Raw genomic sequence first — 144,179 nt, forward strand, 5'->3', positions numbered from 1 at the left:
AAAAGATCTACTACTTACATCACATCTTCATTTGGATGTCTAGCATGTCTAAATTTGAGCTCCCTAAACGTGTTTTCCATATACATCCATTAAATAAATGTTACCTCTGTCCTTCCTTTTGCTCTGGCTACCAAACCTTGGTGTCATCCTTAATTCTTTATTTATACTCCAAATTCTCTAAGCAAATACTAATTATCTTTTCATTTTATATATATAAACACATACATATAATATAACTACCTGTCACTACCTATTTGATCCAATATGACCATCATCTCTCATCTGGACTACTGCAATAATCTCACAGTCTTTCTGTTCCTGCTCTTGGTCTCTTAAAAACTGTTCATAAAATAGCATCAAAAATGATCCCTTCAAACATGTTTCATTTCATTACTCCTTAGCTGAATATTCTTCCTTCACTCCCACTTTTCCTGCAAGGCCCTACACCAGCTGACCCCAATTCCCACATTCCCTTTTTTTCTTAGTCCACTCTAGGACACTGGGACTTTTTGCTATACCTTTAACATAACACTCATGCTCCTGCCTCAGAGTCTTTGTTTCTGCCTAGAATACTCTTATTCCAGGCATTTATATGTCTCATTCTTACCTTCTTACCTTCTTCAGATCATTGCACAAATTTTGTCTTCCTCACCCCCCTATTTAATACTGCACCCTTCTTCTGGCACCTCCTCACTCCTCCCTGATCTGTTTTATCTACAGCACTCATAATAAGGATGTACTTAATCTAGGCTGTCCTCTAAGACAAATATGCAAATCAGTTCTCAAAGAGTAACCTGCAAATGCTAGTATACAAATATCATTATTATTCCCAGGAAATTGCAACACTGATAAGTTAATGAACTTACTCCAGGTTATATAGCTAATAAGTTGGCAGAACTATGATTTAAGTGTTTGAGTCAGATCAAGTTCCTGATCTTGACCACTACATTATATTGATTAAATAAATTATATGAAGGGATACTATTTAGGATTTAAAATACTGAAATACATCTTTATATACTTAAACTGGAAAGTGTCTATGAATATTAAATGTTCTAATCTATTGTTGATTCCTTATAGTGCAGTTTTTAGTTCAGAAGAAAAAATGCATGAACAGAGTGAGATGTTGAACAAAAAACTTTTTTTTTAAAAAAGGACCAAAGAGAAGTGAGAAACATAATAACTGAACTAAAAATTACACTATAATGAGTTAATAATAGATTAGATGCTACAGAAAAAAAGAAGATCAGCAAACTAGAAAAGAGAAGAGTGGAAATAACTCAAGCTTAGCAGACAAAAGAAAAAATTTTAATCCATTTTGAGTTTATTTTTGTATATGGTGTTAGAAAGTGTTCTAGTTTCATTCTTTTACAAGTGGTTGACCAGATTTCCCAGCACCACTTGTTAAAGAGATTGTCTTTAATCCATTGTATATTCTTGCCTCCTTTGTCAAAGATAAGGTGTCCATATGTGCGTGGATTTATCTCTGGGCTTTCTATTTTGTTCCATTGATCTATATTTCTGTCTTTGTGCCAGCACCATACTGTCTTGATAACTGTGGCTTTGTAGTAGAGCCTGAAGTCAGGTAGGTTGATTCCTCCAGTTCCATTTTTCTTTCTCAAGATCTCAACATAAGACCAGAAACTATAAAACTCCTAGAGGAGAACATAGGCAAAACACTCTCTGACATACATCACAGCAGGATCCTCTATGACCCACCTCCCAGAATATTGGAAATAAAAGCAAAAATAAACAAATGGGACCTAATTAAACTTAAAAGCTTCTGCACATCAAAGGAAACTATTAGCAAGGTGAAATGACAGCCTTCAGAATGGGAGAAAATAATAGCAAATGAAGCAACCGACAAACAACTAATCTCAAAAATATACAAGCAACTCCTACAGCTCAACTCCAGAAAAATAAATGACCCAATCAAAAAATGGGCCAAAGATCTAAATAGACATTTCTCCAAAGAAGACATACAGATGGCTAACAAACACATGAAAAGATGCTCAACATCACTCATTATCAGAGAAATGCAAATCAAAACCACTATGAGATACCATTTCACACCAGTCAGAATGGCTGCGATCCAAAAGTCTACAAATAATAAATGCTGGAGAGGGTGTGGAGAAAAGGGAACCCTCTTACACTGTTGGTGGGAATGCAAACTAGTACAGCCACTATGGAGAACAGTGTGGAGATTCCTTAAAAAACTGGAAATAGAACTGCCTTATGATCCAGCAATCCCACTGCTGGGCATACACACTGAGGAAACCAAAAGGGAAAGAGACACATGTACCCCAATGTTCATCGCAGCACTGTTTATAATAGCCAGGACATGGAAGCAACCTAGATGTCCATCAGCAGATGAATGGATAAGAAAGCTGTGGTACATATACACAATGGAGTATTACTCAGCCATTAAAAAGAATACATTTGAATCAGTTCTAATGAGGTGGATGAAACTGGAGCCTATTATACAGAGTGAAGTAATCCAGAAGGAAAAACACCAATACAGTATACTAATGCATATATATGGAATTTAGAAAGATGGTAACGATAACCCTGTATACGAGACAGCAAAAGAGACACTGATGTATAGAACAGGCTTATGGACTCTGTGGGAGAGGGAAAGGGTGGGAAGATTTGGGAGAATGGCATTGAAACATGTGAAATGTCATGTATGAAACGAGATGCCAGTTTTTAAATTTTTCTTTAAGTTTTAAATAAAAAAAAAAGGAAAAAAAAAAGGCAAAAAGAAAAATATAATTTCATTCCTGCCTCATACAACATAAATAGGGAACTAAAACTACAAAGCTAATAGAATAAAAATGTTAAGGAATATGTTTAGGACCCTGGAATGAAACATGAGTTTTTAAATAAAACACAAAAATGTACAGAAACCAGATTATTCAAAGAAATATTGAAAATCATCGTGAAAACTGAAACACTGTCATGTCCATATCCTTACAGCACTTTCCCTGCAACTTATCCTACATGCAAAATGATACAAGACAGTTTAGATGGGTGAAAATCTGAATGGCAAGAACACTTATAAAGACATACTCTCTCACACTGTTAATCAGAGAAACAGTAGCTGAACAATAAAAGATACATCAGATTGAAGTGAAGTGAAATGAAATTCACTCAGTTATGTCCAACTCTTTGCGAGCCCATGGATGATAGAGCCCATGAACTTCTCCAGGCCAGGATACTGAAGTGGGTAGCCTTTTCCTTCTCCAGGGGATTATTCCAACCCAGGGATCAAACCCAGGACTCCCACATTGCAGGCTCATTCTTTACCAGCTGAGCTGCAAGGGAAGGCCAAGAATACAGGAGTGGGTAGCCTATCCCTTCTCCAGCGGATCTTCCCCACCCAGGAATCAAACTGGAGTCTCCTGCATTACAGGTGGATTATATCCGATTGACAAATAATAAAACATCAGTTAACACGAATATTGATAGTGTGGTGGGAAATAGAAAAAAAAAAAAGAAAAATTTTAATTATGACCATTTAAGAGACTTTTAAGACAACATCAAGCATACTAGCATTCACAAGACAGGGGGTCCCAAAAGAATAAAAGAAAGAGAAATGGGTATAGAACATATTTGAAGACATAATAGCTGAAAAGTTCCCTAATCTGAAAGAGGGCACAGACATCCAACTCCAGAAAGAACAGAGTTCCAAGGATGATCAACCCAAATAGAATTACACCAAGACACAATGTAATTAAAATTGGAAAAATTAAAGATAAAGAGTAAATATTAAAAGCAACAAGTTATGTGCAGAGAAAAATCACATAAGACTATCAGCTGATTTTTCAGCAGATATTGTCTGTCAGAGGGTATGGCATGATGAAGTGATGAAAGGGAAAAGCCTACAACCAAGAGCACTCTACCTGACAAGGATCTCACTCAGAGGTGATGGAGAAATCAAAGTTTTACAGGTAAGCAAATTCTAAAAAAGTTCAGTACCAACAAACCAGCTTTATAACAAATGTTAAAGGAACTTCTCTAACCAAAAAAAGAAAATACCACAACTAGAAATATAAAAAATACAAAAGGTTAATAGTAAAGGCAGATATATTGTAAAGATAAGAAATCATCCATACACAAAGCTAGGAAGAAGGTTAAAAGAGAAAAGTAGTAAAAATTATCTACATTCACAATAAGCAGTTAGGGGATACACAAACCAGATGTAAAATATTATATCAAAAACAGTAATAATCAGGGGAGGAGAGTACAAATGCAGGATTGTTAAAATGCATTTGAACTTAAGAGATCAGTAACTTGAAATTATATATATTATATATATATATATACACACATATGCCAATGTATATGTTTCATATACATTTAAGCCTCATAGTAATCACAAGACAAAATCTATAACAGATTCATACACAGAAAGAGAAAAGAATCCAATCATAATACTAAAGATAATCATCAAACCACAAGAGAAGAGAGCTAAAGAACAAAAACAAACAAACAAACAAATAAAAAGGAACTACAAACACAATTAACAAAATGGCGATGAGTACATAATATCAATAATTACTGTAAATTTAAATAAACTAAAAGTGCCAATCAAAAGACATAGAGTGACCAGATGGATATCCCCCAAAAAAGGATCCCTATATATGATGTCTGCAATAGGCTCACTTCAGCTCTAAATACACACTGAGTCAAAATGAGGAGAAGGAAAAAGATATTCTATGCAAACGGAAACAAAACTAAGCTAGGGTAGCAATACTTACATAAGACAACATATACTTTCAAGCAAAGACTGTAACAAGAGACAAAGAAGGACATTATATAATGATAAAAGCATTAATTTTAGGAAAAGATATAACAATTGTATTAATAACTGTATTTGCCCCAAGAGAACCTAAAGTAAATATTAACACACATGAAAGTAGAAACTGACAGTAATACAGTAATAGCAGGGGACTCTAATACCACACTTACATCAATGGAAAAATCATCCAGGCAGAAAATCAATAAGGATACATTGACCTTAAATGACACATTAGATCAAATGGACTTATAGATCTACATAGAACATTCCATCCCAAAGTAGAAGAATACATATTCTTTTCAACTGTGCATGGAGCATTCTCCAAGAAGATCATATTCTAGCTACAAAACAAGTCTCAGTAAATTTAAGAAAGCTGAAATCATATTAAGCATCTTTTCTGACAACAATTCTTTGAGACTACTATGCTCATAGTATGATGCTCACAGTATTCTGACTACAATGCTATGAGAACAACTACCAAACAAAAAAAAAAACCCACAAACATGTGGAGACTCTTATCCTTGAGCCTCTTATCCTTCTCCATCAGAGGGCAGACAGACTGAAAACCACAATCACAGAAAACTAACGAATCTGATCACATGGACCACAGCCTTGTCTAACTCTATGAAACTGTGAGCCATGCCATGTAGGGCCACCCAAGATGGATGTGTCATGGTGGAAAGTTCTGACAAAATGTGGTCCACTGGAGAAGGGAATGGCAAACCACTTCAGTAGTCTTGCCTTGAGAATTCCATGAACAATGGAAAAGGCAAAAAGATAGAACACTGAAAGATGAACTCCCCAGATCAGTGGGTGCCCAATATGCTACTAGAGATCAGTGTAGAAATAACTCCAGAAAGAATGAAGAGATGGAGCCAAAGCAAAAACAACACCCAGTTGTGGATGGGACTGGTGATAGAAGCAAGGTTTGATGCGGTAAAGAGCAATATTGCATAGAACCTGGAATATTAAGTCCATAAATCAAGGCAAACTGGAAGTGATCAAACAGCAGATAACAAGAGTGAACACCAACATTATATGAATCAGCGAACTAAAATGAACCGGAATGGGTGAATCGAACTTAGATGACCATTATATCTACTACTGTGGGTGGGAATCCCTTAGAAGAGATAGAGTAGCCATCATAGTAAACAAAAGAATCTGTGATGCAGTACTTGGATGCAATCTCAAAAACGACAAAATGATCTCTGTTCGTTTCCAAGGCAAAACATTCAATATCACAGTAATCCAAGTCCATGCCCTGACCAGTAATGCTGACAAAGCTGAAATTAAATAGTTTTGTGAAGACCTACAAAACCTTCTAGAACTAACACCCAAAAAAGATGTCCTTTACATTATAGGGGACTGGAATGCAAAAGTAGAAAGTCAAGAAACACCTGGAATAACAGGCAAATTCAGCCTTGGTGTACAGAATGAAACATCACAATGGCTAATAGAGTTTTGCCAAGAGAATGCACTGGTCATAGCAAACAGTCTCTTCGAACAACATAAGAGAAGACTCTATGCATGGCCATCACCAGATGTTCAACACCAAAATCAGATTGATTATATTCTTTGCAGATGAACATGGAGAAGCTCTATACAGTCAGCAAAAACAAGACCAGGAGCTGACTGTGGCTCAGATCATGAACTCCTTATTGTCAAATTCAGAATTAAACTGAAGAAAGTAGGGGAAGATACTAGACCATTCAGGTATGACCTAACTCAAATCTCTTACGATTATACAGTGAAAGAGACAAATAGATTCAAGGGATTAAATCTGATAGAGTGCCTGAAGAACTATGGACAGAGGTTCATGACATTGTACAGGAGACAAGGATCAAGACCATTCCCCAGAAAAAGAAATGCAGAAAAGCAAAATGGCTGTCTGAGGAGGCCTTACAAATGGCTGTGAAAAGAAGAGAAGCCAAAAGCAAAGGAGAAAGGGAAATATATACCCATTTGAAGGCAGAGTTCCATAGAATAGAAAGAAGAGATAAGAAATTCTTCCTCAGTGATCATTGCAAAGATATAGAGGAAAACAATAGAATGGGAAAGACTAGAGATCTCTTCAAGAAAATTAGAGATACCAAGGGAACATTTAATGCAAAGATGGGAACAATAAAGAACAGAAATGGTATGTACTTAACAGAAGCAGAAGATATTAAGAAGAGGTGGCAAGAATACACAGAAGAACTATACAAAAAAGATCTTCATGATCTAGATAATCACGATGGTGTGATCACTTACCTAGAGCTAGACATCCTGGAATGTGAAGTCAAGTGGGTCTTAGGAAACATCACTATGAACAAAGCTAGTGGAGGTGATGAAATTCCAGTTGAGCTTTTTCAAATTCTAAAAGATGATGCTGTGAAAGTGCTGCATGCAATATGCCAGCAAATTTGGAAACTCAGCAGTGGTCACAAGACTGGAAAAGGTCAGTTTTCATTCCAATCCCAAAGAATGCTCAAACTACCACACAATTGCACTCATCTCTAGTAAAATAATGCTCAAAATTCTCCAAGCCAGTCTTCAACAGTACATAAACCAGGAACTTCCAGATGCTCAAGCTGGATTTAGAAAAGGCAGAGGAACCAGAGATCAAATTGCCAACATCTGTTGGATCATTGAAAAAGCAAGAGACTTCCAGAAAAACATCTATTTCTGCTTTATTGACAATGCCAAAGCCTTTGACTGTGTGGATCACAATAAACTGTGGGAAATTCTGAAAGAGATGGGAATACCAGACCACCTGACCTGCCTCTTGAGAAATCTGTATGCAGGTCAGGAAGCAACAGTTAGAACAGGACATGGAACAACAGACTGGTTCCAAATAGGAAAAGGAGTATGTCAAGGCTGTATATTGTCACCCTGTTTATTTAACTTATATGCAGAGGACATCATGAGAAACGCTGGGCTGGATGAAGCATGAGCTGGAATTGAGATTACCAGGAGAAATATCAATAACCTCAGATATGTAGATAACACCACCCTTATGGAAGAAGGTGAAGAAGAACTAAAGAGCCTCTTGATGAAAGTGAAAGAGGAGCTTGAAAATGTTGGCTTAAAGCTCAACATTCATAAAACTAAGATCATTGGCATCTGGTCCCATCACTTCATGCAAAAAGATGGAGATACAATGGAATAATAACAGACTTTATTTTCTGGGCTCCAAAATCACTGCAGATGGTGACTGCAGCCATGAAATTAAAAGACACTTACTCTTTGGAAGGAAAGAAGTTATGACCAACCTAGATAGCATATTAAAAAGCAGAGACATTACTTTGCCAACAAAAGTCTGTCTAGTCAAAGCTACGATTTTCCAGTAGTCATATATGGATATGAGAGTTGGACTATTAGGAAATCTGAGCACTGAAGAATTGAAGCCTTTGAACTGTGGTGTTGGAGAAGACTCTTGAGAATCCCTTGAACTGCAAGGAGATCCAACCAATCAATCATAAAAGAAATCAGTCCTGAATATTCATTGGAAGGACTGATGCTGAAGCTGAACTCAAATACTTTGGCCACGTGATGTGAAGAACTGACTCATTTGAAAAGACCTTGATGATGTGAAAGATTGAAGATGGGAGGAGAAGCGGACGACAGAGGATGCGATGGTTGGATGGCATCACCGACTCAATGGACATGAGTTTGAGTAAACTCTGGGAGTTAGTGATGGACAGGGAGGCCTGGCGTGTTGCAGTCCATGGGGTTGCAAAGAGTCGGAGACAACTGACAACTGAACTGAAGTGGACTGTTGTGGAGACTAAACAGTATGCTACTAATGAATAAGAGTCATTGAAGAAATTTAAAAAGAAATCAAAAACTACTTGGAGACAAATGAAAATACATGATTCTTATTTTATGGGGTGCAGCAAAACCAGTTCTAGGAAGAAAGTTTATAGCAATACAAGCTTACTACAGGAAATAAGGAAAAGCTCAAATAAACAACCAAACTTTATAACTAAAGGAACTTAAAAAAAAAAAAAAATACCAAACCCAAAGTTAGTAGAATGAAAGAATAATAAAGATCAGAGCAGAAAATAGAGACTAAAAAGATAATATAAAAGATCAGTGAAATAAGACCTTTGTTCTTTGAAAAGACAAGCAAAGTTGGCAAATTCTTAGCCAGATTCATCAAGAAAAAAAAGTAGACACAAATAAATAAAATAAGAATTTTTTTAAAGTCACAATTGACACCACAGAAATAGCAAGGATCGTAAAAGTGTAATGCAGACAACTTTATACCAATAGAATGGACAGTCTAGAAGAAGTGAACAAATTCCTACAAATGTTCAATCTCCCAAGACTGAATCAGGAAGAAATAGAAAGTATGAACAGACCAACTACCAGTAACAAAATTGTATCAGTAATGAAACTAAAACTCCCAAAAAGCAAAAGTCCAAGACCAAAAATCTTCACAAGTGACTTCTACCAAGCATATAAAGACAAGTTAACAACTATCCTTCTCAAACTATTCCAAAAAATCAAAGAGCAAGAAAAGCTTCTGAACTCATTCTACAAAGTAAGCATCACTCTGACATCAAAACCAGACAAAGATATTACAGAATTAAAAAGTTGTGAGTCAATATCACTGATGAACACAGATGCAAAAATCCTCAACAAAATATTAGCAAACTGAATTCAACAATACATTAAAAGTAGGATTTATCCCAAGATTTCAAGGATGGTTCAATATTCACAAATCAATCAATGTGATATATCACTTTACCAAATTGAAGAATAATATTTATAGAATCATCTCAATAGATACAGAGGAAGCTTTTGATAAAAGTTATATTCATTTATGATTTTTAAAACTCTTAACAAATTAAATATAGATGGAATGTACCTCAACATAATACAGGCCATATATATATGACAAGCCCACAGCTGACATTATACTTAACAGTGAAAAGCTTAAAGCTTTCAGTCTAAAATCAAGAAAAAAACAAGGATGCCCACTCTCATCACTTTTTTTCAACATAGTATTGGGAGTTCTGGCTAGAGCAACTGGGAAATAAAAAGAAGTAAACATCATCAATATTAGAAAACAAGAAGTAAAAACGTCACTATTTGCAGAAGACAGAATATTATATATAGAAAACTCTAAAGACTCCATCAAGAAACTGTTAGAATTAATAAATTCAGTAAAGTTGCAGGATTAAAAATCAATACACAAAAATGATGTATGCCTATGCAATAATAACACTTATCAAAGAGAAATTAAGAAAAGAATCCTACATATAACTTTATCAAAAAGAATAAAACACCTAGAGATAAATTTAACAATAGAGATAAAAGACCTGTATATTGCAAACTATAAGATATTGATGAAAGAAATTGAAGAAGACACAAATAAAGGAATAATATTCAGTGCTTCAATATTGGATGAATCAATATTGCTAAAATGTCTACACCACCCAAAGCAATCTATAGATTCAGTGCCATCCCTACCAAAATACCTGTGATATTTTTCAAAGAAATAGAACAGATAACCCTAAAATTTATGGAAACACACACACACTCAAAGCAATATTGAGAAAGAAGAACAAACTGGGAGGCATCACATTGCATGATTTCATAATGTATTACAAAACTGTAAGAATTAAAACAGTATGGTGTTGACATAAAGACAGACACATATCAATAATCAGAACTGAGAGCCAAAAACTAAACTCATGCATATATAAGTAATTATTAACAAGGGACCCAAGAATATACAGTGGGGAAAGGACAGTCTCTTCAATACATGGTGTTGGGAAAACTGCACAGCCATACGTCAAAAAATGAAATGACCGTGATTTCACACTATACACAAAAATTAACTCAAAATGAGTTAAAGACTTAAACATAAAACCTGAAATCATAAAACTTCTAGAAGAAAACATAGGCAGCAATCCCCTTGAACTAGGTCTTGGTGATGATTTCTTTAATCTGATTCTAAAAGCAAAAGCAATAAAGGAAAAAATAAATAAGTGGGACCACATAACACCTAAAAGCTTGTGCACAACAAAGGAGACTACCAACAAAATGAAAACACAACCTACTGAAAGGAATTGATTTTTTAAAAATTCAAAACATATATCTGATAAAGGGTTAATATACAACCTTTATAAATAACTCATACAACTCAATGGGAGAAAAAGCTAATGTTCCTCAAGAAAATAAATAAATAAATAAAACTACCACATGCTAATTTGCTTCAGTCGTGTCCAACTTTTTGCAACCCTATGGAGTGTAGCCCTCTAGTCTCCTCTGTCCATAGGATTCTCCAGGCAAGAATACTGGAGTGGGATGACATGCCCTTCTCCAGGGGATCTTCCCAGTCCAGGGATCAAATCTGTGTCTCTTATATCTCATATACTGGCAGTGCCGGGGTCCAGCCCTAGCAGGATACAGGGGTACCCTCAGGATGACGGCCTAGGTGATTAGGGATAGATAAAAGAGAAGAGAAAGAGGCTTGATCTTCCTTGGTTTACACAGAAAGCCAATAAAGCTCCTGTGTTCCAAGGAGTAATCCTGAAAGAAGAACAGAGAGAGAAAAAGAGAGAAAAGGAAAAAGAGAACAACACGGGGAGACCAAGCTTCGGTGAGTGAGGCGCATAACTTTATTTTCAAGAGGAACTTTTATAACTTGACTTGTACATAGAGGGAAATGAAAGATGCAAAGTCATACAGAGTCAGCCCAAACATTACATCTGTTTGTCTTTATCAAAACCAGGATTTTTTTCTGCATACCTTTCCCATAAACAATGTTGTGTACAATATCTTCTGGCCTTGGAGGCCTGTGGACATTTTATGACCCTTTTTTGATAAAGGCTGCTCAACCAGAAAACTTATTTTCCCTTGAAGTGTTTCTTCTTTGTTTCTCCCAGCCTCAGAAAGTACTAAACAGAGGTACATTCTCATGGAGCAGAGGTGCAGTGGGTCACAACAAAGAAAGAACCAAATAGCTCAAAGGTCTGATGTGGTGAATTCCAAGGCTACTACTTGTTTTTCTTACATTCCAACTATGTTAACCAATGCACTCCCAGGTGCACAATGGATAAGGGATATGGGCACTTGGCAGCAAGCATTGGCCCAATAATGAAGCCCTTTACCAGTACTATCTATTCTAATAATTTTTCATCTCTTAAAGGACTCTATGCTCATTAGGACTTTTAGAATGTTTTGGCTTCCCGTGCCTTTCAAGGTTGGGGAGTCGTGAACAATCATTGTGTTAATTGCAAGAGTATGGATAAACCTGTCAAGCAAGCTAGAAAGCCATCAGAGGGGTTAAAATAGAAATATTCCTTTCGTGCCCAGGAGACTTATTAACTAAAGCCCTAAGTTGACTTTTTCCAGAAAAAAGTGGTTGGGGATAGCCCCCCGCTAATGTCAGAAGAGTTGGTGAAAGGCATAATATAATAAACAGTAGACAGATTTTGGTTTTGGGGTAGATGCTCGAGCAGATTCAGGGGGTCCCTCGAGGCCTGATCTGCCTTTGCCTGTCAGGTCTCTTCCGCATGACCTTTGTCATGGGTGGGATCTCCCGTGGTGGCTCCCGGCACTGGCAGGTGGGTTCTTTACAACTAGCACCACCTCGGAAGCCATAAAACTACCACATGGTCTATCAAACGCATTTCCGGGTACATATCCAAAGGAAGTGATATCACTACCTGGAGGAGATACCCAGCTCTCATGTTCACTGCAGCATTATTTGCAGTAGCCACAAGAAGGAAACCTAAATATCCATCAACAAAACAAAGAATGAAGAAAAATGCAGTATATACATAAAGAAATGTTGTTCAGCCATAAATAAGAAGAAAATCCTGCTATTTGTGACAAGATAGATGGACCTTGAAGGCATTAAACTAGTAACAGAGAAAAACAGATACTATATGTTTCTTACTTATGTGTGAAATTTTAAAAACCCAAACTCATAGAAATATGGTAGAATGATACTTACTAGGACTCAGGATGCAGGAGATTGGGAGATGTTGGTCAAAACATACAAATTTCCACTTACAAGATGAATAAGCTCTTTGGATCTAATGTACAGCATGGTGACAATAATTAGCAGACTCCCTGGTGGCAAAGATGGTAAAGAAACTGCCTACAGTGTGGAAAAACCTGTGTTCAGTCCCTGGGTTGGGAAGATCCCCTGGAGAAGGGAGTGGCTACCTTTCCAGTATTCTTGGAACTTCCATGGTGTCTCAGACAGTAAAGAATCTGGAGAAGGAAATGGCTTTATATATACTTGCAAGTTGGATATCTTTTAATTCTTATTACAAAAAAAAATTAGTAATTATGTAGGGGTGGAAGTTTGACTAACCTCATTGTATTAATTATTTCATAATATTATACATTTCATAATCACATTTAACACTAGCTTACATGTCCTATAAATCAATAATATCTCAATAGAGGTGGAAAAAAAATAGAGAGTACTTTGATGTACTTTTGTGAGGTGTGATAACAAGTGATTTTTATTCTTCTGTACAATTTTTCAATGTTTTTCAAATGTTATATAATCAAAATGGATTATTGATTACCATGGATTATTCTTATCAGGAAAAAATTCACTTTTAAAAATTTGTTTGTCCTAATGCTAAAAGAGCAAAAGTGTGTTGTATTAGTGAATAATTAATGATTCCTGATTACTGAGATCTGATTTCTGTATTTTTTAGTCACAAAGTTTATAAGATTTATAAGAGAACTTAAGGCTAATGATCTCAGAATTTCCTTGTTATAAATATTTCAAATATATCAATATATTAATGTTCTAATGTGCAGGCTTAAAAATCAAGCCAACTATATTTTAAAAATAGTTTTCTAAAATATAACTGATTAAAGCTCAATTGTATAAATATTTATACAATTTTCGTTAAAGTTAGACACTTAAATGAATGTATAGTCTTTTGAATAAAGCTGCTATAAACATCTGTGTGCAGGTTTTTGTGTGGACCTGCACAGAAGTTTTCAACTCTTCTGAGTTAATACTAAGGAGTACAATTGCCAGGTAGTTTGGAAAGAGTATGTTTGGTTTTTTAGGAAACTGCCATATGGCCTTCCAAGGTTGCTGCGCCGTTTTGCACTCTCACCAGCAGTGGATGATACTTCCTATTGTATCACATCCTGTTGTCAGTGTTCTGGGTTTGGCCATTCTGATTGGTGCATAGAGATGTCTTATTGTTGTTTTGATTCACATTTCCCTCACGACACATCATGTGAAGCATTTTTTTCATGTGTTTTTTGTCATCTGTGTATATTCTTTGGTGAGGTGTCTGATGGAGTCTTTGGCCTATTTTTTTTTTAATCGTGTCATTTGTTTTCTTATTCTTGAGTTTTTAGAGTTTCTCTCATATTTTGGATAAAAGTCCTTTGTCCAATGTGTCTGTTGTATTTTCTCCCAGCATATAATTTGACTTCTTATTCTTTTGTCATTGTCTTTCACAGAGTAATTTTTTTTTAGTTTTAAATGTCCAACACATCAATGATTTTTTCCATTGATTATGTCTTTGGTGTATTTAAAAGTCATCACCATACCCAAGGTCATCTAGGTTTTCTCCCATTATATCTTCTGGAAGTATGATATTTATTTTTTTTAAAGAGCATAATTGCCTTACGACGTTGTGTTAGTACCTGTACAACAATGTGAATCAGCTATGTTGTTCAGCTGCTCAGTCATGCCGACTCTTTGCAACCCCATGGACTGCAGCATGCCAGGCTTCCCTGTCCTTCACGATCTCCTGAAGTTTGCTCAAATTTGTGTCTATTAAGTCAGCAATGCTATCTAACCATCTCATCCTCTGTCACATCCTTCTCCTCCTGCCCTCAATCTTTCCCAGCATCAGGGTCTTTTCCAGCGAATCAGCTATATGTATACATATATTCCCTCCCTCTTGAACCTTCCTCCCACTCCCACATCCCACCCCTCTAGGTCATCCAGAAGTTTTAAAGTGCTGTATTTTATGTATAGGTTTATGGCCCATTTTCAATTAAGCTTTGTGAAGGGTGTAAATTTTATGTCCAGATTCATTTTTTGTATGTCTGTGTACAGTTGTTCTGGTACTATTTGTGGAGAAGATTGTCATTGCTCTACTGTGTCACCTTTGCTGCTTTGTCAATGATAAGCTGACTATTTCTGGGCTCTCTACTCTATTTGCATTGATCCATTTGTCTATTGTTTTGCCATTGCTGTGTGTCTCGATGACTATAGCTTTGTGTAAGTCATGAAGTTGAGTAGTGTTAGTCCTTCACCTTTGCTCACTTTCAGTATTGTGTTGGCTATTCTCGGTTTTTATCTCTCCAAATAAACTTTAGAATTTGTTTATCAATATTCACAAAGTATTTTGGGGGGATTTTTATTGGAATTGCAATGAATCTATAGATCAAGTTCCAAAGAATTGACATCCTGAGGTGTTGAATCCTACCCATGAACATGGAATATCTATTTATTTAGTACTTCTTTAATTCATCAGATTTCCATAATTTTGTTCATATAGATCTTATACCTACTTTGTTAGATTTATACCTGTTTTTGATCCTTTAAGGGTATTAAAGTAAATTAGATGGAAATGAGGACTTAAAGCTTGTGCTAATCTAATATGACTATATACTTATATGAAGAGGAAATTTGGATACCCAAAGAGACATCAGGTATATATGCCCACAAGACCATGTGAGAACTTAGAAAGTTGATAATCTGCAAGCCAAGAGGAGAGTTCTCAGAAGAAACCAAACCTGCCAACATCATGATCTTGAGTTTCTAACCTCCAGAACTATGAAAAATAGTGTCACAGGGCTCCTCCTTGAAAGTGAAAGTCATTCAGTCATGTCCAACTCTTTGCAACCCCATGGACTGTAGCCTGTCACGTTCCTCTATCTGTGAAAAGTAAATCTCTATTAAGTAAATCTTAAGTAATAGTAAGTAAATATTAAGTAAAAGTAAATCTCTATCTCATAAAAAAAAGAAATCCCTTTAGCTCATCAAGCAAGGAGAGACTTTTCATAGTTCTTTCTGCAGCAGCTGATTCCCCAACTACCTTCATGTTCCAAATCAGCCTCTTTTTATGGTGAGTAACAGAACAGGCCATTCCAGCCCTCAGAATAGGAAAATCACCACTAAATTTCGAAAGGCAAATATTTGTCCTGCTTTGCTCAGCTACTGCAGCTGTCATCTTAAGTTCTTATTTTTCAGTCTTAAGAGTGATGTTTTATCTTCCAGTTTCCTGTTACTTGGGAGTACAGTGTCCACAACCTGAGGCCCTTTTCTCCACCCAGTATTTTCCCCTCAACCTCCTTCCTTCTTCTACTCCCAGACTGAGAACATGTGGGAATGGGAGGGCCATTACAGCCCTCCATTGCCCCATCATTCAGGGACAGCTGACCTATAGCGCCATCTGCAGACACAGGATGGAGAAGGAAATGGCAACCCATTCCAGTACTCTTGCCTGGAAAATCCCATGGACGGAGGAGCCTGGTAGGCTACAGTCCATGGGGTTGCTAAGGGTCGAACACATCTGAGCAACTTCACTTTCACTTTTTACTTTCATGCATTGGAGAAGGAAATGGCAACCCACTCCAGTATTCTTGCCTAGAGAGTCCCAGGGATGGAGGAGCCTGGTGGGCTTCCATCTCTACGGGGTCTCACAGAGTCAGTCATAACTGAAACAACTTAGCAGCAGCAGCAGCAACAGCAGACATAGGAGAGAAGGCACACTGGGATCTCTGTGGCCTGTGGCTGGTGACCTCTATGGTTTCAAGCTATTTACACACTCTCTATGGAGGGAGGCTGGTATACTGCAGATACTGCCTCATGTGAAACAGGCTTCAACATGGTGACCTGCCCTTGTCCCCAGAATTTATGTTGGAAAGAAGGACTTAACTCTGCAGTCAGACACTGGGTCTCAATTTCTGGTTCTCCCATTATTGGCTATAAAATCTTGGGCAACTCGGATATACCATAAAACAAGTGGCTTTACATCTCTGAGCTTCAGATTCCTCTCCTGATAAATGTTACTGATTTGTGAGGGAGAACTGATTTTTCTAGAAGTTTCCACAATGTTCACTACTGTAGAGGAGGTGGAAGGGGCTAGAGAACACAGGAAAGTGTGTAATCTGTGTGTTACTTGTCGGGACCAGCCCAACAAGGAACCGACCTGAGGGAGCAGTGCCACAAAGAATAAGGGAAAAACAAGACTCAGAAATAAGGTGGGGATCAGGGGGCTGATGCCATTTTCAGGCAAAAGCCCAGATTCTAATCCTTGCCTTTTATTGTTAACTTCTACTTCCTTGTTCGTGCTCTAGAGATATCTGTTCTTTACAATCTCAGATCGGGGATAAAGATACACAATGCACAGTCCTCAATGTCAAACTGTCAGGCCTTTCATGACTTTGTTTAGCCCTTTAACTGCTAAGTCACTTCAGTCGTGTCCGACTTTGTGCCACCCCATAGACGGCAGCCCACCAGGCTCCACCGTCCCTGGGATTCTCCAGGCAAGAACACTGGAGTGGGTTGCCATTTCCTCCTCCAATGTGTGAAAGTGAAGTCTCTCAGAGTACTGGAGTGGGGTGCCATTGACTTCTCCTAGCTCTTTAGCTAGTGACACCCTTTCTCAGGAACTCCCTCAAGGCTCTGGTTATGGGAACAGTCACTAATGGTTTTCCATCAGTCACATCAGTACTCCAACATCTTGTTTTCAAGATGTTTTTCCACGATGTACTTTTTTAAAATTTTATTTATTTAAATTTGAGGCTAATTACTTTACAATATTGTAGTGGTTTTTGCCATACATTGACATGAATCAGCCATGGGTGTACATGTGTTCCCCATCCTGGACCCGCCTCCTGCCTCCCTCCCCATCTCGTCCCTCTGGGTCATCCCAGTGTACCAGCCCTGAGCACCCTGTCTCATGCCTCGAACCTGGGCTGGCGATCTATTTCACATATAATAATATACATGTTTCAATGCTATTCTCTCAAATCATCCCACGCTCGCCTTTTACTGCTCCCAGCCCTTCACCTAGGGGTGATGAGAAAGTCATTCTTATTTTTCAAAGAAGCCCTGTTAATTATAGTACAGGCTTGTGCATAGCATATTCCCTACATAACCCCCCCCCTTTTTTTTATTTTTTGAAGCTTATTTTTGGTGATTACTGGCGATCATAGAAGCTAAAGTGATAGTCACTAATTGCTGTTGTTGTCCATCAGCTTTTTTGATGATACACCACCAGACTATGTAGAAACAGAAAAAAAGACATGTAACAATCAATATAAAACCAGCCATTGAGCCTCTGATAGTTTTCAAGTGATGAGTGGGGTTTAATTGAGAAAGCCCATCTGCTGCTGCATCCAGCAGATTCAGTTCAGTTCAGTTCAGTCGCTCAGTCGTGTCTGACTCTTTGCGACCCCATGAATTGCAGCATGCCAGGACTCCCTGTCCATCACCAACTCCCTGAGTTCACTCAGACTCACGTCCACCAAGTCAGTGATGCCATCCAGCCATCTCATCCTCTGTCATCCCCTTCTCCTCCTGCCCCCAATCCCTCCCAGCATCAGTGTCTTTTCCAATGAGTCAACTCTTTGCATGAGGTGGCCAAAGTACTGGAGTTTCAGCTTTATAGTCTCATCTTTGCGACTTTTCTCTCTGCCTTGTTGTTGTTGTTCAGACGTTAAGTCATGTCTGACTCTTTGTGACTCCATGGGCTGCAGCATGTCAGGTTCCCCTGCCTTTCACTATTTCCTGGAGTTTGCTCAAGTTTGTGTCCAGTGAGTAAGTGACGCTGTTTAACCATCTCATCCTCTGCTGCTGTCTTCTCCTTTGCCTTCAGTCTTTGCCAGCATCAGGGTCTTTTCCAATGAGTTGGCTCTTCGCATCAGGTGGCCCAAATATTTAGCTCTCTCACCCTTTCCACCATTCAGGACAGAGAGAGAAGATTTCCATCTATAAGTTAGGAAGCAGGCCTGGTTTATCAGACCTTGAATCTTCTGGTACCTTGATTTTGGAAATCTGTAGGCTGCAGTCCATGGGGTCGCTAAGAGTTGGGCACGACTGAGCGACTTGACTTTCATTTTTGCTTTCATGCATTGGAGAAGGAAATGGCAACCCATTCCAGTATTCTTGCCTGGAGAATCCCAGGGACGGAGGAGCCTGGTAGGCTGCCGTCTTTGGGGTCACATAGAGTCAGACACGACTGAAGCGACTTAGCAGCAGCAGCAGCTGTCTCTAGAACAGACAGAAATAAATGTTTGTTGTTTAAGTCATCCAGTCTATGACGTTTTTGTGTGGCAGCATGAACAGACTGAGACAACATCCCAGAGAATGGGACAAAAGATTTGCAAGTTACATATCTGATAAATCTAGTGTCATTATTATGTGAAGAGTTCTTCTACTTCAGTAATAAAAGACAAATATTTTGTAAGATGGATGAAGGAGTTGAATATACAATTCTCCAAAGTGGATATATAAAGGTCCAATAAACAAACATACTGGTGCACAACATTAATCATTAGGAAATGAAAATCAAACCCATATTGAGATACCATTTCACACCTGCTAGGATGACTAGAATCAAAAAGTCTAACAGTAACAACGGTTGGCAAGCATGTGGAGAAACTGGAACCCTCATACACTGATGCTAAGAATATAAAATGGTCCAGCCACTTTGAACAATATTTTGGCAGTTCCTCAGCAAGGTGCCCATAGAGCTTCCATATGACCCAGCAATGCCACTTCTAGGTAAACATCCAAGAAAATTGATACCATGTTCACAGAAAATAATCAGCATTATTCTTAGTAGTCACAAAGTGGAAATAACACAGATATTCATCAGCTGATGAGTGAATAAATAAAATGTGATGTATCAATCCATACATTGACATATATAATCTTTATTATTTCTGTATTTCTATTTGTTTTAGGTTTGGTTTGTTTGTTTGTTTGTTTTTATAGTTTCTTGTGTTAGAAGTTTGGGTTATTGTTTTGAGATCTTTCTTCTTTAACATGGGCTTTTATACTTACACTTTCCCTCAAGTACTGCTTTTGCTGCATCCCACAGGTTCGGAATGTTATGTGTTTTCCGTTTTTTTCATCTCAGTAAACTCTCCAATTTCCTTGTGAATTATTCTTTTGCCCTTTAGTTGATGAAGAATGTGTTGTTTAATTTCCACATGTTTGCCATATTTCCTGTTGCTACCGTTTTCCACTTTCATTCAGTTGGAGTTAGAGGATATAATTTGTATGATTTCCATCTTTTATCAAGGCTGTTTATGGCCTAACATATGGCTTATTTTGGAGAATGTCCCATGTACATTTGAGGAGAGTGTGTAAACTTCTCAATGGTTAACAGTACCTACATATTTCCTCTTTTTCTGGTATTTTCAACTGATCCACTTTGCTCACTCCTTTCCTGGAGCCCTTGCGTGCTCTTAGCACACCCCTTTCTTGACTTCACCCTTTACTCCATACCCACAGCTACTGTCCTAATTCTGTCTCTTCCATATCACAGTCACACTTCTCCACTTGCTTCAAGACACTCACTTCTTGGCCTTTCTTCATCAGGACTCCTTAGGCTATCACAGAGTGACCCACTACCACTCCAGCATTTGACACTATTGACTCCTCTTTCCTTTGTAAAGTCTATCTTCTTTCAGTTTCCTTAATATCACACTCTCCTGGATCTCCCCTTCCCATCTGTTACCCTGCTCAGGCTCCTTTTCTGGTTCCTCTTCCTTTACTTCTGTTCTTCCCTCAAATGTTGCTGCTTCCAAGTGTTTGGGGACAGTTGCCTTTTCATCTCAGTTCTCGTTCTCTCACTGACACCTACTTCATTGGCTCCTATTATCATTCACATGCTGCTAATGCTCCAAAGTATTTCCCCAACATATTCTCTACTAAGCATCAGACCCTGCATTCAACTTTACTAGACGTCACCACTGGGGCTCAGGTCTGATGCCCCATTTATTGTCTTCAACTTTCAACCTATTTCTGGGGCCCTATTCTCAGTTCTGACTCATTGGAAAAGATCCTGATGCTGGAAAAGATTGAAGGCAGAAGGAGAAGAGGGCAACAGAAGATAAGATGGTTGGATGGCATCACCTATTCAATGGACATGAACTAGGGCAAACTCCAGGAGAAGATGAAGGACTGGGAGGCCTGGCATGTTGCAGTCCATGGGGTCACAAAGAGTTGGACATGACATGGCGACTGAACAATAACAATTTTCAGTAAGTGGCCCATTTCATAAACCTGGAGCTTGTACTCAGCTCCTTTCTCTCTTCCACCTTGAGAAGCAGTTGATCAAGTGCAAGCAACATGCCAGGTCTTGTGCTAAGCACCTCCCATGTGATTATTTTTTCTTATTGTTGGAAAGAAAGAAATAGTGAATCTTAGGGAAGAAAGAAATAGTGAAACTTTAGTTGTTATTGGTATTTGTTGATGAGGACTGGAGATGGAAATGGCAAACCACTCCAGTGTTCTTTCCTGGAGAATCCCAGGGACGGGGGAGTCTGGTGGGCTGCCATCTATGGGGTCGCACAGAGTTGGACATGACTGATGGAACTTAGCAGCAGCAACAGCAGATGAGGACACTTAAGCAGAGTTCCATTAAGTCATCACATTGTTTCTCAGCTTACCCCTCATGCCTAGAGCTGTGGTGCCTAGAATAGGCTTGCCCATCCCCACCCCTCTCTCTGGCCGCTGACCAGTGGAGATACTCCTCTTATTTCCCTATAACTTGTCATCACACTGTATTGCAATGTTCCACGTTCCTTTTTTGGTCTTATATTGAACCTAGTGAGAAATAGGAAGGATTCTTCTCTCATACGAAATAAATGCAGAAATAATCACTGCTTGAGTATTCAGGCAATACATGTATTCTTTCTTTAGTGGGGGAGGTTAAAGTATTACAGCATAAGCTGGTTTACCTGAGTCTAAAAATTCATTGAAAAGTTATCTTCTCTTGCATAGCAAATTCTCTTTTTTTTTTTTCACCACCAATATTACCCCCCAGTACAAATAAAGAAAGTCTCCAAAGTTTGCTATGGGGAGGGAGGTGGGAGGGGGGTTCAGGATTGGGAATATGTGTGTACACCCATGGCGGATTCATGTTGATATATGGCAAAACCAATACAATATTGTAAAGTAAAAAAAAATAATAATAAAAAAATAAAATGCAAACAAATCAAATTGTGTCTCTTCTCTTTCCTTCAATCTTCCCAGCTTAGCCTGCAAGCTCCACCTAAATTAGATTCCCAAAGATCAGAAAGAACCATGGGAATCTATCTTGCCAATCCAGCCTCTTCATACAAGCACACACACACAAACCCAGATACACACACACACATATATACACCAACACACCAGCCCCCGAGTCATGCAGCTGTGTCAGTTATTACTAAAGCCGCCCCCCAAACTCAGATTACAAATAGAAAGGACACAAAGTACTTGAAATGCAATGTTCTCAATGGATAGGGACAAAGTTGCTTCTCTGAATTGTACAGTGAATGCATTGAACCGGGTTTCTTCCCCTAAAGTTTTTCAGAAGCTCAGCTTTGCTAGTGGCGGGGAATAAGAAGGAAGAATTCAACAGGACACAAGGTGCACTAGACACAGTATATAGGATATTATCATTAAGTACTCTGCAAACAATCTGTGGGAGAAGTGCCCCAATTTGAATTTTAAAAAAATTCATATTTTTAATATAGACTGAATGGTAATGGGGATGAATCGGGGACCAGAGGTGAGTACCTGAGGCCAGGATAAACCCTCAAATCCTGTTGGGGCTCTGTTCCACCAGTGCCTACTGAACCCTCTTGATCACTACGCACAGCTTGCTAGATGATCTCTGTCCCTACAGATTTTTTCAAGAATCTCAATGGACTTCCTGCAACATGGAATTAAAACTTTTAAACCTGGTATCTTTCATTAGTACACAAAAGTATGTTTTTTCCTCCATTGGCCTTTTTTTCTTTTAATCTTAGTAAACTTATTAGTTCTAGAAAGCTTTCTCCATAGCCAAGCATTTTGTCTACAAAAATGTTTCATTTCCCACCCCCTGCCCTTTAAGATCTGTATACTTTTTATTTATTTTTTGTCTTAGTGGATAGATAGAACAGTTAGTGTGATGTTGAATAGAAGCGGTTTACCAGAACATCTTTTTTTTTTTTTAATCAGGTAAAAACTTTCAGTTTTTCACAATTAAGTGTGATTTTAACTATAGTTTAAAAAATGTATACCTTTTTTTAGATTTATCGGTTTTATCTGCTCTGATATTTCTTGTTTCCTTTTCTTTTTTTTTTTTTTTTTGCTTGTTCTAAAGTTAGAGCATGAAGTATTAATCAGCTGTTTCTTCTTTCCTAATCTAAATCTTTAATTCTACAAATTTCCTGCTAAGTGCTACTTTAGTTTCAGTTCATGAATTTTGACACATTATGTTTTAATTTTTATGAAAAGTTTTAAACCCATTTTTAGACTTCTGATGGCTAGGTTTCCACCATTGTTTTTACATACACAAGACTATTGATACTGAGATATATTGGGGCCTAGGCAAGGAGTTGAACCTCTGTTTTGCTGGCATGGAATGCAAGCAGAGATAGCATGATTAGAGAGTAGCATCTCTTGATACTGCAGATTCCTGTTCATGGCAGAGGCAGCAACTGTTAGCAGCCCAGTTCTACAGTGTGGTTCCAGATGCAGTTTCTGGGATTTTTGATTTGAATTTGTTTCTTTGATTCTACAAAAAAATCATTGATATAAAATATGCCTTTTAGTAAAAAATTTTTTAGAACTAGCTAAGAGAATGCTTCACTCTCAACTAAAATTTTGAAACTGTAATAAATTATATAAAAGATAGTTGATAGTGAGAGAATCTAAAGAATGAGTATAAAATTTCTGACCCAGGTGGGTTTGAAGGCCATTTGGATATGAATATGTTGTTTAACTTATTTGCTGCAGTATCAAAGATAAAATAAAAACAGCTATATTGTTCCATGTGACAAATGAAAATTATCTCCATTTTGTAAGACTAGGTCCACGAGAAACTCCTGTAGAGATGCTGAGCTCCAAAAGGTGGATGATAAGAGGTCCTGGGTTCAGGTTAAGGAAATGGGACCCTGTGTCCATGGCAGTGTAATAGGAATACTGCTGGTGCTAAGATCTAAAGGGTTAAGGATGTGAGGAAGCTTGATGTGGACAAATGAGGTCACTGCTTGATCTACTACCGCTAAATCAACATAATGGACATTTCCTCTGGTCTCAGGCCACTTAGGTAATCACCATCAACGCCTGCCACGTCTGGCACAGCAGGTGAGAAAAACCTGAAAAGGGGGTGAGCCTGTAGTGAAAAGACAGACAAGTGTAATTTGGTAAGTTGGGAGTCAAGGGACCCTCCTGCTCTCCATGGCAGGAAGACAAAATGGCTCCTTTCAACCCGCACATTTATTGGTAGAAATCACATGAGATCTTTAGGAAATAGCCATATTGGGGAGTTTGATCAGCTCACCATAAAGAGGGAGTAAAGTTAAGGCTCTGCTGTTGATCAGGAACATCTTGTTTTGTTTCCAGGGGGCCGGACGCAGGAGCAGGCAGTGAAGCAGAGCAGAGAGCACCACCTACCACAAGTGTGTCCCTTTGGCATGCTTACTAGCACAATTACGATGGTACAGTTTGCTGCACTCTCAAGTCATGGGGCAGGTTCTGGTCTCTGCTCCACCAGGCTGCAACAAATGCCCATCATTTGCCCATCAACGTCATATCATAGCTTTTGGTATGTATATGAAACACTTTCACCCATGAGATGCAGATAGGTACAATTGTGATCACTTCCCATTTTCCAGGTGTGGAAACTGAGGATCCAAAGACATTAATAGACAAGCCCAGGGTCTGGAAAGTCAATACATGATAAAGTCAAGACTCGGACCAGGTCTCCACTACACAGCCAAAGGTCTTTCTGAATCCAAGTCTCTTTCATCGCAGTGAATCTCCCACATTAAGATGGTTTCAAGCCTTGAAAAGCCACATGAGGGGAAGGAGGCCAGACCTGTCCCAGCACAGCTTCTCACTTCCCTCACACCACCTCAGGAGAGGAACAAAGGCCTGTGATGTGTCTCAGTAGCCTCTGAGAAATAAAGCGATATATGGCCAAACACAGCCACTTCCCTCTACGCTCAGTGCATCACAGATAGGCCAGAACCTCCAGCCTCTCCCACACCTGCAAAAGCCACTAGCACAAGAAGCTCGGCTGGCCTCCCAGCAGGGCCTAGGGACCCTCACTGTCTGAGAGCTGAAGGCTAGTGGACCCCGCTGTCCTTCCTGGGGCAGTGAACTATCCTCTTAGAAAGTCTCATGGTCCAGCTTTCACAGGGCCTTTTCATCTTAGTCTAACCACCATCTGATCAGTCTCACCAACTATATCACCTTTTAAACCCGGAGAAGTCCCCCAAGGTAGAGAGACTGCTCTCACATTGTGCTTATACCCCATGCATGGCTCCTGCCCAACCATAGTGTGTCGGTGACTCTCTCCCCAGGCACATTGGTCAGGCCTCTTTCTGCAGGGCTTCCTTTACCACAAAACTTCCCTCTTAGCTCTTGGCTGGACTGGTTCTGAGCATCTCTTTTCTCTCCAGTGTGAGGAGAACAGACCACAACATCCAACACAACCTTCTACCCACCCCAAGGGCTCAAACCACACTGCTCTACCCCATAGGGAAGAGGGCAGGCTTTGCAGATCTCCACTCACAGCCCCTGAGAACCACAGTGGGGACAGGAGGAGAAGGAGAGCCCCAGAAGATGCAGTTAATTGGGAAAAACCTTTCCATATTAAGGGTTAATAGCCCTTATGAGCCTAAGTAAAGAAACCCCATCAGTCTCCAGACTGCATATCTGCTCCCACTCCCTGGAGTAAGACCCTTTCCTCCCTCCTCTTTCAAATAAAGCTCAAATGACCTCCTGGGAGCCTTCCCCATGCTGCCCCAGATGGAATTAGGTGCTCTCTTTGCTGGGCTCCCACAGCACTTCAGCAAGTTGTCTGTCATTTGTGATGTGACCAGATCACTGGCTCTTGCCCTCCCCCTTGTGATGCAGACCCCTGGCCCTGTGCACAGAGAAGGCAAGGAGATCCCACTCTCTGGCTGATGCAAGTCCAGGGTTAGCACCTGAGAGTGGGAGTCTTGTCGTCTCACTTTTGTCCCAGGCCTCCTGTGAGAATGCTGCAGTGTCACACATGTTCCCTAAGGCAACCATCTTTCACTTACACTGCAAGTGGCAACTTGGGCTGTATTTCACCTAGCACATATTTATTGATCACTGTTGTGTCTCTGCACAAGCAGGGCCCTCCTTTCCAGTCCAGTCACTGCTTCAGTCACTAAGCCCTGAGCTGGCTTAGTGTCCCATATTTGGGAATTTCCTACCAGACTGGAAATACTGCTCTGGCGCACAGGTTGCTGGTGACCTTATTCTGGGGATGCATGCTGACCTGCATTGCTTCTGCCCTGACCAGTGCCTTTCATATTATAAACTCTTTACATGTGCTGGTTCCATACTCTGCTGTCCTGGAAAACTAGGGCTTTGGGACCTGACAGAATTATGTCTGAATCTCATCTTATTCACTTATTATATGAATAACCCTGGAAACTGCTGAACTTATTTGAGCCTGTGAGCTTTTCACAGCTATGGTGCTGGCAGGGGGAATATTTATCTATTTCAGCAGTCTCTGAAGGGTTTAGTAAGTCATCCCCTTGATCATGCCATCAGTCAGATTACTTGTAGATGTTCAACAACATACCTGTTTTTATTTGAATCCCCTGTCTATGAGCTATTTCTTTCATTATGAAGGTGTTGATTGTACTAGTAGACCAGAATTTCAGGGATTCCCTTTCATGACACTACATTTTCAATAAAAAGTAAAATGGTCATTGGGGATGGTAAATACTGAAGATAGGCACATACTAAGTCCTTCATCCAACTCAGTTCTATATTTCAAAATGTGAGCCACGGTTTCAGTACTTACAGTTAATGAAAAATGCGAATGTGCTTCTATAACATATCTGCTCATACATAGTAGATGTTTCACTTACCAGAAAGAAATGTCATAAACCTAAGCAAATGGATAAGCAGACAGGATTATATACTTATGGACAAAGAATGAGGAAAGTCAAGTCAGAAAACAAGAAATGTAATTACTTTACATGTACAGTAGATGGGGAATGGAATAACTTTTCGCTAGGTTTGTAGCCTCTGGAGTGAAGTTTTGAGTGTAGGGCAGGCTCCTATGTTGCTTCATCAACTATAAGAGAGAGAAAAGATAGGATGATTCAGAGACCCCTCTGTATCACTTGGGAGTTTATTTAGAGAGGGAAGTTTTGTTAATTTTCCCATCATTTGAGATACCAGCTCCATCAAGGAGTTGATGCTTTCTTCCCTACTGATCTTCAGAGTCAATGGTACAGGGCAAATGGTACTGGCATCTACCACCAAACTCCTCAAAACCTACCAGATGAGTAATGGAAGAATGTGTCCTTCCAAGGACAGTGCATAATGATCAAGGGATTAATGCAAGAAGAAGACATCAGACAGTCAGTTCAGTACAGCTGCTCAGTCATGTTCGACTCTGCAACCCTATGGACTGCAACATGCCAGGCTTCCCTGTCCATCACCAACTCCCAAAGATTACTCAAACACATCCTTTACGATTGATGGGTTTGATCTCCTTGCTGTCCAAGGGACTCTCAAGAGTCTTCTCCAACACCAGAGTTCAAAAGCATCATTCTTTGGCACTCAGCCTTTTTTGTGGTCCAACTCTCGTATCCAAACATGGCCACTTGAAAAAACATAGCTTTGACTAGATGGACCTTTGTCAGCAAAGTAATGTCTCTGCTTTTTAATATGCTGTCTAGGTTGGTAATAACTTTTCATCCAAGGAGCAAGCATCTTTTAATTTCATGGCTGCAGTCACCATCTGCAGTGATTTTTGAGCCTCCCAAAATAAATCCTGCCACTGTTTTCAAATCTTTTGCCCTGAGATGATGGGACGAGATGCCATGATCTTAGTTCTTTGAATGTTGCATTTTAAGCCAAGTTTTTCACTCTCCTCTTTCACTTTCATCAAGAGGCTCTTTAGTTCTTCACTTTCTGCCATAAGGGTGGTGTCATCTGCATATCTGAGGTCATTGATATTTCTCCTGGGAATCTTGATTCCAGCTTGTGCTTCATCCAGTCCAGCATTTTTCATGATGCATTTGCATTTTGCATAGAAGTTAAATAACGGGATGACAATATACAGACTTTATATATTCTTTTCCCAATTTGAAACCAGTCCATTGTTCCCTATCTGGTTGTACCTGTTGCTTCTTGATTTGCATACAGATTTCTCAGAAGTCAGGTAAGGTGGTCTGGTATCCCCATCTCTTTAGGAATTTTCCACAGTATGCTCTGATCCACACAGTCAAAGGCTTGGGCATAGTCAATAAGGCAGAAGTTTTTCTGGAACTCTCTTGCTTTTTCTATGATCCAACAAATGTTAGCAATTTGATATCTGATTCTTCTGCCTTGTCTAAATCCAGCTTGAACATCTGGAAATTCACGGTTCAAGTACTGTTGAAGCCTGGCTTAGAGAATTTTGAGCATTACTTTGCTAGTGCATGAGATGAGTGCAATTGTGCAATAGTTTGAACATTCTTTGGCATTGCTTTTCTTTGGGATTGGAATGAAAACTGATGTTGTCCAGTCCTGTGGCCACTGCTGAGTTTTCCAAATTTGCTGGCATATTGAGTGCAGCACTTTCACAGCATCATCTTTTAGGATATGAAATGGCTCAACTGCAATTCCATCACCTCCACTAGCTTTGTTTGTAGTTATGCTTCCTAAGGCCCACTAGATTTCAAATTTCAGGATGTCTGTCTCTAGATGAGTGATCACACCATCATGGTTGTCTGTGTCATTAAGATATTTTTGTATAGTTCTTCTGTGTATTCTTCTTAATATCTTCTGCTTCAGTTAGGTCCATACCGTTTCTGTCCAAATGCAAAGATAGGCACAATAATGGACAGAAACGGTATGGACCTAACTGAAGCAGAAGATATTAAGAAGAGGTGGAAAGGCAATGGCACCCCACTCCAGTACTCTTGCCTGGAAAATCCCATGGATGGAGGAACCTGGTGGGCTACAGTCCATGGGGTCGCTAACAGTCAGACACGACTGAACGACTTCACTTTCACTTTTCACTTTCATGAATTGGAGAAGGAAATGGCAACCCACTCCAGTGTTCTTGCCTGGAGAGTCCCAGGAATGGGGGAGCCTGGTGGGCTGCTGTCTATGGGGCCCCACAGAGTCGGACACGACTGAAGCGACTTAGCAGCAGTTAGCAGCAGTTGCATATAATATTCCCTTGGTATCTCTAATTTTCTTGAAGAGGTCTCTAGTCTTTCCCAATCTATTGTTTTCTTCTATTTCTTTGCATTAGTTACTGAGGAAGGCTTTCTTATCTCTCCTTGCTATTCTTTGGAACTCTGCATTCAAATTGGTGTATCTTTCCTTTTCTCCTTTGCCTTTATTTTCTCTTCTCTTTTCTCAGCTGTTTTTAAGGCCTCCTCAGACAGCCTTTCTGCATTTCTTTTTCTTGGGGTTGGTCTTGATCCCTGCCTCCTGTACCATGTCATGAATCTCTGTCCATAGTTCTTCAGGGATTCTATCAGATCTAATCCCTTGAATCTATTTGTCATTTTTATGTATAATTGTAAGGGGTTTGATTTAGGTCATACTTGAATGGTCTAGTGGTTTTTCCTACTTTCTTCTATTTAAGTCTGAATTTGGCAATAATGAGTTCATGATCTGAGCCACAGTCAGCTCCTGGTCTTATTTTTGTTGACAGTATAGAGCTTCTCTATCTTTGGCTGCAAATAATATAATCAATCTGATTTCGGTATTGACCATCTGCTGCTGCTGCTGCTGCTGCTAAGTTGCTTCAGTCTTGTCCGACTCTGTGCGACCGCAGAGACGGCAGCCCACCAGGCTTCCCCATTCCTGGGACTCTCCAGGCAAGAACACTGGAGTGGGTTGCCATTTCCTTCTCCAATGCATGAAAGTGAAAAGTGAAAGTGAAGTCATTCAGTCGTGTCCAACTCTTAGCGACCTCATGGACTGCAGCCTACCAGCTCCTCCGTCCATGGAATTTTCCAGGCAAGAGTACTGGAGTCGGGTGCCATTGCCTTGGTGATGTACATGTGTAGAGTCATCTCTTTTGTTGTAGCAAGAGGGTGTTTGTTATAACCAGTGCATTCTTTTTGCAAAACTCTGTTAGTCTTTTCCCTGCTTCATTTTGTACCCTAAGGCTAAACTTGCCTGTTACTACAGGTAGCTCTTGACTTCCTACTTTTGCATTCCAGTCACCTATGATGAAAAGGACATCTTTTTTTTTTTTTCTTTCTTTTTTGGTGTTAGTTCTAGAAGGTCTTATAGGTTTTCATAGAACCATTCAACTTCAGCTTCTTCAGCATTAGTGGTTTGGGAATAGACTTGGATTACTGTAATATTGAATGGTTTGTTTGGGAAATGATCAGAGATCATTGTGTCATTTTTGAGATTGTACCCAAGTACTGCATTTCAGACTCTTTTGTTGACTCATAGGATACTGCATTTCTTCTAAGGTATTCTTGCCCACAGTAATGGTTATAATGGTCATCTGAATTAAATTCACCCAGGCCAGTCCATTTTAATTCACTGATTCCTAAAATGTCAATATTCACTCTTGCCATCTCCTGTTTGATCACTTCCTATTTGTTTTGATTCTTGGACCTAATATTCCAGTTTCCCATGCAATATTGTCCTTTGTTGCATCAGACTTTACTTCCATCACCAGTCACATCCACAACTGGGTGTTGTTTTTGCTTTGGCTCTAGCTCTTCATTCTTTCTGGAGTTGTTTCTCCACTCTTCTCCAGTAGCATATTGGGCACCTATTGACCTGGAGAGTTCATCTTTCAGTGTCATATCTTTTTGCCTTTCACACTGTTCATGGGGTTCTCAAGGCAAGAATACTGAAGTAGTTTTTCCATTCCCTTTTCCAGTGGACCATATTTTGTCAGAACTCTCCACCATGACCTGTCCATCTTGGGTGGCCCTACGTGGTGTGGCCCATTGTTTCATTGAGTTAGCCAAGGATGTGAGGCATGTGATCAGCTTGATTAGTTTCCTGTGTTTATGGTTTTCATCCTGTCTGCCTTCTGATGGGTAAGGATAGAGGCTTATGGAAGCTTCCTGATGGGAGAGACTAACTCTCCCATCAGTTTTCCCCCCACTCTTTCCCCAGTGGGGGAAACTGGGTCTTGTTCTGATGGTCAGGACCATACTTAGTAAATCTTTAATTCAATTTTCTGTTGAAGGGTGGAGCTGTGTTCCCTCCCTGTTGTTTGACCAGAGACCAAACTATGGTGGAGGTAATGAAGATAATGGCCAACTCCTTCAAAACGTCCCATGCATGCAACTGCCGCACTCAGTACCCTGATCCTGCAGCAGGGCCATTGCCGATCCATGCCTCCACTGGAAACTCTTGGACACTCACAGGCAAGTCTGGCTCAGTCTCTTGTGGGATCATTGATCCTTTCTCCTGGGTCCTGTTACACACAATGTTCTGTTTGTGCCCTCCAAAAGTCTGTTTCCCCAGTCCTGTGTAAGTTCTGTAATCAAGTCCAACTGGCCTCCAAAGTCAAATTGCCTGTGGGTTCTCAGTCCCTTTGCCAGATCCCCATGTTGGGAAATCTGTTGTGGGTCCTAGAACTTTCTCAACAGTGTAAGAATTTATTTGGTATAATTGTTCTGCAGTTTGTGCGTCATCTGCTCAGTGGCTCTATGGTAGGGTTACTGGTGATCTCCTCTGGGAGGTTTTATGCCACATGCTGTGTGACCCAAGTCTGGTACACCAGAGCCCCTGCCCCTGTGGCAGGCCACTGCTGACCTGTCCCTCTGCACGAGGCACTCAAACACTCAAAGGCAAGTGTGACTTAGTCTCTGTGGTCTCTGGGTCCTGGGGTGCACAAGGTTTTGTTTGAGTCCTCTGGGCATCTCAGGGGTGGGTATGGGGTTTGAGTCTCAACATGATTTTGCCCCTTCTTCCGTCTTGCTGGGGCTTTTCCTTTGCCCCACCATGGCCAAGATGGCAGAATAGAAGGTGTGCACTCATCTTCTCCTGCTGGAACTCCAAAATTACACTCACTGCTGAGCAAGCATTGACAGGAGAATGTTGCATCGTACGAAAAAATCATACCCGACATCCAAGGGCAAAGGAGAAACAAGAAGAAGACATAACAGTTTTAAATATTGCACTCAACATAGGAACACCTAATACAGAAGGCAAAGACTAACAGACATAAAAGGGGAACTTGACAGTAACACAGTAATAGTAGGGAAGTTTAACACCCCACTTACACCAATGGGCAGATTATCAAAGCAGAAAATTAATAAGGAAACACAAGCCTTGAATGACACATTAGAGCTGGTGGACATGATTGATATCCTCAGAACATTCCATCTAAATGTAGAATATACTTTCTTCTCAAGTGCACATAGAGCATTCTCCAGGATACACCACATCTTGGGTCACAAATCAAGCCTCAGTAAATTTAAGAAAATAAAAATCATATCAAGCATCTTTTCTGACCACAACACTAGGAGTCTAGATTTCACTTACAGGGAAAAGAAAACTGTAAAAAACCAAAGACATAGAGATTAAACAATATACTTCTAAATAATAAATGGCTTACTGAAGAAATAAAAAGGGAAATTAAAAAATTCCCAGTAACAAATGACAAGAAAACACGATGATGCAAAACCTATGGGATGCAGCAAAATCAGTTCTAAGAAGGAAATTTAAAGCAATACAATTCTACTTCAAGAAACAAGAAGATCATCAAGTAGACATACAGATGGCTATTAAAGAAAAGAAAAGATGCTCGACATTGCTCATTATTAGAGAAATGGACGTCAAAACTATAACTTCAAAATCACCTCTCACTGGCCAGAATACCCATCATCAAAAAATCCACAATCAATAAACGCTGGGGAGGGTGTGGAGAAAAGGGAACCCTTTTGCACTGTTGGTGGGAATGTAAATTGATACAGACACTATGGAAGACAGTATGGAGATTATTTAAAAAAAAAAAAAAAAGGAATAAAACTATCATGTGTGTGTGTGCTAAGTTACTTCAGTTGTGTCTGAATCTTTGCAACTCTATGGACTTTAGCCCTCCAGGCTCCTCTGTCCAGGTAATTGTCCACACAAGAATACTGGAGTGGATTGCCATGCCCTGTGTCAGGGGATCTTCCTGACTCAGGGATCAAACTTGCATCTCTTATATGTCCTGCATTGGCAGGTGGGTTCTTTACCACTAGTGCCACCTGAGAAGCCCCATATGACACAGCAAGCTCACTACTAGGCATATACCCTGAAGAAACCAACATTGAAAAAGACACATGTACCCTAATGTTCACTGAAGCACTATTACAATAGCTTGTAATGGAAGCAACTAGATGTCCATCAACAGATGAATAGATAAATAAGCTGTGGTAGATTAATACAATAATATATTACTTAGATATAGAAAAGAATGCATTTGAGTCAGTTTTAATGAGATGGATGAATCTAGAGCCTATTATACAGAGTGAAGTAAGTCAGAAAGAGAAAAACAAATATAGTATATTAATGCATATATTTGGAATCTAGAAAGATAGTTCTGATGAACCTATTTGCAGGACAGCAATGGAGAGGCAGACATAGAGAACAGACCTGGATTGGGGTGGGGAGGGGTGGAAGGAGAGGGTGGAACAAATGGAGAGAGTAGCATGGAAATATATACACTATCATATATAAAATAGATAGCCAATGGGAATTTCCTGTATGAATCAGGGAATTCAAATCTGAGCTCTGTAAACCTAGAGGGGTGGGAAGAGGTGGGAGGTGGGAGGGAAGTTCAAGAGGGAGGAGACATATGTACGCCTATGGCTGGTTCATGCTGATGTATGGCAGAAACCAACAGAATATTGTAAAGCAATTATCCTTCAATTAAAAATAAATAAAATGAGAACAGAGAGAAAAAAGAATATGTTCTTGCCAGAAATAGCTCCTACTGTGGGCTGAAACCATCCACATACTTAGATCTGCCACTGAGTCTCAGCAAGCCTCTGAGTCTCTTCAAGCTTGTCAAGCGAGCTGGCCTTTTTGCATTTTATAATGTACTACTATGTAACACTGTTTACCTTTTCTTTCTCCTAAGCCTTCTGCTAGGGAATATATGGAGGAGGGAAGTCGAGTCCACTTCACATTCTCTGTAGGGTTGGCAGATCTAGGAGGATTCATTTGTCATGAGATGGCTGGATGGCATCACCGACTTGACAGACATGAGTTTGAGTGAATTCCAGGAGTTGGTGATGGACAGGGAGGCCTGGAGTGCTGAAATTCATGGGGTCACAAAGAGTTGGACACGACTGAGTGACTGAACTGAACTGAACAGAGTTTACGGGAAAACATATCCTTGAGCAAGATGAGTTGTTTTGTTGTGCAATCATCAGTTCTGGCGGAGAAGGCAATAGCACCCCACTCCAGTACTCTTGCCTGGAAAATCCCATGGATGGAGAAGCCTGGAAGGCTGCAGTCCATGGGGTCGCTGAGGGTTGGACACAACTGAGCGACTTTACTTTCACTTTTCACTTTCATGCATTGGAGAAGGAAATGGCAACCCACTCCAGTGTTCCTGCCTGGAGAATCCCAGGGACGGGGGAGCCCGGTGGGCTGCTGTCTGTGGGGTCGCACAGAGTCACACACGACTGATGTGACTCAGCAGCAGCAGCAGCAGCAGCAGCAGTTCTGGGGTTATAAGAAAAAAAAGTTTGTCCTTTTCTCTTCCTTGAGAACTCCAGACCCCTATCTTCGCCTTGAGATCCCTGGACTGGTTTCTCCTCCTCGGGGACCCCAGACTTCTTATCAACATGCCTAGGAATTGACTGTCTCATTCTTTCATCTCCATCAAGGGGCTGTTTTGCTCTTCTTCAACTTCTGCCATTAGAGTGGTATCATGTGCATATCTGAGGTTGTTGATACTTCTCCTGGCAATCTTGATTCCAGCTTGTGATTCATCCAGCATGGATTTTACATGATATACTCTGAACAAAAGTTAAAGGAGCAGGGTGATAATATACAGCCTTTTCATACTCCTTTTATAATTTTCAAACATTCAGCTGTTCCATGTCTGGTTCTAACTGTTGCTTCTTGATCCACATACAGGTGTCTAAGAAGACAAGTAAGGTGGGCTGGTACTCCCATTAATTTAAGAATTTCCCACAGTTTATTGTGATCCACACAGTCAAAGTCTTTAGTGTAGTCAATGAAGCAAAGGTAGATGTTTTTCCGAATTCCTTTGCTTTCTCCATGATCCGATGAATGTTGGCAATTTGATCTCTGGCTCCTTTCAAAACACCCTCACTCCCCAGTTTTCCCTTATAAGACTTTAATTAGTCTATCAGATCAGATCAGATCAGATCAGTCGCTCAGTCGTGTTGGACTCTTTGCAACCCCATGAATCGCAGCACGCCAGGCCTCCCTGTCCACCACCAACTCCCGGAGTTCACTGAGACCCACGTCCATCGAGTCAGTGATGCCATCCAGCCATCTCATCATCTGTCATCCCCTTCTCCTCCTTCCCCTAATCCCTCCCAGCATCAGAGTCTTTTCCAATGAGTCAACTCTTCGCATGAGGTGGCCAAAGTACTGGAGTTTCAGCTTTAGCATCATTCCTTCCAAAGAAATCCCAGGGCTGATCTCCTTCAGAATGGACTGGTTGGATCAAGAGTCTTCTCCAACACTACAGTTCAAAAGCATCAATTCTTTGGCGCTCAGCCTTCTTCACAGTCCAACTCTCACATCCATACATGACCACAGGAAAAACCATAGCCTTGACTAGACGAACCTTTGTTGGCAAAGTAATGTCTCTGCTTTTCAATATGCTATCTAGGTTGGTCATAACCTTCCTTCCAAGGAGTAAACGTCTTTTAATTTCATGGCTGCAGTCACCATCTGTAGTGATTTTGGAACCCAGAAAAATAAAGTCTGACACTGTTTCCACTGTTTCCCCATCTATTTCCCATGAAGTGGTGGGACCGGATGCCATGATCTTCGTTTTCTGAATGTTGACCTTTAATCCAATTTTTTCACTCTCCACTTTCACTTTCATCAAGAGGCTTTTAGTGTGCATTAACTGTTATTCAATACTTTGGGAAGCTCAAAAGAATATCCCTTGTTAGGGCAAATAAAGATTTTTTTTTTTCTTGCAAGTGGGATCTTCAGGAATACCAACAGGTATGTCAAATCATGACAGATTTATTGGGAATAAAACTCTGAATTGGCTCTCTGTGGTGGCTGCAAGGTCTCTGGTGTTTACCAAGAATATAGGCTATTCTTTTTCCGGTGAATTATGCTACTTGGGAACATAGAGCAAGTTAAAACACCACAACACTTCCTGTTCTTATTGGGATTCTGTTGTTTTTCTTGAATAAGTGCCTCATCATATTACTGTGTGTCATAGTTATTTTCCAGAGTTCTAAAAAAATGATCTACAAGGGAAGCCATTTCTCACATTTGTTTTATAAAGGAGAGAATTTTATTAATCTGAAATTTTATACCTTTCACATTTTAACATGCATGTTGAATTATTCATTGTTTTCTATTTATGGCTATAGTTGCTCAATATTTACCTACTTTTCCCTGAATGACTCATTGAAAGCACCCATCATCCTCTTAATAATTTAAAAAATTTTAGTGCTGTTTATTTTTCATTAAAAATATTAAATATAATTTTAAACTGGAAAATTATTAGTTCTATTACAAAGGAAGAGAAGAGGAGAGGAGGATTACTGATGGCTAGTCTCTACCTGCTTATGTCTGCTTCTCCTGCAAGCCCAACTGTAGGAATTCTCTGCTGTTCTGTGGTAAACAATGCATGGCTGGCTTGGTGCCTCTTGTCTTTCACCCAGGAAGGGTGATTGTAGAAAAGACTAATGAGATCCTCTACCCCCAATTTTTCTTTACCTAGGCTACCTAATCCTTCTCCCAGAGTAGAAGTTTCCTCCCATATAAGGAAACAGCCAACCTCTAACTCCTCAGACCTTTCCCAATCATGATGTAAGTTCCTCAGAAATTACACTCTCCTGAGCAAGTCCATGGCTGGGCTGATATTGATCCTTGTGAGCAACTTCTTGGTTACTTAAAACACAACCTTGAGCAAGTTATTTAATCACTTTGTAATTTCAGGATGATCTTTCATTAGATGCATGTAATGCTTAGGTAATATAATGTTTTGAGGATTTAATTAAGCATATATTGTAGGTAAAGTTTTATGTGTAATTTTTTTGCACATAATTATGTATAACAACAATGTGCAGTTAATTTTAATGTATAATTAAAAACACATAGAATATATATTCAATAAAAGTATTCTTCACATGACTCAGCTCTCCACTGGAACAGTTTGCTTTTGGAAATTCAAATAAAAATAGATATGATCACCTATCAAGTCTCTTGGACATCTAGAGTTCCTGACAATTTCTGTGCATTTTCTTGGGCTTAATTTCTCTTGGTCATCTCTCAGATCTCTGTTTCCTGGACTGTTGGGGGCCAGAGTGAGGTACTCCGCCCATGGCAAAGGTCATGAGGAAGGAGGCTCGACATACACAAAGGCGAGATCAAGCCTCAGGAGTCCCCCTGGAAATCCTTGAGCATCTATCCCCATAACCAGAGCCTGCCTACTTTACTACGTTGTGCTCTCACCTACACCTTTGACTTTATGGGGGGCTGTCCCCCACCACCTCTTTTGGAGAAGGAATTAACTTAGAGCTCCAGTTAATAATAATTCCTGGGCGTGATAGGAGTGTTTCAACCTACAAACTCCTCTGAAGGTTCTCTAGCCTGCCTGACAGGCTTGTCCAGCCACATGTGATTGCTCACAGCCTCCCAACCGTGAGAGGCATGAGATGCTTTAAACCTTCTAAAAACAGGTTCCTTAGAAAAGTTAAAAAACTATTAGTATAAGTATAATGGGCTGATTAGAAATTGTATTGGTGAAGGGTTTTTCATTTGTTGAGCCAATGTTTGTTGCTAAGTCTCCATATCCATTGCCCTTACACACATTAATGAATATATAGAAGAAATAAGTATTAACCTTTGATATTAATCACGTTAGACCTTAGGCTAAGTAAATTCTTTCCTTAACTAAAAAACCCACTACATCCTCACCCTATAGGAATGTAACTTTATTTGGGTAGTGTCTGTTTTAAGAATAATCACCCCTGGAGAAATAAGTGTCCTAGTTGACTGACTGTTGTCACAAGGAGAGGGTCATAAATTGTCAGCAGGCCCCGCTGGCCAGAAGATGATGTAACACCCCTAAGACCTCTGTATACATTTGTGTGAAGCACCTGACTTTAATAAGTCAGGACTACTGTCCCCACGTGACTTTTGTATAACATCTCAGTGTATAAAAACAGACTCTGGAAAATAAAGAATTGGGATCAGTTCCTCAAAATACTGGTATCCCCATGTCGCTCTCTCTCTCTCACTCTGGTTGAGTCTCCATCTGGAGCGTGGAATCCACCAAGCTTACTAATTTTCCCCGGGCTTCTAAGATCCGACCGGGGAGGCCTCAGTGTCTCCTCTCCTTAGGGAGAACGGAAGGACGCCTGCAGCCTACGTAAGTGGTGCAAGCTTCTTGTCTTGAAGTTTTATTGGTCCCCCACGTAAACCAAGCTATTCAGCCTCTTTTCTCCACTGAATTTTCCTACTGAGCTATCCTCATTCTATTACTCTTTATATCTTTGATAAATATTTAAATAGTCGCCGAAGCCTTCTCCCCTTCGAATACCCTGTATCAGCCAGGGCTGGACCCCGGCACTGGACTCTTCAAATCACTGGACTCTACACTTTCCTCCTATCTGATCTTCCTGACACACACATTATGTAGATCCAGGTCTGTCTTCCTTTAATTCCCCAAAGATTCCCAGCACCAAGTGTTTGTGTTCAGTAAACTCTTTACAACATTTCTGAAGTTGGTATGGTGCTTCTTTATGTGTTATGCCTAGTACAGGATGGTTCAGTTCAGCTCAGTTCAGTCTCTCAGTCATGTCCAACTCTTTGCGACCCCATGAATCACAGCATACCAGGCCACCCTGTCCATCACCAACTCCCGGAGTTCACCCAGACTCATGTCCACCAAGTCAGTGATGCCATCCAGCCATCTCATCCTCTGTCATTCCCTTCTCCTCCTGCCCCCAATCCCTCCCAGCATCAGAGTCTTTTCCAATGAGTCAACCCTTCACATGAGGTGGCCAAAGTACTGGAGTTTCAGCTTTAGCATCATTCCTTCCAAAGAAATCCCAGGGTTGATCTCCTTCAGAATGGACTGGTTGGACCTCCTTGCAGTCCAAGAGACTCTCAAGAGTCTTCTCCAACACCACATTTCAACAGTATCAATTCTTCAGCACTCAGCTTTTTTCACAGTCCGAATCCCACATCCATACATGACCAATGGAAAAACCATAGCCTTGACTAGAAGGACCTTGTTGGCAAAGTAATGTCTCTGCTTTTCAATATGCTATCTAGGTTGGTCATAACTTTTCTTCCAAGCAGTAATTTTGTGGCTGCAAGCACCATCTGCAGTGATTTTGGAGCCCCCCAAAATAAAGTCTGACACTGTTTCCACTGTTTCCCCATCTATTTCCCATGAAGTGATGGGGCAAGATGCCATGATCTTCGTTTCTGAACGTTGAGCTTTAAGCAACTTTTTCACTCTCAACTTTTACTTTCATCAAGAGGCTTTTTAGTTCCTCTTCACTTTCTGCCATAAGGGTGGTGTCATCTGCATATCTGAGGTTATTGATATTTCTCCCAGCAATCTTGATTCCAGCTATGCTTCTTCCAGCTCAGCATTTCTCATGATGTACTCTGCATATAAGTTAAATAAGCAGGGTGACAATATACAGCCTTTATGTACTCCTTTTCCTATTTGGAACCAGTCTGTTGTTCCATGTCTAGTTCTAACTGTTGCTTTCTGACCTGCATACAGGTTTCTCAAGAGGCTGGTCAGGTGGTCTGGTATCCCCATCTCTTTCATAATTTTTCACAGTTTCTTGTGATCCCAACAGTCAAAAGCTTTGGCATAGTCAATAAAGAAGAAATAGATGTTTTTTTGTTTTTTTTTTTTTTCTGGAACTCACTTGCTTTTTCCATGATGCAGCAGATGTTGGCAATTTGATATCTGGTTCCTCTGCCTTTTCTAAAACCAGCTGGAACATCTGGAAGTTCACCGTTCACGTATTAAAGAAGACTGGCTTGGAGAATTTTGAGCATTACTTTACTAGCGTGTGAGATGAGTGCAATTGTGCGGTAATTTGAGCATTCTTTGGCATTGCCTTTCTTTGGGATTGGAATGAAAACTGACCTTTTCCAGTCCTCTGGCCACTGCTGAGTCTTCCAAATTTGCTGGCATATTGAGTGCAGCACTTTCACAGCATCATCTTTCAGGATTTGAAATAGCTGGAATTCCATCACCTCCACTAGCTTTGTTCATAGTGATGCTTTCTAAGGCCCACTTGACTTCACATTCCAGGATGTCTGGCTCTAGGTGAGTGATCATACTGTCGTGGTTATCTGGGTCCTGAAGATCTTTTTTGTATAGTTCTTCTGTGTATTCTTGCCACCTCTTCTTAATATCTTCTGCTTCTCTTAGGTCCATACCATTTCTGTCCTTCATTGAGCCCATCTTTGCATGAAATATTTCCTTGGTATCTCTATTTTTCTTGACGAGATCTCTAGTCTTTCCCATTCTGTTGTTTTCCTCTATTTGTTTGCACTGATCGCTGAGGAAGGCTTTTTTGTCTCTTCTTGCTATTCTTTGGAACTCTGCATTCAGATGCTTATATCTTTCCTTTTCTCCTTTGTTTTTTGCTTCTCTTCTTTTCACAGCTATTTGTAAGGCCTCCCTAGACAGCCATTTTGCTTTTTTGCTTTTCTTTTCCATGGGGATAGTCTTGATCCCTGTCTCCTCTACAATGTCACGAACCTCAGTCCATAGTTCATCAAGCAGTCTATCTATCATATCTAGTCCTTTAAATCTACAAGCGCGGCAGCTGCGATGGCACACAAGCGCGGCCAAGAGGATCTACCCCGCGTCTGAGGTCAGGGGCGGTGGCCGAGAGGAGCAACCCCAGGTCCAAGGAGTGGTGGCTGCCGGGCGCAGGAGGGCCAGAGGAGCTACTCCACATTCTAGGTCAGGAGGGGTCCTTACCCCTCGACCACGGTAAGGAGCAGCACCTGCACTTTGCTGGAGCAGCCGTGAAAAGATACCCCAAGTCCAACGTAAAAGAAACCCAAGTAAGATGGTAGGTGTTGCAAGAGGGCATCAGAGGTCAGACACACTGAAACCATAATCACAGAAAACTAGTCAATCTAATCACACTAGGACCACAGCGTTGTCTAACTCAGTGAAACTAAGCCATGCCCTGTGGGGCCACCCAAGATGGGCGGGTCATGGTGGAGAGGTCTGACAGAAGGTGGGCCACTGGAGAAGAGAATGGCAAACCACCTCAGTATTCTTGCCTTGAGAACCCCATGAACAGTATGAAAAGGCAAAATGATAGAATACTGAAAGAGGAACTCCACAGATCAGTAAGAGCCCCATATGCTACTGGAGATCAGTGGAGAAATAACTCCAGAAAGGATGAAGGGATGGAGCCAAAGCAAAAACAGTACCCAGTTGTGGATGTGACTGGTGATAGAAGCAAGGTCCAATGCTGTAAAGAGCAATATTGCATAGGAACCTGGAATGTTAGGTCCATGAATCAGGGCAAATTGGAAGTGGTCAAACAGGAGATAGCAAGAGTGAACGTCAACATTCTCGGAATCAGTGAACTGAAATGGACTGGAATGGGTGAATTTAACTCAAATGACCATTATATCTACTACTGTGGGTGGGAATCCCTCAGAAGAAATGGAGTAGCCATCATGGTCAACAAAAGAGTCCGAAATGCAGTACTTGGATGCAATCTCAAAAACGACAGAATGAACTCTGTTCTTTTCCAAGGCAAACCATTCAATATCACAGCAATCCAAGTCTATGCTTCAACCAGTAATGCTGAAGAAGCTGAAGTTGAACGGTTCTATGAAGATCTTCAAGACCTTTTAGAACTAACACCCAAAAAAGATGTCCTTTTCACTATAGGAGACTGGAATGCAAAAGTAGGAAGTCAAGAAACACCTGGAGTAACAGGAAAATTTGGCCTTGGAATACGGAATGAAGCAGGGCAAAGGCTAATAGAATTTTGCCAAGAGAACACACTGGTCATAGCAAACACCCTCTTCCAACAACACAAGAGAAGACTATACACATGGACATCACCAGATGGTCAACATCAAAATCAGATTGATTTTATTCTTTGCCACCAAAGATGGAGAAGCTCTATACAGTCAGCAAGAACAAGACCGGGAGCTGACTGTGGCTCAGATCATGAACTCATTATTGCCAAATTCAGACTAAAATTGAAGAAAGTAGGGAAAACCACTAGATCGTTCAGGTATGACCTAAATCAAATCCCTTATGATTATACAGTGGAAGTGAGAAGTAGATTTAAGGGACTAGTACAGGCCGGTTAGTATGTTGAATATGAGATAGGCTACCTCAACTTTTTAAAAGTTCTAGGTGTTTTGCCAGCATATAAATTCTATTGCGTGGCTCTCTCCCAGTGTCCTTGGCCTGTACCACATTGCTGCTTCTCTCTAGGCTCCTCCGTCCCAACCCCCTTTAGCAAATGATTTCCAAAACCAAACATTTCTCACACAAAGATTGCTCACAACAGATGTAGGGACATGACAGAGAAGGACATACCAGCCTCATTCATCTTCACCCTGAGAATGACCAGTGGATGAGCTGCCTGGATTTTGACGGCATACAGAAGTTAGTGACCACAGGACCCACAGACCATCTTTTGAAGTAATTTCCTCAATAATACATTGGGTTGGAGGCAATGAGCCTGGTGGATATTCTCTTGTCTGAGATGTTACGGGGCAGTTTAAGGGAGCAGAAAATGGACTCGTGAGTTGTTTGAGGTCACAGAGTGGGATGGGACAGTGGCTGTGATGTAGTGAAATTTTTTCTAGAGTTTGTTGTTGAGAGTACACACCTTTTCCTGATTCACTGTGTGACTTTTTTGCAGGTCATGCAGCCACACTTGATCTCGGTTTTCACATCCAAAAATGGGTTTAATGTACCGTGCTATGAATACCTTGAGTGCATGACTGAGTGCATGCCAGTCTTGTGGATGCAGCATTGGGTCTGGGCAGCTGAGGAGAAAGCCTCAGTGGGGAGAAGGAGGCATGGACCAGGAGTTAGGTAGATAGGGCTGCTCCTGTGGAGTGTGGGATGAGACAGTTCTCAGGTGTGGGGACTCAGTCTAGGGAGAAGACACCAGAGCCTGAGCCTCAGCAGGTGGAAGTGAGTCTGAGGCAGCTGAGGCTCTGGACAGGAGGAGTGTAGATATCCATGCCTGCCCCTCTGTGATAACAGGAGCAGGGCTGGCAGAGGATGAAAGGGAAGTGGTGGGTGTGATGCAGACAAGAGCCTATCAGAGACCATGGAGTCTGGCTTTGTCCTGTGTGTAGGGAGGATAACTGCTACTAGTGACAAGCAAGAAAACCAGAAGAGTGCAAGAACAGATATATGCTAATATTTGTACTGGGCATATGAGAACTCGACACTTTTCACAACAACTTTTAGTTTCTTTTGCTAATGGCTTCTGACTTGGGCAACTGATAGTTGAAGTTCACAGAAAATCAAACAGGAAATTTATGTCATTAAATGGTATAAAGAAGAAGATATCTTGCCCATCCTGGGTTTAATAGTGTAATTTCTGTTCTGGATCATAAGTTGATATTAGTGGCCAAGGATGCCTGGACTGAGCTGTTAACCAGGGGAAACTAGTAAAGGGATTATAATGAGGGTAGGGGTAAGGAGTGTGCGATCACCAAACTAGCATGACCACAGGAATGGGGCGCCTTGCCAATACAGTATCAGTTCAGTTCAGTCGCTCAGTCATGTCTGACTCTTTGCGACCCCATGAAATGCAGCACGCCAGGCCTCCTTGTCCATCACCAACATAGGTATATCATAAAGTAGAGTTGTTTATATATTTATTCTGCAATAGTTTATTGAGGTCCATTGTAGGTTCTGGGGATAGTATGAAACATCTGAATGGCTTATTGGAGCCCTGTGAGCTGATATCCAGAACTAACTTGTTAGCCCCACCCTTGGGGTGGAGATGAGCCCAAGAACTCTTAGGAGTGAAGCATTTCCCGCTCTCTTGCTGTTCCTCCTAAATGTTTCCTCTGTAGCTGCATAAGCTGGCAGGCAGCCTGAGATGGAACCCTCCTCAGAAGACCCCCACCTCTACTGGACCACCCGGCTCCTGGGACTCACTAGCCTCCTCCTCAGTGAGTAGCCTGGGCTCTTCGTGGCAGGGGGCAAGATACAGGGACCCCTTCTCTCTCTGATGTCTTAAGTTGTGTTGAGGCTGGGACCCCTGATTGGAGGCAGCCTTGGCTAGAGTAAGGGATCCATTACTAGGGAGGTGAGGTCACTACTGTTTCAATAACAGGGAAGCCAAGAGAGCCTGGAGCTACTTGGGGAGAGGAATAGAGATACAGAAGCAGCTTCTGGGGACCAAAGGAGTGGGAACAAGGTCCCCTTGACCTGACAGAGGGAATGTAACAGGCTCTGACACTGTCCATGGAGAAGGGGCAGACCTAGAACACTGTATCTGAATTGGAGGAAGCGCCTGGAGTCTAGTTTTCTTGGGCCAATGCAGAATGTTGAATGCAGTAAAATTCTAATTTTGTAAAAGGAGGAGCAGCCTCCAAAATTTAAGGGTGTCTCCATATACAAAAATAAACTCAAAATGGATTAAAGATCTCAACGTAAGACCAGAAACTATAAAACTCCTAGAGGAGAACATAGGCAAAACACTCTCTGACATACATCACAGCAGGATCCTCTATGATCCACCTCCCAGAATATTGGAAATAAAAGTAAAAATAAACAAATGGGACCTAATTAAACTTAAAAGCTTCTGCACATCAAAGGAAACTATTAGCAAGGTGAAAAGACAGCCTTCAGAATGGGAGAAAATAATAGCAAATGAAGCAACCGACAAACAACTAATCTCAAAAATATACAAGCAACTCCTACAGCTCAACTCCAGAAAAATAAATGACCCAATCAAAAAATGGGCCAAAGATCTAAATAGACATTTCTCCAAAGAAGACATACAGATGGCTAACAAACATATGAAAAGATGCTCAACATCACTCATTATCAGAGAAATGCAAATCAAACCCACTATGAGATACCATTTCACACCAGTCAGAATGGCTGCGATCCAAAAGTCTACAAATAATAAATGCTGGAGAGGGTGTGGAGAAAAGGGAACCCTCTTACACTGTTGGTGGGAATGCAAACTAGTACAGCCACTATGGAGAACAGTGTGGAGATTCCTTAAAAAACTGGAAATAGAACTGCCTTATGATCCAGCAATCCCACGGCTGGGCATACACACTGAGGAAACCAGAAGGGAAAGAGACACGTGTACCCCAATGTTCATCGCAGCACTGTTTATAATAGCCAGGACATGGAAGCAACCTAGATGTCCATCAGCAGATGAATGGATAAGAAAGCAGTGGTACATATACACAATGGAGTATTACTCAGCCATTAAAAAGAATACACTTGAATCAGTTCTAATGAGGTGGATGAAATTGGAGCCTATTATACAGAGTGAAGTAAGCTAGAAGGAAAAACACCAATACAGTATACTAACGCATATATATGGAATTTAGAAAGATGGTAACGATAACCCTGTATACGAGACAGCAAAAGAGACACTGATGTATAGAACAGTCTTATGGACTCTGTGGGAGAGGGAGAGGGTGGGAAGATTTGGGAGAATGGCATTGAAACATGTGAAACGTCATGTATGAAACGAGATGCCAGTCCAGGTTCAATGCACGATGCTGGATGCTTGGGGCTAGTGCACTGGGACGACCCAGAGGGATGGTGTGGGGAGGGAGGATGGAGGAGGGTTCAGGATGGGGAACACATGTATACTAATTAAATAATTTTCTATTAAAAAAAAAAAGAAAGAAAGAAAGGAAATTCATAAAAAAAAAAAAATTTAAGGGTGTCAGTATAGCCACATGTTGTAAAAGAATGAAGAAACCATGGAAGGAACAGTAAACTGCTAAGTGGGTTGCAGCAGGGGGTGAACTTAAAGAAGAAAGAAAGGAGGGTGAAGCAGAGAGGATGGAATTAAGCAAAAAGGGAACTTAAAGAATGACAGTCATGAGAAAGCTATATATCTCATTTATTTATTTTTAGCTTTCTATTTATTTTTTTACATTGAAGGATAATGGCTTTACAGTATTTTGTTGTTTCCTGTCAAACCTCAAGATGATTCAGTCATAGATATACATATATATCCTCCCTCTTGAAATTCCCTCCCATTTCCCTCCCCATCCCACCCTTCTAGGTTGATACAGAGCCCCTGTTTGAGTTTCCTGAGACATACAGCTAATTCCCATTGTATATCTACATTACATATGGTAGTGTAAGTTTCCATGTTGCTCTCTCCATACATCTCACCCTCCCCTCCCCTCTTATCATGTCTGTAAGTCTGTTCTCTGTGTCTGTTTCTCCACTGCTGCCCTGCCAATAAATTATTTGGTACCATCTTTCTAGATTCCATATATATGCGTTAGTATACGATATTTATTTTTCTCTTTCTGACTTACTTCATTCTGTATAATAGGCTCTGTGTTCATCTACCTCATTAGAACTGACTCAAATGCATTCCTTTTTATGGTGAAATAATATTCTATTGTGTATATGTACCAAAACTTCTTTATCCATTCATCTGTTGATGGACATTCAGGTTGTTTCCATGTTCTAGCTGTTGTAAATAGTGCTGAAATGAACAAGGGGATATGTGTGTCTTTTTCAATTTCGTTTTCCTCATGATATTGCCTGGGAGTGAGATTGATATTTCCTCATGTATATGCCTAGGAGTGGGATTGCTGTGTCATATAGTGGTTTTATTCCTAGTTTTTAAAGGAATCTCCATACCATCTTCCTTACTGGCTGTATCAATTTACATTTGCACCAACAGTGCAAGTGTTTGCTTTTCTCTATACCCGCTGCAGAATTTATTGTTTGTAGACTTTTTGATGATGACTTTCTGTCCAGTGTGAGGTGATTGTAGTTCTACAATGAATGTACTATCTCATTGTAGTTTTGATTTGGATTTCTCAAATAATAAGCGATGTTGAGCATCTTTTCAGGTGTTTGTTAGCCATTTGTATATCTTCTTTGGAGAAATGTCTCTTTAGGTCTTTCCCCCTTTTTTTGATTGGGTTGTTTGTTTTTCTGGTATTGAGTTGTATGAGCTGCTGGTATATTTTGGAAATTAATCCTTTGTTGGTTGTTTCATTTGCTATTATTTTCTCCCATTCTTTTTTTTTTTTTTTAACTTTACAATATTGTATTAGTTTTGCCAAATATTGAAATGAATCCACCACAGGTATACCCGCGTTCCCCATCCTGAACCCTCCTCCCTCCTCCCTCCCCTACCCTCCCTGTGGGTCGTCCCAGTGCACCAGCCCCAAGCATCCAGTACCGTGCATCGAACCTGCACTGGTGACTCGTTTCATACATGATATTATACATGTTTCAGTGCTATTCTCCCAAATCTCCCCACCCTCTGCCTCTCCCACAGAGTCCCAGAATATTGGAAATAAAAGCAAAAATAAACAAATGGGACCTAATTAAACTTAAAAGCTTATGCACAACTAAGGAAACTATTAGCAAGGTGAAAAGGCAGGCTTCAGAATGGGAGAAAATAATAGCAAATGAAGCAACGGACAAACAACTAATCTCAAAAATATTTTCTCCCATTCTGAGTGCTCTTTTCACCTTGCTTATAATTTCCTTTTCTGTGCAAATTTTTAATATAAATTTATTTATTTTAATTGGAAGTTAATTACAATATAAAATTTTAAAGTTTAATCAGGTCTTTACTTTTGTTTTTATTTCAATTACTCCAGAAGATGTGTCATAGAGGGTCTTTCTTTGATTTATGTTATTGAGTGTTCTATGTTTTCCTTTAAGAGGTTTATAGTTTCTAATCCTAAATTTAGGTCTGTAATCCATTTTGATTTTATCTTTGTGTATGGTGTTAGGAAGTGTTCTAATTTCATTCTTTTACATGTAACAGTCTAGTTTTCCCAGCACCACTTATTAAAGAGGCTGTCTTTGCCCTATTATATATTTTTGCCTCCTTTGTCAAAAATAAGGTACCCATAGGTGCCTGGGTTTATTTCTGGGCTTTCTATCTTGTTCCATTGATCCATATTTCTGTTTTTGTGCCGATGTAATACTGTCTTGATGACTGCAGCTTTGTAGTATAATATGAAGTCAAGAAGGTTGATTCCTCCAGCTCTACTCTTCTTCCTCAAGACTGTTTTGGCTATTTGGGGTCTTTTGTGCTTCCACATGAATTGCAAAATTTTTTGTTTTAGTTCTGTGAAAAATGCCATTGGTGATTTGATAGGGATCTCATTGAATCTGTAGATTGCACTTGGTAGTATAGTCATTTTCACAATATTGACTCTTCCTACTCAGGAACATGGAATATCTCTCCATCTGTTTATGTCATTTTTGATTTCTTTCATCAGTGTCTTATAATTTTCTGTATACAATTCTTTTGTCTCCTTAGGTAAGTTTATTCCTAGATATTTTGTTGCTGTTGCAATGGTGAATGGGATTGATTCCTTAATTTCCCATTCTGATTTTTCATTGTTAGTATATAGGCATGCAAGTGATTTCTGTATTGATTTTGTATCCAGTGACTTTGCTAAATACACTAATTATTTCTAGAAAATTTCTGATACTATCTTTAGGGTTTTCTAGGTATAGTATCATGCCATCTGGAAACAGTGAGGACTTTACTTCTTCTTTTCCAATCTGGATTCCTTTTATTTCTTTTTCTTCTCTGATTGCTTTAGCTAGGACTTTCAAAACTATGTTGAATAATAGTGGGGAAAGTGGACACTGTTGTCTTGTTCCTGATTTTAGGGGAAATGCTTTCAATATTTCAACATTGAGAGTAATTTTTGCTGTGGGCTTATCATAAATGGCCTTTACTATGTTGAGGTCAGTTCAGTTCAGTTCAGTCACTCAGTCATGTCTGACTCTTTGCAACTCTATGAACCGCAGCACGCTAGGCCTCCCTGTCCATCATCAACTCCCGGAGTACACCCAAACCCATGTCCATTGAGTTGGTGATGCTATCCAACCATTTCATCCTTTGTTGTCCCCTTCCCCTACTGCCCTCAATCTTTTCAAGCATCAGGGTCTTTTCCAATGAGTCAGCTCTTCGCATCAGGTGGCCAAATTATTGGAGTTTCAGCTTCAACATCAGACCTTCCATTGAACACCCAGGACCGATTTCCTTTCGGATGGACTGGTTGGATATCCTTGCAGTCCAAGGGACTCTCAAGACTCTTCTCCAAGACCACACTTCAAAAGGATCAATTCTTTGGTGCTCAGCTTTCTTTATAGTCCAACTCTCACATTCATACATGACTACTGGGAAAACCATAGCCTTGACTAGATGCGCCTTTGTTTGCAAAGTAATGTCTCTGCTTTTTAATATGCTGTCTAGATTGGTCATAACTTTCCTTCCAAGGAGTAAGCATCTTTTAATTTCATAGCTGAAATCACCATCTGCAGTGATTTTGGAGCCCAGAAAAATAAAGTCAGCCACTGTTTCTCCATCCATTTGGTATGAAGTGATGGGACCGGATGCCACTTTTCTGAATGTTGAGCTTTAAGCCAACTTTTTCACTCCCCTCTTTCACTTTCATCAAGGGGCTCTTTAGTTCTTCACTTTCTGCCATAAGGGTGGTGTCATCATATCTGAGGTTATTGATATTCCTCCTGGCAATCTTGACTCCAGCTTGTGTTCTTCCAGCCCATCGTTTCTCATGATGTACTCTGCATATAAGTTAAATAAACAGGGTGACAGTACACAGCTTTGACGTACTCCTTTTCCTATTTGGAACCAGTCTGTTGTTCCATATCCTGTTCTAACTGATGCTTCCTGACCTGCATACAGGCTTCTCAAGGGGCAGGTCAGGTGGTCTGTTATTCCCATCTCTTTTAGAATTTACCACAGTTTATTGTGATCCACACAGTCAAAGACTTTAGCATAGTCAATAAAGCAGAAGAAGTAGATGTTTTTCTGGAACTCTCTTGCTTTTTCCGTGATCCAGTGGATGTTGGCATTTTGATATCTGGTTCCTCTGCCTTTTCTAAAACCAGCTTGAACATCAGGAAGTTCACGGTTCACATATTGCTGAAACCTGGCTTGGAGAATTTTGAGCATTGCTTTACTAGCATGTGAGATGAGTGCAATTGTGTGGTAGTTTAAGCATTCTTTGGCATTGCCTTTCTTTTGGATTGGAATGAAAACTGACCTTTCCAATCCTGTGGCCACTGCTGAGTCTTCCAAATTTGCTGGCATATTGACTGCAGCACTTTCACAGCATCATCTTCGGGGATTTGAAATAGCTCAACTGGAATTCCATCACCTCCACTAGCTTTGTTCATAGTGATGCTTCCTAAGGTCCACTTGACTTCACATTCCAGGATGTCTGGCTCTAAGTTAGTGATCACATCATCCTGATTATCTCAGTCGTGCAGATTTTTTTGTACAGTTCTTCTGTGTATTCTTGCCACCTCTTAATATCTTCTGCTTCTGTTAGGTCCCTACCATTTCTGTCCTTTTTTGAGCCCATCTTTGCATGAAATGTTCCCTTGGTATCTCTAATTTTCTTGAAGGGGTCTCTGGTTTTCCCCATTCTATTGTTTTCCTCTATTTCTTTGCATATATCACTGAGGAAGGCTTTCTTATCTCTCCTTGCTATTTTTTGGAATTATGCATTCAAATGGGTATATCTTTCCTTTTCTACTTTGTGTTTCACTTCCCTTCTTTTCACAGCTATTTGTAAGGTCCTCTCAAACAGCCATTTGGCTTTTTTGTATTTATTTTTCTTGGGGATGGTCTTGATTCCTGTCTCCTGTACAATGTCACGAACCTCTGTCCATAGTTCATCAGGCACTCTGTCTATCAGATCTAATCCATTAAATCTATTTCTCACTTTCAGTGTATAGTCATAAGGGCTTTGATTTAGGTCATACCTGAATGGCCTAGTGGTTTTCTCCACTTTCTTCAGTTTAAGTCTGAATTTGGCAATAAGGAGTTCATGATCTGAGCCACAGTCAGGTCCCAGTCTTGTTTTGGCTGACTGTATAGAGCTTCTCCATCTTTGGCTGCAAAGAATGTAATGAATCTGATTTTGGTGTCGACCATCTGGTGATGTCCATGTGTAGAATCTTCTCATGTGTTGTTGGAAGTGGGTGTTTGCTATGACCAGTGCATTCTCTTGGCAGAACTCTATTAGCCTTTGCCCTGCTTCATTCTGTACTCCAAGGCCAAATTTGCCTGTTACTCCAGGTGTTTCTTGACTTCCTACTTTTGCATTCCAGTCTCCTGTAATGAAAAGGACATCTTTTTTGGGTGTTAGTCCTATAAGGTCTTGTAGGTCTTCATAGGACTGTTCAACTTCAGCTTCTTCAGTGTTACTGGTCAGAGAATAGACTTGGATTACCGTGATATTGAACGGTTTGCCTTAGAAATGAACAGAGTTCATTCTGTCGTTTTTGAGATTGCATCCAAGTACTGCATTTCAGATTCTTTTGTTGACTATGATGGCTACTCCATTTCTTCTAAGGGATTCTTGCCCACAGTAGTAGATATAATGGTCATCTGAGTTAAATTCACCCATTCCAGTCCATCTTAGTTCGCTGATTCCTAGAATGTCAATGTTCACTCTTGTCATCTCGTGTTCGACCACTGCCAATTTGCCTTGATTCATGGACCTAACATTCCAGGTTCCTATACCATATTGCCCTTTACAACATATATCTTTGCTCCTATCACCAGTCCCACCTACAACTCCATGTTGTTTTTGCTTTGGCGCCATCCCTTCATTCTTTCTGGAGTTATTTCTCCACTGATCTCTAGTAACATACTGTGCATCTACCGACCTGGGGAGTTCATCTTTCAGTGTCCTATCTTTTTGCCTTTTCATACTGTTCATGAGGTTCTCAAGGCAGGAATACTGAACTGGTTAGCCATTCCCTTCTCCATTGGAGCACTGCTTTGCTATAGCCATGAAGAGATATTCCGCATTGAAGGTAAGAGAAACCCAAGTAAGACAGTAGATGCTGAGAGAGGGCATCAGAGGGCAGACAGACTGAAACCACAGTCACAGACAACTAGCCAATCTGATCACATGGACCACAGCCTTGTCTAACTCAATAAAACTAAGCCATGCTGTGTGGGGCCACCCAAGATGGACGGGTCATGGTGGAGAGGTATGACAGAATGTGGTCCACTGGAGAAGGAAATGTTGAGGTAGGTTCCTTCTATGCCCATTTTTTGAAGAGTTTAATCATAAATGGGTGCTGAATTTTGTCAAAGGGTTTTTCTGCATCTGCTGAGATTATCATATGGCTTTTATCTTTAAATTTGTTAATATGATGTATCACATTGATTGATTAGTGTTCATTGAAGAATTCTTGCATCCCTGGAATAATCCCAACTTGATCATGGTGTATGAGCTTTTAAATGTGTTGTTGAATTCTGTTTGCTAAAATTTTGTTGAGGATCTTTGCATGTATGCTCATCAATGATATTGGCTTATAGTTTTCTTTTTTGTGTGTTGTCTTTGTTTGATTTTGGTATCAGGATGATGGTGGCCTCATAGAATGAGTTTGGAAGTGTTCCTTCCTCTGCAAGTTTTTGAAAGAGTTTTAGAAGGATAGGCATTAGCTCTTCTCTAAATGTTTGATAGAATTCTGTGAAGCCATCTGTTACTGGGCTTTCATTTTTTGGGAGAATTTTGATCACAGCTTCTATTTTGGTGCTTGTAATTGTGTTGTTCATAATTTCTATTTCTTCCTGCTTCAGTCTTAAAGATTGAGTTTTTCTAAGAATCTGTCCATTTCTTCCAGGTTATCCATTATATTGCCATATAGTTGTTCATAATAGTCTTTTATTATAATCCTATGTATTTCTGCATTGTCTTGCAACCTCTCCCTTTTTATCTCTAATTTTGTTGATTTGATTCTTCTTTCTTTTTTCTTGATGAGTCTGGCTAAAGGTTTGTCAATTTTGCTTATCTTCTCAAAGAACCAGCTTTTAGTTTTATTAATCTTTACTATTATTTCTTTCATTTCTTTTTCATTTATTTCTACTTTGATCTTTATGATTTCTTTCCTTCTGCTAATTTTGGGGCTTTTTTGGTTCTTTTTCCAGTTGTTTTAGATGTAAAGTTAGGTAGTCCATTCAAGGTTTTTCTTGTTTCTTGAGATAGGATTGTATTGCTATGAACGTCCCTCTTAGAGCAGCTTTTGCTGCATCCCATAGATCTTGAGTTGTCATCAATTTGTCATTTGTTTCTAGGAATTTTTTGATTTGACAAATGGCAGTTACAAAATCAGGAAAGTAATCATTTAAATAATGGAATATACACATATGCGTATACACCCCTAAGCAAAATCAAAACAAACAAAAATAAAGTACAATAGACTGACCTGGTGAACAAAGGAAACCAAAAATGATATCTGCCAGTTAAGAACACAACTAACTGAAGCAGACACTGGAAAAAAAAAAGCCAAAGCAAGGTGCCCCTGGATTTCACTTGTGAAACCCCCTTGGCTCCACCCTTGATTCATGACTCAGCAGTTTTGCTTTGCTTCCATGGCTGCTTGAGTTTCCCAACAGACATTTCCCACCACAACCTGCTGCCTCATGTCCCCTAGGTTTGCCTCTCTGCAGTCAGCAGCAGCCCTCGCCCTGGGATTGCTCCACAATCCCTGCACTCCAGCTCCCAGACACTGTGCCTTCTAGGGGACCTGTGTCCCTGTCTGGGGTGTGACTGTGCCAAGGACTGTCTGATTCTCCTTCCATTTAGGCTGCCACAGATCAGCTGTTTCACTCTCAGCCTTAGATGTTTCTCCTCTTACCCAGAAAATTGCCCTAATAGGGGTTCAGACCCCTGCTTCATTTCCCCCAACCGCTGAGGGCAGGTCCAATCCCACTGTTTCCCCCCCTAGTTCCTTCATCCTACCGAGTTTTTCATGCTTCCATATATGCTTTTCCAGTGGTCAGGTACTCCTGTCTGCTCTCAGGTGGTGTTCTGCAAGCACTTCTGTGTCTGAAGGTGCGTTCCTGATGTATCTGTGGAGGGAGATGTGCTCTGCATCCACCTACTCCTCTGTCATCTTGTTCTCTGTATATCTCATTTATGACTTCATCACAGATTATGTGTTTATAGTGAAATTAAATAAAAATTGATGAGAAATAATAAGACCCGGTGAAGTATCAATTCTGAAGAAAGTTTGGAAAACTTTTATTGTTTTAATTTTTGGATTTAGTAGCTCAGTCATTATATGAACTTTTCAGAGTTATACAAAATTCAGTGGATTAGAGAGCATTTGTAAACACTCATTCTATGTTGCTTCAGTTGTATCTGACTCTGTGTGACCCTATAGACTATAGCCCTCCAGGCTTCTCTGTCCATGAGATTCTCTAGGCAACTGGAGAATTCTCTAGGCAACTCCAATTACTGGAGTCAACTGCCATGCCCTCCTTCAGGGGATTTTCCTGACCCGGGGATTGAACTCATGTCTCTTAAGTCTCTTGCATTGGCAGACCAGTTCTTTACCACCAGTGCCACCTGGAAAGCATTTGTAAACAGATGTTTTGAAATAACAATGAACTTTGCATGACACTGCATCCTGTTTGATTAAGTACCTTTGTGTCAACAGTAAGGTACTTGATGTAATGTAAGCTTTCTCTTCTGTGAATTTTATTTCACTAGAGAGATATGTTAGAGTTATTTTGTTTTTCCTATAGTTCCTGAGACTCAAAGGTTACATAAGAAAGACAGACAGACATGTAGAGATGGTGGAGAGAGAAAGGGGGAGAGAATGGTGGAGGGGAGAGACAGAGAAACTTCTCTCTTTCTTCTTCTTCTTCCTTTATAGGCATTAATCTCTTCATGAGAACCCCAAATCTGGATGACATAAAAGAACAAAAATGTATGGTTTCAGTTCTGGTGCTCACAAGTCCAAAAGCAAGGTGTCAGCAGGAATATATTCTCTCTAAAACTTGTAGGCTGTGTTACACTGCATGGACTGCTAAAACAAGATGCCACAGACCAAGTGGCTTAACAACAGAAATTTGTTTTCCCTTAGTTCTGGAGGTTATAGTCTAAGATCAAGTTTTGTGCCAGCTGTTTCTGATGAGAGAAGGATAGGGCTCTGTTTCATGGGCACCTGCTGGCCATGGTGTTTGTGTCCTGATTTGTTTAGAGGGACTGGTAGCAAAGTTTTGCCCAGTTCTTCTCAACTGACCTTCTGTGAACTGTGTGGGGGTGTCCATTCTCACACCAGGGTGTGTGCTTTACAGTGGGGGCCCCCAATTCCTGGGACATGGACAAGCACTGGTCCCTGGCCTGTTAGGAACCTAGCCACAGAGAAGGAGCTAAGTGGCAGGTGAGTGAGTGAAGCTTCATCTGTATTGACAGCCACTCCCCATCACTCAAATTACTGCCAAAGCTCAGGAAAACAAGCTCAGGGCTTCCACTGATTCTGCATTACGGTGAGCTGTATAATTATTTCATTATATGTCACAATGTCTTATTATGATAATAAAGTGCATAATAAGTGTAATGCAATTGAATCATCCTGAAACCATCCCCAGTCTGTGGAAAAATGGTCTTCCACGACAGCAGTCCCTAGTGTCAAAAGGTTGGTGACTGCTGCTCTACAGGGCAGCAGTCCTTTGCACCAGACTTAGTCTTGCACTAGGGTCTCATAGGGGAGTGAAGTGTGGAAAGAAGGGACAAAAGACGAGCTCTGAGGAGCCAGACAGGATATATGGATGAGTGAATACCTTTTGCTCTCATGGGCCACTTTCCCTAATATACACGTTGTGACGCCTTTTGACCTGGAACTAAAAGGTCATTAAGGTCAGTGTGAAGGTCTGTAAGAGGGGCTATGAGTTCTGTAAGAGGAGCTGAAAGGACTGTGGTGAAGGCCTGATCCTGAGGAAATGCCTTCTTAAATGAGTTGATGATTAAATGAATACAAAAATATCTGAAACACCTGTGCATATGAATGCTGGCATGAGCTATTCTCTGCTTCCAGTGAGACCAGGAATGGGTATTAGTACAGCAGGAGGGAGGCAGGTTTGAAATGAGAATGTACTGATTTGGAGAGAAGACTGTGTCCCCGGCAGTCAGAGGCCCACCCAGGCAAATCTTGACACGCTGGAAGAAGGAGATTGTTTTTCCTTTCAGGATAAAGTTATTCTGTGGCACTTTCCCTGTCCTACCTTGGTCTCCTAAAGGGCAGAGAGTATCAGGTCCCTGGAATGTAAGCCTCAAGGCGGAAAGTAAGCTCTGGAGCAATTGGCCCTGAGGGTAATGTGCCAACTGGTCACAGTTCTGCACTAAAGTGTCTGAGTAAGGCCCACTGAGATCTCTCAGAGACTCTTTGGGAAGTGCTGACTTGGTGGCATGGACTGCAGAGTTCACTAAATGCTCACTTGCTCCCTCTCATATTCTAGTAGCTGGCAGTTAGCCAGGGCCTTGTGACCAGTGCTGACAAAAAAGCAAAAACAGAAATCACACTATTTCTGAACAGAAGCAGGGAAACCCTTGGGTGATTCTCCTGTCTCCCCTCCCTGCTGGGGGGGGGTGGGGGGAGCCTGTGAGGATGCTGTGAGTTCCATGGTGCAGCTACAAGGAGGTGGCACCTCCTCTGTGTGTGATAGGACTTCTCTCTCACTCTCTTTTGGGACCTGGGGTGGGTGATATAAACACCCCTTGTTCTAAGACCCTGAGGTATTATAACTGTTTTTTTACACAGCACAGTCTATCTGTCCTGACTACTACACTGCCTGTAAAGGACAGGAAGAAGAGCAGCCTTCATATTTGTATTAGGTGTCTACTGCTGTACAACCTGTCACCCCAAAACGTAGTGCCTTAATCACCACCCAATATGGTTTCAGAGTTTCCATGGGTCAGGGCTTAGGGGTAGTTCAGCTGGGTCCTCTCTGGCTCAAAGTGTCCCCAACTAAAATCAAAGTCTTGGCTGGGGCTGAATCAGCCCTAGGGTCATCTGAGAAGGATCTGCTTCTAAGCTTACTTGTGCAATTAATGATGGGACGCAGTTTCTGTGCTTGTTGAGATGAGGGCCTCAGTTCCTCCCTGGCTGTGGGCCAGAGGCTCCCTCAGTGCCTTGCCATGTGGGCCCCTCCTTAGGGCAGCTGACAACATGATAGCTGGGTTCCTCAGAGTGAGAAAGAAAGAAAGTTAAGGAGAGAAAGAGAGTGAAGGAGAGAAAGTGAGCGTGTGTGCAAGGAAGAGGGACATCACAGTCTTGTGTAACCTAGTATCATGCAGTGACATCCATCTGTGTCCATATTGTGTTCCTTGAAAGAAGATCACTAGGTGCAGCCCATATTCCAAGGAAGAGGTGTCAAAAGAGTGAGAACAGGAGGAAGGGGGGGTCTTTGGGAGACACTTTGGGAGCTCCTTCTACAATTTCACACTTATATGTACCTGAAAACGTGATTCAGACCATGATCTGACATAATTCACACACATCAATATCAGCCAAGCAAGGAAAATCTGGGTTAGCAAGTTTAAGTAACTTGTTCAAGATTAGGCACCACGAGAACCAGGATTAGATTCCAGAATTATTTCAAATTCATTGTACTTGCATTCCAAGAATCAGGAGAGTATATTGGTTGGATTTCATAAAAAGATAAGTTCTGTTGCTTTCTGTTTTCTTCTTAACTGAAAAATTACTCACAGTTTCCATCTCCATTGTCCTAGGCATCTGCAGCACAGTGGCCCATAGTTCTGGACCACATGGTTCTGAGGCTCAGGATTCTGCATTTGTTCCCATGTATGGGATACAAGGAGGTTCTGTGTTGTTTAATGTGATCAAGAAGCAAGAAGCTGACCCAGAGGAGGTCTTATGGAGCTTTGGTCCCCTGTCAAACTACAGAGTCCTGCTGCAAGTCCGCCATTGGGCAGACAACCTAACCTGGGTCATCCTCCAGGACAAGTACCAGCAGAGGGTCCATGTGCCCAATGTGACATCCCTGAAAATTGAGAACCTGACCCAAGAGGACAGTGGGCAGTACCGGGCTCAAGCCAGCTTCACTGGAGGAAGAGAACTTACCCAGGCTTTCCACCTCACTGTCTATGGTAAGTGATATCTCCTCACCCCACCCTAAGGCTTCCCTCCTGCTTTTGTGCTAGGAGTTTCACACAGGCCCCATTTTTCAGGATCCCTTCAAGATACCAGTCTTCATATCCTATTTACTCATTCAGAATTAGGATAAGTAGGTTTACCAGAAATGAACAGATCTGAGATTCAAACCAGGGATAAAATCATTTCAGTGTTTTGGAAAAGAAGATAGAAAATTTGGGGGTAAGTGCATTTATCATCAGTTCAGTTAAGCCACTCAGTCATGTCTGACTCTTTGTGACCCTATGGACTGTAGTATGCGAGGCTTCATTGTCCATCACCAACTCCCAGAGGTTGCTCAGACTCATGACCAAAGAGTGGATGATGCCATCCAGCCATCTCATCCTCTGTCTTCCCCTTATCCTCCTACCTTCAGTCTTTCCCAGCATCAGAGACTATTCTGATGCTGGGAAGAGTCAGTTCTTTGTATCAGGTGGCCAAAGTATTGGAGCTTCACCTTCAGCATCAGTCCTTGAAATGAATATTCAGGACTGATATCCTTTACAATTGACTGGTTTGATCTCCTTGCAGCCCAATGGACTCTCAAGAGTTTTCTCCAACACCATGGTTCAAAAACATAAATTCTTTGGTTCTCAGCTTTCTTTATAATTCAACTCTCACATCCATACATGACTACTGGAAAAACCATATCTTTGACTAGAAGGACCTTTGTGGGCAAAATAATGTCTCTGCTTTTTAATATGCTGTCTAGGTTGGTCATAGCTTTGCTTCCAAGGAGCAAGTGTCTTTTAATTTCATGGCTGTGATCACCATCTGCAGTGATTTTGGAGCCTTAGAAAATTAAGTCTGTTACTGTTTCCATTGTTTTCCCATATATTTGCCATGAAGTGATGGTATTGGATGCCAAGATCTTAGTTTTTTGTTGTCGAGTTTTAAGCCAGCTTTTTCACTCTCCTCTTTCACTTTCATCAAGAGGCTCTTTAGTTCCCCTTTTCTTTCTCCCATAAGCTGGTGTCATCTGCATATCTGAGGTTACTGATATTTTTCCTGGCAATCTTGTTTCCAGCTTGTGCTTCATCCAGCCCAGCATTTCTACTCTGTGTAGAAGTTAAATAAGCAGGGTGACAACATATAGCCTTGATATACTCCTTTCCCTATTTGGAACCAGTCTGTTGTTCCATGTCCAGTTCTGACTGTTGCTTCTTGACCTGCATACAGATTTCTCAGGAGGCAAGTAAGGTGGTCTGGTATTCCCATCTTTTTCAGAATTTACCACAGTTTTTTTTTATCCACATAGTCAAAGGCTTTAGCATAGTCAGTGAAGCAGATGTAATAGTTTATATGGAACTCTTGCTTTTTCTATTATCAACAGATGTTGATGATTTGATCTCTGGTCCCTTTTCCTTTTCTAAATCCAGCTTGAACAGCTGGAAATTCTCAGTTAAGGTACTGGTTTTTTGTTTTTGTTTTTTTGTTTTGTTTTGTTTTGTTGCTTTTAAAAAAAAATTTTATTATTATTATCTTTTTTTACTTTACAAGATTGTATTGGTTTTGCCTCAAAGTTCTCCAAAATAGGCTTCAACAGTACCTGAACTCTGGGGGCTGGTGCACTCGGATGACCCAGAGTTCAGGTACTGTTGAAGCCAACTCTTAGCGACCCCATGGACTGCAGCCTACCAGACTCCTCCATCCATGGGATTTTCCAGGCAAGAGTACTGGAGTGGGGTGCCATTGCCTTCTCCGATCAGGGACTACTCTGTGAAAACCCTCGGGTCCACCTCGAGACTGTGCAGATGCTGAACCCCACAATCTTCTTACCTAAGGAGGCAGGAACCCCTGATCATAACTGCGAAGTGGTCATAGATGAAATTTACTTGAGCAGGCCAAACCTGATGGATGTTCCCCTCCAAAACCCAGAACTGGAACTGTTCACTGATGGAAACACTTTCGTCAGGGCAGACAACACAAGGCAGGCTACACAATAACAACAACAGACTAGATAGTAAATTCTGAGGCCTTGCCACAAGGGTTGGCAGCACAATGGGCTGAGCTGTGGGCACTTATCCAGGCACTAAGGCACACTAAAGGAAAGTGAGTCAATATCTACACTGACTCAAGGTACATCTTTGCTGCTTTACATGTTCATGGAGTCCTTGATAAAGAAAGGGGACTACTGATAGCAGGGGGAAAGGAGATCAAAAACAAAGAAGAAATCCTTCAGCTGTTAGAGGCAGTCTGAAAGCCTTCCCAAGTGGCAGCCATTCATCGCAAAGGCCATCAAAGAGGAACTGATCCAGTTAGCAAAGGGAATCTATTGGCCGACCATAGCCAAGAAGGCAGCAACCCAACCAAGTCCCACAGTAGGCCCTGAGTCAATTTCTAAGGTACTCTTGGCACCAAAATTGCCTCCATCCCTGAGATATACCAAGGAAGAAGATCTATGGGCTTTCGATGAGGTAGGAATAAAAGAAAAAGAGGGTTGGTGGAGGCTTCCAAACCAAAGGTTCTCTGTCTCCAGCAATATAGCAGTCCAGCTGGTGAAACAGCACCATGAGACAACTCACTTAAAGAAAACTGTGCTGGAAAGTTTACTGAGGTGCTACTATTTCGTTCCTAAGCTCCCGACCTTGTCTCCCCAGATCAGTGCTAGGTATGTGACTTGTATGCAAAACAATGCCAGCCAAGGACCAAGACCCAGCCCAGGGGTTCAGACAATTGGGACACTGCCTTTTGAAGATTTAGAAATTGAATTCATTGAAGTCAAGCCCTGCAAGTGTTCTTTTTTTGAATTAATTTACTTTAATTGGAGGCTAATTATTTTACAATATTGTATTGGTTTTGCCATACACCAACATGAATCCACCATGGGTGTACACGTGTTCCCCATCCTGAAACCGCCTCACACCTCCCTCCCCATACCATCCCTCTGGGTCATCCCAGGGCACCAGCCCCAAGCATCCTGTATCCTGCATCGAACCTGAACTGGCGATTCATTTCTTATATGATATTATACATATTTCAATGCCATTCTCCTAAATCATCCCATCCTCTCCCACAGAGCCCAAAGGACTGTTCTATAAATCTGTGTCTCTTTTGCTGTCTTGCATACAGGGTTATCGTTAACATTTTTCTAAATTCCATATATATGCGTTAGTATACTGTATTGGTGTTTTTCTTTCTGGCTTACTTCACTCTGCATAATAGGTTCCAGTTTCATCCACCTCATTAGAACTGATTCAGATGTATTCTTTTCAAAGGCTGAGTAATACCCCATTGTGTATATGTACCACTGCTTTCTTATCCATTCATCTTCTGATGGACATCTAGTTGCTTCCATGTCCTGGCTATTATAAACAATGCTGCAATGAACATTGGGGTACACGTGTCTCTTTCAATTCTGGTTTCCTCAGTGTGTATGCCCAGCAGTGGGATTTCTGGGTCATAAGGCAGTTCTATTTCCAGTTTTTTAAGGAATCTCCACACTGTTCTCCATAGTGGCTGTACTAGGTTGCATTCCCACCAACAGTGTAAGAGGGTTCCCTTTTCTCCACTCCCTCTCCAGCATTTATTGCTTGTATACTCTTGGATAGCAGCCATTCTGACTGGTGTGAAATGGTACCTCATTATGGTTTTGATTTGCATTTCTCTGATAATGAGTAGAGTGCCTGATGAACTATGGACTAAGGTTCATGACACTGTACAGGAGACAGAGATCAAGACCATCCCTATGGAAAAGAAATGCAAGAAAGCAAAATGGCTGTCTGGGGAGGCCTTACAAATAGCTGTGAAAACAAGAGAAGCGAAAAGCAAAGGAGAAAAGGAAAGATATAAGCATCTGAATGCAGAGTTCCAAAGAATAGCAAGAAGAGATAAGAAAGCCTTCCTCAGCAATCAACGCAAAGACATAGAGGAAAACAACAGAATGGGAAAGACTAGAGATCTCGTCAAGAAAAATAGAGATACCAAGGGAACATTTCATGCAAAGATGGGCTCGATAAAGGACAGAAATGGTATGGACCTAACAGAAGCAGAAGATATTAAGAAGAGGTGGCAAGAATACATAGAAGAACTATACAAAAAAGATCTTCACGACACAGATAATCACGATGGTGTGATCACTCATCTAGAACCAGACATCCTGGAATGTGAAGTCAAGTGGGCCTTAGAAAGCATCACTACGAACAAAGCTAGTGGAGGTGATGGAATTCCAGTAGAGCTATTTCAAATCCTGGAAGATGATGCTGTGAAAGTGCTGCACTCAACATCCCAGCAAATTTAGACAATTCAGCAGTGGCCAGAGGACTGGAAAAGGTCAGTTTTCATTCCAATCTCAAAGAAAGGCAATGCCAAAGAATGTTCAAACTACCGCACAATCGCACTCATCTCACATGCTAGTAGTGCTCAAAATTCTCCAAGCCAGGCTTCAGCAATATGTGAACCGTGAACTTCCTGATGTTCAAGCTGGTTTTAGAAAAGAAAGAGGAACCAGAGACCAAATTGCCAACATCTGCTGGATCATGGAAAAAGCCTGAGAGTTCCAGAAAAACATCTATTTCTGCTTTATTGACTATGCCAAAGCCTTTGATTGTGTGGATCACAATAAACTGTGGAAATTCTGAAAGAGATGGGAATACCAGACCACCTGACCTGCCTCTTGAGAAATTTGTATGCCGGTCAGGAAGCAACAGTTAGAACAGGACATGGAACAACAGACTGGTTTCAAATAGGAAAAGGAGTATGTCAAGGCTGTATATTGCCACCCTGTTTATTTAACTTATATGCAGAGTACATCATGAGAAACGCTAGACTGGAAGAAACACAAGCTGGAATCAAGATTGCCGGGAGAAATATCAATAACCTCAGATATGCAGATGATACCACCTTTATGGCAGAAAGTGAAGAGGAACTCAAAAGCCTCTTGATGAAAGTGAAAGAGGAGAGTGAAAAAGTTGGCTTAAAGCTCAACGTTCAGAAAACAAAGATCATGCATGCGGTCCCATCACTTCATGGCAAATAGATGGGGAAACAGTGGAAATAGTGTCAGACCTTATTTTGGGGGGCTCCAGAATCACTGCAGATGGTGACTGTAGCCATGAAATTCAAAGATGCTTACTCCTTGGAAGGAAAGTTATGACCAACCTAGGTAGCATATTCAAAAGCAGAGACATTACTTTGCCAACAAAGGTTCGTCTAGTCAAGGCTATGGCTTTTCCAGTGGTGATGTATGGATGTGAGAGTTGGACTGTGAAGAAGGCTGAGTGCCGAAGAATTGATGCTTTTGAATTGTGGTGTTGGAGAACACTCTTGAGAATCCCTTGGACTCCAAGGAGATCCAACCAGTCCATTCTGAAGGAGATAAGCCCTGGGATTTCTTTGGAAGGAATGATGCTAAAGCTGAAACTCCAGTACTTGGGCCACCTCATATGAAGAGTTGACTCATTGGAAAAGTCTCTGATGCTGGGAGGGATTGGGGCAGGAGGAGAAGGGGATGACAGAGGATGAGATGGCTGGATGGCATCACTGACGCGATGGACATGAGTCTGAGTGAACTCCGGGAGTTGGTGATGGACAGGGAGGCCTTGCGTACTGATTCATGGGGTCGCAAAGAGTCGGACACGACTGAGCGACTGAACTGAACTGAACTGATAATGAGTGATGTTGAGCATCTTTTCATGTGTTTGTTAGCCATTTGTATGTCTTCTTTGGAGAAATGTCTGTTTAGTTCTTTGGCCCATTTTTTGATTGGGTCATTTATTTGTGTGGAATTGAGCTACAGGAGTTGCTTGTATATTTTTGAGATTAGTTATTTGTCAGTTGCTTCATTTATTATTATTTTATCCCATTCTGAAGGCTCTCTTTTTACCTTGCTTATAGTTTCCTTTGTTGTGCAGAAGCTTTTAATTTTAATTAGGTCCCATTTGTTTATTTTTGCTTTTATTTCCAATATTCTGGGAGGTGGGTCATAGAGGATCCTGCTGTGATTTATGTTGGATAATGTTTTGCCTATGTTCTCTTCTAGGAGTTTTATAGATACTTGTGGTAGTGTGCACCTACTCGGGATGTGCTGAGGCCTATCTCAGACAAGCTAAATAGGCACACGAGTTGGCCAAAGCCCTACTAAGAGAGATAATCCTGAGGTATGGGCTACCTCTCTCCATAGGGTATGACAACGGGCCGGCCTTTGTGTCTGAGATAATCCAGACTTTGTCCAAGACTGAGAATCAAATGGAAGCTCCACACTGCTAACAGGCCACAAAGCTCAGGGAAAGTTGAGCACATGAATGAGACCCTCAAGCCTACGTTAGCTAAGCTCTGTCAGGAGACCCAGTTTCCTTGGGTTGACATGGTACCCCAGCCTTGCTCTGAGCCCAGAGCACCCTGAGGTCCTCAGGCTATTCTCCCTTTGAGGTCTTATTCGGGAGACCACCCCAGTGATAGGGAAGCTCAAGGGACTCCCAAAAACTAGCTGACCTGAAGACGTCCTGACACCTCAGGCCCTGGGAAGAGTCTTCCACCATATCACTCGAGAAACCTTAGAAAGGCTTCCCATTCCTCTGGGCAATTGGGTTCATTCCTATAAGCCCAGAGATGAGGTATGGGTTAAAGACTGGAAATAGGAACCACTTCAGGCAGTCTGGACAGGCCCTCAAACAGTCGTCCTGGTGATCCCTACTGCTGTTCAGTTACAAGTTTCACTCCAGTTACAGGATTACACTTCAGTTACAGGATTCACCATACCTGGGTATAGCAGTGCCTCTAGAAGGGCGAGAGAACTGGACTACTGAGGCTCATCCGAACCAGCCACTTCCTTCATAGACACCCAAATCCTGCCCAAATCCTGCCCAAGATCTTCAACCCTGCTCTAGTCACTCCAGGGCTGGCTGGTCCATCCACACATGGTGGAAACTTGAAGGATTTGATGAGGGACATCTGAGAGTCAGAGTTATGATGACCCCCTGCCAGGTAGGGACTGGTTGCACCACTGACGTTAATGCTTTCTGTGGGTCAAACATGAGGGATTGCTTTGGCTACAATCTATTCCCAAAGTAACGGGATTATTAAGTGGAATCAAATGTTTTGTATAATAGCAGTTTATATCCTGCTGAGCTATACTGTATTAGAAAGTAAAACAGACCCCACATGTACTCCATGTATTCACATGACTAGATCAGGTCAGGGGGTCACTTGGGCCTTCCTTCACCATACTCACTTCCCCTGCCAAGGAGAGGCCCAAGAAACCTATGTTCATAACAAGGCAACCTATTCTATTTGTCAACAAGAAGGCCAATATATTTGTTTTGACGCCCAGATCATCATCTAATGAAGATTGGTTAGAGGTTCAGCACCAAGAAGGAGGGCTTCTGATTAACCAGACACAAATTACAAATTTAGAACTTCTGGTGTCGGTACCCTTTGATGTGTGTGCTGCTATGAACAGAAACCCCTGGAATACTATAAAATGTGGGGCTTATCACGAGAACAAGAGTACAATGACAAATATATATGTGAATTAGCACCCACCCACTCCTCCTGCTATGGTGATTGCTGGGCTTACTGCCCTCACTGGAGCTGTGTCACATGGACAACCTGGAAAGATAAAAGAAGATAACTCTCCTTCAAAAGGGAACTGTTGGCCCCAATTGTGAACTAGGGATGTATAATCCTGACAGTTTCACTATCTTCAATCCTGTGGACTCAAAATGAAAAAAAAAAATGGTCTCAAAAGCGGTATTTATATCAATGGGAGAGGTGCTGACCCAAGAACTGTGTTGGATTTCTGGAGTATTTCTGTTCCATTCCTGGCATCTACACACAAGCTCTTCCATTCTTTTAATGAAGAGATAAAAAGTGGTCCCCCTCCTGTTTCAGTCAAAACTAAAAACCTGTTCTTAGCTCTAGCAGAGACCATAGCCCAGACATTAATGGTTATTTCTTGCTCTGTGGGGTAACTAAGATGGGAGACAAATGGCCCTGGGAAGCTGAAGAATCAAATCCCCAGAGACCCTTCAACAGCTCAGGGGAATTCAAGAAAACCAGGGTCAGAATTTGGCATTTGAAGACTTCCATAATTGGCAAGAACTGTCTGGCGCTGTGGGTCCAATATTCAATGTTCTGGTAGGAAGCCTCACTTGTCTTGGCCAAAGATATTATAATGCAACTACTCACATCTCTGATTGGTGGGGAAACACAAACTATGCAGAGCTTAATCCTCACCCTCTAGCAAGCTTCCCAAATTTAAAGACCAAATGGGATGACTTGTCCACTGAAGGCCATTTTCCTGCTCCAGAAGGATTACTATATTGGATTTGTGGGGCTAATGCATATTCAATTTTGCCAGCCAACTGGTCAGGAGGCATGCTTATTGGGGACTATCCATCTCTCCTTTTTCCTGCTTCCCCTAGCCCAAGGTGAATCACTGGGAGTCCCAGTTTATAAGGACAGAGGCCTCATCAAAAAGCACAGATCTCTACAGATTGGAAATTGGAAAGATGACAAATGGCCTCCTGAATGCATAATCCTATACTATGTGCCAGTCAATTGGGCAGAAGTTGGGTCCTGGGGCTACCAAACCCCAATTTACATGCATAACAGAATTATTTGGCTCCAGGCAGTGGTTGAGATCTTTACTAATGAAATGGTCAAGTTTCATAACTTATTGGCAGAACAACAAACCAAGATACATGATGTTATCTATCAGAACCACCTGGTCTAGATTACTTACTGGCTACAGCGTCAGGGTGGGCAGGGGAGGCATCTGTGGGAAGTTCAATCTTAGCAACTGTTGTCTACAGATAGATGATAAAGGCAAGGTCATAGAAGAAATAACCAGGAAAATGACTAAAATAGCTCATGTTCCAGTCCAGATTTGGAAGGGATGGAATCCTGGAGAGCTACTTGAGGGATGGTTTTCTTATCTAGGAGGATTCAAAACTCTAGTATGAATAGTCCTACTCTTCCCTGGGACCTGTCTCCTCTTATCATGCCTTTTGCCATTAATCAATCATGAGGACCGTTTCCAGCCTAGCAGAAGCTGCCGCAGACGGAGAGCACCACACACCTCCTAACCCTGAGAGGTTATCAGCTCCTGGGCCAAGAAAATCAAGAAGTTTATGCCTTATATGATTTAAGGGGCTTCCAGAAGGGAGACTGAAGAGGAAAATTTAAAACTTACACTCAGAAATAACTGCATGCTAGTTCTACTTCTGTAAAATATGCTTGCTGCACCAAGATAGGAACAAGATAACCTAGCAATCGACTATTACCATAAGATGTTCTGATAAGTATGGAATGTTCTGTTTCTGCTTCTGTGAGTTTCTGTTTGGCAATTCCCTGCACATAACCCATAGCAACTCCCGTGCTGTGTAACTGCCCATATCCCATAGCAACCAGGTAACCAATCAACCAGTGCCAAGTGTAATTGTGTGTACTGAACCTATAAGAGTAAAGCTCACCCTGAGTTTGGGCTCCCAGAACTTCAGAGTGTTAGCTCATCTGGGACAGCTGGCTTAATAAACCTGAGTTCTCCAAGCCTCCAAGTGTGGTGCTTAGTATCAACAGTTGGATTTTTGCAACATGGCCACTGCTGAGTTTTCCAAATTTGCTGGCATATTGAGTGCAGCACTTTAACAGTATCATCTTTTAGGATTTGAAATAGCTCAGCTGGAATTCCATCACCTCCACTAGCTTTGTTTGTAGTGATGCTTCCTAAGGCCCACTTGTCTTCATACTCCAGGATGTCTGGCTCTAGGTGAGTGATCGCACCATCATGGTTATCTGGGTCATTAAGATCTTTTTTGTATAATTCTTCTGTGTATTCTTGCCACCTTAGTTAATATCTTCTCCTTCTGTTAAGTCCATACAGTGTCTGTCCTTTATTGTGCCCATCTTTACCTGATAAGTTCCCTTTGTATCTCTAATTCTCTTGAAGAGATCTCTAGTCTTCCCCATTCTATTGTTTCCCTCTATTTCTTTGCATTGATCACTGAGGAAAGCTTTCTGATCTCTCCTTGCTATTCTTTGGAACTCTTCATTTAGATGGCTATATCTTTCCTTTTCTCCTTTGCCTTTCACTTCTCTTCTTTTCTCAGCTATTTGTAAGGCCTCCTCAGATAACCACTTTGCCTTTTTGCATTTCTTATTGGGGATGATTATAAGCACCACCTCCAGTACAACGTTATGAACCTCCATCCATAGTTATTCATTAGTATTTGTCATAATAATTATTATTCTTTATAGGACTCAGTTTATTTGATTTGAGTATTAATTTTCTATTGCTTCTACCACAAATTAGTGTAAAGTTAGTGGCTTAAAACACAAAAGTATTATTTTATCTTTCTGGAGATCAGAAGCCAGATGGGGGTCTCACTGGGCTAACTCAGGTCGATTTAAAAAACAATAGTCGCAATCTAGAAATTGAGAATTATGTTTTATTCAGTGGACATTTTTAGGACTTCAAGCCTGACAGACAGCATCTCAAGTAACCCTGAGAGAAATACTCTGAGGAGGCAGGGGGAGGAGTCAGGTCATATAGAAGTTTGCAACAAGGGGCATGTAGTCTGAACATCAGAAGATAATTGTTAATTAAAGAAAAACAAATATCTCAAGGAATTTAGCACTTTTCAATGTGTCAGTACAGTTCAGTCGCTCAGTCGTGTCCGACTCTTTGCGACCCCATGAATCGCAGCACGCCAGGCCTCCCTGTCCATCACCAACTCCCGGAGTTCACCCAGACTCATGTCCATCGAGTCAGTGATGCCATCTGGCCATCTCATCCTCTGTCATTCCCTTCTCCTCCTGCCCCCAATCCCTCCCAGCATGAGAGTCTTTTCCAATGACTCAACCCTTCACATGAGGTGGCCAAAGTACTGGAGTTTCAGCTTTCTCATCATTCCTTCCAAAGAAATCCCAGGGCTGATCTCCTTCAGAATGGACTAGTTGGATCTCCTTGCAGTCCAAGGGACTCTCAAGAGTCTTCTCCAACACCACAGTTCAAAAGCATCAATTCTTCAGTGCTCAGACTTCTTCACAGTCCAACTCTCACATCCATACATGACCACAGGAAAAACCATAGCCTTGACTAGATAGATGGACCTTTGTTGGCAAAGTAATGTCTCTGCTTTTGAATATGCTACCTAGGTTGGTCATAATTTTCCTTCCAAGGAGTAAGCGTCTTTGAATTTCATGGCTGCAGTCACCATCTGCAGTGATTTTGGAGCCCCCCAAAATAAAGTCTGACACTGTTTCCACTGTTTCCCCATCTATTTCCATGAAGTGATGGGACCAGATGCCATGATCTTCATTTTCTGAATGTTGAGCTTTAAGCCAACTTTTTCACTCTCCACTTTCACTTTCATCAAGAGGCTTTTTAGTTCCTCTTTACTTTCTGCCATAAAGGTGGTGTCATCTGCATATCTGAGGTTATTGATATTTCTCCCGGCAATCTTGATTCCAGCTTGTGTTTCTTCCAGCCCAGCATTTCTAATGATGTACACTGCATAGAAATTAAATAAGCAGGGTGACAATATACAGCCTTGACACACTCCTTTTCCTATTTGGAACCAGTCTGTTGTTCCATGTCCAGTTCCAACTGTTGCTTCCTGACCTGCATACAAATTTCTCAAGAGGCAGATCAGGTGGTCTGGTATTCCTATCTCTTTCAGAAATTTCCACAGTTTATTGTGATCCACACAATCAAAGGCTTTGGCATAGTCAATAAAGCAGAAATAGATGTTTTTCTGGAACTCTCTTGCTTTTTCCATGATCCAGCGGATGTTAGCAATTTGATCTCTGGTTCCTCTGCCTTTTCTAAAACCAGCTTGAACATCAGGAAGTTCACGGTTCACATATTGCTGAAGCCTGGCTTGGAGAATTTTGAGCATTACTTTACTAGCATGTAAGATGAGTGCAATTGTGCAGTAGTTTGAGCATTCTTTGGCATTGCCTTTCTTTGGGATTGGAATGAAAACTGACCTTTTCCAGTCCTGTGCCCACTGCTGAGTCTTCCAAATTTGCTGGCATATTGAGTGCAGCACTTTCACAGCATCATCTTCCAGGATTTGAAATAGTTCAACTGGAATTCCATCACCTCCACTAGCTTTGTTCGTAGTGATGCTTTCTAAGGCCCACTTGACTTCACATTCCAGGATGCCTGGCTCTAGGTCAGTGATCACACCATCGTGATTATCTGGGTCATGAAGATCTTTCTTGTACAGTTCTTCTGTGTATTCTTGCCATCTCTTCTTAATATCTTCTGCTTTTGTTAGGTCCATACCATTTCTGTCCTTTATCGAGCCCCTCTTTGCCTGAAATGTTCCATTGGTATCTCTAATTTTCTTCTATGTGTGGGAAGGTGCAGAAGTCTGGGCTTACTGAAATCACTCCTTTCATATTCATCTCAGCTCTCTGGGGCTTTTTCTCACACCTCCTGCCCCCACCACCCCAACTCCTCAGAGATCACCATGGGAAGTGACTGATGGCTGCAAGATAACAGGCACTGTTCTTCCTGGGTCCCTTCTGAGCTCAGAAATTCACATTTAGGGGCTGGAATCGCTGATGGCTGTGACATCCTTGTTTATTGATATGGCAGGAAATGCTCCATTTCTCAGTGCTGTCGGGGCTGTGTGCCTTCCTGGAGGTTCCAGGGGAACAAACATTTTCTTTCACCTTGTACCTTTTAGTGGCTGCCTGCATTCTTTGGCTCATGGTCACACTTGTCCATCTTCAGAGCCAGCAATGGAGGGACAATTCCTTCTCACATTGATCTCTCTGACCTCCTCCTCTTCTTCCTCCTTCTTGTAAGGACCCTTGTAATTACCTTGGTTCCAACCAGATATTCTGGAATAATCTCCCCATATGAAGGTCAGTTAATAAATATCCTTAATTCATCTGTTACTTTCATTTCCCTTTGCCAAATAAGTTAACACATTCAGAGGTTCTGGATTTGGGGCCCTATTCATCTACCACAATTTGGAAATCCACATGTAGGCAGTCCTCCCTATCCTCTCTCTTCTCACCAGTCAGAGGTATCAATTCAGTTCAGTCACTCAGTCGTGTCTGACTTTCCCACCCCCTGCACTGCAGCATACCAGGTTTCCCTGTCCATCCCCAACTCCCAGAGCTTGCTCAAACTCTGGTATGGAAAGGCCAGAGATACAATTGCTCACAAAGACCCCTCAAATGTAGCTCTCAAATGCTCAATAGATATAGGGGGAAATTTACACAGTGATACATCTTAAGAGCCTCATTTAATCAACTTTTTTTCCCCTAAAGTTTCTGTTGCATAGGGAAATACCTGCTATGACAGTGACTTTGACAGCTTTAGTTTCCCATGTGATATCTATGACAAATTTGTCAGTGACTTCTCTGCCTGTGTGGACCTCAAGTTTAGTGGCATGTTCTGATCACACTTGGGTTGTAGTTTATGGTCACTACCACTGTATTTCTCAGAAATGTCTCTACTTTTGGCATCTCAGCACAGGCCATATGTCAATGGTCCATAAGGGCTGTGCAGTCCCAGGCATCATCTGAACAGGAGAAGCAGGGCAATGGTCTTGGACCAGGTCAACTCCTTCCTTCCCTGACTTCTTTCCCTGGAAAGAAGGAAACATCCCAGTTTCTTATATACAATGAATCCTGGAAGGTGAGGTCCAGCATATAGCTTTTCTTTTTAATGGAAGAATTTTAAGGCTTGCTAATCTACTGAGATCACATAGGACTTACCTCAATTGTTTCCTTTCTTGTTGTCATTGCTGCATATTTTGGGATTTGGGAAAATGGTGTTTCTTCTGGAAAATGCATTTACCATCCTGAGAGGGAGGTTGCCTGAGCTTCAGTGAGACAATGGATGAGAGAATGTGAACTGCCATGTTCTCCACACATGTGATGCTCCATTCTTTTGTCTCACCTGTCCCAGAGCCCGTGATCCTTCCTGAGATCCTGGTCAAGTCATCATCCATCACACCAAGCTGGTGCAATGTCACCCTGGAGTGCAAGACCCCAGGAAACAGAGAAGACCTGAATGTGACCTGGGAGAGCGAGGGCCTTCCCAGGGAGCTGGTGTGGAGTGAGACACCAGAACTAGCCCCCAACACCTGGCAACTGACTATGAACTTGTCCCTGAGTCAGCCCAATGCCAGCCTCACCTGTGTGGTCAGCAACTATGTGGATAAGAAAACTGTCTCTGTAGACTTTGCGCAAGTCTGTTCCCATGGTGAGTGCAACCTGCCAGAGGGGAGGGACACTCCTGGAGTTCAAGTGTACTGGGGTGAGAGCCTGGGCTTTTCTCCCCACTCTGTTATTAGCATCACCTTCCACCAGGGTCACCCGATACAGGAGCCTGAGAAGCACAGCCAATTCGCTTCTGCTTTTAAATTTCTCTCACATCCATGTTCTCCTCTCCACCTCTTACCATTGTTGGTCCAGACAGTAGCCTTTCAGTACCTCTCCCCACACTCATTCATCATTCATTGTGTGTCTATTGTGGTCTTTAGAAAAAGTGAATTGGATTGTGTCAACTGTGTCATCTGAGGGATTTGACCTCCAGTGTCTCCCTGTATGATCCAGGGCTCAAATCCTTTTCTGCCCATGTCTCTCTCCTCATGTATTCCACACTGGATTGCTTAACTAGAGACCCTGAATGAGTCTTGTTATTACAAGCTTCTGACCCTCTGGAAATGCCATTTCCTCTACCATCAGTCTTCCAAAGTCAGGAACCCTTCACTTTCTTATTTACTCCTGTTGAAGGATGTCTCTCAGTTAAGGCCAGCTTCATGGGGGAGTGATCAATACAGTTACACAGGGTCCTGTGCTTGGTTATGGTTCTGCTCTTAATAATGTTCGAGAAAAGGAACCTCCATCTCATTTGGTTCGGGGCCTTGCAGGTGCTGTAACCTTCCAGCATAGACATTATGTTTTTAAAGGTTGGTCTAAGGCCACCCCACACTGAGTTAAGAATTCTGTTTATGGACTTGTCTCCCGTGTAACTTAAAATACCTTGAGGGCAGAGGCCATGTCTTGTTTTCTTTGAATTCTTGACCCAAGCAAAGATTCTGGCAATGTTTGCTCACATTCACTGTTTCATTGAATCGGGAATGAATATATGTAGTTTGTCCTTCTAACCCATCCTCCACAAGGGATACCTGACCTGCTGGAGGGATCTGATATGTCAGCATCACTTAAACCCCTATTACCCTCCCCTCAGCCTCATCATGGACTCTCAAATAAAATAAATATTCAGCAAAACCCTTGGGAAAGAGATTCTCTCTCCCTCTTATCCTCTTCATCTGGCTCCTTCCTGCTCTGTCCCTCTCCAGCTTGCACTGTGGGGTGATGGCAACCCCCAGGGTTGATGATCTGACAATAACATTCCCTGAAATGGTGCTCCTCCTTTTGAAATTCTGTGCCCACCTTGAATATCTGGGGAACTCCTACTCCTCCCTCAAGACTCAGTTTATGCATCACCTCCTCTGGAAGGCCCACCCTGAAGGCATGTGTACAGGTGGTATTTTCTCAGTTCAGTTATGAATGAACCTACTGCACTCTTACCACTTCAACTTCTCCATGTGTTCTTTCTATCTCCCTATGGCAATGGATATTTAAAATTTTGTCTTCCCTTAACCATTCTCCATTCTCTTTGTGTGAGGGAAACAGGTTCACACAGACAGATGATTTCTGGCCCCCTAGGAGTGGTCCTATGGACCACCGTGCTTCTGCTATACTTCCTGGGAACTGGACTGTGCGTTTGGAAAATGTATAAGAGGCAAAGGAACATGGATACTGGAAGAGGCAAGTTGCACTTCTTTTTCCTCCTCAGATAACTCCTTTCTTCCACTGAAACCCTTTCTTCTTCACTTTGCTGCTCAGAGATTTCCCCCTGCAAAAGGGCTGGTGAGTGTGATAATGGCATTGGGGTCATAATCATGGAACTGGGCACAGGTTTTTGAGACTGAGATTCAATCTCCACTCTGTGTATGTGTGTGACTCAGGAGAAGCACTGCAGGAGGACCAGAGGAACCATGATGGCAATGGGACAGAGCCGAGTTAAGAAGAGTATCAAGAAGGCACGTACCAGGTGAGAGGTGGGAGCTGTGATCATCGAGGGCTGTACCAGGTTCCTCTGGAGCTGCACTTGTGCTTATCAAACCTAATCACTGCTACTGGTCCCACTGCCTCTTTCTGAACTATCAACAGTATTAACTGGGAAATTTTACATCTAAGGCCTGTGTAGTACTGGGAACCTGGGGGGCATCCATAAACAGTGCGTGTCAGCAGCATTGGTTCCATGTGGGTTTCCTTTGTTGTTTATTGTTTAGTCACTAAGTTGTGTCCTACTCTTTGTGACCCCATGTTCTGTAGCATGCCAGGCTTCCCTATCCTTCACTATCTCATGGAGATTGTTCAGACTCATGTCCATTGAATTAGCGATGTCATACAACCTCTTTTGCCCCCTTTTTATCTTGCCCTCAATCTTTCCTAGCATCAGGGTCTTTTCCAATGAGTCAGCTGTTTGCATTAGGTGGCCATATTATTGGAGCTTCAACTTCAGCATCAGTCCTTTCAATGAATACTCAAGAGTTATTTCTTTTGGGATTGACTGGTTTGATCTTGCAGTCCAAGGGACTCTCAAGAGTCTTCTCCAGCACCACAGTTTGAAAGCATTCATTCTTTGGTTCTCTCTCAGCCTTCTTTATGGTCCAATTCTCACATCCATACATAACTACTGGAAAAATCATATTTTGGCTATACAGTTCTTTCTGTTAAAGTGATGTCTCTGCTTTTTAATATGCTGTCTAGTTTGGTCATAGCTTTTCTTCCAAGAAGCAGGCATCTTTTAATTTCATGGCTGCAGTCACCATCTGCACTGATTTTAGAGCCCAAGAAAATAAAATCTGTCACTGTTTCCACTTTTTCCCAGTCTGTTTGCCATGAAGTGATGGGACTGGATGGCATGATCATAGTTTTTTGTATGTTGAATTTTAATCCAGCTTTTTCACTCTCATTAGGAGACTCTTTAGTTTCTCTTCACTTTCTGCCATTAGAGTGGTATCATCTACATATTTGAGGTTGCTGATATTTCTCCCAGCAATGTTGATTCCAGCTTGTGATTCATCCAGCCCAGCTTTTCCCATAATGTACTCTGCATACAATTTAAATAAGAAGGTGACAATATACAACCTTGATGTACTCCTTTCCCAATTTGGAACCAGTCTGTTGTTCCATGTCTGGTTTTAACTGTTGCTTCTTGATGTGCATATAGGTTTCTCAGGAGACAGGTAGGGTGATCTGGTATTCCCATCTCTTTAAGAATTTACTACAGTTTGTTGTGATCAGACAGTCAAAGGCTTTAGTGTAGTCAGTGAAGCAAAGTAGATGTTTTTCTGGAATTCCCTTGCTTTTTCTATGGTACAAGGCATGTAGGCAATTTGATCTCTGGTTCCTCTATGTTTTCTAAATCCAGTTTATACATCTGGAAGTTCTTGGTCATGTACTGCTGACTCCTAACGTGAAGGATATTGAGTATTACATTGCTAGCATGTGAAATGAGAGCAATTGTGTTGTAATTTGAACATTCTTTGGTATTGCCTTTTTTGGGATTGGAATGAAAACTGTCCTTTCCTATGGCCACTGCTGAGTTTTCCAAATTTGGATCTGCTTTATACTTCATCTACTTTTATTATCCACTGTCTTTTATTCCCAGGGTATCAGTGAGCAATGTCTGAAAGAAAAGTTGCCTCTCAGCACTGTCTGTTCTGCGATCCAGAACACAGGCCAGAGCATGAAGATAATTGAAAAAACAGGGGACTCTTGGGACACCTCCACTCTAATGCTGACATCATTCAGACACCCGCTTCTCCAATTCAGTTTCAGCCCCAGCTGCCCCTGGTCTTTTACTTTGACCCATGTGATGCCAACTCAGCAAGAGATTGAGCTGGAGTTTCAGAATCTATAATGGGTCAAATTTTGTCCTGGTCACTTGTTGGGTTCCTTTAATGGACTGGAACCTGGTGGTGTGAAGTCAACGATAAGAAAGTGAAAGAGAGAGAGAGAGAAAGAAAGAAAGAGGGAAGTGTTACTGTAGTGTTAGTAACCTTCTACACACAGAGTCAGACATGACTGAAGCGACTTATCAGCAGCAGCAGCATGCTACTTGATATCTGCTACTACAGATATTCAGATGAAACCACCCTTATGGCAGAAAGTGAAGAGGAACTAAAGAGCCTCTTGATGAGAGTGAAAGAGGAGAGTGAAACAGTTGGCTTAAAGCTCAACATTCAGAAAACTAAGATCGTGGCATCTGGTCCCATCACTTCATGGGAAACAGATGGGGAAACAGTGGATACAGTGGTTGACTTTATTTTGGGGGCTCCAAAATCACTGCAGATGGTAATTGCAGCCATGAAATTAAAAGAGGCTTACTCCTTGGAAGGAAAGTTATGACCAACCTAGACAGCATATTAAAAAGCAGACATATTACTTTGCCAACAAAGGTCTGTCTAGTCAAGGCTATGGTTTTTCCAATGGTCATGTATGGATGTGAGAGTTGGAGTATAAAGAAATCTGAGCACAGAAGAATTGATGGTTTTGAACTTTGGTGTTTAACACTTTTGAGAGTCCCTTGGACTGCGAAGAGATCCAACCAGTCCATCCTAAAGGAGATCAGTCCTGGGTGTTCATTGGTAGGACTGATTTTCAAGCTGAAACTCCAATACTTTGGCCACCTGATGGAAAGAGCTGACTCATTTGAAAATACCCTGATACTGGGAAAGATTGAGGGTAGGAGGAGAAGGGGACGACAGAGGATGAGATGGTTGGATGGCATCCCCAACTTGATGGACATTAGTTTGGGTAATCTCCCGGAGTTGGTGATGTCCAGGGAGGCCTGGCGTGCTGCAGTCCATGGGGTTGCAAAGAGTCGGACATGACTAAGTGACCGAACTGAACTGAACTACCACATGTCTTCCAAAGGCACAGTCCACCTCAGAGGATCAACAGCATGACCAAGACAGCACCTAGGATGACTTGCAGGGGCACAGCACTGGTCTCTTGATGCAAACCTGTTTTTCTCACACAGAGAGAATGACGAATGTTAAGACAGGAAAGAACCTGAGATAGCCGTTGCTGAGGGGAGATCGCAGGTGGAGAGGTCGAAGGGCCTGGTTCAGAAGCTGAGTGGGAGGACATGGCATTCACTCAAGCAGGTCCTGAACTGCTGCCTGATGCCAGAGATACTGAAATGAACAAGATGTGGTCACCCACAGGGAAGACTGAGAAGATACCAGCCAAAGTCTGCCAGCCAGTGAAACTGCAGTGCAATAGAGCTTTATAGTTTGTACACAGGACTTTCTGGCTTCTTCTCAAAGTGATGTGTAACATGAGACTTAAGGGAGGAGTAGGAGTTTACCATCCTGGTAGGCCTTTGCATTCCGGATAGGAGGAGTACCACGTTCAGAAAATGTGTCAAAAGGTCAGTCCCTGGGAGTTGCCAGTACCCAACTGGGGCAGGTACGATGTAGGACAGGGAGGAGATGTGGTCAAGGTGGGTTAGAGGGCTAGTGCTGGCCAAGGGACTGTTGAAATTTATCTGACACTTCTGCCTTTATTTAGAAGTGAAGCTAAGTAACAGACCTTTTAAGCGAGACTGACACATCAGGTATCTCTAGACACTAGATTATTGAGGATGGTTTAGAGGATGAGGCTGCACACAGGATTACAAGGTCATTCATTAATTCAATAAAATACTGATTACAATCAGAATTTGGCCAGAAGTTGTACTTGGCCCATGGATTCCAAGGAGGACAAAACGTGGCTCTTGTCATCAAGGTATTCCTGTCTATGGAAGAGACAAATCTACAACAGAACATTACCACTCATTGTGGGGGTGGCTATCGACAGCTCCTTAAAGGAGGTGATGCTGGAGGGGAGGGTGAATACATCAGTGCAGAAATTAAAAATAGACTGCTTGTTGAAAATATATTAAAGTTTCAAGTCAACAGCACAGATTTTAAACCAATCATTGGGCTCTTTTAAGGGCAGGGTCATATATGTGTATGCATGTTCATATCCCCATGAATCTAGCAGTGATCAAGAAGTATTCTTCATAGAGAATAAGACAGAAAATCAAGGATACATGGTTAAGAAGGGCTAGTGATGGGGAAGCAGCATTTTCAGAGGTACAATAGCTTGCAGGAGCAGGACACATTCTGGAACTACAAGCAAGGAATTTAGGTGAGTAAGGAGCTGATAAGTGAAAGCAGAAATATGTGCAGAGGACAATGTGAGCCCTAAATTGTAAAGAGAATCATGGAAGCAGACTCAGAGAAAGAGCACAGAGAAATGACCCAATATGATTTATTTTCCTGAAGATCATGAAAGAGCAACAATAGGGGATGGGGAGAGTTATTAGAAAGTTACTACCTTGACTTCAGGGGCAAGGGATTTAGAGGTAAGCTTGTATGTGAGACACTTAAAGGCAAAAATATATTGGATGTGTGTTCTAGATTCCTGTGTAAAGTGACTAGATGGGAAGTAGTGCTAATAACATGGTGGGGAGTAAAGCTCTGAACCCCCAGACCTCAGTGCTATCTGAGCTCTGAAAGTGCTCCTCCCCTCTGGCAAGTTGCACTCACCACTGGCACAGATTTTCCCAAGGTCTAAGGGGACAGTTTTCTTGTCCACCTGGTTGCTGACCACACAAATGAGGCTGGCATGGGGGTGGCTTAGGGGCAGGCTCACAGTCAGGGTGCAGGAGTTGGAGGCTAGTCGAATGTCCTCCTCTGCTCCCACTCCTTGGGGAGCCCCTTAATCTCTCAGGTCACATTCAGGCCTTCTGTGGCCCCAGAGGCTCTGCACTCCAGGGTGACATTGCACCAGACTTCATCAGGATCTGGGGAAGGGGCACAGGCTCTGGGATCGGAGGCAACAAAACTATTGAGCTTCACTTACGTGGAAAACATAGCATGTCACTGTTAAACGTCATATCCTGCCATCTTGCCCAGGCTCATAAGGGAGCCTGTAAGAGAAGAGGATGCATTTTATATACAAAACACAAATTTCCTAAAGATAAATATTCACCAAGAGACAGTAAAGTAAGGACCCACTGAGTTAAACTGTAAAGCACTTTATTATTGAACAAGACGTAGAAATCATTCAGAAGAAAAAATAGCTAGATTCCATTTTCTCAAAGCCTACTATTTATAAAAACCTGGAGTTTGTCCCAGAAGTGGTAGAACCTGAGGCAGAAGGTCTTGTCCTAGTCCAAGCCCTGTCTTTGCATCTCCAGTTGAGATGATGTCTGAGGCAGCATAGCCCTCAGGGGAATGGTCTGGATAACTCTGTGAGGCCAGAGAAGGGCTCTATGCTTCCAAAAGTAGAGATATTTATTTATATAAGATGCAATGGTAGCAACTAGAAATGACAACTCCCAGTGTGGTTAGAACATATCAATAATTTTGTGGTATATACAGGAACAGAAGTGACAGATGTATAATCTATCCTTTGCAATCACGAGGCAACCTCAAAACTGCTTTATCCATAAGAGTACATTTCCCTTTGTAGGGAGGAAATTTATAGAAAGAAAGAGTTCGCTAAGTGGATTTATTTATAAGTGTTGCAGTATAAATTTTCTCCTATATCTGTATAGGTTTTAGCAGCTGGATTTATGGTGTCTTTTCTGAGTGATGCTGGTACTGGGTTAGTTCTCAGTGAAAGCACAGAAACAGAGAAAGCTAACTATTCTCGGATTTCCAAATTGTGGTAGGCAGAATAATGAACCCTCAAAGATGTCCATGTTTTAATCCTTGGAAGCTGTGAATTTGTTAGGTTGTATGAAAGGGGAAATTACGATGGTGGATAGAATTAAAGTTGCTGACCAGTTGACAAAACAGGAAGATATTTCTGATTATCTGGATGGATGTGATGTAGTCACAAGGGTCTTTAAAAGTGAAGAAAAGCAATTATGCCAGCAAGATGGCAGGATATGACATTTGAAAACTACACACAGTCAATAATATCTTTATGAGAATACTGAAGTCCAGATGGAGCATTCTGGCATGATAGTTAAGTGCAAAACCCTAAATTAGCAGCAGTGAAAGGGTAAGAGTACTTTTTCTTTATGTTGACACCTTAACCACATGCCAGCATGGTTCAGGGCTGTAAAAAATACCTTGGCCTGTGACTTCTCTCACATGTGAAAGAAAGAATGAGGTGAGAGCCCAACTTCCCCATGCTTTTAGGACACTGCATGGGAGATCTGCTTCTGCACTCAGAACAGTGAGTAAATCAGCTGGGATGGATGATGTGTGGGTAGTTAGGAACAAGCATATATGGTAGCAGCTCACATCAACTGGCCCACATGCCCCTGAAGAACATGTCTTGCACATCCTCACTGATGTTGATCAGTGCTACCCTGTAGTAAACACCCTACATGCCCCTGAAGCCAGTATCCCGAATACTCATAAAGTTGATGCCCTTGAAGGTCTTTTTGGATTTTCTAATCAATATCTTTGCTACCAAAGCCAGTTCTTAAAGAATGGAAGAGATATTGCTTATTTAAATGTACATAAATTAGTTCAAGGCTATTAGGGTTATGAAAGATCATGAAAATGTGAGACTACCAAAGGAACAAAATTAATCTCTAATCACCAACCTCAAAGAAACAGAGATCTTTCAATTGCCTAGCAAAAATATTACTATAATTATCTTAAAGAAGCTCAGTGAGGTACAAGATAACACAGACAAAGCAATGAAATTTGAAAAAATTACTGAACAAATGAGATGTTCAATACAGAGACAGAAAGCATAAAAAAGAAACAGAAAATTCCGGAGCTGAAGAATACAAAGACTGCATTGAACAATTCAATAGAGGGCCTCAACAGCAGAGTTGATCAAACAGGAGAAACAAATTGACCAACACAAAGATACTCATTTAAAATTATATAGTCAGAAAAGCAGAAAGGGAAAAAGAGTGAAGAAAGCTTATGGGACACCATAGGAAATCAATATCCACATTATGGCAAGAAAGAGAAGATGAAGAGAAACAAGAAGAAAAGTTATTTAAAGAAACAATGCCTGAAAATTTCCCAAGTCTGTGGAAGTAAATACACAGCCAGATTCATGAATCCCAAAGGGTTCCAAATAGGTAGAATCTAAAGAAATCTAAATCAAGACAGATTACTTAAAACTCAAAGAAAGAATTTTGAAATCAGTAAGAGACAAATACAAAATCTGATACTGTAATGATATCATTATAATTGTGCTATATGCATCACTTTTAATTCTGATATAAAAGTTAAAAGACAAAAGTATTAAGAATAGCTTTAAGAGAAAATTGTTAATGGGTGCACACTATGAAAGATGTAAATTGTGATGTCAATTATGTTTGGGGTAAATTATAGAAATGTAGAGATTTTGTATGTAATTGAAGTTAAGTTCTTTGCTTTAAATGAACTGTTATAAGATGTTTTATGTGTGTCATTGTAACTGCAATGTAGACACCTCAAAAAGGCAGAAGGAAAAGAGAAAGGAAACAAAGCATATCAATACAAAAAAATCAACAAATTACAATGAAAATAAGGGCAAAAGATGTAACAACAACAATAAGAAAACCAATAAAATGGGAAAAAATTAGCAAAAATGAGAACTGTAAGCCTTCACCTATAAGTAATTACTTTAAATTTAAATTATTAAACTCCCCAATCAAAACACAGAGTGGCTGAATAGATAAAAGAGCAAGAGGGAACTATATAGAGTCTGAAAGAGACTCATTATAGATGTAAGAGTATTATAGATGTAAGAGTATACATAGAGGTTGAAAGTGAGGGATGCAAAAACCCAGTCTATTCAAAAGAGAACAAAAAGGGAGCAGAGGTAGCTATACTTAGAGAAAATAGACTTTAAAGCAAAATCTGTCACAAGAGACAAAGTTGAATAGTTTATTCAATAGGATGATATAACAATTTATGCACCCAACATCAGCAGGGCTTCCCAGGTGGTTCAGTTGTAAAGAATCTGCCATCTGCAACACAGGAGATGTGGGTTTGATCTCTTGGTGGGAAGATCTAGAGAAGGGAATGGTAACCCACTCCAGCCTGCTTGCCTAGGAAATCCCATGGACACAGGAGCCTGGTGGGCTACAGTCCATGGGTGGAAAAAGAGTCAGACATGACTAAATACCAACAACAACCCAACATTAGAGTACCAAAATATATACAGCAAACATTGACATAAGGAAGGAATAGCAGTTCTATCATAGTATAATTGAATATCCTGTTTTCAATAATGGATAGAACAAGCAGACAGAAAACCAAGAAAGAAACAGCAGACTTGAACAATACTATAGATCAAATGAACCTAACGATTATATTCAGAACATACACACAACAGAAGTAGAATAGAATACATCGTCTTCTGAAGCAGGCACAGAATATTTTCCAGGATATATCATATGTTAGGCCACAAAACAAGTCTTAAGAGCTGACAAGACTGAGATTATATCAAGTGTCTTTTCAACCTCAATGGAGTGAAACTAGAAAAATAAATGAAAGAAAATAGAACAATTATCAAATATATGAAAATTAAGTAACAGACTCTTGAACAATCATTGGGTCAGGGAGGAAATCAAAAGGTGAGTAAAAAATTATCTTGAGTAAAAAGAAATGGAAAAAAATCCATTAAACTTATGGAAGGTAGCAAAAACAGTGCTAAAAGAAAATGAACAGCAATAAACACATCAAAAATAAGAAAGACCCCAAATAAACAACCTGACTTTACATATCAAAGAAGTTAGGCAACAAAGAACAAACCAAAAGTTAGCAGAAAGAAAGAAGCAATGAGGGAGCTAAGACGGTGGAGGAGTAGGACAGGGCAACTACTCTCTCCCCCACAAATTCATCAAAAGAACATTTAAACACAGAGTAAATTCCAAAAAACAACTTCTGAATGCTAACAGAGGATGTCAGGCACCCAGAAAAGCAACCCAAGTCTTCGAAAGGAGGTAGGAAAAAATATAAAAGACAAAAAAAGAGACAAAAGAGGGAGGGATGGAGTTCCATCCTGGGAAGGGAGTCTTAAAAAGAGAGAAGTTTCCAAACACCAGGAAACCTTCTCACTGCCGAATCTGTGCCGAGCCTTGGAAGCACAGGGGGCAACATAACAGGGAGGAAAAGTAAATAAACAATTAAAACCTGCAGATTGCAAGCCCTACGGTAACTCCCCCAGCAAAGAAGCAGCGCAGACGCCTGCAGACGTCACTAGCAAGTGGGGGCTGTGCAGAGAGGCGCGGCGCGGACTGCATCGCTTAGAATAAGGATCTGGCCTGAATACCACAAGCGCTATCTGAGTGAAAAAATTGGGGCTAGCAAACCAGACTGTGGGATATCTACCACGCAAAAAGCCAGCCCTAACCTAAGACACCGCCAGGCCCACGCACAAAACAAAGGACTGAACAGAGATAGCCGGCTGTAGACCACCCCCCTCCAGTGACAGGCAGCCAGAGCCGGAAGGGGGCAATCACAGCCCCAGAGAGACATTATCTATAAAACTGTAAGCAGGCTTTTTTGCTAACTAAAACTTCTTGGGGGTCTGGATGATCAACATCCGCCTGAGAAGGTGCCCCGGTTGTACGCCTAGATAACCGAGCGGCGGGGAGGCGATAAGTCGCAACAATCGCGCTCGCCCAACACCTCATCACCTGAGCTGCTCGGACCTGGGAAGGGCACAAAACGAAGGCCCAACTGAGTCTGCGCCTCTGATGACTACCCGAGTGCCTGAACCTGAGCGGCTTGGACCCAGGAGGTGCAAGCAACCCACGGCTGGCCACGGATGGTTCCAGGGGGAGCAACCTAGAGCCTGAGCAGTGTGGGCAGGGAGGCTACACGCGCTGTGAGCAGGGGCAGGCCCAGTGTGGCTGAGGCACTGGGAGCATACGCCAGTGTTATTTGTTTGCAGCGTCCCTCCCTCCCCTCCCCACCCTCAGCGCTGCTGAACAAGTGAGGAGACCAGCAAACAGAAGCTATAACAGAGGGAACCGCCTTGGAAGCTACAGGCAATAGATTAAACCATGTGGTTAGTACCGACTACATAGGAAGGGGCCTATAGATCTTGAGAAATATAAGTCGGGCCAAGGAACTAGCCGAAAATGAACTGACCCCACAATACTCACAACAAAACCAGAGAAAGTCCTAGATATATTTTTATATTTTTACAATCATTCTTTTTTTCTTTCTTTTTTTTAAATTAAGCCCTCTATTATTTCTTTAATTTTCACTTTTATAACCTACTATTACTTTTCCAAAAAAAGGCCCTATTTTTTTAAAGCAAACTTCATATATATTTTTTTTATAATTTTTGTGAACGTGTTTTTTTTCCCCTTCTTTTCTTTAACATTGTATTTTTGAAATTCCAATCTCTACTCTAGATTTTTAATTTAGCTTTTTGGTATTTGTTATCAATTTTGTACCTATATTTTTTTTAATAATTTTTGTAACTTTTTTTTACTCTTTTTCTTTCTCTTCTTCTTTTATATAACATTGTATATCTGAAATTCCAAAACTACTCTAGATTTTTAATTTATGCTTTTTGGTACTTGTTATCAATTTTGTACCTATATTTTCTTTATAATTTTTGCGACTTTGTTTTTTTTTCTCTCTTTCTTTTTCTTCTTTTTTTTAACATTGTATTTTTGAAATTCCAAACTCTACTCTAGATGTTTAACTTTTGCTTTTTGATATTTATTATCAATTTTGTACTTATATTTTCTTTATAATTTTTGTGACTTTGTTTTTATTTGTTTTTTTCTCTTTCTTTTCCTTCTTCTTTTCTTTAACATTGTATTTTTGAAATTCCAAACTCTACTCTAGATTTTTAATTTTTACTTCTATGTATTTGTTACCAATTTTGTACCTTTAAGAACCGAATCTTCAGTACCCATTTTTCACTAGGGAGCGAGATTACTGGCTTGACTGCTCTCTCTCCCTCTGGACTCTCCTTTTTCTCCACCAGGTCACCTGTGTCTCCTCCCTAATCCCTCTCTACTCTACCCAACTCTGTGAATTTCTGTGTGTTCCAGACGGTGGAGAACACTTAGAGAACTGATTACTGGCTGGATCTGTCTCCCTCCTTTTCATTCCCCCCATTTATCCTCCTGGCCACCTCTGTCTCCTTCCTCCTTCTTCTCTTCTCTGTATAACTCCGTGAACATCTCTGAGCGGTCCAGTTGTGGAGTACATATATGGAAGTGATTACTGGCTAGCCCACTCTCTCCTCTTTTGATACCACCTCATCTCATTCGGGTCTCCTATAACTCCCTCCTCCCTCTTCTCTTCTCTTCTCCATGTAACACTGTGAACCTCTCTGGGTGACCCTCACGGTGGAGAAACTTTTCATCTTTAATGTAGATGTTTTATCAATGGTACTGTATAGAAGGAGAAGTTTTGAAACTACTGTAAAAATAAGACCAATAACTGGAAGCAGGAGGCTTAAGTCCAAACCCTGACTCCAGGGAACTCCTCACTCCAGGGATCATTAATTGACAGGAGCTCATCAAATGCCTCCATACATACACTGAAACCAAGCACCACACAAGAGCCAACAAGTTCCAGGGAAAGACATACCAAGCAAATTCTCCAGCAACACAGGAACACAGCCCTGAGCTCCAAGATATAGGCTGCCCAAAGTCACCCTAAAACCATAGACATCTCATAACTCATTACTGGACACTTCATTGCACTCCAGAGAGAAGAAATCCAGCTCAACCCACCAGAACACCGACACAAGCTTCCCTAACCAAGAAACCTTGACAAGCCACCTGTACAAACCCACACACACCGAGGAAACGCCACAATAAAGAGAACTCCACAAACTGCCAGAATACAGAAAGGACACCCCAAACTCAGCAATTTAAACAACATGAAGAGACAGAGGAATACCCAGCAGATAAAGGAACAGGATAAATGCCCACCAAACCAAACAAAAGAGGACGAGATAGGGAATCTACCTGATAAAGAATTCCAAATAATGATAGTGAAAATGATCCAAAATCTTGAAATCAAAATGGAATCACAGATAAATAGCCTGGAGACAAGGATTGAGAAGATGCAAGAAAGGTTTAACAAAGACCTAGAAGAAATAAAAGAGAGTCAATATATAATGAATAATGCAATAAATGAAATCAAAAACACTCTGGAGACAACAAATAGTAGAATAACAGAGGCAGAAGATAGGATTAGTGAATTAGAAGATAGAATGGTAGAAATAAATGAATCAGAGAGGAAAAAAGAAAAACGAATTAAAAGAAATGAGAACAATCTCATAGACCTCCAGGACAATATTAAATGCCACAATATTTGAATCATAGGGGACCCAGAGGAAGAAGACAAAAAGAAAGACCATGAGAAAATACTTGAGGAGATAATAGTTGAAAACTTCCCTAAAATGGGGAAGGAAATAATCACTCAAGTCCAAGAAACCCAGAGAGTCCCAGACAGGATAAACCCAAGGTGAAACACCACAAAACACATATTAATCAAATTAACAAAGATCAAACACAAAGAACAAATATTAAAAGCAGCAAGGGAAAAACAACAAATAACACACAAGGCAATTCCCATAAAGATAACAGCTGATCTTTCAATATAAACTCTTCAGGCCAGGAGGGAATGGCAAGACATACTTAAACTGATGAAAGAAAATAACCTACAGCCCAGATTATTGTACCCAGCAAGGATCTCATTCAAATATGAAGGAGAAATCAAAAGCTTTACAGACAAGCAAAAAGCAGAGAGAATTCAGCACCACCAAACCAGCTCTCCAACAAATACTAAAGGATATTCTCTAGACAGGAAACACAAAAACGGTGTAAATTCGAACCCAAAACAATAAAGTAAATGGCAACTGGATCATACTTATCAATAATTACCTTAAACATAAATGGGTTGAATGCCCCAACCAAAAGACAAAGACTGGATGAATGGATACAAAAATAAGACCCCTACATATGCTGTCTACAAGAGACCCACCTCAAAACAGGGGACACATACAGACTGAAAGTGAAGGGCTCAAAAAAGATTTTCCATGCAAATAGGGACCAAAAGAAAGCAGGAGTACCAATACTTATATCAGATAAAATAGACTTTAAAACAAAGGCTGTGAAAAGAGACAAAGACGGTCACTACATAATGATCAAAGGATCAATCCAAGAAGAAGACATAACAATTATAAATATATATGCACCCAACACGGGAGCTCTGCAATATGTAAGACAAATGCTAACAAGTATGAAAGGAGAAATTAACAATAACACAATAATAGTGGGAGACTTTAATACCCCACTCACACCTATGGATAGATCAACTAAACAGAAAATTAACAAGGAAACACAAACTTTAAATGATACAATAGACCAGTTAGACCTAATTGATATCTATAGGACATTTCATCCCAAAACAATGAATTTCACCTTTTTCTCAAGTGCACATGGAACCTTCTCCAGGATAGATCACATCCTGGGCCATAAAGCTAGCCTTGGTAAATTCAAAAAAATAGAAATCATTCCAAGCATCTTTTCTGACCACAATGCAGTAAGATTAGATCTCAATTACAGGAGAAAAACTATTAAAAATTCTAACATATGGAGGCTGAACAACATGCTGCTGAATAACCAACAAATCACAGAAGAAATCAAAAAAGAAATCAAAATTTTCATAGAAACGAATGAAAATGAAAACACAACAACCCAAAACCTGTGGGACACGGTAAAAGCAGTCCTCAGGGGAAAGTTCATAGTAATACAGGCATACCTCAAGAAACAAGAAAAAAGTCAAATAAATAACCTAACTCTACACCTAAAGCAACTAGAAAAGGAAGAAATGAAGAACCCCAGGGTTAGTAGAAGGAAAGAAATCTTAAAAATTAGGGCAGAAATAAATGCAAAAGAAACAAAAGAGACCATAGCAAAAATCAACAAAGCCAAAAGCTGGTTCTTTGAAAGGATAAATAAAATTGACAAACCATTAGCCAGACTCATCAAGAAACAAAAGGAGAAAAATCAAATCAATAAAATTAGAAGTGAATATGGAGAGATCCAACAGACAACAGAAATACAAAGGATCGTAAGAGACTACTATCAACAATTGTATGCCAATAAAATGGACAACATGGAAGAAATGGACAAATTCTTAGAAAAGTACAACTTTCCAAAACTGGACCAGGAAGAAATAGAAAATCTTAACAGACCCATCACAAGCACGGAAATTGAAACTGTAATCAAAAATCTTCCAGCAAACAAAAGCCCAGGTCCAGATGGCTTCACAGCTGAATTCTACCCAAAATTTAGAGAAGAGCTAACACCCATACTACTCAAACTCTTCCAGAAAATTGCAAAGGAAGGTAAACTTCCAAACTCATTCTATGAGGCCACCATCACCATAATACCAAAACCTGACAAAGATCCCACAAAAAAAGAAAACTACAGGCCAATATTACTGATGAACATAGATGCAAAAATCCTTAACAAAATTCTAGCAAGCAGAATCCAACAACACATTAAAAAGATCATACACCATGACCAAGTGGGCTTTATCCCAGGGATGCAAGGATTCTTCAATATCCGCAAACCAATCAATATAATACACCACATTAACAAATTGAAAAATAAAAACCATATGATTCTCAATAGATGCATAGAAAGCCTATGACAAAATTCAACATCCATTTATGATAAAAACTCTCCAGAAAGCAGGAATAGAAGGAACATACCTCAACATAAGAAAAGCTATATATGGCAAACCCACAGCAAACATTATCCTCAATGGTGAAACATTGAAAGCATTTCTTCCAAAGTCAGGAACAAGACAAGGGTGCCCACTTTCACCACTACTATTCAACATAGTTTTGGCCACAGCAATCAGAGCAGAAAAAGAAATAAAAGGAATCCAAACTGGAAAAGAAGTAAAACACTCACTGTTTGCAGATGACATGATCCTCAACATAAAAAACCCTAAAGACTCCACCATAAAATTACTAGAGCTAATCAATGAATATAGTTAAGTTGCAGGATATAAAATCAACACACAGAAATCCCTTGCATTCTTATACACTAATAATGAGAAAATAGAAAGAGAAATTAAGGAAACCATTCCATTCACCATTGCAGTGAAAAGAACAAAATACTTAGGAATATATCTGCCTAAAGAAACTAAAGACCTATATATAGAAAACTATAAAACACTGGTGAAAGAAATCAAAGAGGACACTAATAGATGGAGAAATATACCATGTTCATGGATCGGAAGAATCAATATAGTAAAAATTAGTATATTAGCCAAAGCAATCTATAGATTCAATGCAATCCCTATCAAGCTACCAACGGTATATTTCACAGAGCTAGAACAAATAATTTCACAACTTGTATGGAAATACAAAAAACCTCCAATAGCCAAAGCAATCTTGAGAAAGAAGAATGGAACTGGAGGAATCAACGTGCCTGACTTCAGGCTCTACTAAAAAGCCACAGTCATCAAGACAGTATTGTACTGGCACAAGGACAGAAATATAGATCAATGGAACAAAATAGAAAGCCCAGAGATAAGTCCACACACCTAAGGACACCTTATCTTTGACAAAGGAGGCAAGAATATACAATGGAGAAAAGACAATCTCTTTAACAAGTGGTGCTGGGAAAACTGGTCAACCACTTGTAAAAGAATGAAACTAGAACACTTTCTAACACCATACACAAAAATAAACTCAAAATGGATTAAAGATCTCAATGTAAGACCAGAAACTATAAAACTCCTAGAGGAGAACATAGGCAAAACACTCTCCAACATAAGCCACAGCAGGATCCTCTATGACCCACCTCCCAGAATATTGGAAATAAAAGCAAAAATAAACAAGTGGGACCTAATTAAACTTAAAAGCTTCTGCACAACAGAGGAAACTATAAATAGCAAATGAAGTAACTGACAAACAACTAATCTCAAAAATATACAAGCAACTCCTACAGCTCAACTCCAGAAAATAAATAACCCAATCAAAAAATGGGCCAAAGAACTAAATAGACATTTCTCCAAAGAAGACATACAGATGGCTAACAAACACATGAAAAGATGCTCAACATCACTCATTATCAGAGAAATGCAAATCAAAACCACAATTAGGTACCATTTCACGCCAGTCAGAATGGCTGCTATCCAAAAGTCTACAAGCAATAAATGCTGGAAAGGGTGTGGAGAAAAGGGAACCCTCTTACACTGTTGGTGGGAATGCAAACTAGTACAGCCACTATTGAGAACAGTGAGGAGATTCCTTAAACAACTGGAAATAGAAATGCCTTATGAACCAGCAATCCCATTACTGGGCATACACACTGAGGAAACCAGAATTGAAAGAGACACGTGTACCCCAATGTTCATCGCAGCATTGTTTATAATACCCAGGACATGGAAGCAACCTAGATGTCCATCAACAGATGAATGGATAAGAAAGCCGTGGTACATATACACAATGGAGTATTACTCAGCCATTAAAAAGAATACATTTGAATCAGTTCTAATGAGGTGGATGAAACTGGAGCCTATTATACAGAGTGAAGTAAGCCAGAAAGAAAAACACCAATACAGTATACTAACGCATATATATGGAATTTAGAAAGATGGTAACAACAACCCTGTATGCGAGATAGCAAAAGAGACACAGATGCATAGAACAGTCTTTTGGACTCTGTGGGAGAGAGAAAGGGTGGGATGATTTGGGAGAATGACATTGAAACATGTATAATATCATATATGAAATGAATCACCAGTCCAGGTTCGATGCATGATACAGGATGTTGGGGCTGGTGCACTGGGATGACCCAGAGAGATGGTACAGGGAGGGAGGTGGGAGGGTGGTTCAGGATGGGGAACATGTGTACACCCGTGGTAGATTCATGTTAATGTATGGCAAAACCAATACAATATTGTAAAGTTAAAAAAAAAAAAAGTGCTAAGTAAATAGATATTCCATGTTCATGGATAGGATTCAACACCTCAGGATGTCAGTTCTTCACAACTTGATCTATAGATTCATTGGAATTCCAATAAAAATCCCAGAAAAATACTTTGTGAATATTGATAAACAAATTCTAAAGTTTATTTGGAGAGATAAAAGCCCAAAAATAGCCAACACAATATTGAAAGTGAGCAAAGGTGAAGGACTAACACTACTCAACTTCATGACTTACACAAAGCTATAGTAATCAAGACACACAGCAATGGCAAAACAATAGACAAATGGATCAATGAAAATAGAGTAGAGAGCCCAGAAATAGCTTATCATTGACAAAACAGCAAAGGTGACACAGTAGAGCAATGACAATCTTGCCCACAAATAGTGCCAGAACAATTGTACACAGACATACAAAAAAATGAATCTGGACACAAATTTACACCCTTCGCAAAGCTTAATTCAAAATGGACCATAGAATACATAAAATATAGCACTATAAAACTTCTGGATGACCTAGAGGGGTGGGATGTGGGAGTGGGAGGAAGGTTCAAGAGGGAGGGAATATATGTATACATATAGCTGGAAAAGACCCTGATGCTGGGAAAGATCGAGGGCAGAAGGAGAAGGATGTGACAGAGGATGAGATGGTTAGATAGCATTGCCAACTTAATAGATACAAATTTGAGCAAACTTCAGGAGATTGTGAAGGACAGGGAAGCCTGGCATGCTGCAGTCCATGGGGTTGCAAAGAGTCGGCATGACTGAGCAGCTGAACAATATAGCTGATTCACATTGTTGTACAGGTACTAACACAACGTCGTAAGGCAATTATGCTCCTTTTAAAAAATAAATATGATACTTCCAGAAGATATAATGGGAGAAGACCTAGATGACCTTGGGTATGATGATGACTTAAATACACCAAAGACATAATCAATGAAAGAAATCATTGATGTGTTGGACATTTAAAACTAAAAAAATTCACTCTGTGAAAGACAATGACAAAAGAATAAGAAGTCAAATTATATTCTGGGAGAAAATACAACAGACACATTGGACAAAGGACTTTTATCCAAAATATAAGAGAAACTCTAAAAACTCAAGAATAAGAAAACAAATGACACGATTAAAAAAAAAAATAGGCCAAAGACTCCATCAGACACCTCACCAAAGAATATACACAGATGACAAACACATGAAAAAAAAATGCTTCACATGATGTGTCATGAAGGAAATGTGAATCAAAACAACTATAAGACATCTCTATGCACCGATCAGAATGGCCAAACCCAGAACACTGACAACAGGATGTGATACAATAGGAAGTATCATCCACCGCTAGTGAGAGTGCAAAACGGCGCAGCAACCTTGGAAGGCCATATGGCAGGTTCCTTAAAAACCAAGCATACTCTTTCCAAACTACCTGGCAATTGTACTCCTTAGTATTAACTCAGAAGAGTTGAAAACTTCTGTGCAGGTCCACACAAAAACCTGCACACAGATGTTTATAGTAGCTTTATTCAAAAGACTATACATTCATTTAAGTGTCTAACTTTAACGAAAATTCTTTAAATATTTATACAATTGAGCTTTAATCAGTTATATTTTAGAAAACTATAAAACTATTTTAAAAATATAGTTGGCTTTATTTTTAAGCCTGCACATTAGTAACATTAAGATAATTATATATTTGAAATATTTATAACAAGGAAACTCTGAGATCATTAGCCTTAAGTTCTCTTATAAATCTTATAAACTTTGTGACTAAAAAATACATAAATCAGATCTCAGTAATCAGGAATCATTAATTATTCACTAATACAACACCTTTTTTAGCATTAGGACAAACAAATTTTTAAAAGTGAATTTTTTCCTGATAAGAATAATCCATGGTAATCAATAATCCATTTTGATTACATAAAATTTGAAAAACATTGAAAAATTATATGGAAGAATAAAAATCACTTGTTAACACACCTCACAAAGCTAGCTATCAAAATACTCTATTATTTCCAGCTCTATTGAGATATTATTGATTATAGGACATGTAAGCTAGTGTTTAATGTGATTATGAAACATATAATATTATGAAATAATTAGTACAATGAGGTTAGTCAAACTTCCACCCCTACATAATTACTAATTTTTTTTTTTTTTTTTGGTAATAAGAATTAAAAGATATCCAACTTGCAAGTATATACAAAGCCATTTCCTTCTCCAGATTCTTTACTGTCTGAGCCACCATGGAAGTTCCAAGAATACTGGAAAGGTAGCCATTCCCTTCTCCAGGGGATCTTCCCAACCCAGGGACTGACTACAGGTCTTTCCACACTGTAGGCAGTTTCTTTACCATCTTTGCCACCATGGAGTCTCCTATATAATACAGTATTGTTAATTATTGTCACCATGCTGTACATTAGATCCAAAGAGCTTATTCATCTTGTAAGTGGAAATTTGTATGTTTTGACCAACATCTCCCAATCTGTTGCATCCTGACTCCTGGTAAGTATCATTTTACATATTTCTATGAGATTGGATTTTTAAAATTTCACACATAAGCAAGAAACATATAGTATGTTTTTCTCTGTTGCTACTTTAATGCCTTCAAGGTCCATCTATCTTGTCACAAACAGCAGGATTTTCCTCTTATTTATGGCTGAACAACATTTCTTTATGTATATACTACATTTTTCTTCATTCTTTGTTTTGTTGATGTATATTTAGGTTTCCTTCTTGTGGCTACTGCAAATAATGCTGCAATGAACATGAGAGCTGGGTATCTCCTCCCGGTAGTGATATCACTTCCTTTGGATATGTGCCCGGAAATGCGTTTGATAGACCATGTGGTAGTTTTATGGCTTCCCAGGTGGTGCTAGTGCTAAAGAACCCACCTGCTAGTATATGAGATGTAAGAGACACAGGTTTGATCCCTGGGCTGGGAAGATCCCCTGGAGAAGGGCTTGTCATCCTACTCCAGTATTCTTGCCTGGAGAATTGTATGGACAGAGGAGAATGGAGGGCTATAGTCCACAGGGTTGCAAAAAGTTAGACACCACTGAAGCAAGTTAGCACGTGGTAGTTTTATTTATTTATTTTCTTGAGGAACATTAGCTTTTTTTCCCATTGAGTTGTATGAGTTATTTATAAAGGTTGTATATTAACCCTTTATCAGATATATGTTTTGAATTTTTTAAAAATCAATTCCTTTCAGTAGGTTGTGTTTTCATTTTGTTGGTGGTCTCCTTTATTGTGCACAAGCTTTTAGGTGTTATGTGGTCCCACTTATTTATTTTTTCTTTTATTGCTTTTAGAATCAGATTAAAGAAATCATCACCAAGACCTAGTTCAAAGGAATTGCTGTCTATGTTTTCTTCTAGAAGTTTTATGATTTCAGGTTTTATGTTTAAGTCTTTAACTCATTTTGAGTTATTTTTTGTGTATAGTGTGAAATCACGGTCATTTCATTTTTTGACATATGGCTGTGCAGTTTTCCCAACACCGTTTATTGAAGAGACTGTCCTTTCCCCATTGTATATTCTTGGGTCCCTTGTTAATAATTACTTGTATATGCATGAGTTTAGTTTTTGGCTCTCAGTTCTGATTATTGATATGTGTCTGTCTTTATGTCAACACCATACTGTTTTAATTCTTACAGTTTTATAATACATTATGAAATCATGCAATGTGATGCCTCCCAGTTTGTTCTTCTTTCTCAATATTGCTTTTGCTCTTTGAGTGTATGTGTGTTTCCATAAATTTTAGGGTTATCTGTTCTATTTCTTTGAAAAATATCACAGGTATTTTGGTAGGGATGGCACTGAATCTATAGATTGCTTTGGGTAGTGTAGACATTTTAGCAATATTGATTCATCCAATACTGGAGCACTGAATATTATTCATTTATTTGTGTCTTCTTCAATTTCTTTCATCAATATCTTATAGTTTGCAATATACAGGTCTTTCATCTCTATTGTTAAATTTATCTCTAGGTGTTTTATTCTTTTTGATGAAGTTATATGTAGGATTCTTTTCTTAATTTCTCTTTGATAAGTGTTATTATTGCATAGGCATACATCATTTTTGTGTATTGATTTTTAATCCTGCAACTTTACTGAAATTATTAATTCTAACAGTTTCTTGATGGAGTCTTTAGAGTTTTCTATATATAATATTCTGTCTTCTGCAAATAGTGACATTTTTACTTCTTCTTTTCTAATTTTGATGATGTTTACTTCTTTTTATTTCCCAGTTGCTCTAGCCAGAACTCCCAACACTATGTTGAAGAAAAGTGATGAGAGTGGGCATCCTTGTTTTTTTCTTGATTTTAGACTGAAAGCTTTAAGCTTTTCACTGTTAAGTATAATGTCAGCTGTGGGCTTGTCATATATATATAGCCTGTATTATATTGAGGTATATTCCATCTATATTTAATTTGTTAAGAGTTTTAAAAATCATAAATGAATATAACTTTTATCAAAAGCTTCCTCTGTATCTATTGAGATGATTCTATAAATATTATTCTTCAATTTGGTAAAGTGATATATCACATTGATTGATTTGTGAATATTGAACCATCCTTGAAATCTTGGGATAAATCCTACTTTTAATGTATTGTTGAATTCAGTTTGCTAATATTTTGTTGAGGCTTTTTGCATCTGTGTTCATCAGTGATATTGACTCACAATTTTTTTTTTTTTTTTGGCAATATCTTTGTCTGGTTTTGATGTCAGGGTGACGCTTACTTTGTAGAATGAGTTCAAAAGCTTTTCTCAGTCTTCAACTTTTTGGAATAATTTGAGAAGGATAGTTGTTAACTTGTCTTTAAATATTTGGTAGAAGTCACTTGTGAAGTTTTTTGGTCTTGGAATTTTGCTTTTTGGGCGTTTTAGTTTCATTACTGATACAATTTTGTTACTGGTAGTTGGTCTGTTCATACTTTCTATTTCTTCCTGATTCAGTCTTGAGAGATTGTACATTTGTAGGAATTTGTTCATTTTTTTCTAGACTGTCCATTCTATTGGTGTAAAGTTGTTTGCATTACACTTTTATGATCCTTGCTATTTCTGTGGTTTCAGTTGTAACTTTTTTTTAAATTCTTATTTTATTTATTTGTGTTTACTCTTTTTTTCTTGATGAATCTGGCTAAGAATTTAACAACTTTGCTTGTCTTTTCAAAGAACAAAGCTCTTATTTCATTGAACTTTTATATTGTCTTTTTAGTCTCTATTTTCTCCTCTGATCTTTATTATTCTTTCATTCTACTAACTTTGGGCTTGGTATTTTTCTTTTAAGTTCCTTTAGTTATAAAGTTTGGTTGTTTATTTGAGCATTTCCATATTTCCTGTAGTAGGCTTGTATTGCTATAAACTTTCTTCTTAGAACTGGTTTTGCTGCACCCCATAAAATAAGAATCATGTATTTTCATTTGTCTCCAAGTAGTTTTTTATTTCTTTTTAAATTTCTTCAATGACTCTTATTCATTAGTAGCATACTGTTTAGTCTCCACAACAGTCCACTTCAGTTCAGTTGTCAGCTGTCTCCGACTCTTTGCAACCCCATGGACTGCAACACGCCAGGCCTCCCTGTCCATCACTAACTCCCAGAGTTTACTCAAACTCATGTTTGTTTAGTCAGTAATGCTATCCAACCATCTCATCCTCTGCTGTCCGCTTCTCTTCCCACCTTCAATCTTTCCCATCATCAAGGTCTTTTCAAATGAGTTAGTTCTTCACATTAGGTGGCCAAAGTATCAGAATTTCAACTTCAGCATCAGTCCTTCCAATGAATATTCAGGACTGATTTCTTTTAGGATTGACTGGTTGCATATCCTTGCAGTCCAAGGGACTCTGAAGAGTCTTCTCCAACACCACAGTTCAGAGGCTTCAATTCTTCAGTGCTCAGCTTTCTTTATAGTCCAACTCTCACATTCATATATGACTACTGGAAAAACCACAGCTTTGACTAGACAGACTTTTGTTGGCAAAGTATGTCTCTGCTTTTTAATATGCTGTCTAGGTTGGTCATAACTTTCCTTCCAAGGAGTAAGTGTCTTTTAATTTCATGGCTGCAGTCACCATCTGCAGTGATTTTGGAGCCCAGAAAATAAAGTCTGTTACTGTTTCCATTGTATCCCCATATTTTACCATGAAGTGATGGGACCAGATGCCAATGATCTTAGTTTTCTGAATGGTGAGTTTTATGCCAACTTTTTCACTCTCCTCTTTCACTTTCATCAAGAGGCTCTTTAGTTCTTCTTCACCTTCTGCCATAAGGGTGGTGTTATCTACATATCTGAGGTTATTGATATTTCTCCTGGCAATCTCGATTCCAGCTTGTGCTTCATCCAGCCCAGCATTTCTCATGATGTACTCTCCATATGACTTAAATAAGCAGAATGACAATATACAGCCTTTATGTACTCCTTTTCCTATTTGGAACCAGTCTGTTGCTCCATGTCCAGTTCTAACTGTTGCTTCCTTACCAGCACACAAATTTCTCAAGAGACAGGTCAGGTGTTCTGGTATTCCCATCTCTTTCAGAATTTTCCAAAGTTTATTGTGATCCATGCAGTCAAAGGATTTGGCATAGTCAATAAAGCAGAAAGAGATGTTTTTCTGGAACTCTCTTGCTTTTTCAATGATCCAACAGATGTTGGCAATTTGATCTCTAGTTCCTCTGCCTTTTCTAAATCCAGCTTGAGCATCTGGCAGTTCCTGGCTCATGTACTGTTGAAGACTGGCTTGGAGAATTTTGAGCATTATTTTACTAGAGATGAGTGCAGTTGTGCCGTAGTTAGAGCATTCTTTGGGATTGGAATGAAAACTGACCTTTTCCAGCCCTGTGGCCACTGCTGAATTTCCAAATTTGCTGGCATATTGAGTGCAGCACTTTCACAGCATCATCTTTTAAGATTTGAAATAGCTCAACTGGAATTCCATCACTTCCACTAGCTTTGTTCGTAGTGATGCTTCCTAAGGGCCACTTGAGTTCACATTTCAGGATGTCTGGCTCTAGGCGAGTGATCATACCATCGTGATTACCTGGGTCATGAAGATCTTTTTTGTATAGTTCTTCTGTGTATTCTTGCCACCTCTTCTTAATATCTTCTACTTCTGTTAGGTCCATACCATTTCTGTTCTTTATTGTTCTCATTTTTGCATGAAGTTTTCCCTTGGTATCTCTAATTTTCTTGAAGAGATCTCTAGTCTTTCCCATTCTATTGTTTTCCTCTATATCTTTGCACTGATCACTGAGGAAGGATTTCTTATCTCTTCTTGCTATTCTATGGAACTCTGCCTTCAAATGGGTATATCTTTCCTTTTCTCCTTTGCTTTTGGCTTCTCTTCTTTTCATAGCTATTTGTAAAGCCTCCTCAGACAGCCATTTTGCTTTTTTGCATTTCTTTTTCTGGGAGATGGTCTTGATCCTTGTCTCCTGTACAATGTCAGGAATCTCTGTCCATAGTTGTTCAGGCACTCTATCAGATCTAATCCCTTGAATCTATTTGTCTCTTCCACTGTATAATCGTAAGAGATTTGAGTTAGGTCATACCTGAATGGTCTAGAGGCTTCCCCTACTTTCTTCAATTTAAGTCTGAATTTGGCAATAAGGAGTTCATGATCTAGCCATAGTCAGCTCCTGGTCTTGTTTTTGCTGACTGTATAGAGCTTCTCCATCTTCATCTACAAAGAGTATAATCAATCTGATTTTGATGTTGACCATCTGGTGATGTCCATGCATTGAGTCCTCTCTTATGTTGTTCAAAGAAAGTGTTTGCTATGACCAAACATAGAGTTTTTGCTATGGCAAAACTCTATTAGCCTTTGTGCTGTTTCATTCTGTACTCCAAGGCCAAATTTGCCTGTTATTCCAGGTGTTTCTTGACTTCCTACTTTTGCATTCCAGTCCCCTATAATGAAAAGGACACCTTTTTTGGATGTTAGTTCTAGAAGGTCTTGTAGGTTTTCTTTAGTTCAATTCAGTTCCGTAGCTCAGTCGTGTCCGACTCTTTGTGACCCCATGAATCGCAGCACACCAGGCCTCCCTGTCCATCACCAACTCCCGGAGATCACTCAGACTCACGTCCATTGAGTCTGTGATGCCATCCAGCCATCTCATCCTCTGTCATCCCCTTCTCCTCCTGCTCCCAATCCCCCCCAGCAGCAGAGTCTTTTCCAGTGAGTCAACTCTTCACATGAGGTGGCCAAAGTACTGGAGTTTCAGCTTCAGCATCATTCCCTCCAAAGAAATCCCAGGGCTGATCTCCTTCAGAATGGACTGGTTGGATCTCCGTGCAGTCCAAGGGACTCTCAAGAGTCTTCTCCAACACCACAGTTCAAAAGCATCAATTCTTCGGCACTCAGCCTTCTTCACAGTCCAACTCTCACATCCATACATGACCACTGGAAAAACCATAGCCTTGACTAGACAGACCTTTGTTGGCAAAGTAATGTCTCTGCTTTTGAATATGCTATCTAGGTTGGTCATAACTTTCCTTCCAAGGAGTAAGCGTCTTTTAATTTCATGGCTGCAGTCACCATCTGCAGTGATTTTGGAGCCCAGAAAAATTAAGTCTGACACTGTTTCCACTGTTTCCCCAACTATTTCCCATGAAGTGATGGACCGGATGCCACGATCTTAGTTTTCTGAATGTTGAGCTTTAAGACAACTTTTTCACTCTCCACTTTCACTTTCATCACGAGGCTTTTTGGTTCCTCTTCACTTTCTGCCATAAGGGTGGTGTCATCTGCATATCTGAGGTTATTGATATTTCTCCCGGCAATCTTGATTCCAGGGTGTGCTTCTTCCAGCCCAGCGTTTCTCATGATGTACTCTGCATAGAAGTTAAATAAGCAGGGTGACAATATACAGCCTTGACATACTCCTTTTCCTATTTGGAACCAGTCTGTTGTTCCATGTCCAGTTCTAACTGTTGCTTCCTGACCTGCATACAGATTTCTCAAGAGGCAGGTCAGGTGCTCTGGTATTCCCATCTCTTTCAGAATTTTCCACAGTTTATTGTGATCCACACAGTCAAAGGCTATAGAATTATTTAATTTCAGCTTCTTCAGCATTACTGGTCAGGTCATAGACTTGGATTACCATGATATTGAATGGTTTGCCTTGGAAACGAACAGAGATCATTCTGTCGTTTTTGAGATTGCATCCAAGTACTGCATTTCAGATTCTTTTGTTGACTGTGATGGCTACTTCATTTCTTCTAAGGGATTCCTGCCCACAGTAGTAGATATAATGGTCATCTAAGGAGTAGGTCAAGGCTGCATATTGTCACTCTGCTTATTTAACTTATATGCCGAGTACATCATGAGAAACGCTGGGCTGGAAGAAGCACACCCTGGAATCAAGATTCCCGGGAGAAATATCAATAACCTCAGATATGCAGATGACACCACCCTTATGGCAGAAAGTGAAGAGAAACTCAAAAGCCTCTTGACGAAAGTGAAAGAGGAGAGTGAAAAAGATGGCTTGAAGCTCAACATTCAGAAAACTAAGATCATGGCATCTGGTCCCATCACTTCATGGCAAATACATGGGGAAACAGTGGAAACAGTGTCAGACTTCATTTTTTGGGGCTCCAGAATCACTGCAGATGGTGACTGCAGCCATGAAATTAAAAGACGCTTACTCCTTGGAAGGAAAGTTATGACCAACCTAGACAGTATATTCAAAAGCAGAGACCTTTGCCAACAAAGGTCTGTCTCGTCAAGGCTATGGTTTTTCTAGTAGCCATGGATGTGAGAGTTGGACTGTGAAGAAAGCTGAGCACTGAAGAATTGATGCTTTTGAACTGTGGTGTTGGAGAAGACTCTTGAGAGTCCCTTGGACTGCAAGGAGATCCAACCAGTCCATTCTAAAGGAGATCAGTCCTGGGTGTTCCTTGGAAGAAATGATGCTGAAGCTGAGACTCCAGTACTTTGACCACCTCATGCAAAGAGTTGACTCATTGGAAAAGACTCTGCTGCTGGGGGGGATTGGGGGCAGGAGGAGAAGGGGACGACAGAGGATGAGATGGCTGGATGGCATCACCGACTCGATGGACATGAGTTTGAGTGAACTCCAGGAGTTGGTGATGGACAGGGAGGCCTGGCATGCTGCAGTTCATGGGGTCGCAAAGAGTCAGACATGACTGAGCGACTGAACTTAACTGAATTGAAGTTCAATTCACCCATTCCAGTCCATTTTAGTTCGCTGATTCCTAAAACGTTGGTGTTCACTCTTGTCATCTGCTGTTTGATCACTTCCAGTTTGCCTTCATTCATGGACCTAACATTCCAGGTTCTTATGCAATATTGCTCTTTACAGCATCAAACCTTGCTTCTATCACCTGTCCCACCCACAACTGGGTGTTGTTTTTGCTTTGGTTCTGTCTCTTCATTCTTTCTGGAGTTATTTCTACACTGATCTCTAGTAGCATACTGGGCACCCACTGATCTGGGGAGTTCATCTTTAAGTGTTCTATCTTTTTGCCTTTTCCACTGTTCATGGAATTCTTAAGGCAAGAATACTGAAGTGGTTTGCCACTCCGTTCTCCAGTGGACCACATTTTGTCAGAACTTTCCACCATGACACATCCATATTGGGTGGGCCCACACGGCATGCCTCATAGTTTCATAGAGTTAGACAAGGCTGTGGTCCATGTGATCAGATTCATTAGTTTTCTATGATTGTGGTTTTCAGTCTGTCTGCCCTCTGATGGAGAAGTATAAGAGGCTTAAGGACAAGAGTCTCCACATGTTTGTGGGTTTCTTTTTTTTTTTTTTTTTTTTTGGTAGTTGTTCTCATGGCATTGTAGTCAGAATACTATGAGCATAGTAGTCTCAAAGCATTGTGGTCAGAAAATATGCTTAATATGATTTCAGTTTTCTCAAATTTACTGAGACTTGTTTTGTAGCTGGAATATGATCTGTCTTGGAGAATGCTCCATGCACAGTTGAAAAGAATATGTATTCTTCTACTTTGAGATGGAATGTTCTATGTAGATCTATAAGTCCATCTGACCTAATGTGTCATTTAAGGTCAATGTATCATTTAAGGTCAATGTATCCTTATTGATTTTCCGCCTGGATGATTTTTCCATTGATGTAAGTGTGGTGTCAGAGTCCCCTACTATTACTGTATTACTGTTAGTTTCTACTTTCATGTGTGTTAATATTTGCTTTAGGTTCTCTTGTTTTGGGGCAAATACAGTTATTAATACAATTGTCATATCTTTTCCTAAAATTAATGCTTTTATCATTATATAATGTCCTTCTTTGTCTCTTGTTACAGTCTTTGCTTTAAAGTATATGATGTCTTATGTAAGTATTGCTACCCTAGCTTATTCTTGTTTCCATTTGCATGGAAAACCTTTTTCCTTCTCCTCATTTTGATTCAGTGTGTATTTAGAGCTGAAGTGAGCTTCTTGCAGACATCATACATATGGATCCTTTTGGGGGGGATATCCATCTGGTCACTCTATGTCTTTTGATTGACACATTTAGTCCATTTAAATTTACAGTAATTATTGAAAATTATGTACTCATTGCCATTTTGTTCATTGTTTTTGTAGTTCCTGTTTATTTATTTCTTGTTCTTTAGCTCTCTTCTCTTTTGGTTTGATAACTATCTTTAGTATTATGATTTGATTCTTTTCTCTTTCTGTGTGAGAATCTGTTATAGATTTTGACTTGTGATTACTATGAGGCTTAAATGTATATGAGGCATATATATTGGCATAAGTGTGTGTGTATATATATATATATATATATATATATATATATATATATAATTTTAAGTTACTGATCTCTTAAGTTCAAATGCATTTTAACAATCCTGCATTTGTACTCTCCTCCCTTAATTATTACTGTTTTTGATATCACATTTTACATCTGGTTTGTGCATCCCCTAACTGCTTATTGTAAATGTAGATAATTTTTACTACTTTTCTCTTTTAACCTTCTTCCCAGCTTTGTGTATGGATGATTTCTTATCTTTACAATATATCTGCCTTTACTATTAACCTTTGTAATTTTTATATTTCTAGTTGTGGTATTTTCTTTTTTTGCTTAGAAAAGTTCCTTTAACATTTGTTATGAAGCTGGTTTGTTGGTGCTGAACTCTTTTAGAATTTGCTTGCCTGTAAAATTTTGATTTCTCCATCAACTTTGAGTGAGAGCCTTGCCAGGTGAGTGCTCTTGGTTGAAGGCTTTTCCCTTTCATCACTGTATCATGCCACACCTTCTGACCAACAATTTCTGCTGAAAAATCAGCTGATAGTCTTATGTCTATGGGGTCGCACAGAGTCGGACACGACTGAAGCGACTTAGCAGCAGCAGCAGTCTTATGTGATTTTTCTCTGCACATAACTTGTTGCTTTTAATATTTTCTTTTTATCTTAATTTTTCCAATTTTAATTACATTGTGTCTTGGTGTAATTCTATTTGGGTTGATCATCCTCGGGACTCTGTTCTTTCTGGAGCTGGATGCCTGTGTCCTCTTTCAGATTAGGGAACTTTTCAGCTATTATGTCTTCAAATATGTTCTGTACTCATTTCTCTTTCTTTTATTCTTTTGGGACCCCCTGTCCTATGAATGCTAGTATGCTTGATGTTGTCTTAAAAGTCTCTTAAATGGTCATAATTTAAATTTTTTCTTTTGTCTATTAAGCTTGAGTTATTTCCACTCTTCTCTTTTCCAGTTTGATGATCTTTTTTTCTGTAGCACCTAATCTATTATTAACTCCTTATAGTGTAATTTTTAGTTCAGTTATTGTGTTCCTCACTTCTATTTGGTACTTTTTTTAGAAAAAAATGTTTGTTCAACATCTCACTGTTCATGCATTTTTTTATTCTGAACTAAAAACTGCACTATAAGGAATCAACAATAGATTAGAACATTTAATATTCATAGACACTTGGCAGTTTGAATATATAAAGATGTATTTCATTATTTTTAATCCTAAATAGTATCCCTTCATATAATTTATTCAATCAACATAATGTGGTCAAGATCAGAAACTTGATCTGACTCAAACATTTAAATCATAGCTCTGCCAACTTATTAGCTATATAACCTGGAGCAAGTTCATTCACTTATCAGTGTTGCAATTTCCTGGGGATAATAATGATATTTGTATACTAGCATTTGCAGGTTACTGTTTGAGAACTGATTTGCATATTTGTCTTAGAGGACAGCCTAGATTAAGTACATCCTTATTATGAGTGCTGTAGATAAAACAAATCAGGGAGGAGTGAGGAGGTGTCAGAAGAAGGGTGCAGTATTAAATAGTGGGGTGAAGAAGACAAAATTTGTTCAATGACCTGAAGAAGGTGAGAAGGTAAGAATGAGACATATAAATGCCTGGAATAAGAGTATTCTAGGCAGAACCAAAGACTCTGAGGCAGGAGCATGACTGTTATGTTAAAGGTATAGCAAAAAGCCCCAGTGTCCTAGAGTGGACTAAGAAAAAAAGGGAGTGTGGAAGATGGGGTCAGATGGTGTAGGGCCTTGCAGGAAAAGTGGGAGTGAAGGAAGAATATTCGTCTTAGGAGTAGTGAAATGAAACGTTTGAAGGGGTCACTTTTGATGGTATTTTGTGAACAGTTTTTAAGAGACCAAGAGCAGAAACGGAAAGACTGTGAGACTATTGCAGTAGTGCAGATGAGAGATGATGATCATATTGGATCAAATAGGTAGTGACAGTTATATTATATGTATGTGTTTATATATATATAATAAAAAAATAATTAGTATTTGCTGAGAGAGTTTGGAGTATAAATAAAGAATTAAGGATGACACCAAGGTTTGGTAGCCAGAACAAAAGGAAGGACAGAGGTAACATTTATTTAATGGATGTATATGGAAAGAACATTTAGGGAGTTCAAATTTAGACATGCTAGACATCCAAACGGAGAAGGCAATGGCACCCCACTCCAGTACTCTTGCCTGGAAAATCCCATGGGTGGAGGAGCCCGGTAGGCTGCAGTCCATGGGGTCGCAAAGAGTCGGACACGACTGAGCGACTTCACTTTCACTTTTCACTTTCATCCATTGGAGAAGGAAATGGCAACCCACTCCAGTGTTCTTGCCTGGAGAATCCCAGGGACGGGGGAGCCTGGTGGGCTGCCGTCTATGGGGTCGCACAGAGTCGGACACGACTGAAGCGACTTAGTAGTAGTAGTAGACATCCAAATGAAGGTGTCATGTAAGTAGTAGATCTTTTAGGTAGACAATGGGGTTAAAAGAATAAGAGAATGGAATACAAGAAACTTAATGAGGATTATCTCAATGGCACATGGTGATTGGTTGGGTGTCTGGGATGGGGGAGAAGGAGTCAAAATGAATGAAATTATGACTGCCTGTGACCCAAATCATTTACACTCATGAGACTTTATGGAAGTACCTAATATCTGTGGGTTATATGTCTTCATCTATATAATGGGGATCTTTGCTCACAGAATTGTTAAAGGCAAACATAGACTTATGGAAGGAAATGGCAACCCACTCCAGTTTTCTTGCCTGGAGAATCCCAGGGATGGGGGAGCCTGGTAGTCTGCCGTCTATGGGGTCGCACAGAGTTGGACACGACTGAAGTGACTTAGCAGCAGACTTATGGAAAGCCTATTGAATGTTGAATGATTTTATGAATAACATTGCAAAGAGGAAGCTGGTTTGAAGATGAGGTGATGACATCCACACACACCTTGCATGGAAAGAGACGCAAGAGGGAGAAACATCTCTTAAAATGTTTCATTTGCATCAGAAGTCAAGATGGCTCATTCTATGGTTTCCCACCCACCAAGGCCACATTGTCCACTTCAGGAGTAATCCTTTTTAACCCACCAGCTGCTCCGTATCAATTAGGATATTGAGGCACCTCAGTCAGAGTCCAAGATCCTTGGGAGAGGAAAAATTGGATAGTCCCAACTGAATACTCTAGAATTCCAAGGTCTCCAGTGACTAATGGTAAAGGGGTAAGCTGTGAACTTTGTTAGATTAAGGTTTTGCTCTACCAACAAACTAGTCTGAGATATCAGTTTCCTGTTATTCAAATGAGAATAATTATACCGACCTTAGAGTGTCCTTATAAAGATTAGAAGAATACTATTTCTAAAGTGCATAGAACAAACCCTGATTGACTATAGGTTTGGAAAAACCCATGTCCCTTAATTTTATTTTTTTCTACTTTTGGTGGAGTGGGAATGGCTACTGGATGGTCCCATCTTACAATGCTCTTGAGCTTATGGGCACTGATGCCCAGCAAGACCAGTTACATGGGAAGTCTGTGAAGAAATGGTGTCTATCTCTCCCTCAGGTTTCTGCTCCACCTGAGAGATAGGACATCAGAAAAGGTGACTTACTGCAGATCCCCTACCTCCCCCTCTCACCTGATTATATATATCCAATAGGTTCATGGCATTGCTTCATGATGCTCAAGCCCTCAGCAGGAACCATGTTTAGACAGTCTGAAGGCAGATATGAAGCAGCTGAACCGAGCTGAGCAAGGAGGAGAACCAAGTGACTCAAGAATCTGGGGCAGTTAAGAAACCACAGCAGCTCACTATTAGATTGAGCCCACTTCTTACACAACAGCTGGGACCCAAGGCAGGAATCAGGAGCTTTGAGGAGGTGAGGACCCCCAGAGAAAGGAGAAGTTCTCACACACCACAGTGCAGCTGAAACAGGTCTTCAGGCCATGTGAGGCTGGAGCTGGTTTGAGGATATCCCCACCTCCAACCTCTGGGACAGGTGGGGTTGCTGGAGGTCATCACATCCATCTTTGCTTCCTTGTGGACCCACTGCCAGAAAAACCTTCAACAGCCTCTGCTCTTGGTCTCAGTCTGCTGAGTCCCCCAGGAGTTGGAAAGAAGGGTTGCCCAGATCTTTCACAGACAGAGGTGCTTGTCTCCTTGGCGCTGGCTTCTTGTGGCTCCAACAGCCTCTTGAGGGAGCCCGAGGTGAGTCCAGCAGGAAAGACTCATGACCAATCCAGGGAAGACTGTTTCAGGACCTCCAAAGTGTTTGAAAAGGTCAGATATAGGAGAGACCATTTCTAAACCTTTGGGAACCAGATAGGCTTCATGGAACATGTGGTTTGGAAGAGGGCTTTGGGCAGGATGATAGGATTCCAGTAGGCAGAGGTGGGAGCAAGGAGCAGGGAAAGGGAGCCATCTTTCTGGACAAAGAGATGTAAGTGAGCAAAGAGGAGGCTGACATTTAGATTGAAGCCAGAAAGACTCTTCAATAGAAAAGACCAGAAAGGGCTGGTTCATATCTTCCTACAAACTTCACTCTTCCTATCCCCTGGAAGCCTCATCGAGGATGGTCAGAGGATACTGCACATTCATCATCATGACCAAGTACCCCTATCCCAGAAAGGGACAGGCCGAAGCTATTTTCCTAAGAATGCAATTCCTGACTTCTAGGTTCTAGGATTATTTTCTGAGAAAATTAAGTCCTGGAAGGGGTGAAGAGTTACAAATTCCTCTTCCCACTTTACAAAAAGGTGGATTTGGGGCCCATGGGCCAAGTTGAGGCCAAAGTCCAGGTTAACACAAGTAACCAAGAAGAAGGTTATAAGATACACTAGACATTCTTCCCAGTACAAGTGTACTGCTTGACACACATGCTTTGCTCTATGTAAGGTGCAACAGAATCCTCAGGCCAGTCCTTTACAGATTCATACCTACCCAGGCTCCTTCCATTGACCCCCAACTCAGCATTCAACACCAAGGTCATAACTCCCTCCTCTGTGGCATGGCCATCTTCACACAGTCCCCATGCCTGGGCTCATGCTCTTAAGGAAAGACACACACCAACCAAACAGCAGAGGCTGTGGGGATTAACACAGTCAGAAAAGTCTTCTTTGGAAAGCTTCAGAAGGTGAGGGGTCAGGAGCTGAGTCAATGGCAGAGGAGGAGTGCTCATCCTGTGACTGTGAGGATCCTGAACAGAAGGGCAGTTTGGAGAGGTGTCAGAGGAAGTAATAAGGCTACATAGGCCCAAGTAACGGACAAAGGGCAGATGGAACTGGACCAGAGGCGGAGCAGGCGGGTGCCTTCAGGGGTCAAACTCCTGGCAGAGGTGTCCTGGGAGTGCCAATTCTTCTGTTTCCTCCAATTAAATTATCTTCATGGCATGACATGACTTACAGACCTCACTGTAGATAGTAGTGGAAGGTCACTTTTCTTTCTGTGACCTGATAACCTGGATGCTGTTCCCTGATAACCTGGAAATGCAAGACAAAAGGTTCCTGAAATAGCTGAGTGTTAGAGGAGCCCTAGAAGAACCAGAAAAGAATCAGTGCTATTGACATGTAATACTTATGAATTCCCCTAAGTGCCCAGAGGTATATTTTTCCCAAAAGTAAATTTTCTTATAAAACACTTTCGATTGTCTGGAAAGAGTTAAAGAGGAAGTAGGAAAAGAATCATCAGTGACTAGATAGGACAAACCCAGGCCAGGCAGTGAGAGACCTGGAAAAGCACAGTGCCCAGGTCTCACCTTGTCCATGTGCTCTAGAGATTCCTGCTGGCTGCATACTGAATGCTGTCATCATCATCCTCTTGTGATCTTGCACCTGAGAGATAGGCAGAGTGGCTTGAATCTGAGCCTTGGAAATCTGTACCCTCTTCCACTGCTATGGACACAGACCATGGCCACACCCACTAATCCCTCTGCAGGGACATTTTGTAGGAGAAAGGATGTCAAGAATCCAGTGAAGAAAGAGAGGTATGTGGGCCTGGAAGGAGAAGGGCAACCTGCCTCTTCCAGTCTTCATCTTCTTCTCATGTATCTTCCAAAGGTACAGTCCACCTCCGAGGATCAATAACACAGCTGCGACTACCCTAAGGATGTCTGGCAGGAGGTCAGCATTCGCCTGGTTGGCTGAATCTGTTTTCCTCAAACACAGAGGGCAAATAAGTTAAAGTCAAGAGAGAACTTGAGATACCCACTGCCAAAGGAAGATAGACAGTAGGTGTAGAAGTCTAAAGACTCCTGGTTCAGAAGCTGAAGAAGGAGGAGCCTGGTAGTATCATTCATTCAACCAGGTCCTGGAACTTTTGCTTGGTGCCAGGGGTACTGAGATGAGCAAGATGGAGCCTCCCAGTGTAGAGGACTGATAAAATATCAAACTTTGCTAACCAGAGGGATTGCAGTAAAACAGAGCTGTACCCCTTGCACAGAGGTCCTCAGGGAGGGTCTCCCAGAGGAGGTGATGCATAAACTGACCTTGAGGGATGAGCAGCAGTTTCCCAGATATTCAGGGAGGGCACAGCATTCCAGGAAGGAGGGATGCTGCATTTGGGAAACGGTAGTATCTAAAGCCAGCCCCTGGGAGTTGCCAGTGCTTTATTGCAGCAGGCAGGACTGGGCAGGGAATGAGATGTAGGTGAGGGGAATTAGTGAGGGCTTGTGGGTAATGCTGAGTATTGAAAATTACCTGATACTCTAGCCTTGGAGTAGAGAGGTCCAATTAACAGATGTTTTAAGAGATCCTGGCATTTCAGATCCCTGCACCAGCTCATGGAGGATGGTTTACAGAGGGTGAGACCGCACACAGGATAAGGTTATTCATTCATTCAATGCAACTTTGATTACATAAACTTTGGCCAGGAGCTTGTGCTTCCACAGGGTTTCAAAGGAGAACAAAACATGGCTCCTGCCTTCATAGTGTTCCTGTCCATGCAGGAGACAAATCCATAAACAGATAATCAGCACTCAGTGTAGGGGTGGCCACAGACACCCCAAGGGAGTCGATGCCTGAAGGCAGGATGGCTACATTATTGCAGGGCTCTGTGCAAAATGAAAAGGCAGACTCCTTGTTAAAAATTTATTAAAATTTTAAGACATCAGTAGAATTTAGACAAATTAGCAGATTTTTAGACCAATCATGGGGCCTATCTTAGGGCAGGGCCATGTGTGAATGCATTTTCACAGCCCACATATCTGCAGTGGCTGAGGAGAATCCTCCATGAAGAATGAGACAGGAAGTCAAGGACACAGGATGAAGAAGGGCTGATGGTCAAGGAAACAACATGTCCAGAGGTGCAAAAACTTGCAAAAGCAGGGCACATTCTGGAATGACAAACAAGGAATTCAGTGGTAAGTGTATAAATAAGGTCAGAAATGTGGACAGAGGAGCGTCTGAGCCCGTCCATGACATCCCACAGGAAGTCATGGAGGTCAGACTTGAAGAAAAGCCACAATGACCCATTATGATTACTTTCCTGAAGACCATGCTGAATGCACAATGGATGTTGGATAGTGGTGGAGAGAAGCACTGAAAAATGACTACCTGGGCTAGCAGGGGCAAGCAGTTTAGAGCAGGTCATGGATGTGAGACACACTGAAAAGCAAAGGTAAGTTGAATGTTTTTCCTAGACTCTTGTATGAAGTGGTCAGAAAGCAGTGCTAAGAAAATGGTGGGAAGAAAAGCCCTGAACCCCCAGACCTCAGTGCCATCTGAGCTCTGAAAGTGCTCCTCCCCTCTGGCAGATTGCACTCACCAGGGACGCAGACTCCACCAAGGTCGAAGAAGGCAGTTTTATATTCCACCGGGTTGCTGACCACACAGACGAGGATGGCATGGGGCTGGCCTCTCGGCACGCTCACAGCCAGAATGTATGAGTTGCAGGCTGCTTCTAATGTCCTTCTCTGCTCCCATTCTTTGGGGAGGCCTTTCTTCTCCCAGGTCACATTCAGATCGTCTGTGGCCCCAGAGGCTCTGCACTCCAGGGTGACGTTGCACCAGTCTGGTGTGACGGATGTTGATCCCACCAGAATCTGGGGAGAGGGCACAGGCTCTGGGGTAGGAGGCAACAAAAGAATTAAACTTCACATATGTGGAAAACTTTACATGCCACAGTTTAATATCTATTACCTCACTGAAGCCAAGGCATATGAGGAAGCCTTATAAAGAAAGTAAGGGATTGAGTGATAGTTGCTCAGTCATGTCTGACTCTCTGCAATCCCATGGACTGTAGCCTGCCAGTCACCTCTGTACATGGAATTTTCCAGGCAAGAACATTGGAGTGGGTTGCCATTTCCTTCTCCTATAAAGAAAGTGGATGCATTTTACACTTAAAACATAATTTTCCTAAAGCTAAATATTCACCAAGAGACTAGGAATGGGGCCATTGTGTTAGGCCCTATGCAACGTCACTAGATTTCACAAGCCTTAAAAATCAGCCACAAGAAAATAAAATTTAGATTTAATTTTCTTAAGGCCTATTATTTTGTTAAAAAATTGGGATTTTTTTTTCCCAGAAGAGAAAGAAGCTTGGGACAGAAGGGCTTGTCTTGGTTCATGGCCCTTACCCTGTGTCTCCAGCTGAGTTAAAGCTTGGGACAGCACAACTCTTATGGGGAAGGACATCTGGTTAGTTTTGGGAGGCCAGAGAAAGGCACTAGCTTCCTAAAGTAGAGACATTTGTGGGAAATGCAGTGGTTACAACTAGGAATGACAATTCCAAGTGTGGTTAGAACATGCCACTGAACTTGTGGTATAGACAGGAAGAAAAGTGACAGATTTACAAGCTGCCTTGAAATCCCATGGGGACTTATGAGTTGTCTTCTCCATAGGATACTTCCCTATGCAGGGAGGATTTTTAGAGAAAGACAGTGTTTGCTAAATGGGTTCCTTAATAAGCATTGCAGTGTAAACTTTCTCCTATGCTCATATAGCATTTAAGAGGTAAATTGTGGTGTCTTTTCTGAGTGAGGCCATTAACAGATAGGCTCTGAGCAAGAAGACAGTGTTCATTGGGTACTGACTACACTTGGATTTTCAAATCATGGTAGAATAATGGCCCCTCAAAGATATCCATGTCTTAATCCTTGGAATCTGTGGATATGTTACATTACATGAAAAGGTGAATCAAGGTAACAGATAGGATGAAAGCTGCTAATAAGTTAACCATACAATAATGAGATTATTCTGGATTATCTGGGCAAAATGCAATCCTAAGCTTCCTTAAAAGAGAAAGAAGTCACTGATGCCAGCAAGACACCAGGATTTATGATTTTAACAACTATCCATGGTCAGAAATAGCCCTAAGAGATCTTCAGAGTTCATTTGGGGGATTCCGGCCCTTTGATGGACCAAAAATCCTAGTTCAGCCGTAGGGAAAGGGTAAGAACAGTTTTGCTTTACCTCATCACCTTGATCCCAGACCAGCATGACTCAGTGCTGAGAGAGATACCTCTAGACTGTGACTTTTCCCACAGGAGGAAGAGGGAATAAAGTGACAGTCTAGCTTCCCCATAATTTGTGAGGCATTGCCTGGGAAGCTGGCTTCTGTCTCACGGCACCCAGAACAGTGAGGACATTATCTGAGGTTTCATGCACACGTGCTAAGTCACTTAAGTTGTGTCCAACTCTTTGTAGATCTATGGACTGTAGCTCACCAGGCTCCTCTGTTGACGGGATTCTCCAGGCAATAATACTGGACTGGATTGCCATGCCCTTCTCCAGGGGATCTTCCCAACCCAGGGGTTGAACCTGAGTCTCATGTCTCCTGCATTGGCAGGTGGGTTCTTTTCCAAACAAGTATAAGTGGAAGGAGATCGCAGCAACTGGGACACATGGCACTGAAAACCATTTCTCACATATACCCACAGATGGTGGTCAATTCAACCCTATATCCAGAACCTCACATACTCCTGCAACCAACATCCCACATGCCTCTACAGCTGAAGCCTCAAACTTTGTTGAGCTTTACAGTGACTGTCTTTTTTCCCCTTAAAGCCAGCCCTAAAAGACTGGAAGAAGAGACTGCTTATTCAAATACACAGACACCAATGCAAGGCTACAAGAATGGAGAATCAGGAAAACATGACAATACCAAAGGAGCAAAACTAACTCCAATAACCAATCAGAAAGAAATAGAGATCTATGAATTGCCTAACAATTCAACATCATCATATTAAATAAGCTCAGCAAACTACCAAAGAACACAGACAGATCACTAAGTAAAATTTGGAAAACAATTTGTGAACAAAATGAGAAGTTCAGCAAGAGATAGAAAACATTCAGAAGAACCAAACAAAAATTCTGGTTCTAAAAATACAACGACTGCATTAAAAATTGAATAGTGTCTCATTAGCAGATTTGACCAAACAGAAGAAACGAACAAGAAATTCAAAGACAGAGTATTTTAAATTATCCAGTTAGAGTAGGAAAAGGAAAAAGAATTTTAAAAGTCTATGGGATACTATAGGAAAATCAATACACACATTATGGGAGTTCCAAAGAGAATACAAAGAAAAAGTGTTGATAATTTATTTAAAGAAATTATGGCTGAAAATTTCCCAAGTCTGGGCAAGTAAATGGATATTCAGATTCATGAAGCCCAAAGGTCTCATGATGGTAGAATCAAAGAAGTATAAATCAAGACACATAGTAACTGAATATTCAAAATTCAAAGACAAAGACAGAATTTTGAAAATAGCAAGAGAAGAACATCATATACAAGGGAATCTCTATAAGAATATCATCAGATTTCTCAGCAGAGACCTTATAGACCAAGAGAGAATGGAATGATGTATTCAAAGTACTGAAAAAACCCCATTGGTAACCAAGATTATTATACCTGGTAAGAATGTTCTTTAAAAAAGAAGAAGAGATAAAAACTCTCCATGACAAGCAAAAACTGAGAGAGTTTTCCTCATTAAACCTGCCTTATAAGCTATGCCAAAGGGAGCTCTTAAAGTTGAAATAAAAAGATGCTAAAAATATAAATCAAGGGAGGAGCTAAGATGACGGAGGAGTAGGACAGGGAGAACACTTTCTCCCCCACAAATTCATCAAAAGAACATTTAAACGCCGAGTAAATTCCACAAAACAACTTCTGAATACCAGCAGAGGACATCAGGCACCCAGAAAAGCAACCCAAGTCTTCGAAAGGACGTAGAAAAAAAATATAAAATACAAAAAAAAGAGACAAAAGAGGGAGGGACGGAATTCCATCCCAGGAAGGGAGTCTTAAAAAGAGAGAAGTTTCCAAACACCAGGAAACCTTCTCACTGCTGAATCTGTGCCGAGCCTTGGAAGCACAGAGGGCAACATAACAGGGAGGAAAAATAAATAAACAATTAAAACCCACAGATTACGAGCCTTACGGTAACTCCCCCAGCGGAGAAGCAGCACAGACGCCTGCACACGCCACTAGCAAGCGGGGGCTGGGCAGGGAGGCGCCACACGGGCTGCATCACTTAGAGTAAGGATCTGGCCTGAATACCCCGAGCACTATCTGAGGGAAATAATTTGGGCTAGCAAACCAGACTGTAGGATATCTACCACGTGAAAAGCCAGCCCTAACCTAAGACACCGCCAGGCCCGCGCACGGAACAAAGGACTGAACAGAGATAGCCAGCTGCAGACCATCATCCTCTGGTGACAGGCAGCCAGAGCTGGAAAGGGGCAATCGCAGCCCCAGAGAGACATTATCTATAAAACTGTAAGCAGGCTTCTATGCTAACTAAAACTTCTTGGGGGTCTGGATGGTCAGCATCCGCCTGAGAAGGTCTGCTGGTTGTACACCCAGAAAACCAAGCGGCGGGGATGCAATAAGTCGCAGCAACCATGCTCGCCAAACACCTCATCACCTGAGCTGCTCAGACCTAGGAAGGGCACAAAACGCAGGCCCAACCAAGTCTGCGCCTCTGAGGACTACCCGAGTGCCTGAACCTGAGTGGCTTGGACCTGGGAGGTGCAAGCAGCCCAGGGCCGGCCACGGATGGTTCCTGGCAGAGCAACCTAGAGCCTGAGTAGTGTGGGCAGGGAGGCTACACGCACCATGAGCGGGGTCAGACCCAGTGTGGCTGAGGCACTGCAAGCACACGCCAGTGTTATTTGTTTGCAGCATCCCTCCCTCCCCACAGCGCTACTGAACAAGTGAGCCTAAAAAAAAAAAAAAAAAAGTGTCCACCACCGTCCCCTTTGTGTCAGGGCGGAAACCAGACACTGAAGAGACCAGCAAACAGAAGCTATAACAGAGGGAACCGCCTTGGAAGCTACAGGCAATAGATTAAACCCTGTGGTTAGTACCGACTACATAGGAAGGGGCCTATAGATCTTGAGAAATACAAGTCGGACCAAGGAACTAGCCGAAAATGAACTGAGCCCACAATACCCACAACAAAACCAGAAAAAGTCCTAGATATATTTTTACTATTTTTACGATTATTCTTTCTTTTTTTTTTTTTAATTTTTAAAAAAATTTTAAGTCCTCTATTATTCCTTTAATTTTCACTTTTATAACCTACTATTAATTTGCAAAAAAAAAAAAAAAGACCCTATTTTTTTTAAAACAAACTTCATATATACATTTTTTATAATTTTTGTGACCTTGGTTTTTTTTTCTTCTTCTTCTTTTCTTTAACATTGTATTTTTGAAATTCCAAACTCTACCCTAGATTTTTAATTTTAGCTTTTTGGTATTTGTTATCAATTTTGTACCTATATTTTTTTTTATAATTTTTGTCACTTTTTCTTTCTCTCTTTCTTTCTCTTCTTCTTTTATATAACATTGTATATCTGAAATCCCAAACTCTAGTCTAGATTTTTTATTTTATGCTTTTTGGTATTTGTTATCAATTTTGTACCTATATTTTCTTTATAATTTTGCGACTTTGCCTTTGTTTTGTTTTGTTTTTTCTCTCTCTCTTTCTTTTCCTTCTTTTCTTTAACATTATATTTTTGAAATTCCAAACTCTACTCTGGATTTTTAATTTTTGCTTTTATGTATTTGTTACCACTTTTGTACCTTTAAGAACCCAATCTTCAGTACCCATTTTTCACTAGGGAGACAGATTACTGGCTTGACTGCTCTCTCTCCCTTTGGACTCTCCTTTTTCTCCACCAGGTCGCCTGTGTCTCCTCCCTAACCCCTCTCTACTCTACCCAACTCTGTGAATTTCTGTGTCTTCCAGATGGTGGAGAACACTTAGGGAACTGATTACTGGCTGGATCTGTCTTCCTCCTTTTCATTCCCCCCTTTTATCCTCCTGGCCACCTCAGTCTCCTTCCTCCTTCTTCTCTTCTCTGTATAACTCTGTGAACATCTCTGAGCGGTCCAGTTGTGGAATGCACATAAGAAAGTGATTACTGGCTAGCCCACTCTCGATCTTTCAATAGAAACTCTTCAAGCCAGGAGGGAATGGCAAGACATACTTAAAGTGATGAAAGAAAATAACCTACAGCTCAGATCATTGTACCCAGCAAGGATCTCATTCAAATATGAAGGAGAAATCAAAAGCTTTACAGACAAGCAAAAGCTGAGAGAATTCAGCACCACCAAACCAGCTCTCCAACAAATACTAAAGGATATTCTCTAGACAGGAAACACAAAAACAGTGTATAAATTCAAACCCAAAACAGTAAAGTAAATGGCAATGGGATCATACTTATCAATAATTACCTTAAACGTAAATGGGTTGAATGCCCCAACCAAAAGACAAAGACTGGCTGAATGGATACAAAAACAAGACCCCTACATATGCTGTCTACAAGAGACCCACCTCAAAACAGGGGACACATACAGTCTGAAAGCGAAGGGCTGGAAAAAGATTTTCCATGCAAATAGGGACCAAAAGAAAGCAGGAGTAGCAATACTCATATCAGATAAAATAGACTTTAAAACAAAGGCTCTGAAAAGAGACGAAGAAGGTCACTACATAATGATCAAAGGATCAATCCGAGAAGAAGATATAACAATTATAAATATATATGCACCCAACACGGGAGCACTGCAATATGTAAGACAAATGCTAACAAGTATGAAAGGAGAAATTAACAATAACACAATAATAGTGGGAGACTTTAATACCCCACTCACACCTATGGATAGATCAACTAAACAGAAAATTAACAAGGAAACACAAACTTTAAACGATACAATAGACCAGTTAGACCTAATTGATATCTATAGGACATTTCATCCCAAAACAATGAATTTCACCTTTTTCTCAAGCGCACATGGAACCTTCTCCAGGATAGATCACATCCTGGGCCATAAAGCTAGCCTTGGTAAATTCAAAAAAATTGAAATCATTCCAAGCATCTTTTCTGACCACAATGCAGTAAGATTAGATCTCAATTACAGGAGAAAAACTATTAAAAATCCCAACATATGGACGCTGAACAACACGCTGCTGAATAACCAACAAATCACAGAAGAAATCAAAAGAGAAATCAAAATTTGCATAGAAACAAATGAAAATGAAAACACAACAACCCAAAACCTGTGGGACACGGTAAAAGCAGTCCTAAGGGGAAAGTTCATAGCAATACAGGCACACCTCAAGAAACAAGAAAAAAGTCAAATAAATAACCCAACTCTACACCTAAAGCAACTAGAAAAGGAAGAAATGAAGAACCCTAGGGTTAGTAGAAGGAAAGAAATCTTAAAAATTAGGGCAGAAATAAATGCAAAAGAAACAAAAGAGACCATAGCAAAAATCAACAAAACCAAAAGCTGGTTCTTTGAAAGGATAAATAAAATTGACAAACCATTAGCCAGACTCATCAAGAAACAAAGGGAGAAAAATCAAATTAATAAAATTAGAAATGAAAATGGAGAGATCACAACAGACAACACAGAAATACAAAGGATCATAAGAGACTACTATCAACAATTATATGCCAATAAAATGGACAACATGGAAGAAATGGACAAATTCTTAGAAAAGTACAACTTTCCAAAACTCGACCAGGAAGAAATAGAAAATCTTAACAGACCCATCACAAGCACAGAAATTGAAACTGTAATCAAAAATCTTCCAGCAAACAAAAGCCCAGGTCCAGACGGCTTCACAGCTGAATTCTACCAAAAATTCAGAGAACAGCTAACACCTATCCTGCTCAAACTCTTCCAGAAAATTGCAGAGGAAGGTAAACTTCCAAACTCATTCTATGAGGCCACCATCACCCTAATACCAAAACCTGAAAAAGATCCCACAAAAAAAGAAAACTACAGGCCAATAACACTGATGAACATAGATGCAAAAAACCTTAACAAAATTCTAGCAATCAGAATCCAACAACACATTAAAAAGATCATACACCATGACCAAGTGGGCTTTATCCCAGGGATGCAAGGATTCTTCAATATCTGCAAATTGATCAACGTAATACACCACATTAACAAATTGAAAAATAAAAACCATATGATTGTCTCAATAGATGCAGAGAAAGCCTTTGACAAAATTCAACACCCATTTATGATAAAAACTCTCCAGAAAGCAGGAATAGAAGGAACATACCTCAACATAATAAAAGCTATATATGACAAACCCACAGCAAACATTATCCTCAATGGTGAAACATTAAAAGCATTTCCTCTAAAGTCAGGAACAAGACAAGGGTGCCCACTTTCACCACTACTACTCAACATAGTTTTGGAAGTTTTGGCCACAGCAATCAGAGCAGAAAAAGAAATAAAAGGAATCCAAATTGGAAAAGAAGAAATAAAACTCGCACTATTTGCAGATGACATGATCCTCTATGTAGAAAACCCTAAAGACTCCACCAGAAAATTACTAGAACTAATCAATGACTATAGTAAAGTTGCAGGATATAAAATCAACACACAGAAATCCCTTGCATTCCTATACACTAATAATGAGAAAACAGAAAGAGAAATTAAGGAAACAATTCCATTCACCATTGCAACGGAAAGAATAAAATACTTAGGAATATATCTACCTAAAGAAACTAAAGACCTATATATAGAAAACTATAAAACGCTGGTGAAAGAAATCAAAGAGGACACTAATAGATGGAGAAATATACCATGTTCATGGATTGGAAGAATCAATATAGTGAAAATGAGTATACTACCCAAAGCAATTTATAGATTCAATGCAATTCCTATCAAGCTACCAACAGTATTCTTCACAGAGCTAGAACAAATAATTTCACAATTTGTATGGAAATACAAAAAACCTCGAATAGCCAAAGCGATCTTGAGAAAGAAGAAAGGAACTGGAGGAATCAACCTACCTGACTTCAGGCTCTACTACAAAGCCACAGTCATCAAGACAGTATGGTACTGGCACAAAGACAGAAATATAGATCAATGGAACAAAATAGAAAGCCCAGAGATAAATCCACGCACATATGGACACCTCATCTTTGACAAAGGAGGCAAGAATATACAATGGATTAAAGACAATCTCTTTAACAAGTGGTGCTGGGAAAACTGGTCAACCACTTGTCAAAGAATGAAACTAGAACACTTTCTAACACCATACACAAAAATAAACTCAAAATGGATTAAAGATCTAAACATAAGACCAGAAACTATAAAACTCCTAGAGGAGAACATAGGCAAAACACTCTCCTACATACATCACAGCAGGATCCTCTATGACCCACCTCCCAGAATATCGGAAATAAAAGCAAAAATAAACAAATGGGACCTAATTAACCTTAAAAGCTTCTGCACATCAAAGGAAACTATCAGCAAGGTGAAAAGACAGCCTTCAGAATGGGAGAAAATAATAGCAAATGAAGCAACTGACAAACAACTAATCTCAAAAATATACAAGCAACTCCTACAGCTCAACTCCAGAAAAATAAATGACCCAATCAAAAAATGGGCCAAAGAACTAAATAGACATTTCACCAAAGAAGACATACAGATGGCTAACAAACACATGAAAAGATGCTCAACATCACTCATTATCAGAGAAATGCAAATCAAGACCACTATGAGGTACCATTTCACACCAGTCAGAATGGCTGCGATCCAAAAGTCTACAAATAATAAATGCTGGAGAGGGTGTGGAGAAAAGGGAACCCTCTTACACTGTTGGTGGGAATGCAAACTAGTACAGCCACTATGGAGAACAGTGTGGAGATTCCTTAAAAAACTGGAAATAGAACTGCCTTATGATCCAGCAATCCCACTGCTGGGCATACACACTGAGGAAACCAGAAGGGAAAGAGACACGTGTACCCCAATGTTCATCGCAGCACTGTTTATAATAGCCAGGACATGGAAGCAACCTAGATGTCCATCAACAGATGAATGGATAAGAAAGCTGTGGTACATATACACAATGCAGTATTACTCAGCCATTAAAAAGAATACATTTGAATCAGTTCTAATGAGGTGGATGAAACTGGAGCCTATTATACAGAGTGAAGTAAGCCAGAAGGAAAAACACCAATACAGTATACTAACGCATATATATGGAATTTAGAAAGATGGTAACATTAACCCTGTATACGAGACAGCAAAAGAGACACTGATGTGTAGAACAGTCTTTTGGACTCTGTGAGAGAGGGAGAGGGTGGGATGATTTGGGAGAATGACATTGAAATATGTATAATATCATATATGAAACGAGTCACCAGTCCAGGTTCGGTGCACGATACTGGATGTTTGGGGCAGGTGCACTGGGATGACCCAGAAGGATGGTATGGGGAGGGAGGATGCAGGAGGATTCAGGATGGGGAACACGTATATACCTGTAGTGGATTCATTTTGATATTTGGCAAAACCAATACAATATTGTAAAGTTTAAAAATAAAATAAAATTTTTTAAAAAAGGCATTGATAGGATTTCAAAAAAAGAAAATATATATATATATACAAAATCATATGAAAATATAAATCTCACTGACAATATAGATAAATATAATATGCAATATTGCAATAATACTGTAATTGTGGTGCATAAACCACTTTTTAACTTTGATATGACAGTTAAAGACAAAAGTATTCAGAATAACTATAATATAAACATATGCTAATTAGTACAAAATATAAAAAATTTAAATTGTGACATAATAATATAAAATGTGTGTGTGTGAGTAAAAGTAAAAGTGTAGAGTTTTTGTATGTGACTGAAATTAAATTAGTTGTTCAAAACAGGCTGTTATAAGTATGTTTTATATAAGCTGCATGGTAACCACAAAGAGTACACCTAAAAAAGATACATGCAAGAAAAAGAGGTAAAAACCAAAGCACGTTAATACAGAAAAATCATCAAGTCACAAGGAAAGACAGTAAGGGAGAAAGAATGGAATAAAAGAACTACAAAACAGGAAACAATTAAACAAGATGACATTTATAAATAAACAAATGTGACCTAATTAAACTTAAAAGCTTTTGCACACAAAGGAAGCCATAAACAAGATGAAAAGACAACCCTCAGAATGGGAGAAAATATTTGCAAGTGAAGCAATAAAAGATTAATCTTTAAAATATACAAGCAGCTCATGCAGCTCAATAAAAAAAAAAAAAATAGGCAGAATACCTAAATACATGTTTCTCCAAAGAAGACATACACATGACCAAGAAACACATGAAAAGATAGTGAGCATTGCTCATTACCAGAGATGTGCAACTCAAAACTATAATGAGGCATCACCTCACACAGGTCAGAATGGCCATCATCAAAAAGTTTACAGACAATAAATGCTAAAGAGGGTGTGTAGAATTTGCACGGTTGGTGGGAATGTAAATTGACACAACCACTATTGAGAACAACATAGCAGTTCCCTAAAAACTGAAAATACAACTATCGTATTACCCAGAATTCCACTGCTGGACACACACCTCAGAAAACCATAATTCAAAAAGACACATGTCTTTTGGATGTGGCTTTTTTCACTTTAAAATACATTTAGGACTCATCCACCTGTTGCATGCATCAAGAATGTTACTTTTATTGCCAACTAGAATTCCATTGTATAGATATAACATAACTTTTTTAAAAATGTGTCTGTTTTTGATAGCTGTTTTTAGCAAAACATCTTGGCTGTTGCTAATTTTGAGTGATTATGAATAAAGCTACTCCAAACATTAAAAAATAATTAAACTTTAAAAAAGACACATGCACCCCAATGTTCATAGCAGCACTATTTACAATAGCCAGGACGTGGAAGCAATCTAGCTGTCCATCAATAGATGAATGGATAAAGAAGTTGTGCTACATATATACAACAGAATACTATCCAGCCATAAAAAGCAATGAACCTGAGTCAGTTGTAGTGAGGTGGATGAACTTACAGCCTGTTATACAGAGTGAAATAAGCCAGGAAACAAAAACAAAGATTGTATATTAACACATATATGTGGAATCTAGAAAAATGGTACTGTTGAACTTATTTGCAGGGCAAGACTAGAGATGCAGATGTAAAGAATGAGCTTGTGGACACAGTGGGGGAAGAAGAGTGTGGGAGGAACTGAGACAGTAGCATTGACATATATACACTGCCATGTGTAAAATAGATAGCTAGTGAGAAGCAGCTAGTGAGAACACAGGGAACTCAGCTTGTTGTTCTGTGATGACCTAGAGGGCTAGGATAGGGGGTGGGGTGGGAGGGAGGATCAAGAGGGAGGGGATATATGTATACTTATACCTGATTCACATTGTTGTATGGCAGAAACCAACACAACGATGTAAAGCAATTATACTCCAGTAATAAAAATATCCCCCCAAACCAAAAATGAAATTATAAATTCTTACAATTAACATTTACTTTAAATATAAATAGATTAAACTCCTCAATAAAAGACATAGAGTGACTGAATGAATAAAACAAGATTCAACTAGATATATTATATATATATATATATATATATATATATATATATATATATATATATGTACGATATCTACAAGAGACTCACTTTAGTTTTAAGGGCACACGTAGGCTAAATGTGAGGGATGGGAAAAGATATTCCATGCAAATGGGAGTCAAAAGAGAGTGTGGGTGGCTACACTTATAGCAGACAAAATAGATGTTAAATAAAAAGCTGTCATGAAGACAAAGAAAGTCATTACATAAAGATAGAGGGTCAATTCAATAGGAAGATATAACAATGATAAATATTTATGCACTCAACATCAGAGCACCTATGATATATAGAGCAAACAGTGACAGAAGAAATAGCAATAGAATGATCGTGGACTTGAATATCTTGCTTTTAAGAGTGAATAGAAAATTCAGATAGGACATGAAGAAGGAAACAGCAGACTTGAACAATACTATAGACCAAATGGACCTAACAAGCATGTATAATTGGACCATATAGAGTTAACAAACAGAATATTATACCCAGCAGCAGTAGAATTCATATTCCTATCAAGTGCACACAGAATATTCTCCAGGATACATCGTATGTTAGGCCATGAAACAATACTTAAGATTTAAGAAATAATATAAAATATCTTTCCCAATCACAATGGAATGAAATTAGAAGACAATCAATGAAGGAAAATGGGAAAATTTACAAATACATGGAAATTACCAACACACTTTTGAACAATCACTGGGTCAAAGAAGAAATCATAAGGGAATAAGAAAATATCTTGAGTACAAGAAAAGGAAAAAATATAAAACACAGAAGGAAGCAAAAGCAGTACTAAGCCAACAAACACATGGAAAGATGCTCAAAATTGCTCATTATTAGAGCAATGCAAATCAAAACTACAATGAGGTATCACCTCACAGGTCAGAATGCTCCTGCTAAGTCACTTCAGTCATGTCCGACTCTGTGCTACCCCATAGACAGCAGCCCACCAGACTTCCCCATCCCTGGGATTCTCCAGGCAAGAACACTGGAGTGGGTTGCCATTTCCTTCTCCAATGCATGAAAGTGAAAGTGAAGTCACTCAGTTGTGTCAGACTCTGTGCGACCCCATGGACTGCCACCTACAAGGCTCCTCCATTCACGGGACTTTCCAGGCAAGAGTACTGGAGTGGGGTGCCATTGCCTTCTCCACACAGGTCAGAATGGCCATCATCAAAAAAATCTACAGACAATAAATGCTGGAGAGGGTGTGGAGAAAAGATATATCTCCTGCACTGTTGACAGAAATGCAAACTGATATAATCACTATGGAAAACACTATGGAGATTCCTTTAAAAAACTAGGAATAAAACTACCATGTTGTTATTCAGTCACCCAGTTGGGTCTGATTCTTTGTGACCCCATGGACTGCAGCATGCCAGGCCCCCCTGTCCGTCACCATTTCCCAAAGTTTGCCCATATTCATGTCCATTGCATTGGTGATGCCATCCAACCATCTCACCCTCTGATGTCCTCTTCTCCTTCCACCCTCAATCTTTCCCAGGATCAGGGACTTTTCCAATGAGTCAGCTGTTCGCATCAGATGACCAAAACACTGGAGCGTCAGCTTCAGCATCAGTTCTTCCAATAAGTATTCAAGATTGATTTCTCTGAAGATTGATTGGTTTGATCTCCTTGCTGTCCAAAGGACTTTTAGGAGTCTTCTCTAGCACCACAGCTCAAAGGCATCAGTTATTTGGCATTCTGCCTTCTTTACAGTCCAGCTCTCATAACTGTATGTGACCACTGAGAAGACCATAGCCTTGACTATACGGACTTTTGTTGGCAGAGTAATGTCTCTGCTTTTCAAAACACTGTCTAGGTTTGTCATAGCTTTCCTGCCAAGAAGCAATTGTCTTCTGATTTCATGGCTACAGTCACCATCCACAGTGATTTTAGAGCCCAAGAAGAGGAAATCTGTCACTACTTCCACCTTTTTCCTTCTATTTGCTGTGAAGTAATTGGGCTGGATGTCATGATCTTAATTTTTTAAATGTTTAGTTTTAAGCCAGCTCTTTCACTCTCCTCCTATACCCTCATCAAGAGGCTCTTTAGTTCCTCTTCACTTTCTGCCATTAGAGTGGTATCATCTGCATATCTGAGGTTGTTTATATTTCTTCTACCTATTTTGATTCCATCTTGTAATTCATCCAGCCAAGCATGGCTCATGATGTGTTCAGTGTATAGGTTAAACAAACAGGGTGACAGCAGGCAGTGCTGTTGTATTCCTTTCTCAGAAGCTACCATACAACCCAGCAATCCCACTACTGGACATATACCTGGAGAAAACCATAATTCAAAAAGACACATGTGGGGTACTCTTTCTGCCCCCTTCTGATGCCTATGTCAGAAGCTTTCTCTATCTCCTTTATACTTTAATAAAACTTTATTACACAAAAGCTCTGAGCGATCAAGCCTCGTCTCTGGCCCCAGATTGAATTCTTCTCCTCAGGGGGCCAAGAATTCCGGTGTCTTCGCGTGATTCAACAACAATCTTTCATCTTGGGGGCTCGTCCAGGATCCTTCAGGACAAGATGGGAGCTAACAATTCCAGCCTCACTCCTTTGAACTGTATCCTGAAAAACTAGGATAGATTTGATCCCCAGGGCTTAAAGAAGACACACCTGGTCTTCCTATGTGATACTGCATGGCCACGGTATCCATTGGAGGATGGCAAACGGTGGCCAGTTGGAGGGTCTCTTAAGTATAATACTGTTCTACAATTAGACTGGTTCTGTAAGGAACAAGGGAAATGGGTAGAGGTAGCATATGTGTTGCCCTTTTTCTCTCTGCAAAATATGCCTGACTTATGTCCTAAGGGTATAGATTTGGGCGTGAAACCTTCAGCTCCCTCCTGTCCTCTTACTTTGCCCCCGTACCTGGAAATCCAAACTGAGATTCAAACTGCCCACATGGAGGTCCAAACAACTCCTGTCTCAGTACGACCTCAGACTACTCTGGTTTCAGTGGAAACTCAGACCATCGAAGTAAGAAATGAGATGGAGGACAGGAGACAAAGAGAAGAGGAAAAACAGGTTTCTCTAATCTATCCCTGGGATCATATGCGCAGAGCAGCCAGAGACTGAGGAACAGCCACACAAGCTGTTGCCTCTTTATGAAACACCCACCGGGAGAAATAATCAGACTGTGAGAGTTAATAAGCCTTTCTCTTATCAAGAAATACAAAGAATCAAGGAGGATCTGGGAGACTATTTAGAGGACCCAGAAAAATATATTAGAGCTTTTAAAGGTGTTACTCTGCTTTATGACCTCACTTGGAAGGATGTGATGTATATCTTGGGACAAACGCTGACTCCCGAGTCAAAGACTCGAGTTTTGGGAAAAGCGGTTGCTTATGGAGATGAATGGCTTGGTAATGAATCAGTAGGGAAGAGGGAGAATGAGATAGCGGCCCTCCCCACTGGGAATCAGGCGGTCCCAACTATAGAACCAGATTGGGACTACAACACAGCTAAAGGAATATGGGATCAGAGTCATTTTGTTAGATGTGTTCTTGGAGGACTTAGGCAGGCGCGTTCTAAGCCTTTAAACTATGGCAAATTGGCAGACATAGAACAGGAGGAGAAGGAAGCTCCTGGTAAATTCCTAGATAGACTGAGAGAAGGCCTTCGCAGATTCTCTGAGATTGATCATGAAAGTGAAGAGGGAAAAGTGATCTTAAAGGATAGATTTCTCACTCAGTCGGCTCCAGATAACCACTGTAAGCTATTACAATGGGCGTATGGACCAAATCAGTCTTTAGATACTCTGTTACAACTGGCTCAGACAGTCTATTATGGTAGGGAATATGAGGAAAAAGAAAGAAAGGCAAAAAAAGACAAAGGAAAAGGCGGAAGCCTTCACCATGGCTATGAAAAACATTCTTAACAGCCTGAGAAAAATGCCCAGAGGGGCCCAGGTGAAAAGGGATGGGCTTGCTATTACTGTGGAAAGGAGGGGCATCTCAAGCGGGATTGCCCTCATGCATCTAAGCCAGCCCCGGCTCCATGTCCGGTCTGCAAAAGACCACATTGGAAGAGAGACTGCCCCCAGAGGCATAGGTCTCCGGGGTTGGACTCTCAAGACAATCAGGACTGAAGGTGCCTGGGGGTCCCCACACAAGCTCCCGTCCTAATTACACCTGAGAAACCCCAGGTTTTAATAATTGTGGGGGGCCAATCCGTCGATTTCCTTTTAGATACTGGGGCAAAAGCCCCTGGCCCACTTTCTTCCTGATCCGCTTCCATAATAGGACTGTCTGGACGAGCCAAAAGGTATTATTTCAGTTATTCTTTATCTTGCAACTGGGATTCTGTGCTGTTTTCACACAAGTTTCTGATCGTGCCAGAATCTCCCTCACCCCTTTTGGGAAGGGATATACTGAGCAAGGTCCATGCCTCTGTTTTCATGAATATGGAGCCCTTCCTTTCTCTCCCTTTAGTTGAACAAAATGTAAATCCTAGAGTATGGGCTGATGGAAAATCTGTGGGTCGAGCACAAAATGCTATTCCTGTAGTTGTTAAGCTCAAAGACCCACATGTATTTCCACATAAGCAGTATCCACTGAAACCTGAAGTTAAGGAAGGGTTAAAACCCATCATCGAAAATTTAAAGGAGCAGGGACTATTAATTCCCTGTAACAGTCCTTGCAACACTCCTATTTTGGGTATAAAGAAATCGAATGGTAAATGGAGACTAGTTCAAGATTTACGAATAATAAATGAGGCTGTAGTTCCTTTACACCCCGTGGTGCCTAATCCTTATACTCTATTGTCTGAAATTCCTGAATGGGCCAAATATATATCAGTAATTGATTTAAAGGATGCCTTCTATTCAGTGCCTTTGGAGGAAGAAAGTTAATTTCTATTTGCCTTTGAAAACCCTATGCAGCCAGCTTCTCAGTTAACCTGGACAGTTTTGCCCCAGGGATTTCGTAACAGTCCTCACTTATTCAGACAAAGTTTGTCACGGGATCTACAAAACTTTAATAGCTCTGAAGCAGTGGTGCTACAATATGTAGATGATATTTTGCTCTGTGCTGAGACAGAAGAAGCTTGTTCGAAAGCCTCAGAAGATTTCTTAAACTTTCTGGCAGGCTGTGGTTAGAAGGCATCAAGAGAAAAGCCTCAGCTTTGTCAACAATCGGTTAGATATCTGGGCCTAATCATATCAGAAGGGACTAGGGCCATAGGCCCTGAGAGAATTAAACCTATACTAAATCATCCCCTACCTATGATTTTAAGACAATTGAGAGGATTTTTGGGAATCACAGGTTACTGTTGCATTTGGATTCCGGGTTATGGGGAACTTGCCTGGCCTTTTTATAAACTTATAGCTGAAACTCAGCAGGCCCAAACCAACAAACTGGTTTGATCTCTAGAATCTCAAAAGGCTTTTAAGATTCTTCAGACTGCTCTCCTGCAAGCTCCAGCTCTGAGCTTGCCCACAGGGTCAGAATTTAATTTGAAAGAAAAGGTGTGGCATTGGGAGTTTTGACACAACCCCGAGGGCCTCACCAGCAACCTATTGCTTATCTAAGCAGAGAATTAGATGTGATTTCCCGTGGGTGGCCCCACTGCCTAAGAGTAATTGGGGCAGCGGCTTTATTAGCACCTGAAGCTTTAAAAATAATTAATGGATGAAACCTTACTGTACTGACTTCTCATGATGCGAGTGGAATATTAAATTCTAAGGTTAATATTTGGATGACAGACAGGAGGCTTCTTAAGTATCAGTCATTGTTGTTAGAAGGACCAGTAACTAAGCTTAAAGTTTGTGGAAATCTAAATCCTGCCACTTTCCTTCCTGAGAAGGAAAATGAAACACCTGATCACGATTGTTCTCAATTCCTAACTTTATGCAGCTCGGGAGGATCTAAAGGATACCCCATTAGACAATCCTGACATGGAAATATTTACAGATGGCAGTTCTTTTGTTCAGGATGAAAAGCGTAAAGCAGGTTATGCTGTGGTGACTGCCAAACAGGTTTTGGAAGCAAAATCTCTCCCCCAGGGAACCAGTGCTCAGTTATCGGAGCTTGTGGCTCTGACCCAAGTTCTAGAGTTGAGCAAAGGGCAGCGGATGGGCCTGATAATCTATGTGAGTCTACTTCTGCTGACTCCAAAAATCCTGAGTCTGCTGTTTGAGCCTCAAGACAATGCCTTCCTGTCCTGGGCTCACTCCTATGCTGCATTCCACAATCGGTCTAACTGCTGGGTCTGTGGAGCACTCCCCTCTTCATCAGTGGAAGGCTTCCGGAGGTGGACATCCCCACTTCAAGGAAAAGACTTTCTCCAAGTCTGTGAATACCTTTGACAACAATCACATGCGATGCCTCTTCTTCATCTGATGACATCTACCAACCCTAAAATGGACTGGTGCAACACTTTGCACTTTAACTATGTACGTAATGTGACTTTTAATTTCGATTTTAACTTGTTTTAATGACTATGTTGCCTGCATCTGTAACTGTATAACTGGATTTGTTTCTAGCCGCATGAAAGCTTTTAAGTTACAAATGATTGTTCAGACTCCTGCTACTGCTGTAGCTTCCTCCAACTATTTGGGGTCCCTGGATCAGATATCCTCAATATGAGGATTAGGAGAATATGTTGCCTCACCAATTCAGGGACAACGTCCCTTGTCAGCTCAGAAGCAGTTATGGAATGAGAACGATGCCCCTTTTCCCTAGGCAACATAATTCTCCTAAAAGAAAAGGGGGGAATGAGAGAGTCCTTTCCTAGGCAGGTTGATAGGGAGTCTAGGGGTCCCCAAGGAGAAAGGGGTCTGGAATTCTCAAGGAGGAAGAAAGGACAAACTTTTTTTCTTTCTCCACATTCCTTAGGATTATATAACAATAATGTATCCTGCCTAAGAACAGTCTTTGGATTAAACCTTCTGTTACCTTAAAATGTTAATTATGGGAGTAGACCTGGTCTTTACAAGGATGTATCTTGCCTGAGGACAGTGTTATCTTAAAATGTAAATGATGGGAGTAGGTCTGATGAGGTCTTTACAACCTCTTTGGATCATATAACCTCATTGTTAACACTAGCTAGCGGGTACTCTTTCTGCCCCCTTCTGATGCCTATGTCAGAAGCTTTCTCTATCTCCTTTATACTTTAATAAAACTTTATTACACAAAAACAAACAAACAACAACAAAAAAAAAAAAGACACATGTACCCCAATGTTCCCTGCAGCACTATTTACAATATCCAGGACATGGAAGCAACCTGGATATCTATCAGCAGATGAATGGATAAATTGTTACATATACAATGGAATATTACTCAACCATAAAAAGGAACGACTTTGAGTCAGTTGTAGTGAAGTGGATGAACCTAGAGCCTGTTATACAGAATGAAGTAAGTTAGGAGAAAAACTAATATTGCATATTAACACATATATATGAAATCTAGAAAATGGTACTGATGAACCTAATTGCAGGGAGGAATAGAGATGTAGAAGTAGAGAACAAACTTGTGGACACAGTCAGGGAAGAAGAGGGTGGGATAATTAAGAGAGTAGCTTTGCAATAGATACATTATTATGTGCAAAATAGGTAGCTAGTGGGAAGTTAACACAGCAGGCTCAGCCCGGTATTCTGTGATGACCTAGACAGGTGGGCTAGCTGGAGTGGGAGGGAGGATCAAAGAGGGGACATATGTATACTTATGACTGATTCACGTTGTTTTAAGGCAGAAACCAACACAACACTGTAAAGCAATTATCCTTCAATTAAAAAATAAATTAAAAAAAGCAGTACTAAGAAGGAGTGTAATAGTGATAAACACAATAAAAAATAAGAAAGCTTTCAAACTACTTAAGTTTAAATCTCAAGGAACTAGAAAACAAAGAAAAACCTAAGCCAGAAGTTAGTGGAAGTAAGGAAGTGATAAGGATTACAGCAGAAATTAATAAAATAGAGACTAGAAAGACAATAAAAAATTCAGTGAACCTAAGAGTGTGTTGGAAAGATAAGCAATATTGGCTAGCCCTTAGCAAGACAAGAAAAAAAGAAGGAAGAATCAATTAAGATCAGAAAATGAGATTACTGGTGCACAGAAATAAAGAGCTCATAAGAAACTCTTATGAACAATTCTATATCATCAAATTGGACAATCCTGAAAAAAAAGTGGATAAATTCTGAGAAACATACATCCTATAAAGCTTGAATTAAGAAGAAATATACAACTCAAAAAGATTAATAACAAATAATTAGTTTTAATCAGCAATCAAAAACTTCCAAAGAAAGTTCCAAGATTGAATGGAGTCATAGGTGAATTTTATCAAATCACATACCAAAGAATTAATCTAATCCCTCTAAAACTCTTCCAAAAAAACAGTAGTATAGGGAACACATTTAAAGATGTTGGCATATCCTAAGCCAAACCAACACACCACACAAAAACTTATAGGCCAATAACCCTGATGAACAAAAATGCAAAATCTCCACCAAAATACTAGCAAATGGCATTTAACAAAATATTAAATGGATCAAACACCATGACCAATTAGGGTTTAATCTAAAGATGCAAGAATGTTTCAGCGTATGCAAATCAATAATGTGATATACCATGTTAAAACAATGAAGGATAAAAATCACACAATAATTCAATAGATGTGGAAAAACCACAAAAAAACAATATTCTTTCATGATTAAAAACTCTCAAATTAAGAATTGAAGGAAGTTATTTTAACACAATAAAGGCCATATGTAAAGTCCACAGCTAACATCAAACTCAATGGTTAAGGACTAAAAGCTTTTCCTCTAACATTAGGAACAAGGCGAGTGTGTCTGTCTGCTGTTTCTATTCAACTTAGGACTGGAAGTTCTAGCAACAGCAAGCAGGCAAGCAGAAGAAATAAAAGGCACCCAAACTGGAAAGGAAGAAGTAAAATTATTTTTATTGCAAATGACATGATCTTGTATGTAGAGAAATCTAAAGATTCTACAGAAAAATCCTTTTAGAACTAATAAGTGATTTCAACAAAATTGCAGAACACAAAATCAACATATGAAAGTCTGTTGCACTTCTATACACTAACAATGAACTATCTGAAAAGGAAAACAAGAAAACAATCCCACTTACATTACAATCAAAAAGAATAAAATACCGAGGAATAATCTTAACTAAAGATTGAAATATCTGTGCACCAGAAACTATGAATATTGATGATAGAAATTTGCAAACACACAAATATATAGAAAGACATTACATGTTCATGAATCTGAGGAATTAATATTGTTGAAATGTTCACAGTACCAAAGCAACATAGATTCTATCCAAACTGTGTGAATATAATTAGGGAGTTTTACAAAAAGAGGAAAAAAATCTTGAAATTCATATGGAACCACAAAAGATCCCAAATAGCAGAAGCAACTTAGAGCATGAGGTACTGAACTGGAGGCATCACATTTCCTTATTTCAAAGTATATCACAACGCTTTTAAAGCAGTATGGTACAAACATAAAACAGACGTATAAACCAATGGAACAGAACAAAAATCCCAGAAATAAACCCATGCATATATGGTCAACTGATCTTTAACAAGGAAACCAGGAAAACACAATGGGAAAAGGGAAGTCTTCTCAGTAAATAGTGCTGGGGAAACAGGATATCCACATGAAAAGCATGAAATTAAACCTGTATACCATACACAAAATAAACTAAAAATGGATTAAAGATCTAAAAGTAATGCTGGAGAGTGTAAAACTCTTAGAAGAAAGCAAAGGGAAAAATCTTCCTCACACCGGCCTTGACAATAATTGTTTGAATATGACAACAACAGCATAGACAGTAAAGCAGAAATAGCAAATGGGATTATATTAAACTGAAAAGGTTTTGCACAGCATGGGAAACATCAACAGAGTGAAAAGGAAACCTAAAAAATGGAAGAAAATAGCTGCAAACTATATATCTGATAAATGGTTAGTATCCCAATTTTATAAGAGAACTCAATACATAATTTTATTTTTACTTTACATAATTTTATTTTAATTAATGCTCAATTTTATAAGGGAACTCATACAACTCAATAGGAAAAAAACCTAAATAATCCAGTTAAAAATGGGGAAATGAACTGAATAGACATTTGTCAACAGAAGATATAAAAATGGCCAACAGGTATATGAAAAATCACTCAACATTATTAATCACCAGGAAAGTGAAAATCAGACCCACAGTGTGTGCAAGAATACTGGAGCAGGGTGTCATTTCCTCCTCCAGGAGATATTCCTGACTCAGGTATCAAACCCGCATCTCCTGTGTCTCCTTCATTGCAGGCAGATTCTGTGCTGCTGAGCCACAGGGGAAGCCTAAAACTACAGTGAGTATACAAGCTTTAATGGTTACTATCAAAAGGAAAAAAAAGATGTGTTGATGATGGGGTGGAGAAAAAGGGATATTCACACACTGTTGGTGGGATTGTAAATTGGTGCAGCCGTTTTGGAAAATAGTATAGAGTTTCTAAAAAATTAAAAATATAACTGTTGTTCAGTCGCTCAGTTGTGTCTGACTTTTTGTGATGCCATGGATTGCAGCACACCAGGCTTCCCTGTCTATCACCAACTCCCCAAGCTTACTCAAACTCATGTCCATCAAGTCAGTGATGCCATCCAACTGTTTCATCCTCTGTCATCCTCTTCTCCTTCTGCCTTCAATCTTTCCCAGCATCAGAGTCTTTTTCTTTGCAGAGTCAGAGTCAGTGCTTTGCATCAGGTCCCAAAGTACTGGAGTTTCAGCTTAAGCATAAGTCCTTCCAATGAATTTTCAGCACTGATTTCCTTTAGGACTGACTGGTTTGATCTCCTTGCAGATCAAACTCTCAAGGACTCTCCCAAAGACTGATTTCCTTTAGGATTGACTGGTTTGATCTCCTTGCAGATCAAACTCTCAAGGACTCTCTCAAGGACTCTCAAAGGACTCTCAAGAGTCTTCTCCAACACCATAGTTCAAAAGCGTCAATTCTTCAATGCTCAGCCTTCTTATGGTCCGATTCGCCATACCTGACCACTGTTCCATGCCTGACATCCATACCTGACTACTGGAAAAACAGTAACTTTGACTATGACTTATAACTACTCTATGATTCAGCAATTATATTTTGGGTATATATTTAAAGGAATTGAAATCAGGATTTCAAAAATATATGTGCACTTTCATGTTCACTGCAACATTTTTACAATATACAAGACATGGAAGCAACCCAAATGTCTGTTGCCAGGTGAGATGATAAACATGTGGAAGTGAAGTCGCTCAGTCATGTCTGACTTATTGCGACCCCATGGACTGTAGCCTACCAGGCTCCTCCTTCCATGGGATTTTCCAGGCAAGAATACTGGAGTGGGTTTCCATTTCCTTCTCCAGGAGATTGAACCCAGGGTCTCCCGCATTGTAGGCAGATGCTTTACCTTCTGAGCCACATACAAAGCAATACTGTTGTTGGTCAGTCACTAAGTCATGTCCAACTCTTTGCAACTCCTGGATTTGCAGCATGCCAGGCTTCCCTGTCCTTCACTGACTCCTGGGGTTTGCTCAAACTCATGTTCATTGAGTCGGTGATGCCATCCAACAGATGCCATCCTCTGTCTCCCCCTTCTCCTCCTACCCTCAATCTTTCCCAGCATCAGGTCACTCCAAAGAACTGGCTCTTTGCATCAGGTGGCCAAAGTATTGGAGCTTCAGCTTCAGCATCAGTCCTTCCAATTACTATTCAGTGTTGATTTCCTTTAGGATTGATTGGTTTGATCTCCTCGCTGTCCAAGGGACTTTTAAGACTTCTCCAGCAACATTATTTGAAAGCATCAATTCTTTGACGTTCAGCATTCTTTTTGGTCCAACTCTCACATCTGTACATGACTACTATAAAAACAATAGCTTTGACTAGGTGGATGTTTGTTGGCAAAGTGATGTCTCTGCTTTTTAATATGCTGTCTAGGTTTGTCATAGTTTTTCTTCCAAGGAACAAGCATCTTTTAATTTCATGGCTGCAGTCATTGTCTGCAGTGATTTTGGAACCCCCCCAAAATAAAGTCTGTCACTATTTCCACTTTTTCCCCATCCACTTGAGATGAAGTGATGGAACCAGATGCCATGATCCTAGTTTTTTGAATATAGAGTTTTAAGCCAGATTTTTCACTTTTCTTTTTCACTTTCATCTAGAAGAATACTATTCAAACTTACAGAGGAAGGAAATTTTGCCTTTTGTGACAAACATAGATGAAGCAATAGGACATTACACTAAGTAAAGTAAGCCAGAGACAGAAGAACAAATAAATACTACATGAAACCACTTATATGATGAGGCCAATATTATCAGTCTTATAGAAGCAGAGAGTGGAAGGGTTCTTGCACAGATCTGGGAAGGCGGTGAAATGAGTATGTATTAGTCAAAAGGTACAAAGGTTCAGTTACACAAGATGAATAAATCCTAGAGATCTACTGTATGGCATAGTGCCTAATGTTCACAATACTATATAATGTAAGTAAAAGTAATTTTAATGCCTATAATTAATAACACTATAGACTACACTTAAATTTTGTGCTGTTACATAAGCAACTACAAAAATCAAATAAAGAAGGCAGGAGGAAGCTTTTGGAGAGGATGAATCTGTGTTTTTGGCATAAGTTATGGTGATGGTTTCACTAGTATATGTGCATGCTCAGTTACTTCAGTCATGTCTACCTCTTCGTAACCCTGTGGACCACAGCCCGCCAGGCTCCTCTGTCCATGGGATTCTCCAGGTAAGAATATTGAAGTGGGTTACCATGCCCTCCTCCAGGCGATCTTCCCAAACCATGGATAGAACCCATGTCTTCTGCGGTCCTGCACTGCAGGAGGATTTTTTTTTTTTTTTTTTTTTTTTTTACTTCTGAGCCTCTGGGGAAGTCCACACACACACACACACACACACACAGATAGATATATATTTGAAAATTACCTATAGTTCTTTTGAAAAATGATACTATACAGTTAATATAAACTTTATTATAATTTAAGAGCCCATCTGATATATCTATGTATTTTGTATCTATGTATTTGGGCAACTGCAAATACAAAATCAAGGACTTCTTAATTTTTTTAATAAAAAATTTGCTTTTTGCTATCAAGCTGTTGTTGCTGTCATTGTTAACTACAATGCTGAATCTAGTTATTTGTCACAGATCACAGTAAAAGGCATACTCTATGAAAAATTAAATACTTCTCATCAAAAATAAAGTGAAAAGACAGGCAGAAGAACAAATCAGATGGGTGCAATGTGAGATGAATTTGATGATTTGAAGATGAATGAAGGGTGGACACCAGCCAAGGAAATCAGGTATCCACTTGAAGGTGCAGAAGGGAAGAAATGGATTCTCCCCTGAGTCACCAGATAGGAATACAGGCCTGGAAATACCTTGATTTTGCCCAATGAGACCCAAGTCTGACTTATGATCTACAAATGGTAAGATAATCAATTTGAGAGGTTTTAAGGGCATAAGTTTTTCTGGTAGTTTGTTACAGTAGTAGCAGAAAACAAATAGAGAAATTAAGCAACTCAGTTTTAGAAAGAACAATTAATGTTACCGTATAAATTCCCATTTTCCTCCCTCAAAATACTGAGTGATTTTCTCCCTTTGGTGAACCTCAAGTCTGCTCTCCTTTTGTGGCTGACATGTACACCTTACTGTTGGGTGAGAAGACAGAGTCTGAAGGTTGGGGTCTAAATAAAAATCTTACAAAATGGGATCTATGTGACCCTCCTAGGACAAAAGCAGGAGGGAAGCCATGGTGAGGAGGGGTCACTTACCATAGACAGTGAGGAGGAAAACCTGGGTAAGTTCTAATCCTCCAGTGAAGCTGAGTCGAGCCCGGTACTGTCCACTGTCCTCACAGGTCAGGTTCTCAATCTTCAGGGACAGGATGTTGGGCACATGGACCCTCTGCTGGTACTTGTCTTGGAGGCTGACCCAGGTTGGAGTGTCTTCCCCATGGTGGACTCGCAGCAGGACACTGTAGTTTGAGTCAGGGCCAAAGGCCCACGAGACCTCCTCTGGTTCAGCTTCTTGCTTCTTGATCATGTGAAACAACACAGAACCTCCTCGGATCCCCTGCGGGGGAACATGGGCTCCAAGATCCTGAACTTCAGAACCACGTGCACCAGGACTCTTGGCCCCAGTGCTGCAGATGCCTAAAGGACTGGAAACTGGACATATTTTTTTTCATCAATAATAAAGGAAAGAACCCACACAAACCTCTTTTTAAAGAAATCCACCCAGGATAATTCCTTGATTCTAGTAAGACAGCCAAGTACAATTAATTGAAACAACTTTTGGAATCAAGTCCTCTTTCCAATGAAGTTTAACATTGAATAGTCACATAAATTTGCTAACCTGACATTTCCTTACCGACCTCATAAGGTCAGTATAAGTTAAATGACATCACAAGTGAAAAGCACCCAGCACATTTTCAGGCACAAATTAGGTGCAAAACTGTAGAAGGCGCTTAAAATGTCTCCTTAATCCCTGCCTCCTTGTGCTCGCACATTTGTTTAGCCCCTCTCCCTGCAGTGTGGACTGCACCTAGTGACTTGCTCTCAGGAATGGACCGCAGCAGACACGGTGGATGCCACTCGGTGATTTCAGAGTACACAAGACTGCGACTTCCCTCTTGCTTACACTCACACATACTCTTTCTCTCTCACTCTCTCCCTTGCTTGCTCTGAGGAATCCAGCTGCCATATTGTCAGTTGCCCTACTGGGGTGACCCATGTAACAAGGAACTGAGGGAGCCTCCGGTCAACATCCAGGGAGGAGCTGAGGCCCTCAGTCCAACAGCCACAGGAGCTGCCTGCTAGCAGATCTTTCCCAGATGACCTGAGCTGATGTAGCCTCAGTTAAGACCTTGATTTCAGTCTGAGAGACCCTGAGCCAGAGGACCCAGCTGGGTCCTGGCCTAGAGAAAATGTGACACTCTACCTGACGGTGTTTAAGGAATTAACTTTTGGGGTGACAGGTTACACAACAGTAAATACCTAATACAAACATGAATGCTGTTCTCCTTGCTTCTAGGCAGTGTGGTAGTCAGGAGAGGCTAGGCTGTGCTGTGTAACAAGCAGTTAATACCTCAAGGTCTTAGAACAAGAGGAGTTTATGTCCCCCACCACAGGTCCCCATGAGAGAGCGAGGGACAGTTCCTGTCACACAGAGTGGAGGCTCCACCACCTCCATGGAGCCCACAGTGTCCTCACAGGCTCCCAGCCCCCAGCAGGGAGGGGAAACAGGAGAATCACATTTCTGTCCAGAAGTAGGATGTTGTCTGCTCTTGCTTTCTGGCCAGGACAGGTCACAAGGCCCTGGCTAACTTCCAGGGACTAGAATATGAGAGTGAGAAAGTGATCATTTAGTGAGCTCTGCTGTCCCTGCCACTGAGTCAGCACTTCCCTAGCCAGTCCCCGAGAGGTTGCAGTGGGCCTTCCTTGATCACTTTCCTGCGGAGCTGAGACCAGTGGGCACATTACCCCATCCTGAGCCCACCCTCCCTCTTCCGACACAGGCCCCAGGGACCAGATACTCTTTGTCCTTTTTGGGGACAGGGTAGGACAGAACAGGACCAGAGAAAGTAACGCAGAACAGCCTTATCCTGAAGGGAACAATAATTTGCTTTTTCCAGGAGGTCAGGATCCATCTGGGTTGGCCTCTGCCTGCCAGGGAAAAAAGTTCCCTCCAAATGAGTAAGTTCTCCTCATCTCAAGCCTGCCTTCCTCTATTGTACTTATACCCATTCCTGGCTCTCATTAGAAGCAAAGAATGACTCAGGCCAGTATTCATATATATGTGTATTTCAGATATTTGTTTGTATTTATTTAATCACTGAATTAGGCATCTACTTGGGGTCAGGCCTCCATCCCAGTCCCTTCAGCTCTCCTCACAGGCCTGGAGCCTTACATTAGGCTTAATACTGCTTTACTATATTTCCAGAGCATGGTGTGCAAACGAAGTTTCCATAGACTGTGAAAGATGATGTCTTTCAGGAGGTGGTCTAAACACCCCTCTCAGGAGCAGAGGCAGAGAAAACAGGGCCAGACTGGATTCTGAAGGGGATGCTTGAAGAAGAGCATCCCTCATTCCACGCAGGGCTGAGAAGTGACCACAGTAATGGTCCGGAGGCTCCTGTTTGAAGGAACCCTAAACAGGTTCACTGCTGTCAGTCCCTGTCATGACACAAGACTAGGACAACATGGGATGAAGAGACAGAGCAGAGGCCTTCATGTACACACAGGAGAGTCCTCTCTGGGGACAGAATGTCAAGCTGGGAAAGGCCTTAGGGGGGCATCTGCCCAGGCCCCTCCTGTCACAGAGGAGGAGGCCCCCCAGTGGGTGAACTTGTCCTGGGTCACATAGGGCAGAGCCACACCTGACACTGGGGCTCCCCTCTCCAGCCCAGGGCTTCTCCCCTGCAGGAGCTCCCACCAGCTCCCCACCCTGTCCCTGCCCTCCCCACGGGCTTCTCTCCCAGCACTGCTGTCTCATCACCAGGATTTGAGCAGCTCCTGCAGGCTCATTCTTCAACCTTCTCTCCCAGGAAAAGGCAAGCAAGTATTTACAGGGGTTTAGCAGAGCAGGGGGTACCTTTCCAGGTGGCACCAGTCATAAAGAACATGTCTTTCAATGCAGGAGACATAAAAGATGCAGGTTTGATCCCAGGATCGGGGAGATTCCCTGGAGGAGGGCATGGCAACCTACTCTAATATTCTTGCCTGGAGAATCTCATGGACAACGGAGCCTGGTGGGCTACAGTCCATGGAGTTGCAGAGTCAGACATGACTGAAGCGACTTAGCATGCACACACAGCAGAGCAGAGACTTCTGGCTTGCTCTGAGTTAAACAGTAGCCCCGCCAGACCCTACATTTGCTGGAAATGAGAGAACCAGGGAGAGAGGAGGCTCAGCCCTCAGGCTGCAGGGAGGATGGACCCAGAAGCTGGTAGTGAGCACCAGCTGTGAAGAAGATGAAAGAAGACATAGAAAAAGAAGGCAGACAGTAACAGCATTGTGAACTACAAAAGGCTAATTCTGAAGAAGAAAATTAAGCCAGAAAGGCTGTGGTTATAAAGAAGAGAGTAAAGTTTATTTAAATGATATAAAATTTAAAAATCAACATAAATTTTTGTTCCCGTTTCTAACCCTTCCTTCGTCATCACACCAGGAAATCAATCACCATTTTCTCTCAACTCATAATCAAACCCACCTATGCCTTTGCACATCTCCATCTCCACAACTCTCTCTAGATGCCAGTGACAGTAGGAACCCTTTCTTCTTTGTGTTCTGCCAGTAGACACAGGGACACACTGAGGGCATGAAGCAGACTATTGCTATGGTGAGTGCATCTCCCCAACCTCTCCAGTAGCTTCTGTGTCTCTGGGAAATTCCAGTGTGAACTGAACTCACCTTCAAGCTTCCTTTCCCACTACTTCTAAACTAATGTCCAGAAAAATGTTAAAGATGTTAAGAATGATAAAGAAAAAGATACTTCACCCACAGCATCACTTCTCACCACCCACCCCTCCAAATGTGTAGAGCAATTTAACGTTCCTTCCAGTGATGCCTCTTCCAGTTCACCCAGGGTGCCCAACCTCCACTGGGAAGTGTCCATCTCATTCAGTACCGTGGAGGTGGGGGCTAAAGGGGCAACAAATTCCACTCCTTCTCAGATCCTGGGTGACCCTGAGAAACTAATTTTCCTTCTCTGTGTGTAGATTGTCTCATCTCTAACATGAGAAATTCAAACCATTTCTCTTTTTTTCTCCCTTTATCTCACTTTGTCTCCATCTCTTTATATTTTATTTGTGAATTTTTAGTCCCAGACTTTGGATAAGACTATAATTTTGAACATATTTTTGCAGTATGGCAAATAGATGGGGAAACAGTGGAAACAAGTGGCTGATTTTGGGGGCTCCAAAATCACTGCAGATGGAGATTGCAGCCATAAAATTAAAAGACACTTACTCCTTGGAAGGAAAGTTATGACCAACCTAGACAGCATATTAAAAAGCAGAGACATTACTTTGTCCACAAAGGTCCATCTAATCAAAGCTATGGTTTTTCCAGTGGTCATGTATGGATGTGAGAGTTGGACTCTAAAGAAAGCTGAGTGCTGAAGAATTGATGCTTTTGAACTGTGGTGTTGGAGAAGACTCTTGAGAGTCCCTTGGACTGCAAGGAGATCCAACCAGTCCATCCTAAAGGAGATCAGTTTTTGGTGTTCATTGGAAGGACTAATGTTGAAGCTGAAACTCCAAAACTTTGGCCACCTGATGCGTACAGCTGACTCATTTGAAAAGACCCTGATGCTGGGAAAGACTAGGGCAGGAGGAGAAGGGGATGACATAGGATGAGATGTTTGGATGGAATCACTGACTCAACGGACATGGGTTTGGGTGGACTATGAGAGTTGGTGATGGACAGGGAGGCCTGGCGTGCTGTGGTTCATGGGGTCACAAAAAGTCAGACACCACTGAGTGACAGAACTGAACACTGGGAAAATGAAGAAAGTCTACATTTTACTGTAGACGGGGGTAATCTAGTTAAATGGATATAGTCCTTATTTCAATGCCCTTTATTCATATAAGTTGGCCCATGTTTACAAATGCTCTCTAATTTGTTTAATTTTATCCAGAATTCACAATCCACCATATTTTCTTCTTTTCTTCATTCATTTGTATTTAATTTTTATATGTACAAATGTCTAATCTTTCATAAATTTATAGATGTATTCACATCATTCCTGTGAATTTTCTAAATTAATTTATTTTTCATTGAAGGATAATTGTTTGGTACACATCCTTCTTTAGGACACTCTCTTTTTCTTTCAGTTCCTCTTTTTTGCTCAACTCCTTATTCTCTCCACTTTTTATTCTCCCACCTCCAAACTTTTCCCCCATTTTAATCCCGTTAGTCATCTATTACATTTTCTTCTGCATTTTCTCCTACTCTCATAAGTACGTGGGTGTATAGATGATTTTAAATATCAAAGATTACCGTTTCATTTACAAGATTAAGATTTTATTATATACAGTTTTCTGCATCTTACTGATGGAAAACCGTGTATCTGATACTATCAAAAATTAGAAATACCTCCCAGATAATTGGTAGACTGTTTTTTTTTTTTTTTTTTTAGAGCTTCATAATACTCCACTGTACAGAAACTTCCCATCTTGTTCAATCATTTCCAAATTGATGTAAAGATTCATTGTTTCTAGGGTTTTGCCCTAAAACAGTGCTTTGCATTATAGAGGGCATCCTCCCAGAGAACTTGTTTTATTGGGAGGTAATTTTTCAACTTTTCAAAATGAAAACTAACACTGAGGTGGAATGCAAAATATATAAACTCTTGTGAGATAAACCAGAGACTGAAAGGACCCTCTCCTTTGTGAAGATCTTCTAGGATCTGCACCCCAAACCCTGGTGGAGAATGCGTGTTCACTATCCCTTTCTAGTAGAGAAGCCCAAGGAGCCTGACTAGAGTTGCTTTCTCTGGCTCAGGCCTGGGGCTCTAGTTGGCCTCCTCCTCTACAATGTCTTGTATAAGCTTCCAGGGCCTCTCTGAGTCTAGACCAGGAGAACCTCATTCCCTTGCCCTCTGCCCCAAGGAGCCATGTTCTTTGATTCACTCCTTCTCCCCAGGACCCCGGGCAGGCTCTCTTGGCTTCCCTGTTACTGCAGCAGAAGCAACCTTACCTTCTTGGAAATGGTTCTCTTAACGCAGACAAGGCTGCCTGAGCTCAGGGGTCCCAGACTTGCAACAACCAAAAAGGCCATATTATTCTTCCCTTGCACTCTGAGGCTCTAAACCAAGTACACTGCATTTGAAAACTTATAGCAGAGTTGTTGTCCCTTTTTGTTCAACAAAGACGTCAAAACCTAAAGAGCACTCCAAGTGGTAGGGTCCTGCTTTACTGGCTTTATCCGACATCCCTCCCTCCCCAGGAGCCCAGGCCACTCACTGAGAAGGAGACTGATGAATCCCAGGAGCCAGGAGGCCCAGCAGAGGTGGAGGTCTTCTGAGCAGGGCCTCATTGCAGGTTGCGTGCCAGTCCGTTCAGCTGTAGAGGAAAAATTAATGAAGGTAGCTGTAAGAGAAAAGAAAAGCTTGGGCCCCAGCTTCCCACCCTCAGGGTGGAGCTAACAAATTTGTTTCTAGTTGACCCCTGGCCAGCATGTTAGTTCTCTGACAGTCTGTCGCCTGCATTGGCAGGCGGGTTCTTTACCACTAGCACCACCTGGGAAGCCTGAGCTCTGTCAGTCTAGAGAAACCCCTTTAATCTTATCCCCAGCATATACACTACACACTCAATAAGTAATTTTAAAACGAATGGATAAATAATCTCACTCTGTGATGTGCCTGGCATACTGTTAGACAGACCCCACTCAGTGAAGTCACAGCCAGCTTGGAGCATACTCTTCCATGATTCCCTGGGGTAGCAGCTCTGCTCCGGGCAGCCCAGCTCACCAGTGCCAGGCTATGGTCGGGCACAGAAGTCATACTCCACCAAAAGGCTAGTCTAGCCCCATCTTGAGCTTCCCAGGTGCTCAGGGGTAAAGAATCCGCCTACCAACGCAGGAGATGTAGGAGATGCAAGTTCAATTCTCAGGTTGGGAAGATTCCCCTGAGAAGCAAATGGCAGGCCACTCAGTATTCTTGCCTAAAATATTTCACGGAGAGAGGAGGCTGGCAGGTTACAGTCCATGGGGTCGGAAAAGAGTTAGATATGATTTAGACTAAACAACAACAAAGGCCCATCTTGGCTTGGTGGCTGCTCTGTCTCTTTTCCATTTAATGAGTCAAATTTTCTAATTTTTCAGAAACTTCAGCTCTCAGTTGCCTATGTAAGAAGCTGTGGTCAAGGAAAAAAATTCTTTGGGGGAAGTGTGAACTTCCCACATCCCAACACAAATATTGGTATTTATCTGTAGCTTGCATCTGTATTGGGCTTCCCTGGTGGCTCAGAGGATAAAGCGTCTGCCTGCAATGCAGGAGACCCGGGTTCGATCCCTGGATTAGGAAGATCCCCTGGAGAAGGAAATGGCAACCTACTCCAGTATTCTTGCCTGGAGAATCCCATGGACAGAGGAGCCTGGCAGGCTACAGTCCATGGGGTGGCAAAGAGTCGGACACGACTGAGCGACTTTATTTCACTTCACTTGCATCTGTATGGCCTTCCCAGCTGTCACCAGTGCTCCCTGTATACACAAGGCAAAGACAGACCCCTCCCCACAGAAATTGTATCACAATCAGCCATTTCCCTTCAGTCTCCACCAGGTCCATTCCTGCTCTCACAGAGGGGAAGAGATAGA

Source organism: Bos indicus x Bos taurus, chromosome 3 (genome assembly GCF_003369695.1).
Source record: "Bos indicus x Bos taurus breed Angus x Brahman F1 hybrid chromosome 3, Bos_hybrid_MaternalHap_v2.0, whole genome shotgun sequence".
Lineage (NCBI taxonomy): Eukaryota > Metazoa > Chordata > Mammalia > Artiodactyla > Bovidae > Bos > Bos indicus x Bos taurus.